Source organism: Theobroma cacao, chromosome 8 (genome assembly GCF_053813885.1).
Source record: "Theobroma cacao isolate CCN51 chromosome 8, ASM5381388v1, whole genome shotgun sequence".
Classification (NCBI taxonomy): Eukaryota; Viridiplantae; Streptophyta; class Magnoliopsida; order Malvales; family Malvaceae; genus Theobroma; species Theobroma cacao.
The window spans coordinates 28,135,086-28,279,264 of NC_142646.1; the positions used below are offsets into that span (position 1 = coordinate 28,135,086).

At 33.4% G+C, this 144,179-nt stretch overlaps 13 protein-coding genes, 2 long non-coding RNA genes and 1 pseudogene across 19 annotated transcripts in view; 9 read left to right on the forward strand and 7 right to left on the reverse strand.

Annotated features, from left to right (window-relative positions):
* LOC108663049 (ABC transporter G family member 25-like) overlaps positions 1-3,727 on the forward strand; it is a 6,385-nt pseudogene extending 2,658 nt beyond the window's left edge. The window contains exon 3 of the transcript XR_016027955.1: positions 2,510-3,727. The product of XR_016027955.1 is annotated as an ABC transporter G family member 25-like (transcript). The remainder of the gene's footprint in view (positions 1-2,509) is intronic.
* Positions 3,728-11,082: 7,355 nt separating this feature from the next.
* On the forward strand, positions 11,083-13,131 carry LOC148761297 (uncharacterized). The gene is made up of 3 exons (XR_016028057.1): positions 11,083-11,359; positions 11,577-11,652; positions 12,957-13,131. It is a non-coding gene; the product is annotated as an uncharacterized LOC148761297 (long non-coding RNA).
* Positions 13,132-19,312: 6,181 nt separating this feature from the next.
* Positions 19,313-20,238, forward strand: LOC18592960 (uncharacterized). The gene has a single exon (XM_007019938.3). It carries the CDS (start codon positions 19,384-19,386, stop codon positions 20,023-20,025), a length of 642 nt encoding a protein of 213 aa, XP_007020000.3. The 5' UTR covers positions 19,313-19,383; the 3' UTR covers positions 20,026-20,238.
* Positions 20,239-31,830: 11,592 nt separating this feature from the next.
* Positions 31,831-36,353, forward strand: LOC18592961 (receptor homology region, transmembrane domain- and RING domain-containing protein 2-like). Its single transcript, XM_007019939.3, has 4 exons — positions 31,831-32,226; positions 32,531-32,761; positions 34,152-34,556; positions 35,458-36,353. Exons 1-4 carry the CDS (start codon positions 31,971-31,973, stop codon positions 36,027-36,029), a joined length of 1,464 nt encoding a protein of 487 aa, XP_007020001.3. The 5' UTR covers positions 31,831-31,970; the 3' UTR covers positions 36,030-36,353.
* An 819-nt stretch (positions 36,354-37,172) lies between these two features.
* On the reverse strand, positions 37,173-44,218 carry PDIL5-2 (PDI-like 5-2). The gene is made up of 5 exons (XM_007019940.3): positions 43,914-44,218; positions 43,659-43,762; positions 42,982-43,352; positions 40,202-40,509; positions 37,173-37,815 (listed from the first exon to the last, which is right to left on the reverse strand). Exons 1-5 carry the CDS (start codon positions 44,112-44,114, stop codon positions 37,507-37,509), a joined length of 1,293 nt encoding a protein of 430 aa, XP_007020002.3. The 5' UTR covers positions 44,115-44,218; the 3' UTR covers positions 37,173-37,506.
* Positions 44,219-44,930: 712 nt separating this feature from the next.
* LOC18592963 (uncharacterized) lies at positions 44,931-45,742 on the forward strand. The gene is made up of 3 exons (XM_007019943.3): positions 44,931-45,219; positions 45,317-45,424; positions 45,504-45,742. Exons 1-3 carry the CDS (start codon positions 45,082-45,084, stop codon positions 45,684-45,686), a joined length of 429 nt encoding a protein of 142 aa, XP_007020005.3. The 5' UTR covers positions 44,931-45,081; the 3' UTR covers positions 45,687-45,742.
* A 41-nt stretch (positions 45,743-45,783) lies between these two features.
* Positions 45,784-50,768, reverse strand: FUT13 (fucosyltransferase 13). The gene is made up of 3 exons (XM_007019944.3): positions 50,019-50,768; positions 46,665-46,838; positions 45,784-46,547 (listed from the first exon to the last, which is right to left on the reverse strand). Exons 1-3 carry the CDS (start codon positions 50,493-50,495, stop codon positions 45,990-45,992), a joined length of 1,209 nt encoding a protein of 402 aa, XP_007020006.1. The 5' UTR covers positions 50,496-50,768; the 3' UTR covers positions 45,784-45,989.
* A 909-nt stretch (positions 50,769-51,677) lies between these two features.
* Positions 51,678-55,454, reverse strand: LOC18592965 (protein disulfide-isomerase 5-2-like). The gene is made up of 5 exons (XM_007019945.3): positions 55,126-55,454; positions 54,855-54,958; positions 54,091-54,461; positions 52,782-53,089; positions 51,678-52,182 (listed from the first exon to the last, which is right to left on the reverse strand). Exons 1-5 carry the CDS (start codon positions 55,327-55,329, stop codon positions 51,874-51,876), a joined length of 1,296 nt encoding a protein of 431 aa, XP_007020007.1. The 5' UTR covers positions 55,330-55,454; the 3' UTR covers positions 51,678-51,873.
* A 478-nt stretch (positions 55,455-55,932) lies between these two features.
* Positions 55,933-64,002, reverse strand: LOC18592966 (tRNA nucleotidyltransferase cca2-like). Of its 2 annotated transcripts, XM_007019946.3 has the most exons (15): positions 63,645-64,002; positions 62,689-62,819; positions 62,287-62,404; positions 61,842-61,894; positions 61,601-61,650; positions 61,396-61,494; positions 60,373-60,482; positions 60,084-60,211; positions 59,584-59,650; positions 59,349-59,432; positions 58,834-58,896; positions 58,566-58,710; positions 57,828-57,995; positions 56,629-56,726; positions 55,933-56,554 (listed from the first exon to the last, which is right to left on the reverse strand). In XM_007019946.3, exons 1-15 carry the CDS (start codon positions 63,984-63,986, stop codon positions 56,450-56,452), a joined length of 1,761 nt encoding a protein of 586 aa, XP_007020008.3. In that variant the 5' UTR covers positions 63,987-64,002; the 3' UTR covers positions 55,933-56,449. The 2 variants fall into 2 exon arrangements, with proteins under 2 accessions (XP_007020008.3, XP_007020010.3); XM_007019948.3 differs by lacking the exon at positions 57,828-57,995.
* A 9,623-nt stretch (positions 64,003-73,625) lies between these two features.
* On the reverse strand, positions 73,626-74,344 carry LOC148761298 (uncharacterized). The gene is made up of 2 exons (XR_016028004.1): positions 74,207-74,344; positions 73,626-73,959 (listed from the first exon to the last, which is right to left on the reverse strand). It is a non-coding gene; the product is annotated as an uncharacterized LOC148761298 (long non-coding RNA).
* Positions 74,345-75,499: 1,155 nt separating this feature from the next.
* Positions 75,500-78,462, reverse strand: SEC15A (exocyst complex component sec15A). Its single transcript, XM_007019953.3, has 2 exons — positions 78,294-78,462; positions 75,500-78,041 (listed from the first exon to the last, which is right to left on the reverse strand). Exon 2 carries the CDS (start codon positions 78,016-78,018, stop codon positions 75,649-75,651), a length of 2,370 nt encoding a protein of 789 aa, XP_007020015.1. The 5' UTR covers positions 78,019-78,041; positions 78,294-78,462; the 3' UTR covers positions 75,500-75,648.
* A 39,197-nt stretch (positions 78,463-117,659) lies between these two features.
* LOC18592971 (putative alkaline/neutral invertase D) lies at positions 117,660-124,659 on the forward strand. 2 transcript variants are annotated; one of them, XM_018125558.2, is made up of 5 exons: positions 117,660-117,820; positions 118,535-118,974; positions 119,522-119,953; positions 121,895-122,453; positions 124,006-124,659. In XM_018125558.2, the coding sequence occupies exons 2-5, from the start codon at positions 118,588-118,590 to the stop codon at positions 124,299-124,301; spliced, it is 1,674 nt and encodes a 557-aa protein (XP_017981047.1). In that variant the 5' UTR covers positions 117,660-117,820; positions 118,535-118,587; the 3' UTR covers positions 124,302-124,659. The 2 variants fall into 2 exon arrangements, with proteins under 2 accessions (XP_017981047.1, XP_017981049.1); XM_018125560.2 differs by lacking the exon at positions 117,660-117,820 and adding an exon at positions 118,144-118,287.
* Positions 124,660-129,238: 4,579 nt separating this feature from the next.
* On the forward strand, positions 129,239-130,284 carry LOC18592972 (NDR1/HIN1-like protein 6). The gene has a single exon (XM_007019956.3). It carries the CDS (start codon positions 129,337-129,339, stop codon positions 130,099-130,101), a length of 765 nt encoding a protein of 254 aa, XP_007020018.3. The 5' UTR covers positions 129,239-129,336; the 3' UTR covers positions 130,102-130,284.
* A 1,163-nt stretch (positions 130,285-131,447) lies between these two features.
* LOC18592973 (pentatricopeptide repeat-containing protein At5g48910) lies at positions 131,448-134,415 on the forward strand. 2 transcript variants are annotated; one of them, XM_088809066.1, is made up of 2 exons: positions 131,448-133,601; positions 133,905-134,415. In XM_088809066.1, exons 1-2 carry the CDS (start codon positions 131,665-131,667, stop codon positions 133,939-133,941), a joined length of 1,974 nt encoding a protein of 657 aa, XP_088665192.1. In that variant the 5' UTR covers positions 131,448-131,664; the 3' UTR covers positions 133,942-134,415. The 2 variants fall into 2 exon arrangements, with proteins under 2 accessions (XP_088665192.1, XP_007020019.3); XM_007019957.3 differs by lacking the exon at positions 133,905-134,415 and having other exon boundaries at positions 131,449-133,777.
* A 3,295-nt stretch (positions 134,416-137,710) lies between these two features.
* On the forward strand, positions 137,711-139,667 carry LOC18592974 (TCP family transcription factor). The gene has a single exon (XM_007019958.3). It carries the CDS (start codon positions 138,115-138,117, stop codon positions 139,342-139,344), a length of 1,230 nt encoding a protein of 409 aa, XP_007020020.1. The 5' UTR covers positions 137,711-138,114; the 3' UTR covers positions 139,345-139,667.
* A 3,731-nt stretch (positions 139,668-143,398) lies between these two features.
* The window catches only part of LOC18592975 (TonB-dependent heme receptor A), a 4,014-nt gene continuing 3,233 nt past the window's right edge, over positions 143,399-144,179 (reverse strand). The window contains exon 2 of the mRNA XM_007019959.3: positions 143,399-143,840. Coding sequence (XP_007020021.1) covers positions 143,617-143,840 — 224 coding nt within the window. The 3' untranslated portion in view covers positions 143,399-143,616. The remainder of the gene's footprint in view (positions 143,841-144,179) is intronic.

The window sequence follows — 144,179 nt, forward strand, 5'->3', positions numbered from 1 at the left end:
TTTCCAATGGAGCATGGGTCCCCCCTGGACTTTATGGCCATTATTACTGGTAAAAGGGATTATTAGTTAGTAGATTACAGCATGAGTCGTGGGACCCTTTAAGAGTCATGTCCTTCATAGGGAGTATGGCCCTTCTGCTTACTTCCACAAATCCTTCCATCTAAAGGGATCACATCCTTACTATGAATGTTTTTACTTTGGCAATCGAGTTGACTTATTTGCAAAATGGGAGAGGACTTAGGCATGCAGCGACAATTCATGATATCCGTTCAGGACATGGAGCCTCACCTTGTCATAAAGCTTAGATCCCACAATTGATCTCTTTGCACATTTGAATATTTGATTTAATAATATATATATATTCTGTTCGAAGAAATAAATTTTAAAACCCTTTTAAAATAAGATAATAATGCATTAAGGTAAGTTGGATAAAGTGATTTCGAGCTCAACAAACCAACAAATAGATTTAGAAAGACCTTTATTTTTAACATATTAATGCTTAGAGTTAATGCCATATCGTAGGAAAAGGCAGGTCACCAACTAGCCTAAGACATGTTTATACCCTATATGGGAAGTTAGATTGGTCATGTGAATCATATAGTTGGTGAATTTCAACCTCTAATGCCTACACATGGATAGCTCTGCATAACATAAAAAATAAAAAAAAATGAATGGTGGGGGTACATCACTAATCCGCTACGTCTACAAAGAAATAGTGTTATATGTGCCAAAAACTGTAAATGAAGTGCCCCCTAGACAAGTTTCTATCTTTGGGGTTTCTTCTGAGACAAGAACATACTAAATTGAATTTAGAGTATTAAAAAATGGAGCTGATATAGGAAATCTTCCTCAACTTTTCCATTCATATATTCTTGGACACCATGTTGGTAAGGTGGATTAGAGGATAGAGAAAGACAGAAAGCTTATGACTGATGGCGACATTGATAGCGTTAGAAAGCATCTAGCTTTCTATTGTAGCTAGAGCACTTGGAAGGTGGTCCATCGCATCACTACTGTCCTTGCAGGTATCTGCTGTCAATAGTTTTGGTGCTATAAATTAACGATGATATAGTTCCAGCTGTTGTAATTCAATAACATGATGAATCTAATTAAGGGATTAGACATTTAATTTAGGTGTTTTGTTACGCAAACCAGACTGATACAACCTATGGGTTTGTTCAATCGTGAATATTTCTCATGTCCTGGTCTGCTCTGGGTGTCATCCCCTACCTGGTTTACTGATTTCAAACCAATAATTCTCAGTATAGCTTATCAAATAATTGTTGAATTGGTCTCCCCTAGGCTGTCCCTTGTCCAGCTTTACACTTGTTAAAACTTGACCTCAATTTTTATTATTAAGATTGATGTGACCATCTTTTCCTCTTTCTTTTTCATTTAAAATCAAACTTAGGACATGTGGAAGAGCAACACGTATTTGGCTTCTTTTGGATCTTTTCTAATACACCCAAAGTCATAAAAAGTGGGGATTTGAAAACAAAAAGGAAAATGTTATGCAAGAATAGGAAAAACAAATGTTGTAGTAAGTGGTGGCCCAAACCATAGTGGCAACACCCGACCTAAGTGGACTCCCACCTTACCACCAACATTGGTCAGCTTCATTCTTGTTTACTTTTGCCGTGCTGCTACTCATTTCTCTTGCTAGTAAATGTCACTAAGTCTTACATCAATAAACTAATAACCGTTAATTAATTTCATAATGGGAGACGTGCCTTTCCTACTAATTCATTCATACTTGTTCCTTGGTGGCTAACTGATCAATGGGGTCTATCATGCTCAATTAGCATCAGTTTTCAGACTTTGTTTGGCTGAACCAACTAGTGGTGATGATATTTCTTAAAACAAGATCTCATACTTGGTATATGTCATGACTTCCTTACCTCTTTTAACTTTTTGGCTGTAAAGGAAAATCAAACCCCATTCCACCAGCTTTTTCTAAATGCTTGGATTTATATAATCTTTTTTATGCTCGTTATAGATTCGAACAATATTTTATATGCTTGATTCAACTCATATTCATCCATATCTTACACGTTAGGGTATATGCTCGAGAGGGTTGCTAATAAATTTTTATATATTCCAAAGGTTATGGTCTGGGAACAGAGGGACAGATATTTTGCCTTTAAAGAAATACTACTGTTGTCTTACATTGCTTTATGATATAAAGTATCATTTTACTTTTGAATGATTTCTAAGAATATATGCAAACTCATTCAGAATCATGCTTGTATATAAGTAATCATTATGCACCAGTTCATGGAATCTTCCTCTAAGACGAGGTCCAAAGAATTTGGGGGGTAGTTAACTTCATCACTTGTTATATTGTTAATAATTGTAATTGCAATCTTTAGACTGGCTGTAATATATTTGAGGGGTAATTAGTTATGATCTGAAGCCTAGATTTAGACCTTCAACTCTCTGCCTTCAATTTGTGAAAAATGGGCCAGGGAAATGACTTGATGTGCTAAATTTTCTCCTATATATGTTTCAGGTGTGTGTAAACTTGATGCTGTAAGCGAGAGAGAGAGGCCGAACGTAAAGCAAACTCTTATTGCTTCTTACAACACCCTGTTGGCCCCAAAAGTAAAAGCTGCTTGCATGGAGATCACCATTGTTTCAGCAAAAGAAACACGTTTGATAGGAAGCCATTCATCTAAAGAACACAAGGAAAGCAACACAGTTGACCTCTCTACTTGGTTCCATCAATTCAACATTCTGCTTCAAAGAAGCCTGAAAGAAAGAAAGCATGAATCGTTCAACATCCTCAGAGTCTTCCAAGTGATCACTGTTGCAATATTAGCCGGTTTAATGTGGTGGCACTCGGATTATAGAGACATTCAAGACCACCTAGGTCTCCTCTTCTTCATTTTCATCTTTTGGGGAGTGTTGCCATCGTTTAATGCAATATTTGCATTCCCCCAAGAACGTGCAATCTTCGTGAAAGAGCGTGCTTCTGGTATGTACACTCTATCTTCCTATTTCATGGCACGGATAATCGGAGACCTCCCCATGGAGCTCATTCTTCCCACAGTTTTCCTTATTATGACATACTGGATGGCTGGCTTGAAACCCAATTTGGTGGCCTTTCTTTTGACACTGTTGGTTGTTCTTGGCTACGTGCTTGTCTCTCAAGGCCTTGGCCTTGCACTAGGCGCAGCGATCATGGATGCCAAACAGGCTTCAACCATAGTTACTGTCACCATGCTAGCATTTGTTCTAACAGGAGGATATTATGTGCATAAGGTGCCATCATGCATGGCGTGGATCAAGTATATTTCCACAACGTATTACGGCTACAAGCTGTTCATTAATGTCCAATACGGCGAAAGCAAGAAAATTTCGTCCATGTTGGGCTGCTCACACCATGGAAGAAGTAACACTGTTAGCTGCAAGTTTATCGATCAAGATATTGCAGGGCAAATTAGCCCTGAACTGAGTGTGGCCATCTTGCTTCTGATGTTTGTAGGATACAGGTTGTTGGCTTATCTTGCCTTAAGGCACATCAAAGGTTGAAGCCAAGCTTTGTGTTAGTTTAAACAGGTTTCTTGTTATTCTTATAGGCCTTATAATTGTAATTTTTCAAACATGGCGTACAAAAAGATGGCTAAAAAGAAAATTTTGTTCAGGGTGTTAAGGGCGACTTTGGGATCAAAGCTAGCTGTAATTGAAGAAGAATCAATAGTAAAAGTTTGCATGCAAAGTTTTGCAACCACATTGTTTTACTTTGCTCCCTACATTAATACGAACCCAATGATTCAATCAGTAAAGCACTTCATAAAAGCCTAGCCTCACTAGCTGTGACTTAATGGTTGTATTGCCACTTGCAAGAGCTTTTAGATGGGCTTTCTCCACCCAATTTAGGCATAAAATGTGTAATTGGATTTTGGGTTTTATATTCTAGACTGATTTCTTGCTCTGGATGGGCATGTTTTAGGTTGTTTGGGCAACTAGGTCAATGCTTAGAAGGGCTCACTTGACCCTGAAATTTTTTTTTCTCAGCCAAAAGTATAGTTATTTATATATAAATCACTGATAAATATAGCCTTAGGATAGCATTGAAGCTATCATGAAAAGTATAACAATTGGATACCCCTTATGACATATGAAAACATTAAGGATTAAAGCAATAAAATCATTAATTGTTAGACAACGCCTAACACAACACAAATACCATCAGTAGAAAGGTTAACAGGAGGGGCAGAGCATTCTCCATACATCAACGTTGTTTTGGGAGCATGGAAAGCTGCCACACACATAAGTCGTCCGAGGAAGGACAATATCAACACTCGAGCTCATTGAAGCTGATATCCAGCCTCCATTACCACCAAGCTCAATTTCATTAAAAATGATCTGTTTGTCGCAAGACCATAAATTATGGTCTGCAGTCCATGAAAGTGCTACTTTGGAATCAGACTCAGTGATCAGCTTTTCCTCTCCCACCCATGAAGATGATGCAAAGCATTGTAGAGCAAATTTATTTCTCATCAACTAAGCATGGTTCGAGTCATGGATTCCCAAAGGATTAATGAAAACTCCATGAATATGTCTTAGGGAGTCCGTCAACACCGCACCACATCTAGCTGGTTTCCATTTTTCTTTGGTTAATCCATCCACATTGAACATCAATTCATTTTTACCAAGTGGAACCCAAGAAGCACCCATCCTTGCTACTTGAGGAGTGTGGGCAGATTTAGATTGCCATTGTTCAAACAGCCTCCTCAATCGCCACATGCCCTTCACCACCTCTAATTAAAAACATGGACCTCATTTTGGCAAGAAATAGTGGTTCTTTTTAATCTCAGGTTTTACCATTAAACATTGATTCATTTCTAACCAACTTTATTGACCTCAGGGTAGCACCACACACTATAAGTCATCTTTTCTTAGTGCCATTCCAACGTGAAGAGTCAAACCATGACTTAATAAACGCTTTAGCAGAATGGGGGGATAATCCATGAAATACCCCACCATTGCAAGACAAAACACCAAACAAGCCAACTATAATGACATGTAATAAGAATGTGTTCACATTTTTCCTTAACGATACTATGCTAACAACTAGTATCACTACCAACATTCACAACTCTAGTTTTGAGAAGGCTTCTAGTGGGGATACCATTTAAAATGACAAGCATGGAAAATCTTGCATTTTTTGGGGAATAGAAAGTTTCCAAATAGATAAAAACCATATACTTATTGGTTTGAAGGGACTGAGACAGAGTCGAGGGCTTTTGAAAGTTGCTTCACCAAAACATATATAGCCCTTGGTGTCGTGTTTCCAAAATCAACTTATCCTTTTTCTCACTCACAAGGATAATGTTCTCTAAGGCATTTAGGAGCTAGCTATGCTGTTGGCTAGCTCGTTACAATAAAAACCCGCCACCTTTAGTTCCTTTTCCAAGGCCAACTAGAATAGTCAAGGAAAGGTAACATTGAGAGATTCCTTAAGGACTCATTTATCACGTCAAAAGAATATACCTCGACCATTGTCCACCACCCATGGACAACCTTTAAAGCCAACAAGTTTATCCACCCCCTCAAAAGTTGAAAACATTTCGCCAAGTACTTGACATTTCTTCTCTTTTTGCTCATGATGGTAGCTACATAAGATTCCCATTTCAATATTTCTCAATAAGAAGTCGACACCATAGAGCATTCATCCCGGTGTCATATCTCCACCACCGTTTACCAAGCAAAGTCAGTTTTTTTGTGGGACAAGTTTGTGATACCGAGTCCCTCAAAATATTTGGATTTGCAATCTTCTCTTTGTCATCACTTCCCCTTCACAAGAAATCCCTTCTTAATTGCTCAAATTTTGGTAAAACACTTTTTATAGAAAGATTCGTGGAAGATGATGTATTTTATAAATCATGTTGTTATTTAAATGTTTAATTATGTGATTTGCCTTGAATGAATATTATGGTATTAACAAGTATGATGATTGAATAATACTTTTAAACAAGAGAGAAGCAAGAACTGAGTTGATGAGAGTGATCCTTCCTCCGAAGGATAAGTATTTTCGGTACGAAAAAATTAATGTTGTTGCTAGCTTGCATCTTAATAAATCTGCCATGTCAGAGGCGAAGGCAGGGGGGCTAGTAGGGGCCCTCGCCTCTCGAAAATTTCAAAATTTATATTCTTTTCTTTACTTTATTTTAAAATTTTATTTTTATTTTTAAAAGTTTTATAATTTTATCTCTTCAAATATTAAATTTTTTATTTTTACTATTTCAAACTTAAAATTTTAGCTCCGTCACTACACCATGACCTTTCTCACATTCTCATGCATGGCATTGATGTGATTAAAACTGAGCAACCTCCTACAACTTTCTTTGCGCCTTCTTTAACCCTTTCAAACTCTTATCCCACATTACATAACCCAATCAACGTTGACGTAAATCATTCACAAAAAAGGGTTGAGACATGATTCCAAGTTTCAACTTCCTTTCGTTGTCAAGATTCAGACAGGACTGTTGGGTGCGCGATGGAAAGAAGAAAGAGCCCAAAATTGGCCGAAGCTGGCACGCAAGTACAGGCGCGGGGGCGGCTGGACCCTCTCAATCGTCACATGCCCAACAACAAATGAAACCCAAGGCAGAGAAAGAGGGGGCCTTAACCACGTGCCCGTGACCCATGTTTTGTCCTTTCTTCTCCCAAGGGAAATCCCCATGGTACTCTGCTGCCAAAGGATTAGGAACAGGGTTCATAATTGGAATTTAAGGGTAAATTTATAATAGTTAGATAAAAATATTTTGTTTTATTAGTATATTATTGCAATTTATATTAAGAGTATTTTGTTAAATCATTTCTTTTTTTAACTCGATTCAACTTGTTATAAATTTCATAAGAAAGATTATGACATTTTGAAGTAAAGATTGATTTATATATAATATTTAGGTACAATGTTTGAAAAAATCTCTCAATTATTTAAAAAAATTAGAATAAATCATTGTTCTTTTATTGTTTCTGTATTTTTATTTTAGACCAAATAGATTTTTATAACTAACGATTGATTAATTGACATTAATCAAAATGTTACTTATTATTTTTATATTCATGCGGTACTAACATAACAGGTGAAAAATGTTACACGATCATGTCATCATGCTATATTAAAATGTTATATTATCATTTATTATGACATGTCAACATGTCACGTTAAACCATATGATATATAATGACAAGTAGTATTTTTGACTAATAATAATTAGTTAATCATTATTCATAAGAGTTTATTTGATTTAAAATAAAAGTATAAGGGTTTCATTAAATATAATAAAATAATAAAAATTTATTTAAAATAGTTTCGAGGTTTTTTATTAAATATAATGCTTAGTATTTTTTATTTAACATTATAACGTAGAAGGAGCAAATTTTATCCAATTATAAGATGTCAAACGTGTTTTGAAATTGGTAAATTGAAGAATTTATCAAAGAGAAATTATGTACCGTTATGCGAATTTGATGACATCATTTAAGTTAACCATGTAACTAATTGTAAAATAATTAATTAATTTTATTAATTTAAGCTAAATACATATGATTTTGTCAATTAAAATTCACTTATGAATCATCTAATTTATCTTCAAATAAATTAAGATAATTTAGAGATAAAATCCAAATTTGGCCAATCAAAATTTAAAGATTCAAGTTTGACAAATTAAAATTCATCTATGAGTCATCAAGCTTTTTATATTTAATTAGATTAAATAATTTAAAGACAAAATCAAAGATACTAATTTCTCATTGAATTCTTTCATCTCATCTAGCAATATAAATATAGTGCTCAATCAAAATTATTTTTATTTCAAAAACTCAAAGTTTGACCAATCAAAATTCAAAGATTCAAGTTTGATCAATTAAAATTCATCTATGAGTCGTCATGCTTTTTATCTTTAATTTATTAAGACAATTTAAAGATAAAATAAAAAATACTAAATTCTCATTGAATTCTCTCATCCCATCTAGTACTATAAATACAGTGCTCATCTAAGCCATTTGATGTAATTGTACAAGAAGATTCTGAAAAACAAAATCTCCGAAACTCTCTTATATGTTTTCCTTTTTTGATATACATAATTATGAAATTTAAATCTACATTGTTTTTTTTTTCCTTTTGAATGAGCTAAAATTTACAAGTTGCTTCCAATGAATTAAGAACCAGCTACAAATTTGCAAATTCTTGATTCACTCTTTAAATTAAATTACTTCAAACAAAGACATCAAACTAACACCTCTTAGAACTCATTTTCTTATTATATTCACATTTTGGGAGGACAAATTAATTTTTTTTTTTGAAAAGCTAAGAATAATAATATATAAATACAATGTTGTTGCCACGGACCCAAGAATTTTACTGTCATAATTAAAATAATAATAATATATAAAAAATTAATAAATTTATTAACATCATTAATTATATAAAACTCTAACATAAATAGTATAATTACTAAAGATTTTGTCACTTCAGTGACACCACTTGTTTGTATGTCCGCCCACCCATGACTGTTGCAAGTCTTTAAGCTTGACTAGGCAGGAGACTTATATAGCCATATGACTATACATAGAACTATTACATGTCCCCCAGATTAAAACCCATATTCCTTAGAGACATTCAAATTAACCTATTAATTACTAAAGTTAGATCCTTAGCTATTTGAAGAAAGAAATTCAGTTTATATTTGGAAATAAATTAAGATAGCTGCTTTTCAAGTTCCTTTTCAACACATATGGTGAAATGTGGGTTGTCAATAGTATTGAAAACTAAAGAGTTAAATGAGTTTCTTAATTAAGAAAATTATAGGGTTTTTCTTTTCAATTGTTTCACACATAAGAGATTGTGTCAAACGCGTCTTATGCTTCACTTTCATTGTATTAATTTTTTGAAAGGGGAAAAAAGCTATATATACAATCCTTATGACAAAATCCAATTATGAGTCTACTCTATTTACCTTTTTCTTATAATTGAAACACATTGATGAATATTTTGAACCCCATTTGTACTATAAAAGATCCCTTTGTTTTAGCAATTGGAGATTTATAGACAGAACTACATGTAGGGGCGAGCATTCGGTTAATTTGATTTATTCAGTAAAAAAATTGAATTATCCGACTTCACCGATTTCTCTTAGAATTTTAACCAAATCAATCGATTTTTATCTCTTAACTGACTTAACAATTAACCAATTTAATCGAATTTTTTTAACATTTTCATTTTTTAATTTTTAATAATTTTTTTAGATTTATTTCAGATAAGCGTCTTCTGCTTCACTTTCATTGTCTTAATTTTTTGAAAGGGGAAAAAAAGCTATATATACAATCATTATTACAAAATTCAATTGTTTTAGCCTTTGTTTTAACAATATATATATATATGAATTACCTCCCTCGAAAGGTTGGAACTAGTATTGTTTTATCCTTTTACACTATATGGTGATATTACGTACATAATTTCAGCTCTTTGATGGTTTTCAATTCATTGAAATGAAATGAATAAATTACCCAAAAATCTTAATGAAATTGTTAATAGGATTTTGATGGTAGCATTATTTTTGTTCGGGATAAATATAAACCCTAAATTCTATTGTTTTGTTCTTTCTTTAATGATATTATTGATGAACATTTCTTTAATTAAATGCATAGAATCTATAAATAAAAACAATGGATTAAACTGATAAACAAAAGTTTGAATTTTTTTTCCCAAATTGACTTGGTCTTGGTTAGGTCTTCATTTGAGTAGAGATTGATCAATGGTCTCCTTGACCAAACCTAAGACCTTAATCTTCTTTAATTTATTTTAATTTAAGAGTTGCTTGATGTCCTTAATAGTGCTAAGCTTGGTATCTAATCCATTACATTTTATGTTGGATAAATTATACAATTAATTCTTATCCTCTATCACAGTGGTAGATTTAATCTATATAATAATTTGTAAAAATTAAGTTTTTATACTTTTCAATGTTCACAATGTTAGTCCAATCATTAACGGTAGTAAAATTTTCCGTTAACTATATTGACATGGTATTTGACTGTATTGATATAGCACTAAATCTAATGATGTGCCACATTATCACATTATTGTCCGTTTCTTATATATTTCACCTTTTTGTGTTGTTTTTGATAAATTCATGGCTTATGTATAAATCTCTTTTTGTGTTGTTTTTGATAAATGCATGGCTTATATATAAATCTCTTTCATTAATCAATAAGTGATTCTTGCTTATAAAAAAAAAAGAAACAAAGACAATAAGAGTAAAAATAAAATCTGCCAGATTAATAAAATTTAATGAACAGATCAATAATACATACAAGATAACTAAAAAATAATACCATAAACAAAATTGAATAAGTAGTCGATGAGCGAAGAAATTTTTGTTATAATTTTTAGTTAAATTACCTATTTGAATGAAGTATTAAAACTTACTCCAATTAATTGTGCTATTTTATATTATATGACATATTTAGTAAATTTATCAATTTACTAATTTTGATTTTCAATTTTAATTATAATTTAATAGATATTTTTAAAAATAATTTTTGAACTTAGATGTTAAAACTCAAAAATTTAAATTGAACATTTCAAATTCAAATTCTCCCATATGTATTCATTTCTTTCAGGTTTCTTGTGTGATACCCCAACTTCTATAAGCTTGTAACTAAGTATAGATGTAATAATATGAGCCAGGGGTAGTTTCGTCATTTTCTCTAATAAGCTTCCAGAAGAAAGTTTTATGATATTTTAAGGCCTAAATAGGCATAAGACAGTATAAATGATGTGTGCTGATGAAAACACGAAAAAAACTAGAAGTTTCAACAATTTTCATAACAGGGGCAAAATGGTCATTTTTCACATCGAGTTAAAATTTTAAGTTTTTATGAACCCGAGCATGTTTAGACCATTATGGATATTGTCCCAGTGTTAAAAGAGCAAAAAGATTGTATAAAAAATTGGAGGAGAGTAAGTTAATTGGTAGAGGGGCATTTTCGTAATTTTAAAGGAAATGATAAGATTGCCTATAAATACCTTGAATTTCCAGCAGCTTCTTGAATTTTCCAGCAGCTGGTCTTCTTCTTCCCTTCTCCTCTCTCATGTTTCTTCAAACTCCATGGAAGCTTGATTTTCAAACTTCCACAACTTTCTCTCTCTAGCTCTAATTTTCATGCTTTTGGTGCACCCTTCCATAAACCCTTGTGCTATTTCATCTTCTCACTTCAAAAACCTTGAAATATCTTGTTTTCATACTTTCTCTCACTAATTGGGCGTTCTAGAGAGAGAAAGAGAGAATCACTCTATTGATTTGGAAGCTATTGGAAGAGAATCCAACTACAAAGGAACCCTAGGGTGAGTGATGCACCAAGTTTAATTTTTAGCTGCAGAAAATGGCTAGTAATTGTGATTTATGAGTTGTTTTATTGTTTAGTATGTTCATTAATTTTTAGTGATTAAGATAGTGAACATAGATAGCCATTTAAAGTGGCAATTGAAAACTAGCTAAGAAATAGCTTTTAGAGTTCATAGTGTACAAATTGATCTATTGTTTATGTTAATGTGATCCTAGGTTTTTAAGGAAGCACCATCATTCCAATTGGATCATTAGGGGAATTTGAGTCAACTAAAAGTTCTACAATCAATTGGTGAGTGAACTACCTTCAAAACTGATTTTGGGAATATGATGGATTTGACAAAGCGCTTGAATGATTTTACACAATTTTTTATGAAAATGAATGTCTTGGGAACAAGCTTTTGAGAAAAGGTTTATGTTATGAAATGTGATTATTATGGATTTCTATGTGGCTGCATTATGTTGATATACATATATGCTTGAGTATAATGTTGTGTAATTATATTGACTCGGCCATGTGCGAGTAGGGAGTGCGCATAAGCCGAGGATGACCCGGTTATGTGCGAGTAAGGAGTGCGCATAACCCGGTGATGACCCAGCCATGTGCGAGTAGGGAGTGCGCATGAGCTGGTGATGATGATGATGGGATGGTGTGATGATGATGATGGGTATGTATATATATATATATATGTAAATATGTGTGTTATAGGTAATTGATGGATAATGGGTTATGGTTGTAATGCATGTGAAACTTGACATGTTAAACCTTGAGAAATTGTTATGTGTTTTCATGTTGGTTTGGACCTTTTGGTAGGGTAGTTTTTCCTTTGGGAGAAAGGTAAATTTTGCATTGATTCCCTGTATTTCGCTGTAACGAGAATTAGCGAGAAACTCTCGGGTTTTGAAAGGGTACACTGGTCGAAAACTACTTGCAGCGAAGATGCATTTTTGCTGTAACGAGAATGACACTGTAGCTTCTCGCTACAGCAAAATTCATTCTCGCTGCAATGAGAAACTTTCTATTTTCTGGGTTACAATTTCGCTGCAGTGAGATTTGATCTTGTTGCAGCGAGAAACATTTTGTTTCTGGGTAGAAATTTTGCTACAGCGAGATTCAATCTCGCTGCAGCGAAAAACTTTCTGTTTTGGTCTCTTATCTTGTTCAATTGCTGCCCTATCTTTCACTTCTTTGCTACCATATAGGAGCATGGACTTCCAACATTAAGGATTAAAAGAGTTAAGTTTAAAATGAAGAGGTTTAGTGAGAAACCCTCGTTCGGTTAATAACTAAATTCCAACGTCGCTGCAGCGAGAATGCCTTTCCGCTGCAGTGAAGATTCGTTGTCATATTTGACTTGCTTGTACAATATTGAAGCTTTCATTATTCGAATGGTTCGCTATGTATGAGTTCAAAATTTTCAAATGATTAATCATTTAAGGGCTTAATGAGGGGTTTTTAATAAGAATATAAACAAATTGCATTGTTTTGAAAAAGAATGCATCATGATTTCATTAAAGATTCCTTATGGTATGCTTGTTCCCTTCCTTGTTCATTCACTGGGATTATACTCACCATTTTCAAATTAATGTTTTCAGATCACGAGGCAGCCGGTAGCTAGGACGAGGTGTCCTTGTAGACCTGTGTCCATCTTTTGGTAGGTGTCTCGACATTCAGTAGCTGTACATTCATCTGAGTCCCTTCGCTGAAAATAAAGTCTTCTTATTTTGTTATGTATAGACAAACTTGATGTAAATTATTAAGATACATGTTGTAGGCAATGTATGTATATTTTAAATGAGTAATGTCAGTACGAGTTGACAATGTATATTATTATTTTGGTTTAAAGTTACAATTTGTGACTTAACAATATTTGATGGTATGATGAGTAGAATAATTCGATAGGCTTGCTTGGGCTTAGTGGACTATGTCCATTGGGCCTATGCGCCTGTCATGACCCGAAATTTGGGTCGTGACATCTTGTTAGTAAAACCTAACAAATACCTGAACTTTGAATTAAATAGCTAATTACTTAGACCTTTTATGAAGTTACATTTTTTTTTTTGAAAAACATAGAACAAGATTTCATGGCCAAGGATCATTAGAGTTTTTATGAAGTACATTATAAGAACAAATCCAATCTCTATAAATATTACATCACGTATAAGAAATTAACAAAAAATGGATAAATTAATCAACAAATTAGTACATAATTGAACAAATTTAATATAAAATTAGATAAAAATCTACACGCGATCAGACTTGAACTTAGAAGCTTAAAGTTCGTAAACCTCCTTCTTGCCCATTAAGATAAGGTCATTTGTATCTTAAGAGAATATCTAAATTATTTAGAAAATTTTAAATAAAGACTTATTCTTTTATTGTGTTGATCAAACTATTATATTTTTATGTTATTAGTCAAAATGTCATTTATCATTTTATGTCACATAAGGCTATTATGACATGCTAACATGTCATAATAAATGATAACATAATCATGTGACATTTTTCACCCTCAACATCAATATTGTGTAACTGCCATGTCAACTCCATGTAGGTATAGAATGATAAGTGATATTTTGATTAATGATAATTAATCAACTATTAGTGATAAGAGTTTATTTAATTCAAAGTAAAAATATAAAAATTTGATTGAACGTAACAAAATAATATAGATTTATTTAAATTTTCTTAAATAGTTCAGAAGCTTTTTCAAACATTATATCAAAGAAAAATGTGATCTAATTTGAATCATATATACAATTTTTAGTTACATATTTACAACCCAACTACCATAACAAAAACAAAAGCTTAAAGCCATTCCAGGTTGTAATAAAAAGCTATAATCTATATATAGTGAGGAAGCTATTATTATCCATTAAATAGAGAAATACAGGTATGCAGATGCTATTATTTCTTCCTACTTCTTCTATGAGGGAATTAATCAATTGAATGAAGAGGCTACAATATAATAAATAAACCTATGCACATTTATTAGGTGCTGATTAATGTCTGCTTGAGCTCATCCATTTTTTTAATTTGCAACATCAAACTTACATTATATTATTTGGTTGGAGTTAGATTCTTTATAGCTTTAGCAAACCTCAAACTAATTATAGTCAATTGGTTAAATTGTTTAGGGCAACAAACTGTCCAACAAAAATGGGCTATAGGAGAGGGAGTTTTACATTCTCTAAGGGCAAGATTTTGTGGACTTTCTTAGATGAAATTTTTTCAATTTTTTTTTGTGAAAATTAAAATTGAAATTCAAAATCAATAAATATGCAGATACTAATTAGAATATATATGGCATGATACTTAAAAAAGTCTCTGAATAAAATTCAAATTAACTTTTATTGTTTTATATTCAATCAAGCTTCTATAATTTTATCTTGAGCAAAGTAGGCTTTTGTGATTAACGGTTCAGTAATTACCACTAATTAAAATACCACTTATCATTTTATGCACATCTAATGCTGATATGGCATTGACGTGCAATGTGAAAAATGCCTTATGACCATGTTATGATGCCATATCAACATGCTACGTTATCATTACTGTGACATGTTACATCAGTGTCACGTGGTGTTGAATGAAAAATGACATTTTGACTAATAATAATTAGTCAATTATTAATTATAAAAATTTATTTAATTAAAATAAAAAAATATGAGGAATTGATTGAACGTAAAAAAAGAATAAGAGTTTATTTGAAACTTCTTAAAAAGTTTAAAACTTTTTTCAAATATTATACAAAAATAATATTAATACATAAAACTCAATCATTATTCATTAGTGATATTATAGTGAAAATTGATCATAAATATTTATGCAAAATGCATTTATGATATACGAATTTAACTTCTCCTAACGTGTGGAATTGTTACACATGTGGTCTGCTCATTGATAATAACACATGTGGAGCTTAGGTGGATGCATTCCTGGCTAATTTAACCCCCTCTTTTAATGGAGAATTGACAAAAGATTTTAATTGTTACACATTGATAGTATGGCCATTTGATTAATTATTTTATATGGTTTAAATTTCAATGGTTATAATGTTGTAATGTGCATGTTATAGACTAGTTAGTAGTAATTAACCAATAGTGACCTAATATGACTGAGACATGATTCAACTGGTAACCAACCAAGGAAAAGAAGGGAACAAAAATTGAACGGCCTACCAATTAAACCCCATAACCTAAAGGTTACAAACCCAGATTCCTAACTAATTAATTAAAGGGTTTAAGTGGACCTATGGTTGGTTTCTAGTTCTAGGTTTGGGAAGCTCAAATTTCTAATTGTGACTAACCAACTGATGGTGCCAACTCAACAATGATGCTTACCTTCTATTGTATTATGGACAGAAACACTTATAGTTTTACCAACTCCATACATAGTATTCTGCTGTAAAAGGAATTCTTGTTTGTCTAAAAGGTTTGTTTACAGCCCAAACAAGCAATCCCATCATCAAATCAACCATTGGCTTTTGTTTTCTCATTGGCTATATGGTAAAAGACAAGGGAAAAGTACTGGAAACATTAATCATTAGCATTTTCCGGTCTATTGCACATGAGATGCTTTAACACGTAATTAAACATGTTACCACACTGTAAAATGATGTCATTTTGAGGTAATGATTTTCGTATAAAATTATAAGTGAAATTTTAAAATATAATAATTAATTCATCATTATTCATAAAAATTTATTTAATTTAAAATAAAAATATAAAAATTTAATTAAACATAATAAAATAATAAAAAATTATTTGAATTTCAATTGATTGTTTCAAGTGCCTTGCATACGGATAAAAGCAGGTACTTTAATGGCTATACCAAACCCAACTCAGGAGAGCTATTAGATCATCAAATTTGACTCGAATGAAACCAAACAAAAAGATTGAAGAATAGTTTATAAGAAAAGAGAGAAAGGCTTTTATTACTTGATGATGATGCAGAGGAGCATATGATGAATAGTTTACAGCAACAAAACAATTTGAGAGTAAATATAGGAAAACTACGGTTTGGGAGTTTGTGACCTAATGCAATTAAAAAAAAAATATGATCTTAAATAATTTGATACAAACCAAACAACTTGGTTAGCTCAAAAAGCCTAGTGGCAAATTCTAAATTATGAACTAACTGAAGGTTCCCAAACTTGTCCAGCTAGGTCTGGAAATTTTTTATTGACTGATCAGTTGAAGATTCCAACAATTCATTAATTAGTCCTAGTGTTGACTGCATTGTTCTAGATTGTAATTTGTTAATTTCCCATTGTTTTGGATTTAAAAAACTTTCACCATTGTATCGAGTATCATTCTATGTATAATTTTTTTATTATCTAAATGTTGTTTTTGACCGAGCTATATTTATATTTTGAGTTTGATATTTTGGATTATGAAATTTTGTAAATTATTTTAAAAAAAAAACGAACTTATTTGATAAAAAAAAAAAAAAAGCTTTTTGCAAAACACAAGATCTCTAAAGAAAAAAAAAAAAAACCTTTCTTTTTGTGTACAAAGAAAGATCAAATTTGATTCTCTTTAGTTTGATGGAGAGGGGAGTTTTTTCTTTAAAGGCTTGTATAGTAGCTATAGCAACAGTAAAATCAATCCATGATAGACACTTGCATTTCCTTTTTGTCCTACAGCTGGGAATATGTGGGGTATATATAGAAATTAAAATCATGCAATAAACTCCTTTTTGGTTCCCCATTAGGAGGATTAAGGGCTGCAATTGAAGGCCCCAATAACATATATCACTAATTACTTACTAGGCTATTTATCATGAAGGACAAAGACTATTTACTTTTTTTAATTAAGGAATAGAGAGAAGGAAGAGTTAGATTATTTCTTTTTCAAGAAGAATTAATATATTATTTTTTAAAACAAAAAAAAAAGAAAAAATAATTTAAACTTGTATTAATTATATATGGTGAATTGGCACAACCATCTTCCTTTATCACCGAAAGAAAATTGATGAATTCAATTCGTTTTCCTTTAGTTAATGAAAATGTCACAGCACTGAGCTGGATTAGCATTCCTAGTGTTGCCATTTGTACAAGTTATTTATACAAATTTAAGAATTCTTGAATTTTCTCGACACAATGAAAAATAAATATTCTCGAATTTAAAAAACAAAAAGGTTTGAGTGAGCAATCGATGACGTTGATTCATTTACGAACACTGGTTAGGAGCAAAATTTGACAAATGATGAGTGTAATGTAATATCTATAAATAATTGATTCATTTACCAATTGAGTCTATATCTCTAAATATCTCATACATATAAATAGATTATACTATATTAAGAAAAGATCATTAAAAAAAATAAAGAGAAAGGTACCATTTATGACTTAAAATTGATTGCAAATTTTTATGCTGTATAAATGCTTCAGCTGACTCACATGCATCACAATTAAATTTCTTAGAGGAAATTTGACGCATTTTTTTTCTCTTGTTATGTTGATATGTTCAATAAAACCAATAATTTGTTCGAAAGAAAATTAAAAACCCAAATGTTTTAAATGACATAGTTCAGAACAATTGATTGCTGACTTTCTCAGCAAAAGTTTCAGGTTTCTCTGACATCTTAGAAATGAATTTGTGTCCACTTCCACTAAAGATTGGAGATGACCTTGGATTTAAAGTAAATAATATTTTAAAGGTTGATATGGATTGTGATAATTGATATCAAAATCGATTATAGGGTATAACGATGTGCCATTGTTGGAGTATCCAGAGGGGAGCTGTGATATCTAACTTTGTATTATTTTTTAAAATCCATTTGATCGAGAAAAAAAAATTCAGATCAGCTGTGGAATGTTTTGGAGACAAGCATGGTTTATATTGAGATTATGAAATCTAATTAACCCGGTTTGGCGCTGCTTAGACATAAGAGCTGTTGCTGTGTTTCTCAGTTCTTCGTCATGCATAAATACTCTCTGCTTGGAGATGAAGCTTTCTTTCAGCCCCCATTTAAAACAAGTTTGATTAAACTGTTCTCTCATTGAAGGTAGGATTCCATGTCAATAGGGCTCATGCATGTACAATCTAGAGATTGCTATATCTTGTCTAATGTTTGCATATTATTTCCATGCCCTGATTTCAGTCCACCATAATTCAATTGGGACCCCTAAGGAAATTACATATGGAACTATTTCTGAAATAGGTTCATCTTTCAATCAATAACCATAATAATAATATTGATTTAGCACCGGGTTAGGGTCCCATAGTTCGGGTCAGCTCCATGAACAACATTCCTCAACCACTTCCTATGTACAAGGTTGGGTTGATCACCACCACCACCACCACCATCACAATTTAATACCCATTTTGTCCCAAGTCCTTTTCTTTCCCTACCCTTTTGCCATCAATTCCATGGGGTCATTTTCTTAGTTAATAATGTATTTTTTCGTTTAAAAACAAAAAAGATATAATATTTAAAAATATCCTTAAATTATTAAAAAAATTTAAATAAGTTTTTATTCTTGTATTGCTTTCAATTAAGTTTATGTATTTTTGTTTTGAGTCAAATAGGCTCTTATGACTAATAGTTTATTAGTTGTCCTTAATCAAAATATTACTTATTATTTTATATTCGTACGATACTGACATGTACGATGAAAATGTTATATGATCATATCATCATGTCATATTAACATGCCATGTCAGTGTTATGTGTCATAAAATGATAAGTGATATTTCGATTAATAATAATTAGTTAACCATTAATTATAATCATAAAGATTTATTTGGCTTAAAGTAATAGTATAAAGACTTAATTGAATGTAATAAAATAATAAAAATTTATTTAAAATTTTATGGACTTTTTACAATATTATACCAAAAAGTAATTTTATATTACAGAAATAATGAGAGAAAGCAGCAAATGTATACATCTCTCTATATATAAATATATGCAAAGAAAGGTCAATAAAAAAGAAAAGAAAAATTTAAAGCACCATATAACATCACAAATTGGTACTCCCCCCCTTCCTAGCTATATACCTTTTTCTCTAAAGCTATGAATCCCTCAGCAACTAAAAGTGGCCGTAACCAAATGGATCCAAAAGAATGTGACACCATAGTTCCGGCCGGAACCAAATACCCTTCCTCCCGCCAAACTCCTTCATTCTCTTCTTCTTCCTCACTCTCATCGTCATCATCTTCACTCGGATCTTCGTATTTTCCCGATGATTGGCCTCGCAGCCCTGCTACTCCTCTCCGATTCAAGGGTGTACCATTTTCCTGGGAACATTTACCCGGGATTCCCAAGAAGCTACAAAGTCACAAGAAGAAAGAGTCCATAAAGCTGCTGCCATTGCCTCCCCCTGCCACTTCACCAACCTCCAAAAAGTTCAATTTCGAAGACATGTTAACCCGGAAGAAAGCATCCTCTGCCGCTTCTGAGAGTTTCCGAAAGGACCCATTTTTTGCAGCGTTGGTTGAGTGTTCCAAGGATGATCATGATCACGATCAAGAATCTGCAAGCAGTTTCTGGACTGGAGCTAAGGTAACAAGGAGTATCAGTGACAGGTTCGGGTTTATTAACCTTTACGCCTCTTGTAAAAAAACTTGTGCAGTTTCAGAATCAATAGTCTATCTTCCAAGGTCTAGCAGAACAGCTAACTATGGCCTAATCAATCGTCGTTCTCGTTTGAATTGATGTAATACCAATTATCAGAAAACTGGGATTTCTCTTTCTTTCTTTCTTCTTTTTTTTTTTTTTTTTATCTTGCTCTTTTCTTGTTTGCATATGAGGACAAGGCTTGATGTCTTGGAAGACTGATCAGCCATTTGTAATATAATATTGAATAGAAAGCTGAAATGCTAGCCATGGCTTTGCTTTTAATGAATGAATTTGCCCCCTGTTTGATCATGAGTTACGAGAAATATTCATATAATAATTTTTCCACTGGTTCGCTGTATTTCATGTGATGTTAATGAGAATATGAGTGAAGATTACATAACTCCATGTGGGAGCCAAGCTCCAATTGGACCACCTTAGAATAAAGAAGACAGATCTTCACAAAAAATTTGACTCTTTGCAATACTACTTTTTCTTCTTTGGCAGTATTACTTGTGTAAATATATTTACATTTTCCAATGTTGATTACTGTTTCTGTATTGGGGTGGAACCATATCAGGTTGTTGAGCTACCAGGTTTACTCTTTAACATCTTTACTACTGCTTCTATTATAGTTTTTGTACTCTGCTAGTTTCAGTGATTTGCAGATCTACTCTCTCTCTCTCTACTGCTGCAGATCATACCCCATGTGTCCTGGATACCATCCTAATAATGCAGACCATTTCAAGCTCAATAATTGGCTTTTTGCCCCCTCTTCTCTCTTGTGTTCCTTTAGCTAATTTCCCTTTCCCCTTTACTTGAAGAAGAGATGTCACAAGCCTTACTTAAGCTTTGTCTTTAAGTGCATATATCTCCAAGCTGAAGAGCTAAATTCTTTTTTCCTCTATAAAAATTGCAAAAGTAATAAAAAAGATGTAAAGCATAGCTTATTACTATTTCCTTTTTGTTTCTTATCTAAGAAATGTGGTGGTGTGGCACTTCAACAAAAGTAGATTAAAGTATTTGGTCAACTAAAAATGGATAAAATAGTCCAACCATTTTTTTTCTTTGATGAGCTTCATTCTAAGTTATTGTATTTTAATTTTTCCATAATAGAAAAATTATTTCACTCCTTTAATGCAAGTAAGAGGTCGAATTATGAAAATTTTTATATTTTTTTATTTACTTGATTTCTCTTAATGTTTATCTTTGTTTTTTTTGAGAAAAAAATTATGACAAATAAGTTTAGAATAAAAAAGTAAGAATATATTTTAAAAAGAAAAAAAGGAATATAATTTTGAGACCTCTAAAAAAATTAATAAAAAAATGAAAAAAAAGAAGCATCGTATATAAAGATTATATAAACCACCATTTTAATCATAAGATAAGATTCAATTGAGGTGTCTTCGCCGATTTTATTTCATTTTTTATTAAATAAAAAAAAAAGGAGATTGCTAAATAGGTGTCCTAGTGTTTCTTATTTACCTTGTAGAATCTTTATTTAATCAATGCTTGTTACCATTTGTAACAGCATTATCAGACAATAATCATTGACTTCTAATGGTGCACGTGACAGCCGCCTTCTTTTCTGGGGCAATCACGTGACTGCCTCCTTAATATCTGTTTTGTGTTTAATTTATTTGTTCAGTGTGGCGTTTTTTTTTTATAAATTGATAATATATAAAAATTATACACTGTTATTATATTAAAGTACAAACTCATTTTTTAATATTAATTTATTACTGATAAATTTCCGTTTCGAACTTAAGGAAGTTTGACCGAAGGATAGTTTTCCGAATATTTTGACTGATATTTGTCAATATATGTAACAAAATAATGAGTTTGGTCTTTGACATTGAAATTCACCATATCCTATATATACGTCAATAGTCACATGCTATGAGGTTTTGTAACGTATGATCCCCTCAATAAGAAGCAATTTTTTGTTGGCAATTCTAGTTTTGGAAGGAGTGCTCCTAGTTATTGCCATTCTTGTAAATTTTAAGCCAAAAAAAGCATTGAATTTGTACTAGAATTAAAGCTACCAGGGCCCCAAAATTTAAAGACCTCCTATAAAGGAACCCTTTGTCAAAACTACCACCGATATTGGAAGATTTTTACGGCTGAATTTGCTGGCAAATTTTCTCCAGCAGCAGGACATGCTGCATGCACCTTTTCCAACCTTCTTCTTAATTAACTTGGACAATTCTTGTACCTAGATTTATTGTGAATGGACCACTAATTGGCAAGACAACAATATCTTTTCTTTTGCCTCTCTGGGTTTACCTTGTCGATGTTCGCAGCACTCTTCTGATTATATAAACAGAGTTTCATTCACACCCTTTTATTATTTCATTTTTGTTATTACGTAAAACTTGAATTTAAAATTTTAAAGATCGAATGTCTTTTCGTTGTCTTTGAAATGATATTTTGATCACACGTTGTTAATGAATTTTATTTAAATGAAGATATTGATTATATATTTATATGAAAATTAAAATTGATGACGTGAAATAAACAAGTGTATAAATTCTTATCCTTGTGGAAACGAGGGACCATATACAGGTATAACCATTTCAATTATCATGTGCAACAGTTTCCAAGGGAAGAAACCCAGGAAACATGTGGCAGTGATATACTCATTCTCTTCTTCAACTTTTTTGTATTTGCATATACAAATATATGATGAAAGTGATGGTGGAAGCTTCTTTTTTGACAATTCTTTAAGCACTTAGAGAGTGCTGAAAGCAGGAACCTTATGATGAACAATAGAGTGTGTTGATGGCCCATGCTGTTCATTTCTTTCACATTGTTCAACTAAGTGCCATCTCTTTTATATATATATATAAGAGCATCTAGCTAGTTCTTTAAACACTAAAAAGTCACATATTGACCTCTTTCTGAAAGTAAAAATGCAAGAGAAAAATGTTGCTAGAATTTCACCACAAATTGTCGGCTACCTTATCATCCTTGGCTAGTCAAAAGGGAATCTAATCGGCATTGTGACCTAATAACACTTTCCTAGCTAGTGTCTTGTTTCTCATAATGTGCTAATATTTTCAATGACAAAGAGTTAACAGCAACTACCGATTGAAATCAAGTGCAATCATACTAGTACTAATGCATCAGATTTCATTAGAACTCAATAGTTAAGCGTGTTTAAATAAAAGTAGCGTCGGATCAAAAATTTTACATAAAAAATAATTAAAAAGTAATAATATAAAGTCATGAATTTATATATTTCAAATTTTATATCTGTCACTATCTTGATTTCGTCACTGTAATATTAAGATGGATAATCTCTTAAGAAATTGTCGTGTTGCACCTCTTTTATGAGAAAAAAGAAACTACCAATTGGAATTAATTAAAAAAAAAGTGAAAGAGGGCAATGATAGATTGGGAGACATGGAATTCACTTGCACATTAATATATAGCGTGCAGTACGCATGAACTGCACAATATATATGTATATATTTTTTTATTTATTTATTTCTTATAAATGGAAAAATCAAATTAAATTGATTTAAATTAATGGTAACCTAACAAAGAAAAAATGTCAAGAGAAGAAAAGGTTCTTGCGTGTTATAATTTAAAGCGTGAGGCGGATGGGGAACAGAAAAGCATGAGGATTTTTTGGTACGGATTTAGTTGAATAGTATATTATTTCCCCTTTTTTCCCAAGTTCATAATTAGAGGCTCCTTTGCGGTCGTGCACCTTACTTCTAATTGACTTCACAAAATTAATAAATTATATGCTTAAATATCTCAAGTCATTTGATTCTTTTTTACATAATTTTCATTCATCTATCTAAGTAAAAACCTTTAAAATAAAATCTAATAACAATCGTTCGAGTATCCAGTGAAAAACATGCACTTTTAACTGTTATGAAATAAATCGATCAAATTCTTAGAGAGTTTTTTATCTTACGAATTTTTTTACTTGATTGTTGTTTTGTGGTGAATTGTTTGATTCTTTACTTGATTGGTTAATTACCGTTTTGTAAGATAATTTTGTTAATTTCTTCCTAAACGAACGTTTTAATTTGCCTTTCAAATAAGAATTTGATCCTAATCGCAGCATTATCATATATTTTTGTTTAAATCATGAACTTGGGTTCCACTATGGGTCTTATTCCATAAATCCCACTCTTCCTTTCTCAAGATGCAAATCCCAAACTTTCAATGTTTGAGCTCTTAACTGTCTTGTGGTGGAGTGCCCTTGGGAACAGCTTATCATCATATCATCTTCATCATGAAAACCTGGAAGTGGGATACAATGGAGATAGATAGGGATTAGGGGGCATGCAGCAGCCACACTGAACCGGCGATGCCGACGGACTAATAGAATTAAAATGAGGAAAATGCGAGGAAATGGTGTACATGGGACCCAATGGTTATGATGTAGCTAGATAGATAGCTTAAGATTAAAGGGAAAATATGTGTTTTGAAATTGGAACCTTTTCTTTTTTCTAGTGCAATGGACCTTTTCTGCAGGGGAACTGAAAGAGAAACCCTTTCAATATTTTTAAAAGGGAAAAAGCAAAAGCAGACACCTCAACAATTCAAGAAATTTATGTTATGAGACTTCAAAAATGTCTATATAAACCTTTATCTTATATCATTAAGGCAAAATTTTTACCGATATAATAGATTGAGTAAATTATTTTTCTAATCACTTAATTTTTTGAGATTTTTGGTTTAAATTGCTCTATTTCAAAAAAATAACGTTTTAGTCACCAATTAATGTCTTTGAATATTGTTGTTTTCGTTAATCATCAAGCATTAAAACATAATAGATTTCACATTCAACATTAGACAATTGAATGACCAAAACAAGAATATTTATAAACGTTGATGATAAGAATGATATTTTTAAAAATTGGATAATCAAAACAGAAAATCTCAAAAAATTTAGACTAAGGGATAGAAGATGATCATTGAATGTCAAATAATTCTTTATCAATGATTTTAGCCTAAGATCTTAGGAATGGTTATGTGAATAACACTTGGTCAAGTTAATTAAATTTACAGTATTTAAGTATTTGACTCAATAATAAGTTGATCCTTAATACAGGAAGTGAGTTCAAATTTCTCATTCTTTGAAAGTTGTTCATGATTAAAAAGAATTAGTTGCCTTTGGTTGACTTGTGAACTTCAAGAAATTAAGGTTTAGCAGCAACCTAACTGCTTGTATGTTGGCATTATACAAGGTTCAGAAACAATACATGTTAGCATTTAATTCTTTTGGAGAACAATTAAGTTTGTTCAGGTCTGCAGGTAATTAGATCCAATCTCTTAGTTAAAGGAGTCTTGCTTACCACTGAAGAATTAAAGGACAGATGAAAATTCCTTGCTGTTCTGTAAAGGAGATTGTAGTTGTCTTTTTAAATGCTCCTGCAAATTAATTAAGTTCCAGCTAGCTAATTTAAGCCTTGAATCACAACCATGCATTTCGCTATACAATTTTTGCCGTAATTAGTCGATGAAATTGATGTAATCAATCATTTCATTATGTTATAAGAAGAAAAATCTTGTATTTATTGTATATAACAATAACTAGATACTGCTAATTAACCAATAACCTTGTAGGTGTCTCGGGAATCAGGACCAAGAAGTCAAATGAATTTCATGGGATATTGCATCTCTATTTCACACTTATTGGAAAGAAAACAATGGCTTCGTCCATCTCTTCTTTATACATACCGTTATGAATGGGATCAGCATTTGTCAAGGAGTAATACAGATTAGATATAAAATCTGTCATAATCTGATTGCTGCTTGGCCCTTGTTGTGAAAAATTCGTACAGGAAAGTCACCATCGTGGAGCTTTAATAGCAATAATGTCCAGATCTCTCACGCAAAAATGTTGCCAGTCATCCCATCAATGCTAAGCCATCTGGGTTTAATTATTGAAAATGTCTGCAAATGATAGGGTTAGATGCACAAACTTTAATGCTGAGAATTGATGAACATGATGTGCACAGATGCTTATGTCTCTTACGAGAATCCACAAAACCATTGAGCAGACATAAATTTCTTGCAATGTAAGTATTTTTTGGCACCCAGCTGTTGTCACATACAGTAAATAATTTGTCAGCACCTGCAAATTAGGTATCCTGTTTGACTTGCTGCCAAAGGAGGATAAAGATTTTTATTTAAGTTGATTCCTTTTTTGAGGACTTCATTTTCTGATATTTTTCTCTTTTCTTCACTCAAATTTAAAAAATATAATTTGGTTATCCACATTTATAAGTACTATTATTTTAATTTAAGACAATGGATCCCTCACTTGACATTTCACGTTAATTGCTCTGTCACATGGTTATGTTCACTGGACATTTCAGTCAGTAAATTTCTGACAACTGTTTTGCTGATCAACTTTTCGATGAAATATTCTGTCAAAAATTAGTCAATAAAGAACATCTCCAGTGAATATTCTGTTGAAAAAATCTTATTTTTTTTGTAGTTCATCAATAATTGTCTGATGAACCCATCAAGCTTTATTGCCGCCATAGCTTGTCTAGTTTTCTTAGACTGATATGCATGATTGAATCCATTATAACAATCTAAAGCAGAATGTTTAATCAGCTTGCAAATATGACAGACAACATTAGTCTTACCAGAGTCATCCTGAGAAGCATTTCCATGAGTTGGAGTTCCAATATTAGAAATTCCATGACCTTTCGAAGAAACGAACCCATTTGGTTGCCTTCCAATCTTGGGAAAATTTCTATTTGCAATAGTTCTTCGTGACATAAAGGTCCTATTTGGATTAGATGAACTAAACTTTGAAGTTTGATGCAGAGCTTTTCATAGTCTCGTGACCTTAAAGGAAGGAGTAGGTGGCTTAAGCATGGAAGAATGATTCGTAGTCTAGTCCAAGTCCATGAGGAAGTCCAAAGACTTTTGCATGATCTTTAATTAGCATTCCTATGACAAGTACTAACAGCCAACATTATTGGACAAGAGAATAGCCTAAATAAATTGATATCTGTTTGGTTTCTCTCTACTGGTGGCCCAATTTCATTCTAACTAAAACCCAATATTTGGGCTTATCTCATTTCACTTCGTGGCCTTAGGAGCACTCAATTTGAAGTTGCCAGACCGGGAAAATGGGAATGTCAAATGCAGTCCATGGAATTAACCTTTCTCTCTTTAAGCTATAACCTCAAGGTAGATATCCGAAATCTATTTGAACTCGAAATATAAATTAAAAATTTTATTTAAATTCATTTCATAACTAAATATAAGATATTTGAATTTTATATTATCGAATCGAGTACTTGTAGATATCCGTATAAAATCAATTCGTTTTCATCCCTATGTAGCCTGATGATTATGACAGCATTGTAATTAAGTTTAAGATTGCCCCTGTCAAATGGGACAATTCATGAACACTTGACAGACAATTTATATGATGACTTTGGAAAATGGGCATACAAGTACTCTGATCTTTCTTTCTTTTTTTTTTTAATTGAAAGAAAGAGGATTGAAACTTTATTCTTTAGATAACATATAATGTATTAATTAATAAATCAAATGTTTGAGTGCTATTCTAATTTTTCTTATTTGGTGGAGTCATGGTATTTGCCTTATTACGAGAGTTGGCTCACTCAACCACATGCTAATGGTAGCAAAGGAATTATTGACATTCCTAATATTCTTAGTATTAGTTATTAGGATAAAATACATTAACTTTATTAAGTTTTAGTCAAAATTTCAAGTAAGTTTATTAATTTTTGAAATAGACACTCCGTCTTAAAAATGCAAACACCTTTAACAAAGATTAAAAAAAAAACTAAAATATCTTTTTTTTTTATTAATTTAAAATTTTATTATTATATTTTTAAAAATTAAAAAAAAAGAAGAAGAAAAGAGCACTTATTGGTGCTTCCAACAGAGGGGAGCTCGATTGAGGCTCCCTAAGGGAGCATCGAGCTCCCCAAGGAAGCATCGGTGCTCCTTTTGGGGAGCTCCATGCTCCCTTAGGAAGGCTCGATTAGGCTCCCCTTGAGGAACACCAGCCTTAAGAGTCCCAACCAGGGCTCTCCATCTTAGGAAGTTTTTTTTTAACTAATAAAAAATAATAAATTATATAATAGTAATTTTAAAAATTAATTAAATATAACATTATTTTTTTAACATTATCACATCAGTAAGTTGACGAAAATATTAACCGTTGGATCTAATAAAAAATATTTTTTTTAAAGTAGGGTGTCAATTTTAAAAATTAATAAACTTTTATATAATTTCAATCAAAATTTAAAAAAATAAAAGTATTTTACCCTAATTATTACTATTGTAGTATATACACCACGTAGGGATCCTGCAAATCCCAATCGTACCAATTGCTTCCTTGTTCCTTTCAATCATACAAACATCACCTTCAAACAACCCAAGGTAGATTCTTAAAAGGTTATACTTTAAATTGAAGTAAAAGGTCAAAAGAAAAAGAAAAAGTTACTTTAAATAAATAAAAATTATAAATTTAAATTAAATAAAATTGTAAAAAGAGTGAAGAAAATATAAAAAATAAGAGCCAACATATATTTATATTTATATCATCATTATGAAATTTTTAAAATAATAATTTTCATATGGTAATATAATCATATTATAGAAAATTATAAATTTATACAATAATGTAAACATATAAAATCCAAATATTACCTTTTCTCCTAAAATTTTACTTTAGATATAATATTTAAAAAAACTCTTAAATTAATTAAGAAAATTTAAATAAGATTTTAATCTTTTATTTCATTGTATCAAGTTTATATATATTTTTATTTAAAGTCAAACGTGTCCTTATAACTAACAAGTGATTAATTATTTTTAATTATAATATCATTTGTTATTTTATATCATGCAATGTTGAGGTGTTATGTTGAAATATCATAATAAATTTTGTGATTTTTTTATTTTTTTAAGTTAATATCGCATTATTATAATGTGATATAAAAAATAATAAAATATCTGCTACTAAACAGTGACACTTTTGGAAGCTTGTGAGGAATTGACAAGGGAAACAATGGCCAGTTTCCAAATCAGCAGCCGAAATCAATTGGATGGGCCTTATCTATCTTACCAAACGGGGACCATGCCTTATTATTATTTTGAGAAACAAATTAAATAAAAAATATTATAAAAAATGATAAAATAAATTCTAAATTTAGCAAAATGTAATGCTTTAAAAAAACCCTTAAATTATTAAAAAAATTGAAATAAGTTTTTAATTTTTTATAAAATTTAATTAATTTTGTATATTTTTATTTTGAATCAAATAAACTTTTTTTTTTAGAGAAAGAATTATTTTCTTTTATTGAACTGGGATCATTCGTGAAAGACAGACCCCTAACATATCATACATTAGGAGTTTTCTTGCTCCAGTGGGAGCTTATTTAAGTACAACGTAAGATTCTTCTAAAACAAAAGCATAACTAGCCAAGTAATCTGCTACCATATTCCCTTCGTGGTAGGTATGCATAAAACTAACCTCCCACTCCTTTTGCAAAACATCTTTTATATTAATAGTTGATTAATTATCATTAATCAAAATATTATTTATTATTTTTATACTCATGTAACACTGATGTAACGTTGACATGAAAAGTAAAACTGTTACATGACTATATCATATTGCTACATAAGCATGTCATGTCACTATATATTATGACATGTTAACATAACATGTCAACATTACGAGGTATAAAATGATAAGTGACGATTTAACTAACAATAGTTAGTCAACTGTTATTTATTAGGATTTATTTATCTCAAAATAAAAATATAAGAGTTTGATTAAACGTAATAAAAAAATAAGAGTTTATTTAAATTTTTGTGAATAATTAAAATTTTTTTTAATGTTATTAAATTATGTTTATACATGAAGTACTCTAAATTATATACTTAATTCTTTTTTTTATATATGCAGTACATGTCACGTGATAAATACATTTCTTTACATGTGAGGTAAAGTGGTAAAATGATAATAACTAAATTAGTAATAACCACGCACCCGAGCATTTGGTTTATCGATTCGTACATTATCCCGTTACCTAAAAAGTAAGGTTTGAATCTCCTTTCCTCTAATTATAAAAAAAAAAATAGTAAAGACTACCAAAGACTTGTAATTGGATAAAAATTTTGATTGGAGCATTTTTATAAGTTTTGTAGTTTGCTATAATAAAATTTGACATATTTTTTTAAAACTTGTGTTATTTAGATATTTTTAACATTATTTTGTTTTTATTATTAATTATTTTTATGAAAGTGACCGCATTATATTCTTTTTTTTTTGAGAAATGCACTATAATTCTTTAGCAATATTTTAGATAGAACTGCTTCTTCAAAAATTATTCTTTAAATATCTACCACAAGTCATAAAAATATATAGAGCTCAAATTAATGAAATGGCAAATTGCATTAGGAAGATAGAAAAATAAAATTTTACAAGTAAATCCAATAACACTTTACAAATTATTAGCATATAAAACGGAAAAGACATCATAAAATATTTCACCAAAAAAAAAAAAAAAAAGACTTTATGCAAACACCTGCTAGATAAGAAGAAACCAAGTAGTGCTTGTCTCTCTCAAAAATCAATTGTGCTTTCACTTTAGGCTAATCAAAAACATGATCTTAATATCGATCATAGGTGTCTCTGAGTCAAGCGACTTGTTTAATTTCGTGGGTCCAACATCATAATTTGAACTTGAGCAGAATCCTTTAGGGTCGAGCATGATCTTAACTTGATTTGATTAATTTATTTTATTATTAAATTTTAATTTGAAAATATATTTTAAAATTATTTAAATAAGTTCGTAAATTATTTTAAAAAAATTCAAATAAATTTTTTATTCTTTTATTACGTTCAATCAAATTTTTATATTTTTATTTTAAATTAAATAAGTCCTTATGACTAATAGTTAATTAATTGTCATTAATAAAAATATTGTTTGTCATTTTATATTCACATGGCATTAACATGATATTGATGTGCAAAGTAAAAAATGTTTAACATGTCACGTTAAATCATCAAAAAAGATTTTAAAACTCCATCTTTTACATGTGATACATGAATGATGAAAAATCTTTTTCAAACACATTATTTTGGCATAATATCTAAAAAAACCCCTAAACTATGTAAAAAATTAAAAATAAATCATTAACTTTTATTACATTTAATCAAGTCCTTATACGTTTATTCTAAGTCAAATAAACCTTTATGCTTTTATTTTAAATAAAATAAACTCTTATACAATCATTAATTATAAAGATTTATTTGCATTTTAAAAAAAATTATAAAGATTTATTTGACTCAAAATAAAAATATAAGAGTTTATTTAACTCAAAATAAAAATATAAAAATTTATTTTAATTTTTTAAAAATAATGTAAGAAATTTTTTTAGATATTATGTCAAAATAATATGTGTTTGTAAAAGATTTTTCATCATTCATGTATGATAGGTAAAAATGGAGTTTTAAAATCTTTTTTGGAAACAAATTTTTTGTTTTATACGTGGCACAGATAGTCAAACATTACTAGCATTTCCACTATATAACTTTCACATTATCACATATAATAATAATAAATTTAAATAAATTTTTTATTTTTGTATTACGTGCAATCATATTATAATATTCAAAATTAATGATTAATTAATTATTTTTAGGCAAAATGTAACTTATCACTTGGCATGTTAATGTCATGATAAAGTTGTTCAAATAATGTTAAGAAAATAATCCCAAGTTGGATGTTTGTTGATAATAAAGTTGTAACCTTTGTTATCAGTACAGTAGTTTCTACCTTGGGCCGTCAAACATTATCCGCATAAAGCCAAATTTCCAGGCGTAAACAGCTTTATCAACAAATATAAAAAAATAAATTAATTAATTACCATATTTTGAACAGAATAAAAAAAAAATTTCATCTCGGTTCAGAGATTGTGTTGGCACTCATTAGTATCATAAGACTTAGAAGGCAGAATCCAAAGATTCAGATATTCTATATCCTCTCTTTGTATTGCGCTAATGGAAGCAGATGTATCTATTTCCTTCTAAACCCACCCCACAAAATCAAACCTCTTTCTTTCCCAACAGAGAATTAGGGTTTTTTTTTTCTTTGGGATCGACTTTTTTTTTTGGGTTTAATTTTTGGATGAAGATGAATCGTGTTGTGGTATTATTGTTATTATGGTTTCTCTGTTTATTGAGTGCTTCTTGGATGACGTCAGCCAGTGTGGTGTTGATTGGGAAAAACGTTACTCTCTCTTTCGATGATATTGAAGCTAATTTCGGTAAGCTTGTATCTTTTTTCTGTTTTGTTAAATTTACTTTCAGGTTTTTCTGTTTGGTTCCTGAGAAAGTGTGGGGAAATTCAAGGAGACTTGGATTTTTTGGTCTTCTGGGAGGTCAAAGTTGATTTCTTTGTCAGCTGAGCTTATTTAATTTGATTGAATATGTGATTTAATACTATGGTCATAAGGTATTGAAGTAACTTATGTATGATTAAACTGAGAAACTGACGTTTATTGGTGTTGGAAAATATGACTGAATTTCTGTATTTATGTTCTTTTGTCTTGTCTGGTTGGGAATTTCCAGCGCCGGCGATTGAAGGGTCTGGGGAATGTGGGGTATTATACTTGGCAGAGCCTCTTGACGCGTGTTCGGATTTAAGTAATAAAGTTGAAGAGGTTTCGAATGTTACTTCCCCTTTTGCGCTGGTTATTAGAGGAAGGTGCAGTTTCGATGAGAAAGTACGAAGAGTGCAAAAGGCGGGGTTCAAAGCTGCTATTGTCTATGACAATGATGATGATGGTATCCTGGTTGCAAGTAATACCCTATTTCTCTGAGGAAACATTTTTATGTTGAATGATTTCAGTTTCATAATTATGTACATTTTGGTAAACTTGGTTTCTAGAAAGATTCTTGGGCAGCAAGAGCAATTTGCTGACAGTAATCATTATTGGAAGGTGTGTAAATGCATGAAAACAGACCCCTTTTGTTGTCAGTAAATTCTAAGAGATCCTTAACAGGTTTTATTTGTAGAAATAACATTGTAATCCTAAAAACCTGCCACCTTCTCGAAACCCTTTGAATTGCCTTTTAGCAGTACTTGCCACTAAATCTTGATTGCATCAATTCAACTCCCAACTTTTGTTTGACCCTTTCTGACTGTTTGACCATAAACATTCTCCTAAATTCATATTTGATGTATTCATGGGATGGTGGTATGGCATGAATTGGTAATCGTTAGACCCAATTTACATTTTCTGAAAAAACGAGTAACCTCATGGACCTCGAATTTAATTATGTAGAACCCTCTTTTCATCTTTAGTTGGCATTTGGACTTGATTATTTGTTCCACAAAGTCCAATAAGGATGAAGTTGGAGAAATGATAGTATGATGTAGAGTCCCCTTTGTCCACTCCACTTGTAAATATTGTTTTTATATAGATTGAAAACTTTCTGATCCTGGATTTTTTGATTAAACGATATTCATGTTCCTCTTATGTAACTTATCTGGTCTGCTAGGTAAAATCCTGTTGTAGGTTCTGTGTTCAGATGCATACAATTGTGAATAATGTTGAATCCATAGATCTTGGCAGACAAATATTGTGATTATTTTTCTGGTTTAATCCTACACATGGCTTATTCATGTAAAGCACAATTGTGCTGTATGTGATGCTTTAAAGCAGTATGCATATTATAATATGTAAAACAGTTTACTCTGATAACTCATCATGTTTAGGTCTTCAGTTCTTTGGATTTTAGTTTTGGCTGAGTAAAGATATTACACCTGTCGAAGCGTAAATGGTTTTAATCAATCACACCTGTAATTGATGGTTCATCTTGGACAAGTAAAGTTTTGGATGTTGGATTAATTGTCAGGAAGAAACTGTTTGGCTAGAGTAGATTGCAAATGACAGAGAGGGTGCCGAAATTAAAGATATGTTATACATGACAGTGGTATTCTCTGGCGGGAATCTGATTGCTAAGAGTGAGAATTAGGACCGAATCTTTATCATCAATTATTTCATCTACATTTATAAATGGCTGCATTATTGATTTGTATATGTTTGCTCTGTTCCAAATTTCTTTTATTTTTAAAATTTCTTCGAGTGGCAGAAGTTTATTTGTTTTGTTCATTGTTTTTGTTATTGAACAAAAATATATGCTTTCTATATGGTTCCTCTGATCTTACATGTTAATTTTTTTACAGTGGCAGGGACTGCAGCTGGCATAAAGATAAATGCTGTCTTTGTCTCCAAAGCTTCTGGTGAAATACTCAAAAAGTATGCTGGATGTACTGATACGGAGCTGTGGCTTATCCCTAGTTTTGAAAACTCAGCTTGGTCGATCATGGCGATCTCCTTTATTTCTCTACTTGCCATGTCAGCAGTGCTGGCAACTTGTTTCTTTGTACGCAGACATCGCATCAGACGAGAACGCCCTCAATCTTCTCGAGTTCGTGAATTCCATGGAATGAGCAGGCGTTTAGTAAAAGCAATGCCCAGCTTGGTATTCACTGCTGTCTTAGAGGATAATTGTACTTCAAGAACGTGTGCAATATGCCTTGAAGACTATACCATGGGAGAGAAGCTCAGGATTCTTCCATGTCGTCATAGTAAGCTTTCTTCCAGCACTAAGGATGACATTGCTTGCTGTTTTGTTTTGATGTGGTAGCCCAGTGTCTTTTTCTATGTATTTTTGCATAGTTACTAGGCCACCAATCTCATGAGACATTTTATGGTTGTGGCTATCCTATGTCAAGCTTTCCTGATGGTTGTATGCTGTTTGCAGCAGTGGGATATAAACTTTAAATGTAGATGAAAACTTGAAATGGTTTAGGCTAGCTAGAGGTCTCAACTTTCTTCCAATTACTAATATCAAATTTATGAAAATTCTAGCAGCTGTTATACTTTCACTAGGATTGCAATTAAGTAACCCTGACTCAAGGTGTAATCCTTCAGATGCCAGGTTATGACTTCTAAGGGAATCTTGGTGTCAAACTCAGAGCTTATCTTCTTTCTTCTTATCATTCAATTTCCCACTCTGTTTTAGATTTAAAACCAACTCTTCTTCTCTATCCCGTGTTGATTTTTTTTGCCCTTTTTTATTTTGTGATTTTCAATAATATGAAGTGCTTCTCTAAGGAGCAGTCGTGCTTATATCCAGCCAAAAATTTCAGAAGGTTAGCAAAAATGTGGTAGTCTATTTTCTTTTTATCTTCATGGGCTGCTTGTTGAAACAATTGCATTGGGGTTGCAAGTTCTTGAATTGTATCCTATATCATCCCCTCTCCAAACAAATGTAGCTTGAGAAGAATTTAAAGGAAATATGGATTTTGCATCAGTTATTTTTTTTATTATTTGTATCATTTGGAACACCAGAATATAAGTTGTTAATGTAGACTCTTGCGATCATTCTTGATTGAGACATCTGTAAAGCTTCTTAACTTGTTTCTTGATTTATTTACTTTATTTTATAAGTGCATATTTAAATATTTCTTGGTATTCTTTTTTCAGAATTTCATGCTTTCTGTGTTGATTCTTGGCTTACGACATGGAGAACTTTTTGCCCTGTTTGCAAGCGTGATGCAAGAACCAGCACAGGTGATCCACCAGCATCAGAGAGTACACCATTGCTTTCATCCACCCCAAGCTCTGTGTCCTCCTCTGTGTTGTCATCTGCTAGATCTTCATTAGCATCATCATCAGCCATACAAATTGCCCCAGCATCGTCACAGTGTCCATCAGTTTCTCATATTCATCCTCTTACCAGCACTCCATACGTCCAGCAATCACTTAGGTCCTGCCATCAATCCCCTTCCATCAGCTTAAGCCGAAGCTCAGTAGATCTTAGGAACACATCTTCTCAGAGATCCCATGCTTCTCATTTGGTTTCACCAGCCTCGTTGAATTACCCATCTATATCACCTCTTAATGCAAGATACATGTCCCCGTATTTTCCAAGCCCAAGCAATGCCTCACCAAGTTTAGTCAGCTCTTCTGGTCACCAGCTGCATCCACTGCGTTGCAGTGAGTCAGCAGCTAGTTTTTCTCCTTTCGCATCTGCTCAATCTCTTCCAGAATGTTAACTAGTTAAGTGATAATGAGCTGAATTTCGTAAAATGGAATGACCTTTGCACAGTTAAATCGTTCTTGATCTCTGGTACTCTTCATTATTGGGTTCCTTTTGATGTGATTGTGGCGTTCTTATCCCATGTCTGCCGCTGATTTTGTACATTGTAGCTTAAGATTTGTGGCCATTTGTTTTGATTCCGAAATCATGATGTGGTTTACATAAATGAGGATCCTAGAGTTGATACTGGAGGAATGTGTGTATTGCGAGCAGAGGATTGTTGACATTGTTTTAGCAGTCTTGTGAATATAGTTAACCCCTAACTACTGAATTGTGTGGATGCCTAGTCATGTTGATATGAGCTTTATTTCTTATCTGTTCTTTTCATGTGTTCTCCCTTCCATTTGGATTTTGTTTTCAATTTAGAAGTAACTTTATATACATGATGAAGCAATTATTTTTAGAGGAGATGTGAGTAATAGGATTCAAGCCAGTTTGGTAATATGGGAAATGGGTTGGGAGTTTTGTATGGATACCAAAATTTTACTATAAAACTCAAAACAAGTATAAACACTTCCCAAGAGGAATGAGACATGCTTATAAGTTTTATACAAGTTTAGCTTTTCTTCATTATTTTTCAATACATCAATTATTATTATTTACATGTATAGATTTTCATTATAACTTGTGAACATATGAATTATAATTAAAAATATATTAGAACGTAAAGGAAAGATACTCATCTCAAAGCCTCACTCTCTGCTTCATACAAAAATGCATTAAGCATAATGCTTGAAATAGTTCATGATTTATTCAAAATGCCTATTCTTTTGTGAAGTTTATGTAATTTTATTTTGAGTTAAATAAGTTTTTATTATCAATTATGGACTAATTATCATTAATCAATCAAATTATCATTTGTTATTTTAAACTCATAATGACATTGATATGTGAGATGAAAAATATCGCATGATCATATTATCATATCACGCCACCATCGTCATCAACATCATGTGACAGAATGACAAATGATATTTTAATTAATAACAATTAATCAATCATTAATCACAAAAATTATGTAACTTAAAATAAAAATATAAAAACTTGATTGAAGTAATATAGACTTACTTGAATTTTCATAAATAATTTGAGATGAATATAAGATGATAAGAACAAATTTAGTTGTACATTCCTGGAGAAAAATTGCAAAGTTGATCGTTTAGCTGACAGTGATGAAAGGGCCATAAATGTGTAAAAACAGTGTTAAAAGGAAAACAGAAAGGGAATCTTCATAAATACAAACTATTACTCCTGAAGACTTGGTTTCTTGGCACAAGATGCCTTGCAGTGGAGCATATCAAAATTCATGTCAATAAAGCAGGGATCATCCCTCTCCACAGAGCATTGTAACAGGTTTCTTTTCTCCACTGCAACTCTAATCCATAAGAACAGCTTGTTGTTTTGCTGCATCTCCACCAGGAAGATGCCTCAGTTTAATCTTCTTTCTTTTCAGGTCCATACTGGCTGCTTTCAGCTTCGGAGCTCTCAGCATGATCAACCTCATCTCGTCTGCCAACCCCGAGAGGTTCGTCGTCTTTACCAATACTTTGTATGAGCATTATCACTGCAACGATAAAGACAACTATGTAGACAGTTCTGATGCCAATTAGTGAATTGATAAAGCCCATGAATGATGGCCCTTTAACTGTTTTCCTTTCTGTTCTTCCTTCTCTATATCCTTCTAGAAATCGTGATATTTGAGATCCCTGATCCTCCTTATCAAGGCTTTCGATACCGATAACCTTGCACATCAACAAAATGTAGTAAATCAGTGAATTCATTTTTTTAGTTCTAAAATGCAAGAGATATACATGATGAAACATTGAGGAAGAAACCACCAAGATCAACAATCATGCTTCTTTTTTTTTTCTGGATGAATTCGATCAACCGTCATAGAAAAAGACCTGTACTGAAAAAATCATAGAAGAAAGCCTAACAGTCTCCAGCTCCTACTAGTTTTCAGAAATAATTTTATGGGTTCAAAAGATATAAGGGATAATGAATTCAAGGTGAACTCAACAAACAGTGATTAAAAGTTGGGAGCAGAAGTGCCAGTAGCAAGCTCTATAATTTCTGAGTACGCAAATTGGATGAAGACATTTAAGACAAGTAGACAGGCGTTATATTTCGTATGGACTATGCCAGCTTCTACATACACGTACATACATTTAGGCGTATGTGTGCGTGTAAATTTGTCACTGCATACAAAGAATTATAATCTTAATTTCAAAGAAATCAAGAGCTAAAAACAAGCATTCTTTTTAATATTATCATTCTATTTTACGATAAATATCATAAAAATTTATATCACACCAAAAAATTCTTAGGTTTTGACACTTTCATGCTCTTGCTTCAATTATCGCTCTCACTTCCATTGTGGACACTTGGTCACAGAACCAATACTGAATAAAAGTTTAAAGAAAAATGGTTGAAGGATTGCAGAACCAATATTGACTTGTAGCACTGCTTCTTTTCTCCATCAGGAGAAGATACTAGCTTAAAATGCTTTAAAAGCTTTATGTGTTCTTTGATAACTAGATAAAGTGGTGCAATGTTAAATTGATTTTATAGAAGATAATTTAATTTTATTAACTAAGTGAAAGATATAAGTCTAATAAAAATGTGCTTATTATCAAATATTGAAATATGGCTTGATGGTTAAGGGTTTAAATTACATTTACCAAATTCCTGGTTTGAACACTAGGTTTTAGCATTTTTACTTGTAAAAAAAAAAAAAATTAGAATTTGACATGTATCTTCGGGCAATTCGCAGATCCACATTCAATTCTAGGATTTCTCCAAATTCAACACCCTAAAAGTGGGGTATTGGAGCACCTAGGTTGAAAAGAATGGGAACTGAGAGCCTAAAAGAGAAACTCTAATATTGTCATGGATAATGTAATCTCTTTAAATGAGTTCTGAACAAGGCTGAACAATCTTTCTTCAAGGATTAAATTAGTAAAAGACAAGCAGCTCATCTTGTAAACAAGTCTATCCAGGAATGTATACAAGCCAAGCTCACCCTTGTCGGAGCTAAACTCATCTACTAACCTCTGTTAGAGAAATTCTATTTGAACACGTTTCTTTGACTCAATAAACAAAAATGAAAAACCAAAACTTAGCTCACTCACACAATGTCCAACATATGCAACAGTTCATTTACAGCCCTACCCAAAACCCTCACACATTCAGCTCCAATATGATCATAACCTATTTCTTTAACCTCAGTCATTTTTCTCCTCTCTTGTCTGCCACCATCACGATCATTTCTCAAGTGATGATGGCTCCTTTATTTTATTTTCTTTCTTCCCTTCCAACTTAATGTTTATTCAAACCACTTCCTCTCATATTATTTAATCTTTCCTTGTTCTCCTGAATCTTTCTACTCACTACTTCACCTCAGCCACTGAGGCTCTAATATTGTCTCTCGGCTAATATAGCAACTAAACTCCATTTACAATTAAAAATAAATATGATATGTCATAAATTATAAGAAACTGAAGATTAACAGAGCAGGTGAAGGGACACTAATCTTGAGGATTGAGATGAAGAAACCTTGGAAGGAAAATGGTGCTGCAAGGGTAGTGTAGCAATAGATACTGGCAAGGGAATTGTTTTTATTTTATTTTTTCTTTATTCCATCAAGTAATTCTTTTCTCAAGAAGGCTGGATTTGCGCCTAAGACCTTTAGGTTAGACTTGGATCAAGTTTTAGGCTTTAGGTTGAATATGCTGCAATTAAATTATTTAATATTTTTTTCACACACCTAAGTGACACTTCTGCAATTTTAGTAGAAAAAGGACTAAATTGATTCAGGATCAAAAGATTGAATACTTAATTGCAGAAATTCGAAGTTATGGGACAATTTTACAGAATGAATTGAAGGACCAATTTGAGCCTTTTACCATGCAAATAAGCATCAGCATCACTATGCATTCTCAATATCCTGTAGCCAATGATAATTAAGATGGGCATGATCAATGATCATATGCTGGTATAACATTAATATTGTCATTTGATTTGATGATTAATTATACTAAAATCAAAAAGAAAACCAGCTACCATCATTGAGGCACTGAAGCTAGTGTGTAGAATTAAAGATATAATATTTAAAGAATTAATACTTACTGAAAAGTACTCCTCATCTCCATTCCAGACAATCATTTTTGGCAACTTTGTCTTCTTGTCAACCCCAAATTTATCAGCAAAGTCTTCCCATTGTTGAACCCCGACATAGCCAAATACCAAGTCACGATTTGCAGATGCAGCAGCCTTCAATACCTTGATCAAGTTCTGTGATTGGTCTTCATTCTCATCAGCTGTGATTGTCAGGACAATTTTCCTCTCCTCATCTTTCAATAGCTTTAATGTCTCATGGTTCAAGGGCACCACCAGAGGCAGCAAATTCTGTTTTATAAAATCCCCCAAAAATTCATCTGCAAGATTGATGCTGAAAGGTAAGATTGCTTGTTTTTTATGCAGCCAGAAAAAATTTACAGATGATGAGCAAGATTAAAGAGTTTGAGGACTTTAAAGCAGAAGAAAAGCATATCAATTATATAGAGGACAGTAAGCATGTGAATACATAGAGCTGGCAAAAAATAAGTACATACAACTTGAAAAAATCAAGAAGATCATGCTTATTGTTGAAGAGCTTGAGGCAACAGCTGCTCAGATAATGTTACAGTTTGAGGTTTGAGGTCATGTTCAACTAAACTGAAATAAGATTGAAAAGCAGATGAGACTTGACCGCACTTAACCCTCATTTGTTATATATTTGATTCCATGATGCTTGAGTTTGACTATTACGTACTTAGTGGTCAATAAACAAAACGCCTAAAAGATAGAGAAAAAGAATGGCTTCATTGGATCTTTCATTGAATGAAGACCTGTCAAGAATATAATAAGTTACAGTTTCTGAGTCTCAATTGAGTAGGGAAAATGAAAAAAGGGATACAAAGCCACTATCTGAGTATGAATTGAACATTAAAATGTGAATGAAGAAGCTCCCATTCACATAGATAACCAACATTCCTGGTCCAGGCATGGATTAAGCAAGCTCAACTTATTATTAAACCATGAAAAAGTAATCATTTCACATGGTGCACGTGTATGCAAAGCACACAAAATAGAGGTCTAACTCCTGATTGGGTAGTGGAAATCCAACTTAAATTTGAGGTTGGTATAGTAATTTACCATAATCTGCAAGCATTTCTTTCTTAAATAACATGTTGAATAGAATGCTCTGTGGAGAATGCAGATAAATGCGAATCATAATAATAGATGCATGAACACTGGAATATACGACAGCTCAACAATCTCTAGATTTAGGCATGGCCAATTAAAAGTCACAGGTAAACAGATCCAAACAAAATTACACGTGTAAGTGCCGTGAAGTCTAGGAAAAACTCAACTGATGAGTTACAAACATCACACTAACTAAAAGTCCTCTGGATTCATCATATCAGTAACACTAACTAAAAGAACCAGCTTACAATATAATATAAAGATGAGAGATCCAACTTGGCATGCACGCTATGACTCTATAAAGCACAGCTCAAAAACTAACAACTCTTTTTTGATATCTGGCATTGGAAGTACTGTCACATATCAACAATAGTCCATGAGAATTTAAATGTGCTATTAAGTAACATCTAAATCTTAAATAAATAATTGAGGGTCCATATTATATTGTTTTTGTACTCTTCTCAATTGAAAAGAACTTAGTTAAACTGAATTCTAAAAACTAGTTGATTCAGTGATTTCAATCAATTTTATTCCAATTATGTCATCACACGTCAATTTCAGATATCAGTATGTTCCTGACATGGGTGCTATCAGATATGTGTTCAAAATGGATAATAACAACATCATATTCCTCTTTATGTGTCCTAACCACCTTAAACGTTTCTTATTTTGTCATCAATGGGTGCGACCCCCACTTTTCTCTTATGCACTCATTCATAATCCTCCCTTTCCCTGTATGATCAAGCTTACATCATTTTATTCTCATCTCAGCCACACTCATCATATGATTCTAATATTACCTTCTCATCTTTTTACCTTCAATTCGCTTATCCTAGAGGTCTTCATAAATCACTACAAGATTCTTCTTCATTGTTACAGTCAATGGGATGTTTTCCATTAACTTATTTCTTCCATTTTACTAGGATCAGATCCTTCTCCACACCAACATATCTATACAACAATGTGATATGTAACAAGCCATCAAAAGACCACCATGTATCCCTAATCTAATCTGCTATACCACTTCCTTCTTCTTATAAATATAATTTCCCTTTAGTCTACATTTTCTTATAAGAGCAAACATCCAACTCCACACTTTTTGTCATGCTTGCTTTGATTTCCACAAATATTACCATGAATATCAATTCTTGTTAAGCCGTTCTATACAGTTGTCTTCCAATTTTAGGGACTTCTATGCTAATGCAGAACACTCCATTCATGCATTTCCAATTTTACCTAAAGTCACTCAAACTGCATTTTTTAAAAATTTTAAAATTACACAATGTAGGGCCATGTAACTCTACTAAATCCATTAATAAATTAAATTTATTTTTTCCATCTGTTCCTAATTATTTTTATAGGAAATACAAAATCAAGTTGTTCGACTAGATATAAATCAAACTAATCTAATATTGCATGTAATTCGTATTATATAAAACCCCAAAAAAGATGAATCAGAACTCAATTACATTCTACCAATCCACCACAAAAAAAAAAATGCTCTGGTTAAAATTCTTAAAAACATTTTCAATATGCACTAGCATAATGAAAATGGCTAAAGCAGAAGTTAATATCCAGGTGGGTTATGCATGATAAAAAATAAGCAACTTAACATGATAGTAGTATCTGAAAGGGGCTTAAGACACTGATGATAAACTAACCTTCAAAGGGGCCATAAAAAATGCTTTGCTGCTTATAACTTGGATGAAGAGCTACCAAAGCAGGAACTTTGTCAAAGTCGTACAATACCATGGCATCATCGGAGAAATCCTTTGCGACAGAAAACCATGCCCTTTTCTTGTACTTAACAGCTAAATTAGATGTCACAGTCTCATTCAATCCAAAACCTATGTATATAGGAAAGAAACTACCAGCTGCTTCAACAAAATCACTAATTGCAGAGTCTGAACTAAGAACAGACACATCAGGAGCAACAAATTTCTTCAGGTATTGAACAAGTAATTCTGCTTTCCTTGGTCCAAAATACTCCATAGAAACACCATGCATAAAGAGCTTGAGAGTAGGATATGCACTGCAAAATCAAATTCAGATTGTAATTATTACAAATATGACAATGACAATGGCCTAGCTCAAGGGGTATGCTTTATTTATTGAAATAGATCATTCATGTCCTATTGATTATGCATAAAACCCATCAAATGAAATGTCCTGCATAAATTGAAAATAAATGTATCGAAGTACATAACCATAACTAATTACCATGGGCTTTTACTTCAATTCCATAGTCTACAGATTACCAAAAAAAAGATTCCTAACATATTTACTAATTTTTCGTTTGGATTGCCGGTTAAAGCAAAAAAGAGACATAGACGCTTACTCAACATCATGTTTCCTAGCAAGACGGGTATACTTGTCAGCATTTACTTTAGCTATCACTATTGGCTCCTTCAATCCAGCAAGAACAGGAGCAGCCTCATCCAACTGCAAAGTGGAAACCAAAGGTTCTTAATTTGATCAGAATCAAATCAACTCAACAAAACTAAAAAGACAAACAAACCAAACGAGAAATGGTATCTCAAAAAATACTGAATCCGGGTTTTGCCAGAGATTCGACAAAGAAGAATATGGAAACCTGAGGGGAAAGGCGTTTGCAGTGGCCGCACCAGGGAGCGTAGAAGTCAACGAGGATGTAATCGAAGGAGGAAATGGCGGAGTCAAAGTTGGATTCGTCCAGCTCCAACACTTTCCCGTCTACCTTAAACTGATCGGCCGTCGAACAAATTCCTGATCTGAAGATGCATAACAGCAGCAATAAGATCATGAGCAAACGCATGGTTTCTTTCTGGGTTTCCTTGAAGAAACAGCGATTGCCGCGACTTTTCTATTCTTTTGTTGGTTGATCAAAACTCAAACATAGCACTGCTACTATTACTAAGCAGTGTTTTAGTTTCATAATAATACTTTTATGGGAATAATTAATTTTCTGTATTTTACCATACAAAATACTAAAAAAAATTATGATACAAAATACATATCTCGATTTAATAATTAATGGTAGATAGAAGTCGAATTTGGATTTAATTTTGATATTAATATCATTTTTCTTGTTGAAAGAAGTTGAATCGTATATGGAAAAATTAAAATTGTTAATTTGCTATTTTTTATCTCGTATTAATACAGTACAGAAAGTTGATCCTAACTCAAAAAATCCATTTCCAACTCGATTTGATTAAGAAATGTCAACAATTTTAGCTTGAATTAATTTGAATTCGAAATAATTCGAATTAAAATTAATTTCAATTAAATATTTTATCGAACTCAAATAACCTGTAAAAATAATTTAAAATAATCTGAATTTAAATTGATTTTACTTTAAAAGTTAACAATTTGAACTAATAACAATCTGAATCTATATGTCAGAGTGTCAAATTAAATAACTTAAACTTAAAATGAGTTAAATTTAAAATAATTTAATTTTAAAAAAATTTAACAAAAATTAACTCAACCCAAACTCTATGAAACCAGACAAAAAATGATTCGATCCAAACTTGACTTGGTCCAAATGTCATATCTACTCGTGTCCAGAGAGAGAACCTTTTTCCATTCGGCTTCACATGTTATGCATTTGCCTTTTGTAACAGTTTTCTAGGGGTTGGGCTGCTCTTGTTTCATGGACAAACCTTAAGCTGCAAGTTATGAGCAGAATCTGAGGAACCGTTCTACTCATATATCTTTGGACTCTTTCCATCATTTCCCTACATGATTACAGGGTAGATTCAGTGATATAATTACAAGGAGCTATGTCAAGTGGGGGACCAGGAAAGAGAAGCAAGAAGATAGCATCGAAGCCCAAGGCTGTGTCATTGCAAGAGAAGAAAGAAATGGTAGATGAAGAAGAAGAAGCTTTGGTCAGAGACATAGATGATCTCAGGAAATGGGTATTCATTTCTAGCTTTTTTTTTTTTTTCTTTTTCTGTATGTTGAGGAATTCCGTATTGTAACTTGCTTTGGATGCTGGATGACTGAATCATGTAGACTGATACGGTAGATGCCATGAATGATGAGCAGTTAAAGGAATACCTTAAAAGGAGACCAGAAGAATTGAAGACTGTGAAGATCCAGAAGAGCAAGCCAAAGCAAAAAGTAAGAAAAGAAGAAGGGTTTTCATTTTTTTTTCTCAGTTCTTTCTTACTGAAAGATAAAAAGGGTTGTGATGATACAGGTCCAAAAGGTTGTGAAGCCAAAACCTTCAACATGTAGTGGAATCATGGCCTCTGTATGGAAGTTCCATAAGGAAGATGATGATGATAAACAATTGCCTGCAAGATCTGATGCACGATATAATTTGTTAACAAAGGCTTCAGGCTTACTCTTCCCTGTTGCTGAGCAAAATGAACCTCTGTAGTTCCTACTGTTGCAGCTCTTGTCATCCTCATATTCAACTTCATTGGTATACAAAAATTGATAGAAAATGAAAGTAAAAGATCAAAAACAAGAAAATGTGAAGCAACTAGGACAATATAATTGGTTTAAATTTCTTTGTCCCTTGTTTTTTGTACATTTTTTATCTAGCTACTTTACACCTAAAACCTATCCCATTGGCCATTTTCTTCTATTCAATCAAACACAAAATTGATGACTCACTATAGTTCCCAAATACGAGAAGAATAAAATGAAAACCACAAGAATAATAAACAATTCATTATGTTCATGCATTTCTCCCACCTCTTCTACTAACTGCCTCACACAATCGACATGGCAATGTGTCAAGGCTTGCTGCACGGGTCTTTGCATAGTTACCCAATACACCACATCTTCTCCAGGCATGGTACTCAGCGTAAGCTATAGGGTCGTTAGCGAGGGCTTTCACATAGGCAGCCAGTTCCTCCATGGAACTAAATTTAGTTCCATCTATTATTGAATGTGGAGGGACAAAGTCCAGGACATTAGGAGCACCAAAATAGATAGGAACTGCACCAGAGTCTAAAGCATAAAATAGCTTCTCAGTCACGTAACTCTCTGTAGCGGTATTTTCAATTGCAAGGACAAATTTGTAATGAGACATGGCACAATGTAAATGGTCCCACCACTTTGGGGCATTGGCATCATTGGCACACTCAGGGTAGAATGAAAGGGCCATGTCTAAACCACCGACATTGTTCAGGCACTTTCCAAATGAGTGGTGAGGCAGCAATCTGAGGAGACTCTTGGCAAGCTGGTTTCTTTGAGGAAGGCAACGTGATGACGACCAATAAAGAAGCGTATCCTTGAAATAGATTCAAAGAAGCAAAAGAACCCAGATGTGATTACAACCACTGATTTATGGAAGTAAGTTATCAGGAAACAACACAATGAACAAAGAAATAAAAAGCCAACTACTCACATTGTTCTTATATGAAGATACATGATAATTTCGGCCATTATGAAAGAGAGCACCAGCATATGTAGACTGAACATCATCTTTTGCATGGTAACTGATGAATATATCCTCCCGACCTGAACGCCTCCTGCCAGCCTCAAGGTCCATGTACACACGAAGTGGATCTCCACTGCGCCTCTAACCAAAAAGAAAAGATAAGCCCCATTTCAAAGTATCCCAGAAACAATATCCAAATATTGAATGTATGGATGATCCATATAAGCAACAAAGGAAGCCACAACATCCTACATGGCTATATTACCGGTATTCTGAATGATTGTGATGTTATCATGCACAAAGAAGAAGACCAGGATTACATCACTTAGAGAACTGCAGCCAGACTGCTACCCTTCTCTTTGTCCACCACTGACAATGTGCTGTCTAAATTTCGTTAAAACTTAAAACTGATGCTTGGGTAATGGGTTTGTTCATACTAAGCACAAGTGTGTCCTATGTCAAACTCAGAATAATATATAGGAATAGCTAAATTTGTCATTAAAGGTGTATATAACATGATAACTACTTGCAGATAAGTACTGGAGTTTCTATCCTGGTTGAATGTTGTAAGAAGTTGAGAGGAATAGCTCCTAGGTCCTGGTGGCTACCATTTTTACTAAGCAAGAGCCTGGACGTAACAAAGAGAAGCAAGGAATTAATCAAGAGAGTATAAAGAAAGAAGTCAAATTAGTGATGCTTGGTTGGAAGAAAATCAAGAAAGAGAGATTTTCTTCTTCTTTTTTCTTTCTTGCATCTCTTCATACACTAAGGTCCTTTTGATGAAGGAGCTTCGGACTTGTTACAATGTTCAAGACCGTAAAGACTTACATGAAGAATTTTATTCTTATTCTGCCTTGACTAGGGGCAGAACTAGCTTCAAGAGGCAGGCCCTCCATAATTGTGATATAATAGGTACTTTTAGATGTAGGAATAGCTAAATTTTTAATTATATGTCTAAATAACATGATAACTACTTGCAGATAAGTACTGGAGTTTCTATCTTAATTGAATGTTGAAAGACGTTGAGAGGAATGGCTCCTACATCCTGGTGGCTACTATTTTTGCTAAGCAAGAGCCAGGACAATACCAATGAAAAGCAAGGACTTAATCAAGAGAGGATAAAGAAAGAAGTCAAATGGTGTTTAGTAATGCTTGGCTGGAAAAAAAAACCAGAGAAAGAGAGAGAGGGTTTTTTTTTCTCTTGCATCTCTTCATACACTAAGGTCCTTTTGATACAGGACCTCTGGACTTGTTATACAATATTCAAAACTGTAATGACTTACATGAAAGTTTTATTCTTATTCTGCCTTGACTAGGGGCAGAACTAGCTTCAAGAAGCAGGAACCTCATAATGTGATATATTAGTTTCTTTTAGATTTCTTCCCCTTTCTCAAAAGGAATGCTTCTCAGAAAATTGATTTAAAAAGATTCCGATTCCAAGAAGATTCTTTCGACAAGGTTTTCTAATAACTAATAATTTGTATATCAAAAGGGGGAAATGAATCCATGGTTCTGTGGGGTTACAAGCCAAAGTATCCCACACTCTTCTCCAAGACAATTGCCTCTGACTACAAAAGTCTCAAGGACCTAACTGCACCTTGAAGGTACAAACTACAAAGTTAATGCATCGCAAAAGATTGAGTCATCTGATACAAGTTTCTGATTTAGAGGATCTCCTAAAATGGAAACCATAGACCATAATTTGCATATAGAAGATTATGCATGAAACCTTTCCAGAACCTTGCTTGATTATTATCAATAACAAGGTTTGTATGAGTTTCCATGACTCTGATGGTAGAGGCAATATGGTTTACCAATAAAAGACAAAGGATGTTTATTGGAACTTAACTGGACAATAGCAAAATATTTCATCTCTTGCATCTCTTTACACACCATGCACATGCACATAATGCCTAACTCAAATGTATTGTCTCTTAACAAGAAACATAATTCAATAGACAAAGTTGATGAATGGAGCCTTCTCTACAATGTGAGACAGAGAGAGAGAGAATTCTATCAAGCACATATTACTGCATAAATTGACGAACCATGGGCAGGCCCCACAGTACAGAGAAATGCTTGGTCTGCCATTTTTTGTACCCTTTACTGCAGATTTTAAAAGGAGCTTCAAAACGTAGAAAGGCACATAAAGTGGCTCTTCAACATCCTGCTTCTCAGGTGGGGTAAAAAATGACCATCTTCAACTCATTTTAAATGAAACCCTGAAAGTAGCTCCTATATGATGTCATCAGCAACTATTACATTTAACATTTATTTCTTCTACCTTTTTCCAAGTAAGGCATGCACTGTTAGTGACTCTAGCTGTATATGGAGAAACCTTAACAACCAGACCTGACATGCACTCAACAGAACCTTAGCAACCCTACTTCCCAACAACTAGAGGAAACATTTTAAGTAACAAATCATCAATTTCCAACAAGCTGATTCTTCAACTCTAGGCATTATGCCTCCCCTAAATCTACAGTATATAGAGAATTACTATTTGGAAATTTTTAGATCATAATGGAATAAAAGTGAATGACATCACTTATAGGCTACACCTTATATTGCTTCAACTCCTCATTTTCCTTTAAGTACCCATGTCCGACACATATCCAACAGACAGGGATGGAGATCAAACCCTCCAATTATATGGATAAACTTAGAAAAATTGAATATTCCATTCATCACATACCCGTATTCAACACTCACCCCTAAGTCCAAGTAACATAGCTTCTAGCTGCAATTCGTAAGCAAAAGTATAACAACTTCAATTTAGCTGTTGATTGTACAGTAACTTATCTTTTGCTAATATTGAAAATGATTGAAAAGAACCAGGGAACCCTGTCATCACCAATGAGTAAAATCTCCTAGATTTTAAATCATCACTCTACTAATCAAATTGGATACTCAACTTCCTCTTATTATTAAAATCAAATTCCTCATGTCCCCAAACCAAACATCTTGTTCACTGCAGCTGAATTACTCACAAGCTTCACTTCACTTAAATCGTGATGATTTACACTTTATGCATTCATCACTTCACTTCTCTCTTTTGATCTCCTTAGAAATCAATTCAAATTTATGACTCCATTCAAAAAACAAAATCTGAGTTTTAGAAACCATGAGACAAGTAGATCACAAGTATAAAATCCAAGAATAGACAGAATCTTCACCAAATCATCATTTCCAACTCCAAGATTTCAACTTTAATTAAACAAATAATCAACAAAATTTCTATATTCCATAATTGCAGCCAAGCCCAAAAGGAAAAAGAACCAAAAAAAAAATAAGGCAAAGCAAAGCAAAGAGAAAAACTACCTGAAGTGGAGGGGTAGTGGTCTCAAACAAAAAGGCATCAGGTTTATCAGCAAGAACGGAAGATTTAGTCCACAAGCAACTCATTCCACATCCACAAGAATACAAATTATCTAAATTATCAGGAATCCAAGTCCACCCTTTTACCAAAACAGTAACATGTTCCATTTTCAACTCATTGCACCCAGAATCAGCAACAGCTTCCTGCAAAGACCCAGACCTGTTGGAAAGCAAATGGATCAAATCCTTGTGTTTTTCCTTGAACTGGGTACAACCCATTCGAGAATCCCATTTCTTGAAAGCAGTCAACAAATCAATAAATGGGTCAGGCTCGGAATTGAGGCTCTCGGTGGGTTTGGAAAGGGGTTCGATTGAGTTGGCTAGAGATGGGAATTCAAGGAAACCGGAGAAGAACAGGATCACGAAAGTGAAGAACAACATCAGCGTGACGGTTAAGGTGTTGAGAGGTTTCAATTGCATGGTCGGGGGAAGTAATTGCCAGTTGGGTAGTCCTTATCTCTCTCTCTCAGATTTCTCTCCTTTGAAAGAGAGAGAGACAAGGCAAAAAAGTGGCAAAACTATGGGGAGGTATAGCAGACCCTTCGCATTGTATTTCCCAATGGGTGATGTACCAAATTGTGGAAGAAGCAGGGTAGTTGTTATTTGTTCAAACTTAATCTTCCTTCAACATTACGCAACTATGGTGTTGTTCTGCTTCGTGTTCATTGGTCATTGCTCGGCTTTGCCCATTTCATCTCTTTGAATTTACTTTGACCCATTCTTCTGATATAAATATAGTTCTTATATAATAATTTATATAAAGTAAATAATTATATATATTTTTAATTTTACGTTGAGGAGTGCTAGATTTAGCCACGAGGTGCCCAATTAACGTACAAAGAGAAAAGGCTATTTTAGTTTTTTTCACTTTTTCTATTAATGGTGTTATGGCTTTTGAAACAAAGTGCCTATTTTTCAAAGTGATAAATTTTTATATAATTTTAATCAAAACTTGAAGGTGTTTGAATATTTTACCTCACATATTATGTCAATTTAATTAGAACGTCACACTAATATATTTAATGGTGAAAATTTAAAAATGTTAAGATTTGAATTGAAATTGACAAATTGAAAAAATAAAATGACTCAATTTATACAAATTATTATGTAGAGATTAAATCTTATTTTTTTTCTTATAAAGTTAAAAAAGTAATTGTATGATTTAATCAATTTTATGTTTCTCCTTTTCGGGCCATAGAAAATTACTTGTCTTTATAACTATTTTGACCAACAAGCACCCTTAGATGGAAAACCTTTGTATGTCTTTGTCGTCTCAGTTAGGCCTGCCCAACTCAGCTCTTCACAAGGATGGGCTAAGTCCTAGCTAATTGCTAAAATTTACTAGTCAATTCTATGAGTACTCGTGAAAAGGTTAATAAATGTTTTTTACATAATCAGGCACGGATAGTTAATGGGTAGTGTGTAGGGTATTAAGGTTCGAGTTCAAGCAGAAAATTCCAAAAATAGCTGGATAGTTGTAAGGTTCGAGTACTCTACTTATTAATCAGGCCCGGATTAAGATACCTTAAATTACTAAGTATGCGTACCCGTTAACAATCCTAACAAAAAACATTGATGACACAAAAATACGAATACTATACATAATAAAACGAACCTTCGATAAATATAAACTATAGGTACAAAAATATTGGTCTCTAAAAACGTGTAATGCAGTAAGCAGTTCAGAATACATTGGAATAACCTCAGGGATAGATCATTGCTGAAAAGGAGCAGTGCAGTATCTTTTCCGTTTCCGATCCTTGTTTTTCCGACCATCTCCTCAAATGTATGTCTCACTTTAATCTTCTTTCTCACCGGGTCTGTAGCCACTGCTTTCGGCCGTGGAGCTTTCAGCATGATCAACCTCATCGCGAGTGCCAACCCTGAGAGGTTCGTCATCTTTGCCTAGGCTTCGTATAAGTATCAGCATTGCAACCAAAAAGACAATTATATACACAGTTCTAATGCCAATTAGTGAATTAATAAAGTCCATAAATGATGGCCCTTTAATTCTTTTCTTTTCCAGTCTTCCTTCTCTGTATCCTTCCAGGAATCGCGAAATTTGAGACCCTTGATCTTCATCATCAAGGCTTTCAGAACCAATAACCTTCCATAAAAAGTAGAAGATGAGTCAATGTGTTTTATTTTTCTGATGAAAGAAATATATATGTTGGAAAATAGAGAAAGTAACTACCTAAGCCAACCATCATAAGAAATCCCAAAGCTATAGATTGTAGATGTAACAAAATTTGCTTTAGTATGCAAAATTTTGGGCTTTGTTTTTTGGCCAAAAATTTGGAGGCTCTAAACAAAGAAATGGCAATGTTCAATGAAGTCAGGAAAATCTTAATAGAACAGTAATTTAAAGCTGCAAAATACTTGATAAACACAAGATGTTTCCTACCGTACATTAATGTATAGTAAATCCAGAGCAGCATAAACATGTACTTCGATGTATTGCTGATACAGATAACAGTAGTTAAAAGGAGAAAAAAAAAAAGCAACCAAAATTTGTGTGGAAAATTCTGCATTTGCAATCTGCTGTGGTCAATAAAACCAAGCATGCACATGATGATATGTTGTTTTAACATCAATAATGTCCATGTCGCACCAATGGTAAGTTATGCTACAATCAAGAAGATAACCAGTTACTGTTTACCACAATCGTTAAGAGCTAAACATAATATTTGAAGAGTTGATACTTACTGAAAAGTACTCCTCATCGCCATTCCAGATGATCATTTTTGGAAAATTTGTCTTCTCAGCGCCATCAAATGTATCAGCAAACTCTTCCCACTGTTTAACTCCAACATAGCCAAATACCAAGTCACGATTTGCAGATGCAGCAGCCTTTAATAACTTGATCAATTTCTGTGATTTCTCTTCATTTTCATCCTCCATAATTGTCAGGACAATTTTTCTCTTATCATCTTTCAAAAGCTTCAATGTTTCATGTTTCATGGGCACCACTAGAGGGAGAAAATTTTGCTTTATAAAATCACCCAAAAATTCATCTGCATCATTGAAGCCAGAAGAGTAAGATAACTTTTCTCTTTTTTGGCCCTATTGGAAGAAAATGTGGCTAAGATAGCTTTTGCTTTTTGTAGCCACAAACAAATATCTACACAAGAACTAGCAAATTAAAGAATTTGAGGAATTTTAACCAGAAGATAAGAATAAAAATTTTATACAAAGAACAGAAAATATGTGAAGATGGAGAGTTAACAAGGGTACAAAACTTAAAAATAGATCAAGACCATCATACTTAATGATCATTGGTCATGCTGAGGCAGCAGTCAATCAGATAATTTGGAAGTTTAGAATGAGCTTGACGAAATGTTTAGGTCATGTTTAAGCTAAACCCAAGAAGGTTGGAAAGTATATTGGCTTGACAGACTTCATGACGCTAACCTTTTGATATTGATCAGTTAATGCATAAGACATATTGGCAATAAAGATGGAGGAAGAAATGATTTCTTTGAGAGTATGCACAAATGAAAGACCTGTCAACATATGACAAGCGGCAGCTTCTTAGACTCAGTTGATTGGGGAAAGTGAAAAGAACGATTCATAGAGGTTTGCATTGATCATAAAATTCTGCATACGACAAATCCAACTTAAATTGAGGTTGGTACTTACAATCATTTGAAATAATCTATAAGTTCTATTTTTGATATAACATATTGAATAGAACATGTTAGTTTTCACTGTTCTGATATGAAAGCCAAACCCTAGGTGCAAAGCCTAGATATCTGCTTCTTTCTTCTTCTTCTTCTTCAGTTTTCACTGTTGTGTTTAATCTAAAACCAACCTTGAATCATTCCCACATCCAACAAACCATAGCCCAACTTACATTTATCAAATTTCTAAAATGTATTTATATGCATTGGCATGAAGGAAATGACTAAAATAGCTGTCAATTTTAAGGCATCGATATGTAATTAAAGGTAGGTGACCAAGGATTAAGAAGATTTTAGTATCTGAGTCAATCTTGATACTCTGATAACAAACTAACCTTCAAAGGGACCGTAAAAAACGGTCTGCTGGTTATAACTTGGATGAAGAACCACCAAGGCAGGAACTTTGTCGAAGTCATACAGTACCATGACATCCTCAGAGAAATCCTTTGCCACAGAAAACCATGCCTTCTTTTTATACTTGACAGCCAAATTAGATATCACCGTCTCATTCAAGCCAAAACCTATGTATATAGGAAAGTAAGTACCAGCTGCTTCAACAAAATCATTGATGGCAGAATCTGAACCAAGAATAGAGACATCAGGAGCAACGAATTTCTTCAGAAATCGAACAAGTAAATCTGCTTTCCTTGGCCCGTAATAGTCTACAGGAACACCATGCATAAAGAGCTTGAGTGTAGGATATCCACTGCAAAATCAGTATTAGATTAAAACCAACAACCAACTACAGCCTAACACTCTAGGACCATTCTTGCTGAAATAAACCATTCAAATCCTATAATCACATATAAAAAAAAAAATGTCCGGTGGAAAGCAAGCTGTATAAAAGGGAAAACAAATAGATCAGAATGACAAATATTAAGCAATAACCATGTCTTTCAGTTTAAAACTATGCCTTATTACTACTTACATAAATTGTAAGATAGTTTCTAGCTTGGCACTTGGACTACCATCATAGCTAAGAATACCATTATATATGTCTTAACCCCGTATGTTTTATAATAACCAAAGGGTAGTTGAGGTTAACGAGTGAATGAATGAATGAAAGAAAATTCAGTTTTAATGTGAGATAGAAGCTTACCCGATTTCGTATTTCCGAGCAAGACTGGTGAACTTGTCAGCATTTAGTTTAGCTATCACTATGGGCTCCTTCAATCCAGCAAGAACAGGGGCAGCCTCATCTAACTGCAACCCAAGAAACATAGATACCATCATTCTTCAATTATGGAATCCTTGAAAGTAAAACCCAACATAAACAGAACACCAAAAACGCAATCATTTCAATCCAAAAGCAAAAAATGAGAAACTTCATGGCTGAAACCATTTGAACCCATATGGAGAAAGGTGGGTACCTGAGGGGAAAGGCGTTTGCAGTGGCCGCACCAGGGGGCGTAGAAGTCGACGAGGATGTAATCGAAGGAGGAAATAGCAGAGTCAAAGTTGGATTCCTCCAACTCCAACACTTTCCCATCGACCTTAAACTGAGGGGCTGTCGCAGAAATCCCTGGTTTCAGTAAGCACAGCACCAGGCTGCATAAAATTGTTAGCAAACGCATCTTTGCAGTTGGACTAAGCAAATCTGACGGTGATTATGAGTGATGAAGAGTGAAAACCATGCTTTCTTCCTTGGTTTATGTTCAACGGAACCGCAATTCTTTATATGACTAATCAGTGCCCAACATTTGTATACGTGACTACTACGTTTATCCATCTCTCCTAACGTCATGCAAATTTGAACCGAACCGAGTCAAAATGAATTCACGACATTTGATTATTTTGATTGATTAAATTCTATTAAAAAAATTAAATATTATAAAAAAATACCACATACTCACATTTTCCTCCTCTATCTTCATGAGTTTGATTTTTTATAATTGAACCAAATTATCCAAAATAATTCAATATTCGATTTTTCGATTACTACAATTACTTTAATATGGTTTCAATATTCGTAAAAGAAAAATTCAATTTTTTTCAAATTAATTATCTAAATTCTCCTATCTTATGTGTATGTTACATCGACCTCAAATGAATTAAAATAATAAATTATTTATTAATTAAAACCGATAATTATAAAAACAAATTAACCTAAATAAAAAATTTAAAAGTTTTTCAAGTATTCTAAACAAGTATAATATGATTGAATACACGTGACAATCTTATAAATAATTACTATTATAAAATAATAATTTTACTCATAGTTTTCACATAGTTAAATAATAAAGAAGAGTCCTACCAAAAAGAAAAGGAGTACACCTTCAGACTCTTATTGATCTTCATAAATATATGTGAGGTGGTTACTAAGGAAACAGAAAGGATTATCAACTACACCACTAAGTAAGATGTATGTTATTGCATCCCATACCTTTGTGCCTACCATACTCATCAAACCTGCTCCAATTTCCTACAATACTTTTATGTAATGAACATGCTACTTTGTTGAAGAAGTAAATGTAGACAAAATGCTTATGCATCTACCCTGAACATCATGTTGCTCCAGCAATGCTTTTCAGCTTCGTTTTTGAAGCTTGAGTCGACGCCCAAAATTTTAAGATGATTTTGCTCGGATGGTAATCAAGCTCCAAGATGTTCAGAACAGTGGGTGATCAAAAAAGTACACCGACAGCCTGTTATGATAATCTAGGGCTGAAGGAAAAAAGTCCGGCAACCAGTCTGTTACTCAATCTTTATGCGCTTCGAATGTGTTTCCCTCATCCAATCAAGGCATTCCTCTGCAGTCCCGGAAGGATGTGCCAGCTGCCATGTGAGAACTTTTTGTTGCTGCCAATGGAAAGAACAGATTAGCATTTCAAGTTCTGAAAAAAAACAAAATTAAGGTGGCTGAAATGCCTTACCCATTCACTAACAAGAGGCCCTCCAGCTTTAAGCTGCAAAACATTCATAATATCCTTCCCATTAACCAATGGTTTTACATCCCAAACTTTATCAAGACCTGCATTCAACAAAAACACATCATATGTGACTTGCTAGCAGAATGCACAACAAGTTCCAAATCCAGCCTGAACAAATTAATTGACCATTATACATCAAATAACAGAATTGGGATCTGTTTAGGTTAAGGACATAAACATCTTGATGGGAAATACTGTCACAGAAAACATTTTCCCAGCAAAGAAAATCATTTTCTGTTGTTTGCATGACACCTAAAATTATTTTTGTAGTTTGACATGTGTCATTAGAATCTTGAAATTATCTTTGAGATATATCGTAAACCTGTGAAAATTGCATTAATACCTTCATTTTTCTTTTCAGTTTTAACTTGTTTGTGTAGGATAATAATTTCTATAACTGACTCACCTATAAAAAAAAAGTTAATTTCCTTAACGACCAAAGTTTTAATAGAAATTTCAATATTTACAACTGGAAAGAGATAGAAAATAGTAGCATATAGAGTTCTAGACCACACTGAAGAAAAAATGCCCAAAAAATACACTCCAAGAGATTGCTGGAATTTGGAAGGAAAGTGAGAAACACAGGTCTCTGCATAAAAGAAAGGGCTATTGTTTACGATAAACAACTTCATTTTTCTTGGTTTAGCATGCTCTTTCTCTTTTTTTTTTATCGTTGACAAGTTTAGTGCCATGAACAACTACTTCCCACTAATATTTGGGAAGTTGTTTTCCTTGGTTTAGCCTCACAAATTAAATCGAATAGATTGATAGCACACTAGAGGTCCAAAATTAGAGCTATCAGGTAAGAAAGCAGTTTTAAGTATTAATGCCTTAGGTATGAGTACACAAGTATTTGGTCATAAAAAGCTCAATTAGTCAGCAACTGGCTGTTAGGCCTTGTAACTGTTTAGTGCCAAAAAGTATCAGGGTACTAATTACTATGTGAGAGAAGCAAAGAGTGCAGCACAGTAAACATGTTCTGCATGGAAAGACTAACAACAAAAAGCTCTATGATAAAAAAAAGAATTTTACGTGAAAATGTCAGGATACTCGACTTCAATTGTTAATGTGGCTAAGAATAGGAGTCATAGGAAAGATAAAACATAAAAACTTAACAAATGGGAAAAAGAAACTGGTTGTACCTAACTTAACGATGGCATTCTCAACTGACACAAAAAGGTCTTTTCTTTTATCCAGTTGAAAGTGCTTGTCTCTATCATCTTGAGTGCAATCAATATCAGTGGGATATAGCAATGTTGACATCAACAAAGCAACTCGCCAAAAATCTTTAATTTCTTTGAGAAGAAACCCTGTACATGTAAGAATAATAGATTAGCAAAAAAGACCCAACAAATGATCCTCATTGTAAATTGTTTTAATGTGAAAAGAAAATCAAGCTGATAGTAAAGCCTGTAAAGTTGATTCAAGTGTTCAGTGGAAATAACTAACTATGTAAAAACATGAATATCCTAAACAGGCAGAACCAAAGCAGAATGATTATGCATGTAGACAATCCATGATCCCAACTCTACAAACTATGTCCAACAGAATCTTTTCTCAGGGAAGACTCCAGGCATGCTTTGGTCAGTATCAATATAAAAGAAGTTTTATTTCCAATAGAAGTGAGCCAATTGCAATCCTGCTTTGATGCTTCATGTCTATACACTAATGCTGTTATTCATAGCACAACCTTATTATCATACTATATATATACAAATTTGAAATATCAATTTTCACCACATGGTTGTAAAATCAAAGGTCAGCATTTTTAAGGAACTAACTCATCATTTAATCACCCTCAGAAGTCTATGTTTGGAAAAAAAAAAAAAAACATAGTGAAGATCTTAAAAGAAAAATCTAGAACAGTGAAAACTACATACCTGTCAGTACCCGCAGTTTTGAACTTAAAGGGACATCGACAAATTCTTGTCCCCAGTCAACCTTAACGAGTTGCATATCATCATTTGATAAAAGACAAGGAATCAAAGATAAGAATTTGTCCAACGACTTGTGGACTTTTGTAACCTACAAAGCAAAGAGAATTGCAATTAATGCTACAAGAAGGCTGCCAATTCACGTTATAATTAAACAATCACAACAAAAACAAAGAATATGTCAGGGTATCAGGAGGAAGTAGAGCTGGATCACCGTTTCAGCATCACTAGCTTTTCGCTTAAGAGAATCCTTGAAAATGTAGTTGACAGCAGGAATCTGCAATCCAGTTACACAGGTTTAGCTTTAAAAAAGCACATGAAAGAAAGCCTCAGAATTTCACATAAGATATACAAGAAATCAAGTCAAGTATGCCCAGCCAAACACTGCAAGCACAATCAACTGAGAATTTAGCAAAGCACAAGTTTAAACATTTAAAGGAGTCCAACTAAAGTGCATGACAATGACTCTTAGACCATAAACAAAAAGTTTTGAATAACAAGGCTAAGCAGGATGAGTAATAGGTTGAACCATCAAACTCCAAAACTAATTCAACAAAAATTCAGTCAAGTGAGATTATCCATTGTGAAAAATATAACAATAACCAACAACTTTCCTAAACTTGTATATATACACCCTATCAGAACCCAGCACATGCTATCCAATTAACAGAAAACATGTTAACACTTAATTCGCCTTCAGACATGGAAGACAAGGAACAGAATTGGTACCTTTTTAGCTTTTCGATCCTTGTATGTGGCATTGCGCAATGGCAGAAATAAAGCAGAATACAAAGACAGCCTTCTCTGTTCATCCTAAAATTCACATGCCAAAATTCAGATGCTAACAAGAGAACACATAGCATAGATGAAAAGAGAACAAATAAAAAATGAAGCTGCTGTCAAACAAGGATAGCAGTAGCAAATTTAGAGAATGAACAAACACATTAAGAGTCTCAATACTCACATTAAAGCTGGAGCATCCAATAAGTTGGATAAGTTTCCATGTAGCATCCAAATAAGCAGCAGAAAGCCTATAAAATTGTAAAAGGAACAATATATGAGGAGAAACTCAGATGGAAAGTTTAAAAAAAAATGCTTAATACACTTAAGAAATTCTTCTGGCGCACTAGGACTTGGCAGCTTCACTTACTTAGACTCTTGAATTTCAGTTGATGTGTATAGAACATCTAAGTGCCAGATTTCACACAATAAAAGTCCATATGTACCGAGCAAGAAAATATTGCCATATTTGCATACGGCATACCATGTGGTTTCAAAAAGAAACTATTCACAACAGCAAGTTACCATTATTGCGGAGCGTTCCTCTAATTGATTATCAAAAGGTAACTAGACAATTAGGATTTTATTTGACTCTTAAACTTAAAACTTATGAAGTCCAGATAGACTTGTGTTTCACTAAAGCTAGAACAGATAGGATATAACATTATTAAATTAACCACAAACCTATAGCATCCTTCTGATACAGCAGGCTCAACCTGCAGAGGGAGATTGAAAACAACCCAAAATAATGTCAAATCACAAATGTAGTCAATTGCTTTAACAGGTTGATTGCCAGAGATCATCAGATCAATCTGCATAGAAGACAAGCAACATGGAAAAAGAACAAATAGTAAGTTTAACAAGGTATATAAAACAAAGAGAGAGAAAGAATCTCCATATGAACAAGTTAACATGAATCTCCCCAGAAATATAATTATATGCAGAACAGCAGCAAGGCATGAAAGAAACATACTTCAGTTCCAATGCGCTCTCTGCTAATTTTAGCTGCAAGAGCTGTTTTTACATCATCACAAGAAGCAGCTTTCTTTAGTTCTTCATCCAGAGCAAAACCAAACCTTGCACCTAATTGATGAAATAAAAGTCAAATAATGCATGTCTTTTGCCATTCACATATTCAGAGGTCAATCAGCAGAAAATAGGTAACCATGCAGCCATGTCTGCAAGAAGGCTAGTCAGAAAGCTTAGACTGCTTTCCATGAGTGAGAATCCAAGTATTGCAGACATTCTTCTATTCTTCTATTCTTTTGTTCTTTTATAAATAGAATCAGTGCAGCCATTCAAACAATATTATTAGCACAAGTCCACTTCAATTTGCAACCAATCTATGACCCTCAAGAAAAGTGGTATATAGAATCATGTCTTGCTTAATTTTATCTAGTTTTGTCAGAAAACTCATTAAAACCTAATTATTGGACTGTAACAGAGAACACTGGCCTGATGGGTTTAAGTAAAGGGTCCTCAAGAAACCAAAATTATCTTTCAGCACGCTTATGGTGCTCAAACCCTCAAATCTCACCCATTTACTCCATATAACACACATGGTATTACTCCATTACTTAGATCTGCACATAACTACTTTGTAAATTTGTCACAATTTCATTTGTCTAACCCACCTTGTATGGTGATCCACATTATGAAAGCCTTACATTGGTAAGGCCACCTTATTTACCAAATACCATCAATAACCATTTATATCAAAAGCTCTCATTCAGCACTGTAACACTTTCTCTATAGTTTCCTTCTCTAAAAACTTGGAATTTCCAATAAACCTTATTTTATATTCCACCTTACTTACAAAACCCTCACACCATACTCCCCTATACCTCCATGCCTACAAGTTCTAATTTTTCCATGCCTACTTCATTAAAAAATGCAATGCTAATCATTAAAGGGAAAAACGGGCACAAGAACAGAAAATAATATTCCTCCATAATAAACTAGCAAGGATAGTAAAGGAAAATACAAAATCAAGTACCAAAACGAATAGCTCGAAGAACCCGTAGGGGATCATCCAAAAACGTTTCCTTTGGAGTTAATGGAGTCACTATCCTTCCAAATTTTAGATCCTCAATCCCTGCAGTTTATTAAATGAAAAGGAACAATAATGAAACATAACTGCAAACTAAAAATATGTGGAATAAGTAGATTCAAGAGAAAAAAAACAATCAGAAAATGCTTACCTCTTTTAGTGAAGTCTTCAACTAAGTTGGTGTTAATGTTGTAGAACAAGCTGACAAATGAAAAGAAAACCCCATTAATACCATCTGCTCAGCAAATTATATCAAGGAAGATGCAGACAAGACACTACTCTCACAAAATATTATTATTTGTATTACTCATTTATTGAAAGCTAAACATGCCTATAGAAGTACAGTGCTCATTTCCTAGTTAGGACATGTGAATTATAGCAAAGAAAGATACCTATTAATGGTTAAATCCCTTCGATATGCATCCTCCTCAGCAGTACCAAATTTCTGCATCGAGACATGAGTGACCATTAAAACTTATAAATGCAACACTTAAGTAACATAATGTTCAAGATAAAATATATCTTTAACTGCTAAACAGCATAAACCTCTGGTAACAATTAATTCAAGGTTCAAGGTTCATTTACTACGATAAGTAAATTATCATAACCCCCATGAATATATTTCTCTAACTACAAATCATTTAATAAAACAGCAAAGTCTCAGCAAATTACTTCATTCTCAACAGGCAACAGCTAAAGCCATCAAATCCTCAAAAAGAAGATACAGAACATATATACATATCAATGAGATTTCTAAACATGATCAGATATTCGGCAGGCTGCATATGGAGAAATCCAACAATTATATCGAAAATTAAATATCAAATATTTATTTACCATTGTAGGGATGCGGCTATTCTCACTATAGTCTTCACACCTTAAGTTCACAAAATCAATCCATAAATCAAAAAGGCGCATCCTTGCTGTTTCTAAGTGCTTAGACTGTTCAGGATTACTGCAAAATTAAATTTAACTGTATAATGGCCAACAATAGTATAGCAGAAAAACCAAAAAATTAGGAGTCCATATACTATTATATCAGGAAAAGGAAACACAGACAAAGAACTTAAACAAATAAATATTGCTAACCATTACATATAGCCAAACACTATCCTGATGAAGTTATAAAACAAAAGGAAGCAAGTTAAAAATATACAAAATAACAGTACGTACTTTATTGCCGTGGCAAGTAAACAGCAGCAAAAAGATGTCTTTTTCACTATAAAATGAATGGTGTACCTTGGAATGACAGCAAGCCCTTGTGCCTCTTCCCCTGTAGATGACAAGTATTCCCGAACCTTATCAACAAATTCACTGCCCAACATATTGTCAAGTGCAATATCAATGTCATAACATTCTTTGCCAAGAAGCTGCAGCGGAAATGAACCCAACATAAGGTACATGCCACAAATAAAAATCAATAGGAACATCACAGGCCATCTATGAAGCACTCAAACAGATACAGGATGCAACTTATGAGTTATGATACAATAAGGATTCCATAAAACAGCATTCTCAAAAGCTAAGGATACAAAAAAATAGATAAATTAAAATTACTGTATTTTATATAAAAATAAATATTTTATTAAATTTCACCTAAACCATTCATCTGACATAGTCAAAATCAGACTTGTTTTTGCCTTCCCATTTCCCTTTTAATTCCTTCCACATTAATCCCTTCACATGCTCATCATAAATGGAAATCTTTTGCCCTCATTATGCATGGCTAATATATATTGGACAAATCCTTCTCACCTATCCTCAATTGATAATAATAACCAACTCTACTTATCATGATTGACTCTATTTCTTAACCTATAGACAGCAACACATTCGACCATTGTCATTCCAAATGTGCTTTAACAACCACAAATAATCTTAATATAAATCATGATTCTAGCGAAATAATTAGCTAGAAGGCAGCACCTTCAACTTTATTTTGAAGAAAAAGAGTCCACCCTAAGCTAAATTGTCTTCTTTTTTCTTTCCCAAAAATTTATTTCATTACTTGAAAATCCTTAATGCTAGACAACTCCATCAAAATCCCAAATATCATGCTTTTTCATCAATTACATTTCCATTTGAACACTGGAATTTACTCAAACAGGCCATAAACAACAAAAGTTATAATTTAAAATTTTTTTAAAATATATATACATAAATTGTTCCAAAATGTGAGTAAAATGTAAAATCACCTTATCCCGGACCCATCCACCAGCAACGCGAAGCTGAGTTTGGAGATTGAAATAGCGAAGAGTGTTCAAAAGCCTAGCGAAAATCTTCTTCTCCGTTTCCGTCAACTCAATCTGTTCCTTCACTTGAACGCACGCCGCGGTCGCCATGGCCGCTCCGCAGGTAAGAAACGGCGAGGGAAGAAAGGCTCTGGTTTTTGTAGTTAGGGTTAGAGTCGTTGCTTTGGAGTGAGTTGAAACGTTTCGAAACGGTAGCGAGGTGTTGGCAGCGGGTAGATAGAGGGAGTGAAGGAGAAGAGGCGCCTTGGCCTTGAGCCTTATTGCCTTGTTCAAAGAGAGTCGCATGGCTTTCCCTTCTCTCTATCTCTCTTTTTTAAATTATTAAAACTAAAATGTCGAAATTAGCCATTTGCACATTGAGATATGGACCCGGTTCATAATCTCGTCGGACCGTCGCAATCTAGGAGTTGGACCGCCGTTCAATCTTCTTTTTTATTAGACCGGCATTTAAAAAAAAAATAACAAGTTAACAAATTAGAAGTATAATGATTTTAAAAACTTAATCATTTAAAAAATTTTAAATAAATTTTTATTTTTTATTACGATCAATTAAGTTCTTATACTATGTCATCATTTATGCAATATATCATATAATTATTCACTATGACATGTCAACATATTACGTAAATACTATTTAACATAAAATTATATGTGACGTTTTAATTAATGACACCGCTAGTCACAAAAATTTATTTGAAAGGTTTTAATAATTTAAAGATATTTTTTGAGTACTCATTTGATTCAATTTTTTAACTTATTTACCTCTTAAAAGTAAAAATCAAAAAATATTTTTTAAAAGAATAAAATCTAAAATAAATTTCAAGAAAAGTTCCAGAGTTGAATATTCTCTTCTTTTTTTAAAAAAAAAACATACCAATTTTTTAGGAGAATTTTTCTTTTCGTTTCAAAAATGTCCTTGTCTATTAAAATAATCTCAACATTACCTTTAATTGTAATTTTAACCAAAATTAAAGATTATATAAATTATTTTGCTAAACAATTTATCTATAAAAAACAAATTATAAAAATAAATTTACCAAATAGTTTTAACTTAATTTTAAAAACTATTATTTTTATAAAATTTTCATAATAGTTTTTAAGTAAAAAAAATCAAGCCAAACATACTCTAAATATTAGGCTAAAATTAGGCTAAAATTAAATTAAAAATAAGAAAAAAAAATTTCAAATTTAATTATAAAGATTTTTTTTGAATTTTGTGAAGTTTTATGTTTCTAAAGCATAAATTCTTTGTTAGTTGATGTGTTTTAAAGAATTCAATCATGTCGAATTTCTTGTAGCAATTTTATATTTATTAACTATTGTTTAACATATAATTTGCATGTAAACATAAAAAATAAAAATAAAGTATCAAACTCTCCAAAAATAAAGCATTCATTTTTTTATTGTTCTTGCGGTATTCATAATCTATTACCAATCGGTCTTATCGCTTGGTCTCCATGCATGACTAGGAGACTACTCTGGTAATGAAAGAGTTTGTCTCGTGCCCTAGACTTTACTATTTTTTGGGGTATTTGGGAGATCAGTTATGGGGGAAGATCTTCAAAGGGGAAGTTTTCAGTAGGAGAAAAAGGTGTTGGTTCCACAATGGCTACGGCAAGAAGGGTTTTAGGGGACAATTGTGGGTTTTGAGTGATGCAGGGCTACTTGAGAAGCATGTTGTGGTCTCCTTTTATAGTGCTGGTTGTGACCGAGTCTTTGAGAAGCTTTGTTTATTGCAAAGAGGCTTCTTTTTGGTACTGTACTGTGTCTAAAAGCTGACACATCTGGTTCTTGAGTGGGAGGATGGCCTAGATTGAGCATCTTTTTTTCTTAAGAGGGAATCTGCAGTGCTGGAAGTGATCTAGCCAAAGATTTAAGGATTTGTAAAGTTTTCATTTGCTTCCTTGTCCACTGTTTTGGGGAGTTTCTTTAATAGTAATTTAGGTGGAATTGTAATCTTTGCAAGGTATAGGATGAATTCTTCCATGTAGTTAACAATTCCGAATAACTATTAAACTGGCTTTTTTGTGAGTCTTTCATTTGAAATGATTGAAGTTCTTGGTCAATGTGTGGCTGTGCAATATATTATCCATTCTTTAGGTGCATATCAAGGAAGTCGATTTCTGTAGTGCCAAAGGTCATCTTTTTCTAGATAACAATCCCATAGTATTAGACGATGCTTTGGAATCTTTTCAACAGTTGTCTGTAACTTGTCTCGTTAAGTAAAAACAGTAAGATATCATCAATATAAATATGTGTGTTATATAATATTGGGTTAAATATCTTCGTCATTGCTTTCTAGAATAAATACAATGTTGTCTTAAGTTCGAAAGGTATTACTATTTATTGAAAGTGGTGTTGCAAGATGCAGAAGTCAAATTTGGAAAAAACCTTTTTTTCTTTTTTATAATTAAGAGAGGGGGTTCGAGCCTTATTTTTTAGACGAAGAAATTATACACTAATCAATAAGATAAATACTTGAGCACAAATTTAGAAAAAATCTTGGTATTGAACAAATTCATGAATAGTGTTTTTCTGATGGGTAATGAGAACTTGTCATCCACTAAAAACAAGTGTAATGGCTTGTAATTGATAACCAATTGTAACTTACTACGTACTTGCTCTAAGCATTTGTTGACATAGAAGGCTTCGCATGACCATGAAGAAGTTGTGGACTCAATTAGTCTTTGGGTTTAGAGTTAGGCACGTTCTTCAATTGCTAGCCTGAGATGGTCTGGGTTCGTGCTTGAGTGACTAGCTTTTGTTGGGTTGGCCAATTCATCTTTTTTGAACGGCAAAGTGAGGAAGAACTTTAGGTTTTTTCATAGTGGATTTAGACATTTAAGAAGAAAGTCTGCATCGCTATCTGCACAAAAAAGTTAAGACTACTTTCTATCTAATATCTTCAAATTAGGCCAGATACAAAGTTTTACAGCACGTTTGGTTCGCGGAATAGACAAGAATAGAATAGAATTGCTATTATGTGGGAATAGAATAAAGTGAGAATAGAATAGAATAGTTATTACTTTGTTTGGTATTGTGAATGGAATAGAGCAGGAATTGCTATTATGACCTATCACAGTGTTTTGTTGGTAGAAATAAGATTGGAATAGGTGATAAAAAGATAAAAATACCCTTGACCATATTAACAATTATTTTCATAAAAAAATAAAATTATCCTTATTATCATTTAAATACACATTTATCCCAAAAGATAATTATCCATCATAATTATATTTTTTCCCAATTACTAAAAATAATTATAATTTAATCACATATTTTTATAAATAGATAATTATTTTAAAATATAATTTAATTGTATTATATTTTATATGTTTGTATCAATGCAGTTATGTATGTTTAGAACTTCTATGATTCTGTAATTGTTGTTAGAATTCTGATATTTGAATTATTTCAATATAATATATGATGTCTAGTTCTACACACACGCGCGCACGCACATGTATATATATATATATATATATATATATATATATATATATATATATATATATATATTAGTGTGTTGTCTGTTTAATAAGCTCCGGATGGTAATTTTTTTTAATTCAATTGAGAATTATTTATAAGATAGATATATAATAGTAATTATTTTATTATATATAATTATTGATGTACATTAATATGTATAAAATATTGTTTTACAAAATATGTAAATAGTGTTAGTTATGTACAAAAGTCGAAACAAAATTTGCACTTGGGTCATGGATATTTGACACTATTTGTGCAAAATTGGTGCCTTTATCCAAAATGGAGAAAGCAATTTAGTTTTAATACCATATGCAGAAGACGAACCTGAAAAACAACACACAAAACAGTTAATCAATTAAGAACAATATTATGGCGTGGGAGGCAGATATCCGGCCTTCACCATCTCCAAAAGCCAAGCTGAGAAACCATATTTGCAAGTAGAGCCACAAACACCTGACACCCATAGCTAAGCAAACCGAAACCCCCATTGTACTGGTCAAAAGCAAAAATCACCAACTAAAGAAGTCAAATCGAAATTTGAAAGACATGTCAATCGAGGCTAGATGTCAAAAACCGACCAGAAGACACGATAAGTCTTCAATTGATCACAATCCATATCACTAAAGAGAAAAGCGGCAACAAAAAATCAAGGAGAAACGCAATCCTGTGTAAGGGATTGAGAAATGTTCAAACAGAACTATTTAGAAGATTTGCACAAATGAAAGGAGAGAGCAAATAAAATTCAACAACACCAAGCAACACCAGCCCGCATTTCCACCTTCTTTAAAAGCGACCCAAAAAACAGTCACGGGTGAGCGGCTGAGAGAGAAGGGCAGACCCACGGGTGAGAGGCTGAGAGAGAGGGACAGACCCACGGGTGAGCGGCTAAGAGAGAGGGCAGACCCACGGGTGAGAGCGGCTGAGAGAGAGGGCAGACCCACGGGTGAGAGCGAGGGGAAGACCCACGGCTGAGAAAGAGGAAGATGACCAGTTGAGAGAGGAGATGAAGAAGGAGGAAGGATGACTAGCTGAGAGAGGAGATGAACACGGGGGAAGGGTGGCTGATAGAGGAGAGGAAGACGGTCGGTTGAGAGAGAATATGATTTTCGGGAAGGTTGAATCTGCTGAGGAAGATGGGGAAGGAGGAAGAGAGAGAAAAAAAGTTTTTATATGGATAAAGTGGTGATTTAATTAAACAGTTAAGGGTATTATAGTCAAATTATAATTTAAACTTATTCCCCCGGTCAGAGAATAGACAATACCGGGGGGAGAGCGGGTATTAGCCATTCCCACCCCAAAGCCATATTTGAGGAATTTCTATTCCTCAGAATGCCTATTCCGCCCTTTTGTTTGACAACTAAACAATGGAAACGGAATGGCATGGGAATAGAGGGGGAATGGCTTAGCCATTCCCCCAACCAAACATGCAGTAAGTACCATTCGTAAGACAGAAACACCAGTGACGGCTCTTCTTTCTCTTACTGCTCTTTAAACTCCCACCCACTCCTATTTAAATCCGCCCAGTACCATTTGTGAGACAAAAACACAAAAATTAACAAAACCCAAACAAAGAAAAAAATCGAGAAAATTTCATTAAAACCCAAAGAAATGATATAACTTAAAAGCCAAACAAATGATAGAACAACAACAAAGAAAAAAAAATAAAGCCTAATGGTGAAGATCTAGCAAGCTTGGTCTCAAGCTTAATGGTAAAGGTTTCAAATGCAAACAATTCTTCTAACCATGATGACTCCTACCAAACCTATTCACTAACTGCATGTTTGGTTGGGGGAATGGCTAAGCCATTCCCCCTCTATTCCCATGCCATTCCGTTTCCCTTGTTTGGTTGTCAAACAAGAGGGCGGAATAGGCATTCTGAGGAATAGAAATTCCTCAAATATGGCTTTGGGGTGGGAATGGCTAATACCCGCTCTCCCCCCGGTATTATCTATTCTCTGACCGGGGGAATAAGTTTAAATTATAATTTGACTATAATACCCTCAACTGTTTAATTAAATCACCACTTTATCCCTATAAAAACTTTTTTTTTCTCTCTCTTCCTCCTTCCCCATCTTCCTCAGCAGATTCAACCTTCCCGAAAATCATATTCTCTCTCAACCGACCGCCTTCCTCTCCTCTATCAGGCACCCTTCCCCTGTGTTCATCTCCTCTCTCAGCCAATCATCCTTCCTCCTTCTTCATCTCCTCTCTCAGCTGGTCATCTTCCTCTCTCTCAGCCGTGGGTCTTCCCCTCGCTCTCACCCGTGGGTCTGCCCTCTCTCTCAGCCGCTCTCACCCGTGGGTCTGCCCTCTCTCTCAGCCGCTCACCCGTGGGTCTGCCCCTCTCTCTCAGCCGCTCACCCGTGACTGTTTTTTGGGTCGCTTTTAAAGAAGGTGGAAATGCGGGCTGGTGTTGCTTGGTGTTGTTGAATTTTATTTGCTCTCTCCTTTCATTTATGCAAATCTTCTAAATAGTTCTGTTTGAACATTTCTCAATCCCTTACACAGGATTGCGTTTCTCCTTGATTTTTTGTTGCCGCCTTTCTCTTTAGTGATCTGGATTGTGATCAATTGAAGACTTATCGTGTCTTCTGGTCGGTTTTTGACATCTAGCCTCGATTGACATGTCTTTCAAATTTTGATTTGACTTCTTTAGTTGGTGATTTTTGCTTTTGACCAGTACAATGGGGGTTTCGGTTTGCTTAGCTATGGGTGTCAGGTGTTTGTGGCTCTACTTGCAAATATGGTTTCTCAGCTTGGCTTTTGGAGATGGTGAAGGCCGAATATCTGCCTCCCACGCCATAATATTGTTCTTAATTGATTAACTGTTTTGTGTGTTGTTTTTCAGGTTCGTTTTCTGCATATGGTATTAAAACTAAATTGCTTTCTCCAGTTTGTATAAAGGCACCAATTTTGCACAAATAGTGTCAAATATCCATGACCCAAGTGCAAATTTTGTTTCGACTTTTGTACATAACTAACACTATTTACATATTTTGTAAAACAATATTTTATACATATTAATGTACATCAACAATTATATATAATAAAATAATTACTATTATATATCTATCTTATAAATAATTCTCAATTGAATTAAAAAAAATTACCATCCGGAGCTTATTAAACAGACAACACACTAATATATATATATATATATATATATATATATATATATATATATATATATATATATACATGTGCGTGCGCGCGTGTGTGTAGAACTAGACATCATATATTATATTGAAATAATTCAAATATCAGAATTCTAACAACAATTACAGAATCATAAAAGTTCTAAACATACATAACTGCATTGATACAAACATATAAAATATAATACAATTAAATTATATTTTTAAATAATTATCTATTTATAAAAATATGTGATTAAATTATAATTATTTTTAGTAATTGGGAAAAATTATAATTATGATGGATAATTATCTTTTGGGATAAATGTGTATTTAAATGATAATAAGGATACTTTTATTTTTTTATGAAAATAATTGTTAATATGGTCAAGGGTATTTTTATCTTTTTATCACCTATTCCTTTCTTATTCCAATCTTATTTCTACCAACCAAACACTGTGATAAGTCATAATAGCAATTCCTGCTCTATTCCATTCACAATATCAAACAAAGTAATAACTATTTTATTCTATTTCCACAGAATATCAATTTTATTCTATTCTTGCCTATTCCGCGAACCAAACGTGCTGTTAGCGGATTTAGATGGGAATGGGTGGGAGTTTCGAATGCAGTAAGAGAAAAGGAGAGCCCACGGATTTAGATGGGAGTGGGTGGGAGTTCAGAGAGTGGTAAGAGAAAATGAAAGCCTTCACTAGCGTTTCTGTTTCGCGAATGGTACTTAGTGGATTTAGATGGGAGTGGGTGGGAGTTTAGAGAGCGGTAAAAGAAAAGGAAAACCTTCACTGTTAAATTGTGTTGTTTATTTCAAACAAAATTTATAAAAATGCACACACACCTTTTTTCATTATTATTGAGTTATTTTTTTTATAATTAGGAGAAAGAGAGATTCGAATCTTACTTGTTAAACAGAAAATCATGCACCAATCAATGAGTCAAATATTCGAGGGCTCATTATTATTGATAATTATTGAGTTTGCGTAGTAAGATTTTCGTTTTATTATGTGATTTTATATCAAACTAATTGTAATTGATCAATATATCTTTGTTTATAGGATGGTTTATTTTATTATATTTTTTCAAATTTTGGAGTAAATTAAGATGAGTTTTTTTTTTTTTCATATTAATTGCTATGTAATTTGGTATTTTGAGAACCGAATATGGTCACCTATAATATAGTCAATGCCAATTGTGATTTACGTTGCGAATATCTATGGTTTCATTCATTATTGAGAAGATTATGGATGATGTTAATTAACCAATTAGTAAATGATGAGAACAGTTTTTTTCTTTTGGCTCCTTACATTCTATTATTTAATTTCACTTACTGTTTTGTTGTATAAAAATTTATAATTACTTTCTTTTTACTGATTTAGTTTTTATTTTTTTTCCTTCTTTTCCTGCATATTTGTTTATTGAATTTGCCTTTTATTCTCTTTGACTTGTGTTCTTTCCGTTCTTTTACTATTTTGTTTTTAAAGTTGGATTTTGTTTAACTCTTAATGTGATCCAAATTGAAACTTGATTTTACATGTTTTTATTATTTTATTTTAATGCAAGATCTACCCAAAAAGAGACTTTAAAAACCTGCCAAACATGTCACAAATTTTTTCTTAATAAATATCTGTCAATTGAGTGTTGTATTAACTTTTTTTTTTTTTGTTGAGAAAATTCATATGAAAAAATATAAAGTAACTTAAATAGAAAAAATTCATATGAAAATTACATAAATAACTCTAATTTCGTATTAAATACAAAATAAAAATAATTTTTAACTATTGTATGTTAATATTGAGCATCTTTAATTGAGCTCCACCGTCTTTCATAGAGATAGAGTTGAAGATATCTATCATTTAATTAGTATCAAAGTCTCGAATGATTTTTTTTTCAATGAAAAGAATTAATTAATTTTTTAAAAAATCATTTGACATTCTATTACAAGTCTCGTTCTTAACAAGTTTCATAGCAGAAAATGCATGTTCTGATATTGTAATGAAAACTCGAAGAATCAAGCCAAATTAATTTGTCAACAAAGAAGTAAATTTTTGATATTCCTGTCTTCTTCAACACTTGACATAGTTTAAAAAGTGTACATACAATTTTTAAAGCCTAATTATAAAAGATGTTAAGCTTGAATAAATCCAATTAATAACTGAGATGTATTTTACCATGCTCAACAAAGTAATCAGGTAATATTAATTTGCAAAGTTGTAAATACTTTCAATATCAAACGATTCGAAATTATTTTGAAAGTCCAAACATATACCAAGAATGAATAAACCAAACTTATCAATTATTATGACATGAAAATTAAATTATTGACTAGAAGTTTTCTTCACAAAGAATACTATGGCAAGCAAAAATGTATAACCAAAAAAAAGAGTTTTTGTTTCTATTTGGTAAAAAAAAAAAAATAGAACAAGAGGAGATGGTTGTGAAGTTTGAGAAGTGAGGTTTGGAAAGAATTCTATTGCGATAGGTTTTATTTTAGTCCAAAGTCTATTAAAATTAGTTGTTAACTAATTGTTGTAGGACATCTCGCCAAACAAAAAATTATTGTAGTAACAAAATTATAAAATTCTAAAAAACCAAAAATATGTTAAAAAAATAAAGATATGTTTTAAAAATAAAGATATGTTTTAAACATTTTAAAATTTTTGAGAGGCGGGAGCCCCTACTAACCTCCTCCCTTCTACCTCTGTTTAAGTATTCACACCATCTCCAACCATGAGCTCCAATGGAGCCAAAGCGGACATGATTTTAGCAACTTGCAAAAGTGATATGTTCATAGCATAAATGGTTGAACCACAAGCAAAACTCCAAACAAGAGCAAGGGGACACGCATAAAAGCTTTCTGGGACTCCTGAGATTGAGCAAAGGACACTGTTCCTAGTCTCAAGAGAGATTGAACACTGTAAATAGCTCTGACAAAGCGCATTCAAGTGATAAACTTGAATGGTGGTGCTACTGCTCAACCATTGCTTAAGAAAAAGGGTGTTAACTTGTCTGGACATCATTTAATCCAAACTACAGAAGCAGCAATAGCAGTTGGCTATGAGGGAAACAAATATAGCCACAAAATGTTTTCCAACCTGAAACTTACGAAACCAAGTTCTTAGGTCTACTTTTACATAATCTACTTCGACTGGAAGCTTACCACTGCACACCCAAAGCTAATCCCAGATCCTAAATCTTCAAGGCATTATTGCGAGAGAAGAGAGACAGAGCTAGATAAATGATTATTGGATATGCCACTCTTTCTCCATATATAATTTTCTCTATGTTTTGATTCTATGAAAAGCCTCCGCAGCTAGTAAAACAGTTCTTGGAAAATGCTTGCACCAATCCAGTTAATTCGACAGCACCAAAAAAACTCAGCGGCCAAATCTCAATTAAGACTTTCTTTAATTGTGTGACAGAGAAGAAGAAAAACTTACAAAATGATGGGGGAAGTTCAGAGGAATCCAACATAATGAACCTGATAAATATTCTCATACAAATACAAGTAAATCTAATTCAAGATTAGTAACAATCACTTACAGTTGCATTGATGTTTAACCAGAGTTGCCGTGCATCAACAACTCCATTGCACTTACAGTCAATGAATTGTCATACATCTGCAAGGCAGCAACTTAATTTAGATTTTCAACTGAACCTTCCATATATAAGTCAATGAGATTCCAATCATTGAATCTACAATTAAAAACAGTGTCTCAAGGCCTTCAGTAACAACATATGAACATTTATTGTTACATCAAATGAAGGGTCTCATTCCAGGCACCTCCAATAAATATTTCTAAACCTGGATTGAATAAATATTTCCAAAAATGTTATATTTGTATCGATGAACAACTGGATACAAACCCGAAAAACAAACTCTAAGAGGGTCTAATGTTTGAGTTGCCATCCAGGACTAAGGCCAGCATACATCCCAACATATATCTCCAAAGCAGTCTAGCACCTGAAGATTGGGTCAAGCAAAAAGTAAATCCGAAAGAAAATCGAAGAACAACAAAAACAGACGAAAAAATAATCTGTTTTTCCATTTTTTTTCAGCAGAAGTTCAAATCCCAAAATGCTCAAAATTAAAATTATTTGCATATAAAATTCCTCAATTCAATAGTACTTATAAAATTACAGACCAAAAATCTCCTGATCTAAAACTTATAGCTCTCAAAATGTAGAAAGTAGATATTAATTAAACACTCTAATTTTTTTCAATTTTGTTTAGACTCAAAAAAAAAATTACGGAAAGTAAATAATAGATTTAATTATTGCAAGGCTTCAAGAGAAAAGAAACACTACAAATCTCCTAGTTTAAACCTTAATAAGCCACTAAATATCAAATGCAGCTCCAAACCAGCTCTTTAAAGACTAACTCTGAAATGCAAGAGTCAGTAGAGAGAATAATACAACAGAAGAGGAAGACAGAGGGAGAGAGAACAGTTAATATAATCAATGGCAGAATTACCTAAACAACCGGAAAACAGTGCAGTAAGTTGTTCTCAATACCAAAACTTCTGGGGGTTACCATAACCTCTGAAAAGGTTAAATAGCTTGTTTCTTGTAGAAAATTTTCAACCATTGAATATATAGACCAAAATGCTTTATATAATAGTAAAAAGATAAAGCAAATTTACCTTGTTTGGCATTGCATTTACAGTGAAATTCAGAAAATGCAGCTCCAAACCAGCTCTTTAAGGACTTACTCTGATAATGTAATGGTCGTAGAGAGAATAATGCAAAAGAGGGGAAAAAAAGGGGGAGAGAATAGTTGCTATAATCCATGGCTGACAATTACCTAAACAACTGGAAAACAGGGCAGTAAGTTGTTCTCAATACCAAAAAATTCTGGAGATTATCATAACCTCTAGAAAGGTTAAATAGCTTGTTTGTTGGACAAAATTTTCAACCATTGAATATGTAGACCTAAATTCTTTATATAATACTAAAAAGATCAAGCAGAATTTAGTAGAAAAGATAATACTAAAAAAATGAATATGCCTGGTAGTGGTTGTCAAATGTCAAACATCATAAGCATGTAAAGAGATCCTAATTAAAGCTTACAGTAACCTCAACCTATGACAATGTATCATGCCAATTCCAGAAAAACTATTCTCCAGTAGGTTAACCAGAAGAAAAAAGAGTAACTCCATGTGAGAGGAATATAGAAACTTTATTATAATAATTTACGACCAAATGAACTAACAAACAATATCATTTAGAAAAAAGGGGGAACGAAAAAGAAATATGAAGATCAAAACACACATAACTGCTTCTAATGCAACCAAACTTTTGAATCCTTCTCAGTTGAAGTCCTTCAATCTTTTCTTCAGCACGTCCATTGATTTCTTCCGCGCATTTTGTTTTGTATTTCTGGTCGAAAGGCTCCCAAATATCCCGTCTGCTGAATCCTTGAATTTTTCACAAATGCTAGCCACTTTCTTATAATCCAATGCATTGTAGTTTTTCTCCCGTATTACAGGATTCATGAAATTCTCTGGCTGGCTGCTAGACAAAAGGTTTATCAACTGTCGGGCTTCTATCAAGCAACCTCTAAAACTACCTTCCTTATATATCTCACTTAAACCAGTGCTGTGAAACCTATCATCGGCAAAATTCTCTAACATCTTTAGATCATTGTTGATAACCATGACGGCATTAGCGTAGAACCTCTTGATACTATCACTGAGAAATGCTTCAACAATAGTATCGGAAATATGCTCAAGAGCCCCACTCCCAACTTTGTATAAAGCATCCAATGGTAGAATTTGCTGTGCTGTTGACAAAAGAGTGTCAAGGTATAAAATCACCTCATTCATATACTCACTGGTATTTTGGGATATCTCTTCAGAAGTCCAGTTTATATTTTCCGAAAGTGCCATGAACTCTTCTAACTTACCATTCACCAAATTCAGGAGAGCCAGATAAGCTGCATCTCTTGAAGTTTTCAAGACCACCTTGGCTGTCAGACTGGCCTGAGGCCTCTCGACTGATCGAACTGGAATCCCACAGAGTTGGGCAGCATGTCGCAGAAAAAAGTCACAAGCTCTTTCAAGAAATGATATATTTGCAGTAATCTGCATGGCTTGAGATACACCAATGCCTGCACTATGTACTGTAGTAAGTACAACTTCATTAAGTACATCAATCAAGAGCTTATCCAAATATTTTCTCACTACATCGTAAACATTAGAATTCACCCCATAAGACAAGTAGTCAACAGAGCCTTTGATGAATGATCGAACAATGCGACAGCAATCAGGCACCATAGAAGAGAATGGTGCAATATATGGAAAAGCTGGCATTATATCTGAAGCCTGAAGATGAAATATCAAAACATTATTCTCATAGTCAGTATCCTTCTTCATTACCATCTGCTCATAGGTATCATTGGAAAGAACATTAGCAATTTGCTGCCGGCACTCTTCAAGAAGAAGCTCGTGGTATTTGTCTCGGCTATTATCCAATACCTCAAGAACTGAACCCACTTCATACCCATACTGTCTAAGAGTTGCCCCAAGAAGAGTAATATAATCCTTCACCAAGAGAAGGTGCGTTGCAGAATCCATATGAGAAAATTGTTCTTCCAAAACTGATGCCAGTTTAGATACAGTTGTTTCCCACATTGTCTCAACCTGATCAGCAGACAACAGGCCTCCAGCTGTCCTTAGGACCCTATCTTCCACGATAAAGTAGCCTGCAATCTGAGCCAGATAAGTTTGATATGATTCAACAAATGGTTGCGCAGAAGATATTTGCAAGTCTGAATTGAGCTGTAATAACCGATTCTTGTAGTAATATTCACGAAATTGCTCTTGGATTCCAAGGCAGGCATGGATGTGATATGACCGATAAAGAGGTGTCAGATCAAACTTCAAAACAGAATCCTCATCAACTTCTTCAACATCTAATGAATATGCCAAATCTCCTAAGCCTGAAACGTTCTGTTCCTCGGCTTTTCTCTGCCGTTCCAGCATTTCCTCATCTCTCTGGCGTGCTGATGCAGCATGACCTATTGCTGTCTGCCCAATATCTTTGGCAGAACTCCTAATCTGAACCAGCCACTCATTAAAGTGTGTAGTCACTTTCTTCTCAATATGTGCTTTTATTATAGGAATATTCTTCCCTATCACTATCTTGATTGCATTTACAGGTATATTCTCCAAGTAGTTTCTCTCAATCAAATCCACGGTTTTCAACGCAGGGTAAAACTGGCCTTCTGAAATGTGATTGTTACATTTAGCGCAGAGCTCCAAGACTTCAATACAAATCTTTGACATCTTAATAGCTTCAGTCACATTTTTCTTAATCGAACAAGATTCAAGAAGCTCTTCAAGCTTCACCAAAAGAGCACTTCCAACCTCTTGCAACCTAAAATTATCACTTGCGAGATCACTTTTCAGCTCTTCAGCATCAACCAAGACGCCCCGAAGCTCATCAACGGCAAGAATGAATTCCTCATAGTGGGTCTTGCAGAGCTCCTCAATTTCCACTTCTTTCTTTTTAACAACATGCTTCAGCTGGTGAACAAGCGGCTCAGGCCTCCCCATTTCAAAGGCGTGTCTAACAAGTGGACTCAAATCATCCCCATTCCCAATCACAGTTGCAAGTACCAAGTCTTCCCCTGTATCCCCATTCTCTATAACCGTTCTCCTCTTGGGTTTCGAATCCATTGTTTAATAAAACCAAACAAACGCTGCAAAGCAAAAATATCCAAAAAAAAAAAAAAAACCCCATACAGAATCAGAAAACACAAAAGGTTTGGGTAGAGATCCTAAATACAAGCTGTAGCACTATGCCTTTTATGACGCAAAACATATACAATAAAGGAATCCAAAACTCAATCAGAAATTTAAGGCGAGTTTTAAGGAACATAAGCAAAATAACAAACATTTGTAAAGGAAACTAAATACCATATTAATGAAAACATAAGAATGTTCAATTGTACCTGCAAAAAGAAGGCGGGTGAGTGTCGGATCTGAGTTGGGTGAAGTTTAGATCGTTGGTGGGTCGTTATGGAAAGGTGGGTTTTGCTTCCCTTGTAATTCTCGTCAGATTAAAAGAGAGAGAATGGACAGGGAAAGAGAAATGGGTAATGGAAAATGGGAATCATCATCGTCGTCTCTTCTGTCTCTTTCTTCTTATTGTTTTCTCGATGATTCCTCGCTCCGCAATGACACCGGCTCCAATAAACACCAAAAAACCAAAGAATTTGAAAAATAATAGAGTCCGGCTCAGATAATACTACCAAACCAACATAATCAAAATGGACAAGAGCTACTAATGAAGACGTTTAGGCTCCATGATTAGAGCTATAAGCTCTAAGGGAGGATCGGATTGCCCGCCCAAATTTGTAGCACAAGCAATGTCGGGCTTGGGCTTAGGTTCAAGCCTGGCCCAGATTCCATCTAAAAGTAATATTCTATTAATAAATAATAACTTTTTTTTTAATTTCAAATTAGATGTTTAATTTTTTTTAATTTGTTCTAAAATTTTTTTTACTTTACTTGTTTTTCGGAATATTTATAAATTTTATTTTTTATGTGATTTTTTTTAAAATGTTAAATACATTAAAATTAAAAACTTTATTCTTAAATATTTAATTGATCGAAGAACATGAAATATTAATATAAATATTTTTAAATATTTTAATAATAAATGTTATATAATAAGTAAGCACGACTTAAACTTCGAGTTTGACTTTTGAAAATATGAATAAGATGAGGTTTGATCGAACTCGATCCATAGACACCTCTCAACCCTAATATGTATAAATATTCCATATGTGGAAGCATGGGAAAATAACTCTCTCAACAAGAAATCAAATTCTGCCATGGCAACAGGAAGATAAAAAGATGATGGTTGGTCGACAAAGACATCTAATTGGAATTTAGAACACAAAAGTGTTCTTAATTCTCGATACATGATTTAACTGATTAATTTTAATTGTCAAGATTCAATGCACTATCATCCCTTTCAACATAATGTTCTTGTAAACAAGGGAGAGACCTAATCATACTTTTATATAGTGAATTCTTACACAAATTTATACTTTTAAACCCACATATAACATTGGAATTCTAATACACTTTATTAAATCAAATTATGTACTATAATATTATCTCATTATTAAGACCAAATTAATTTAACTTAATTTGATGACATATTAAAGTCGAGGGACTCCGACGACGATGTCTTGGTAACTAGGGTAATTATAGTTTTCTATTCATAAATGTAATCTCATAATTATAGATATTACTATACGATAGAAAGAAAGAAAAATGAGGAAGTTTGCATGGAAAAGAAAAAGCTGAATTACAAATAAGCAAAAATGGAGACAGCTGATCGTTTATTATTACCACAGTAAACGACCCTTGGATTCATGATCATGATCATGTAATAGTTAAGAGTTTGAAGTGGGGAAAGGTATCTAAGAATTACAATGCTGGGCCAAGAACTTGGTAAGCCTTTGAAAAGCGAACTCATCACAGGGAAGGATGAGCCTGCTCTGGTTATTGAATCCATACTCTTCTGCAGCTTTGTCAAGCAACTGCTGGAAGATGGGGTTCTTCAGGAAAGATGTGGGAATCACAAACCTTGTCATTGTAGTACCCACATATACCACAAAATGCCCCTTTGGAGCTCTCCTGATCTTTCCTTCTTCAGCCTCTACTTTTTTTGGCATCGGGTCACTCAACAAGGTTGAAGTAAGTTGGGAATTTTAAGGGAATGCTCTAAGTATATATAGAGCTTGGGAGGCGTGCCTTTGCCTTCATTAATTACATATATATCGTGCAAGATAAGGCATGCATGCAGCAATGTAAAGAAGGCTTGGCAGAGGATTGATTGGCCTTAACGTGGACTACTGGGGTTGATCCTCACCTAACGTGCTTCCAAAGTGCAAATTGAAGTGAGAGAGACCCAATGGACAGCCAGGGTAGACGACAACGGATTTATTTTGGTGATTGTTTTCTTCCATTAATGTGGCTGGATGTGTTGTCTCTACAAGTTCCCCACCTAGCACAGAAAAGTGCTGTCGCAGACTTTAGCTAGCTGCATCTGCAACTACACATGGGGTTCCTGACGGCTCTGCGTGTAAAGAAACCCCTTCCATACCCACTATAATTTGTTCAACGTAGGCTCGAAACACAAACATCACTGACCTGATCTCCTTGTCCGCTTACTTAAAGAGCCAGACCTAGGGCTTAATATTGTACGGAATGGCATAAATTAGGATGACATGCAAGCTCAAGCTCTCACATTCTCTCTTTATTAATTTTCTTGATTTCCATGAAATCATATGTACAGGGTATACGGCATCTTCCACCTTTACACATTTAGGAGAGCGTGCCTCCCTTATCTCATGACAGACAAGGTCTGAAACAAACATGGAGAGCTAGCTAGTTGACCCCCTTTGATCTTGAGTGTGGTATTTGCATACCTCCATATCCATTCCCCCCCCGCCAACTGATGACAAAAACTTGCCATAAGCACTATGAGCTATCCCCAGCTAAATCATTGAGCCCCATGTCGGTTATTCTGGCTCCAGGTCGCCATCCAACTTTAGCATGGAGAGAGCAAAGTGTTGCATACATCGACCTCAAACTATTCTTCAAATTCCCGAAAGGCCTGAGGTTAACGCGACAGGGAATGGAGGCTTGGCGGAAGTGGAACTCACAACTAGCTGTAACCAGCTTTTCATTTCATCTGTTGTGATAATTTCATTCATCGATCCGAAGCTTTGGATACATATATACATTGTATTGATGAAAGAATTGAGCCAATTTGAATCTCGAGCAAGAATTATAAAATTTATTTTACCAAATAAAGTAATTTTATTTTAGAATTTTAAAATTCTCTCTACAAATAAAACCTTCACCTAAGCTAGACTTGTCCACGAGCCGGGTGGCTCATCAAGCTCAAAAGTTACCCAACTCGGGTCGAGCTTTAAGTGGGACTTTTTAAGTATAGACTTGATCCAACTCGAGATATTATTCTATTAATAAATATTTTGATGTTAAATATAATTTAAATAAGTATCCTAAATCAACTCAGACCTAATTTGTAGAGTTGTCAACTAGATCTAATCGAATGCATGAACACTTCTAAACCCAAACACAGCCTAAGTGTTTTCTCAAATTTTAGCACAGTTAATATGAAGGAAAGCATTAATAAAAATATTATAGTCCGGCCCAATATCGGTGACATCTAAATCATGCTTGGGCTTCTCATGTATGGGCAACCACATTTTCTTCATTAAGCTACAACTGCCCACTACTCCTTATCAAGTTTTTAATCTAAAACCTCTTTACCAAAAAAAAAATCTAAAACCTTTCAATTAAAAATTACAAATTATAATAGTTAAACAATACCCTAAACTTACATTATTTCATAGCAATGGTTAAATTCATTTTTCAATTTTCTAAATTATGTTGCACTGGCCAAATTTTTTTTTTTTTATAATTGAGGGAGAGAGATTCGAACCCTTTTCTTTAAGTAGGAAGATCATGCACCAACCAATGAGCCAAATGCTCTAATGGTTGCATTAGCCAAATTTGGATGTGAATATTTTCATATATTAAGGAGATGTGTATGTTACGGATTTTACGTCAGTAAGAGATGAAATGAGTTTTAAGTTTATAACTAACGATCTTCTTTTACTTAATAAGTATGTCTTGTGAGTTAGAAATATGAATCCGTGACAAGGTATGTTAAAGTATATCCAAATATTCATTGATGTGAGACTTTATGAGAAATATTAAGATCAAGGTAGGTCTTAAGTGAATCCCTTTCTCTATGAGTATAACAAGTGCATTGTACAATTAGATAGAATAAAATGTCACGACTCTTACATAATAAGAGATGAATGAGTTTTTGTTTTATAAATAAAGACTTTCTCCACCTAACAGACATATTTTTTGAATTGAAAATATGAGCACGTAATATATATATATATATATATATATATATATATATATATATATATATATATAAGATAAACTATTAAATCTTAGGTTAAGCATCCATGTCCACTGCTTAGGGAATGGCATTGGTCTCATGCTCAAAACCCACATCAGCCTTTCTTTTATTCTTTTTTGTGTACAAAATCATGCTTGAAGAGGACTTGTTAAAGGCAGGAAAAGAAATTGCAAAGTGGACTTCCTTTACGTGCTATTGATGCACCACGTCAAGGGGAACATTAACTCGCCAAACAGTGCAGAGCTGTTAAGCTTTGAACTCGAGATGCCCCTAGCTTTAGGGTTCCTCATGGACTACCAGTAGAAGAATTATTGCTTGGGAATAATACTCTTAGACTTATAAATATGTCAACAATGTAAGTAAATGCATCGCTAAACTTACTTTATTTCATAACAATGGTTAAATTCATTTTTCAATTTTCTAAATTATGTTGCAGTGGCCAAATTTGGATGAGAGTATTTTTGTATGTTAAGGAGGTGTACATGTTACGGATTTCACGTTCGTAAGAAGTAAAATGAGTCTCAAGTTTATAAATAACGATTTCCCTTCACTTAATAAATATGTCTCGTGAGTTAGAAATATGAATCCGTGACAAGATATATTAAAGTATATCTAAGTCTTCATTGATATGGGACTCTATGAGAAATATTAAGGTTAAAGTAGGTCTTAAGTGAGTCTTTTTCTCTGTGGGTATAATGACTATATTATACAATTAAATAGGATAGAATGTCACGAATCTTATATAGTAAGAGATGAATAAGTTTCTGTTTTACAAATAAAAACCTTCTCTACGTAACAGATATATCTTTTGAATTAAAAATATGAACACGTAATATGTATACATAAGATAAACTATTAAATCTTAGATTACATATAGTCATCTTCGATATTATTCCAAGTATAGCTTAGGGAATGCATTGGTCTCATGTTCAAAACCCACATAAGCTTTTTTTCTTTCTTCTTTTATGTGTACAAAAACATGCTTGAAGAGGACTTGCCAAAAGCAGGCAAGGAAATTGCAAAGTGGACTTCCTTTACGTACTATTGATGCACCATGTTAAGGGGAACATTAACTCGCCAAACAGTGCAGAGCTGAACGCTCTGAACTCGAGATGCCCCTAGCTTTAGGGTTCCTCATGAACTACCAATGCAAGAATTATTGCTTGGGAATAATCTCTTCGACTTATAAATGTGTCAACAATGAAAGTAAATGCGTGGCTAATAAAGGTACGGTCGTACGACTTAAATACACGACAGAAAATTGTAAGTAATAAAATGATCTTACTGTCACGATGTACAGAGATTCAATTTATTTTAGCTTCAATAATTAATACACGTTTCCCACCTACCCAAACCCTGTTGCCTTTCCTGAGGTTAAGGGCAAAAATGGTGTGAAGTGGGAGGTGAAGTCTTTCTTATCCCAAATCTTTGTATCAAATCATTATGACTCACACCATTGCATGATGCATCAAGCAAGGTTTTCTCATTTTCCATTTTTTATGGGTTTAAAGCAATATGAATTAAATGTTATTTTTCTTATTAACTGAAGTCATATAGAAAATTAAAAAATTAAATCCCTTTCTACTTAATTTGACTAATTAATTAGCATTATTTATAATTGAAAAGACCGGAAGTTACAATAGTGAATTGAAATTAACGGTGACACGATGTTTGTTTGGTAAAACCAACAGTAGTGATGTATTAAGATGATAAAATGGTCATTAAAAACATTAAAGATATGTTATGCAATTTTTATAATATATTAGACATTTACAAAGTTAATAAAATAATTTTTTATTTCACATAATTAATTATGTAATGCTTTCCATTCATTTAGTTCTCTGTTTACTAAACAAATTGTTTATGTATCTTATAGTTATTTTTTAATTATTTATTTACTTATTTCTATATTTCTTTTTACAATTATTTATATTTATATGCTTATATATTTGTTTTGTGATTTATTTATTTATTTATCACATTAAACAAATAATGAAAAATATGAAATAAAAATATTACAATGGTCGGTCAACAATTATGGCTGTGCAATTGTCACCCAGGCAGGAGTGGCATGCTCATTGGTGGTGTGGCCAAATTGCATTCTAATAATGTTGGTGCCCAGACGGGCTTGAATAGCTAGTAAAGACTTTAATTGTAGTATAATTATGTTTCATCTTAATTTAAAAAATTTAAATAAATTTTTACTCTTTTAATGTGTTTAATTAATTAAATTATTATATTTTTATTTATTTTAAATCAAATAAATTTTTATAATTAACGATTGACTAATTGATATTAATTTAAAAAATTAATTGTCATTTTTTATTCACATGGTATCTACGTAAAAAGTGTAAATGCCGTGTGAGTTATCATGTCATATTACTATCCATTATAATATGCTATTGACATCACATGACATAAAATTATAAATGACGACTAAAAATTTATTTGATTTAAAATAAAAGTATAAGATTAGACATAATAAAAGAATTCTCATGAATAGTTTAAGAATTTTTGTAAGCATTATTCATAAAGACTTTTCTCATTCTTAAAAGAGGAATAAAAGTAGCTAAAAGACCCCATTTAAAAAAGGGCAAACTATTCAATATCTTCCTATCCAAACTATTCAATATATTCCTATCCACTAAGTCTAATCACAAAATTTTATGGTCTAAAATGTGAACCCCAAAATAAAATGGAAATTCCAAGACATAGATCCCAAAGCAAAGGTATTCAATTGGGTTTTCCTTTTTCTAAAGTCTTTAGACATGCTTAGTGGAAGACTTAATTTGCTTCGAAATGGATAAGAACTCCACTTCATTAATTTGTTGACATTTCATATTGAGAAGACTAGACTTACTCAATTCCCTATAACTAATAATGGATATAAGCATATTATATATTCATATGAATATTTTTCATTTGACAATTTCATGCCTTCACTAACAAGTTTGTAATATAAATTTTGGTCAAAATGGGTCTGAATTATATACTTTAACAAAGTCTGTAATTTTGTTAAGTATGGAAAAAGTGTAATTAAACCTTCAAACAGTTATATTTTTTAAGTTTTCACTACATAAAAAAGATATTGTAGATACTTCCTATCTGTCTTCATCACAAGAACCTCTTAATAGATATGTTGGGAAATAAATTTAAAAGGAAAAAAAAAGGGTAATGCTATATAGTGAAAAGAAAACAAAAAGAAATCAAAATTAAAAGTGAGGAGAGAAATAATTGCATAAATCTATTATGTTAACTTAAAATGTAATTTATTTCTTTCGTTCTATTTTATTTGTCTATTTTTTTTATTGGACATCTAATATTCTTATTCATATTTTAAAATTATCTTAAATGGAGAATCAATTTTTATAAAAGAATTTTAAAATTTTAATATAATAAAATCAAAATTATTTTTCTTAAAATGCGTAAAAATCAAATAAAAACAAATATATTTAACACGAACGGAGTATCTATTTAAGCTTAAATGGATCGTACTTATTTCGGGCTATTTACTATTTTTCCAAAAGTAAAACAACATTTTATTTAATGTTGATTTGAGCTCTTTAATTTTTGTTTTTATGATAAAAACTCTCAATATAATTCCAATCTCAACCTCAAAGAAGGACAATCGACTCTGTTACATATGAAAAAGAAAGGAATTAGGCAACAAACACATGGCATCTACCTGTAGAAATGTTTTGCATGTGGATAGACAAGACTCCCGACAAGTTGAAGATATAAGGTAGGGCCTGGAGGAGAGAGTTTCATCCATAGAAGTAAGTTTAACAATATTCTCCAAAAGAGTAGACACAGTCTTGTTGTCAATAATGTTGACCTGAGAAGTAAATCAAATGTTTAGTTAGCTTGGGAGAGATAGTATCCACAGTACTAGAGGGGAACTCAAGTCCAAAGAAATAATTAACAGAACCATGATCCTTCATCTCAAATTACTGATTAAGAAACTGTGGTAATTCTGCAATACAAGATGTATCCATCGCGAGTGATGATATATTATCCACATAGAGATGAAGAAGAACAATGCATATGTCAAACCAAATGCAAAATCATGAAGGCTAGAAATAGAACCTAACTGAGCAATAATGGAACTGAATTTTGCAAACCAAGCTCTCAATGCTTGCTTCAAATTGTATAAAGTTTGTTAAAACTTACAGACTTTATAATGAGGTTGAGAGTTATTAGGTAGAGGCAACATGTACACTTTTTCTTTTAAATCACCGTTAAGAAAAGCATTCTTGACTTTCATTTGAAGAAGTGTTGAATGTTCGGCAACAACAATGACTGCAAATGAAAGTTAAACGAGCTACAAGAGCAAAAGTTTCTTCATAATCTATCTCGTACTTTTAAAAATAACACTTGACCATTAAGCGAACTTTATAATATTCAACAAATCTATTTGAGTAATTTTTGGTTTTATAGACCCTTTTAGAACCAATGAGTGTCTTACTAGTACGGAGGTCCAGTAAACCCCTAGTATGAGTTTTCTCAAAAACCCGAAGCTTGTCATCCATAGTTTGCTCATAGTTTTCTCAAAAATCCATTTATTTTTATTTTATTTATGATCAAACATTGAAATAAAAGCAACTATTGTTGGTTTCCTAATTCTTTATTTTTTATTAAATGGAGTATGATAATATATCCTATGGGGGTGAACTAAAACTAACTCACAAAATCTCTTGTGCTTCACAGCCAAGATTTAGTTTCAATTTTATTAATAATTGAGAAAATTATTATAAACAATGAATCTCCTAGATACTCAACCACAGTTTGTCTCTATTTACCCAATTGTGTCACTGAGATCATCATCAACTTATTTCTATATTTCATAGTTGAATTCTTTAATGTACAATAAGGCTTTGATAATTCCAGATTATAAGGGATTCCCTGCATTTATCTACCTCCTCGTGATACGTTTTTGTCTTACCCGTTTTTCTTTTTTTGTGTTTGTCTTTTTGTGTATGCCAATAACATTAAAATCATGTTAATTACTATAATATTATATATCATGATATTACTTTATCTAAATTTAATTATTAGTCAATAATAGAATTCAAAATTCAATACAAGTGATTAACCAAAAAACACATAATATCTAAAAAACGTCTAAATTTTTCAATAAAATTTAAATAAATTTTTATTTTTTGTTATATTTAATTAAATCTTTCAATTTTATTTTGAGATAAATAAGTTTTTATTATTAACGGTTAGTTGACTATTGTTAATCAAAACGTCAATTATTAATTTATAGCATGTTGATATGATATAGTGAATAGTAACGTGACATGTTAATATAGCATAATGATATGACAATGTGGTATTTTTACCAATTATGTTAACATCTTATAACGTTTTGACTAATTATAGCATTATAAAAAAATAGGTTTTTATCGATAGAATTAAGTCCATTGATAAAATTTCGTCAATGAATATTGACTGTAATTAGTCATTCGTTAACAATAAAGATTTATTTAATTTGAAATAAAAACATATGAGTTGGATTAAACGTAATAAAAAATAAATATTTATTTAAAATTTTTAAAAATATTATTTAAAAAAATCGCAAGACCAATGACCCAATTTTATCCTTTAATAACTATTTGTCAGATTTGTTTATACAGATTGCCAATTAAATATTTTGCACATTTTTCATGCAGCTGAAAAGGCAAAAAACAAAGTGATTGCCGCAGATAAACCCAACAACCTCGGTCCCCACGTTGAAAGCCATTTTTTTTTTCTGTTCACGTGGTTATGAATTACATATCTGACACAATATTTGCAGTGACCACACTATTTAATTGAAAAGTAAAATTATTTTTCTTAAAAAAAGTTAAAAATAAAAAAACATTATTCAAAACTAAAAATAAAAAAAATTTTGAAAACTTTTTAAACGATAATGAATATTTCTAATTTTTATATCATAATTTTTCATTTACACAATTAAGCAAAATGTTTATATAAGCTATAGTTTTATTTATAATATATTAAAATAAATTTAATTGATGTAGCATATATTTTAAAAGAAAAAAATTTAAAAAAGTGCTATTATTCAAAACTTTTTATTTACACTTTTTTCACCTTTAACAGCAATGAATAAAGTTTAATCATTATTGATGCATACAATCTCTATAACTTTATTTTATTCAAGATACCGTCAAAATTTTAAATTATGCAGTCAAATCTATAAAATGTTTTGATCGGTTTAAATCAATTAGAAAAAGCTTTTAATTAATAATATCGGAAAATGATAAATAGATCAAATTTAGTTGAAAAAACCTATAAAAAAGTAAAAAGAATCCAATGAAAAAAAATATTTTTAACAACATTATTAAAAAAAACGTAATTAAAAGTCAAATTTGTTTTAGCGTATATTTCAATAATCGAGATTGGTTTGAACCTTACATGTTGATGGAAATGCTGGAAAAATGGAATTTGGAGAATAAAAGAAATTGATGCAATACTATTGAGAAATACCTTCAATTTATTTCTAGGGTGTCAATCCATTTCATGATTAGTAAGCATCCATAATGCATGACTCAACGGCTCAAATTCAATCCTTGTTCAAGTATGAAGGGGAATTTCCAAGTTTGAATGGAATGGAATCAAACATATTTTGCCTCCTACTTTATTTGTTTGAACAAAAGAAGTTAGAAAATCAAAATTAGATTCGAAGACGGAAACAGAGACAGACAAAAGCGATTCAATGTTCATAATAATGAATACGGTACTTAACAGAAATGGAACTCATGAAACTTAAGGTCTTATGTTCAAGTTTAATCATTTATGAGTTTTGATCTAATTTTATGTTGAATTTGTCCACTTATATATCAGTTTGTTGGTTGGTGTATTTGTTTAGTTGATTTCTTATATGAGATGTGATACTGGATTGTAATCATAATTTTTACTTATAGATGTAATTTCATAAAAAAAATATGAGTAAAATATTTAGACCCTCCTAAGTTTTAATCAAAATTTCACGCAAGTTCATTAGTTTTCGAAATAGATAATGAGAACCAAAAGTGCAAATACCGTTAACAAAAAATATGAAAGACTAAAATGACCTTTATTTTTTCTCCTTTATTTTTTTTTTCTCTCAAATAATGTGGCCAATCGGTGACGCTCCCATTCATCGACCGACCACCCCACGACAAGTGCTCCTTTAAGGGAGGGGAGCACCGATCTGGTGCTCTCTCTTCTATGGAGCACTAATTTGGTGCTCCCTTTCCTTGGCCTAAGAGAATTTTTTTTTACAAAAAATAAAAAAAATAAAAAATGAAAAAAAATATAATTTATATAATAATAATTTTTAAAATTAATAAAGGGTAAAATTATCTTTTAAATATTGTTACGTTATCAAACTAACAGAAACATTAACGGTTAACTAATAGTTGGACTTATGTGTCCAACGAAAGATATTTTTTGAAACGGACTATCCATTTCAAAAAATAATGATCTCAAAAAATAATGAGCTTATATGGAATTATGGCTAAAACTTAGAGGAATCTAATTATTTTACCATAAAAAAAAAACTCTTAAATAATACACCTTTTATGAGCCTAGCTCGACTCATCCCAAGCAATAGATTGGAATTTTTTTTATTCGACCAAGTTTGAGATATTACTATATTAATTATAATGATTTTTGTTTAATTTTAATTTTAAAATATACTTAAAAATATTAATATATTAATATAAAATATTTTTAATATTTTAATAATAAACATAATTTAAAAATGTGAGCTAGACTAGATTAAACCTTGATAAAAGACTAAGTTTTAGAGGTACCAATTGACATAAGCAACATACGTATCACTTTCAGCTTTTGTGAGTTCAAACTTTAATTAGACTCGAGTTTATGCCATTTAAGGCAAGATTTGGGAGTCACCACTTGATTTTTATGTCGGAATTGAGAACCAATTACATAAGCTTTAAGGTCACAAATCTCGTTGTTACTAAGAACTTGGTTCAAAGCTAGGGTGCGAAGTACAAAAGGAATCAAAGCTTCCAATCCTACCCTAAATAATCCAACCTCTATTATTCCACTTTAAATCAACTCAGTTAGGGCTTCAAAATCAAAGAGCCCACTTCACATTTACTTACTATATCATACAATCACGAACAATTAAATTTTTCATATTATCATGCATACATCTAAAAAGGTACAAGTGGACTGACTACTTTGGATGGCCTATTGGCCATTAAATGGTTCAAACAATTATTTAATTACTTAAAGTAACAACGTAAAAATTACATAAAGGAAATTAACCATGGAATAGTAGAAAAACTTGCTACCATACATATTCTACATCATACACAAAATTATGAAAATGTCCCTAGCCTATGTGACATATCAAATGACAATAACGTCCTTAGAGTTAAATGGCATATTTCATGATAAATACATACATAGAACTACATGATATATTTCATTATTAATAGTCACATGACACATTGCATGATAGTGTACTTCTTCGTGATGGCATAACTCATGGTGAAATGACATGGCATACTTTTATCAAAGCATAACAATAATATTATCATCATTGTCGTAACGTGCGGGTCCGGGAACCCGACCGCTAGACGTGGGTGTGAAAATTCACTAAAAATTAAACTAGGAGTCGCCACCAATCTTTTTTTTTTACTAGGTGCGATTGGCCACCTATTGACTCGATTCTAATCGATGAAAACTTAAATTAATTTTAAGCCCACCGAAAAGAACCTTAAACCGGTCTACAATTTTCTGGATCTAGGTTCGGGAGTACGGTTACGCCCGAGGAAGGATTAGCACCCCTCGGACGCCCGTTCCATGAACGGTACCATTTTTAGATTATCCTATTGGGCTTTAATTTTTAATTTCACTAGATTTCCTTAATTATTATTTTTTATTTTATCTCCTATTTAACCTAAAATGGAATGCAAATGAGTGGCGAGATGAAATGCATGGCGTGAGATAAAAATGCCGGACAAATAACCTTTTTTCGAGGATATTTTCCGAATCCGCCCATCATACTGGTGGGACTCGGGATATTCTCTCACCTAGGGAATTATCCGAGAAACTCGTCTTCGCAAATTCGATGAATAATTCCCGTCATCGGGGTCATCGTACGTTTTCTTTTTAAAATAATATTTTTGTGCATAATGAACCCAATTCGGGCAAAAGCCTTTTATTAAAGATGGTTCTCGAGCCCTCCCATCATACTGGTTGGATCCGAGGACATCTTTTCACCTAAAGAACTTTTCGAGAAATACCCGCCTTCGCAGGATCCCCGAAAGATCCCATCATCGGGGCTTAAACTCGAAAACAGAAATATTTATATGCAATGATATATATGATGCAATACATATATGCTAAGCAATTATCTATTTTTTTGTTATTATTAATTATTTTTATTTTATTATTATATTTTCTATTCTTATTTCTTATTATTATTATTTTTATCTTTATCTTCACATTTCTTTATGCCACTTAATACTCAATGTTTAATTTTGAATTAGTTATTTTTTTACTATTATATATTTATTTATTTTTATTTATTTAATGTCATGTATATTGTATTTTCAAATTAATTATTTATTATATGTTTGAATTGTTATTATTTTATCTTCTTTTTTTTATCATTTATTATTATTTATTTATTATTTTTATCGAGTAATTTTTTTTGTATAATCAAACTCTTTATTTATTAAGAATTTCGGAATCTTGAAATCGAGGCCCTCCCATCGTACTGGTGGAGCCTTGATTCGGATTCCGAGCCTAGGGAACATAAGCTCGGGATTGCGACTTCTCGCATCCCGATCGATTATCCCATCATCGACATATTATACTTATAGTTAATATTATAGCATTTTGTATTTATTTTATTATTCATTATATTTTTTTTGAAGAGTTAATTAAATTTTTTAAGATTGATTCCCATATCTATTTTATTATAATTATTTTGATACTTAACATAATATATTTGTTTATATTTATTTATATTTATTTATTTATCTCTATTCACTAAATATATATTTTAATGTACATAAATATTTCCCATGCTCTTTTATATATTTTATTTAAGAATACCTCACTAATAGCCTAATAATTTCCAATTTCACTTACTTATTCTATATGTAACTCTTTAGTTTACTATTTATTTCATTCATTTATATATATTTCATTTAGCAATCTATTTTTTTGTTTTGCATATTTACTTCCCTCACCCTTATTAAACATTCTCCTACATTTAAATTTTTTTATTAGCTATATGTATATATTTTATTTTTATATTGTATTTTTATATATAGATTTATATCTCTCTATGTGTATTATCTTCTTTGACCTAAAAATAGTATCTAAAAGATTTTAGAACCTTATGCTAAAGTAAACCAATCCTAATCCTAAAAAAAAAAAAAAACATTCTCCAGAAATTTCTAGGGCACTGTATTAAAATATTTTCAGATTAATCTTATGAAGCTTAAATTTAATATTATAGATTAAATCCAAACAAATCAAACCATAATAACCTAAGCAATTAAATCATTATGAATCAATTAGGCAAAGGAGTGAAGTTTTCCTTACTTGATCACGCTAAATTAGTTCAAGACAATTAGGCTAACCACAACTGGCACTAAACGCGCCATTTGGCTCTGCACAGCACCCTCTGGAGCACCAAACGACGCCGTACAGCTTAGGGGAGATGGACTTCCTTTTCTTATTTTTCTCTCCTCACTTTTCACCTTTCTTTCTTCTCTCTATGCCGGCGGTACTTTCTCTTTTTCTCTAAAAACGCCGCCTTTCTCTTCTCTTCTCAAATCATCCCCCACCGGCAGCGACCCCAACTATTACCCACTATCACCGTCGCTCGGCCTGTTTCCTTCCTCTCTCTACTGCCGCAGCAAATAACCCGAGCTTTATCCCTCCTAAACGACAACAAATACCCCAGCTATTACCCACTCTCACCGGCGGCAAACCCCCAAGCTATTACTCCTCCTAACCGGCGGCAAATACCCAAGTTTTTACTCCTCCTAACCAGCGGCAAACCCCCAAGCTATTACTCCTCCTAACCGGCGGCAAATACCCAAGTTTTTACTCCTCCTAACCGGCGGCAAAACCCCCAAGCTATTACTCCTCCTAACCGACGGTAAAAACCCCAGCTTTTACTCCTCCTAACCGGCGGCAAACACCCCAGCTTTAACTCTCCCTGCACACACCCTCTTTTGTATTGTTTTTGGCATTCATTGATATATTTTTTTGGTTTTTCTCTGCTGCTAGGCTCTAAGGTTTTTTTGTTGTCTATTTTTTTGGCTCCCCTCTGGTTGCTCGGATCCCCCTCCCCTTTATACCCGATTTCTGGGCTCTGGAGGGGGCACTCTCCATTGCCTTGTCCCTGGGCATCAGGGGGGCAATTCCACTACCCTGCCAGACGCGAAAAATTAGCGTCTGGCAGGTGAGAGAGGTGCCTGGCAGGGTGCGTCCGCACCCTGCCAGTCGTACCTCTCTCCTTTCTTTTTCATTTTTCATTTTATATATATATATATTTTTTATATATTTTTAATTTTTCTTGTTTATAATTTAGTGTCTACAGCTGCCCCTCTTTGAGCTTTTCGAAAATTCGAAATAGTGCAAAGACGTAGACACTGTATTTGACTAAATTCTTTAATTCTCTTACCAAATTTTTATTATATATATATATATTTATTATTATTATTATTACATTTATATATATATATATATAGTTTAAATAAATTCCTCAAAACTGAGGCCACAAGACTTTTAAAATGAACTCCTCAAAAATGAGGCAACGAGACTTTAAAAATGAACTCCTCAAAACTGAGGCACCGAAATTTTAAAATGAACTCCTCAAAACTGAGGCAACGAGATTTTAAAAATGAACTCCTCAAAACTGAGGCAACGAGAACTTTTAAAAGTGAGCTCCTCAAAGCTGAGGCAACGTACCTTTAAAAAATGAATTCTTCAAACTTGAGGTAACGAAACCTTTTTCCTTTTTTGAAATGGTGAAAAATAATCAATTCCTCATCTGAAATTCATATAATTTTAAAGATGAATTTCCCTCTTTTTCAATTACTTTAAAATTTTGAACATGTCAATTCATCTTCATCAGTTTCCCTTTTTTGGTGTTTTTAGAGCCTTTTCTTTGATCAATGGGGGATGAATCGATCACACTTCCGATCTCTCGTCTTCCCCAATTCATTTCTCATAACTATTTTCTTCCTCTATCGTATGCATGGTCCAATCATTCTTCACATTTTTACTGTGCTTCATTCTATTGCTAATTCCATTCTTTTCTTTCTCTTCTTAGACTCCATTTCATTCCCTGTCAATTACGATCCTTTTTCAAAATATTGCAAACATTTCTTACTTTATTATGCTCTTTATTAAGTATCATTCCCATTTTATGACAAATGCAATGCAATGTACTCATATCTCCTCTTTTGACAAAATGGAAATGAGGGCATTGTTGGGAGCAAAAGGCTACTTTTCATTAGAAAAAAGTGAAGTTTCTACAATCAAGTATAATGACAAGGAACAGGGGAAAATTGATTAATATAAAAGGGATACAGTCCTTTCTTAATGACTGTTTAGATAGATATTAACAGTAGTCTCAAAATGTTATCCCGAAATAGGCACATTTGTCAGCTTCCTTGTCTTTTGTATGAACATCTAGGATCATGATCTTCACCCTTTCTGTGGTAAGCTTTTGTAGTACTTGGACCTCTTTCGTGTCTAGACCGCCCTTTCGGGTTTTCGCCCTAAACACATCTCCCAGATTCAAGCCGCCTTTTCAGGTTTTCAACTTGAAAATTTTCTTTTTCTTCTTTCTTCCTCTTTTTTTTTTTTTTATGCAAAATATTTCTTGACAGCATCGGCATTTATAGGGTTGGAAAACTCCCTTCCGTCCATTTCCGCCAAAATTAGTGCTCCTCCTGAAAAAGCTTTCTTCACCACAAATGGTCCCTCCCAATTCGGTGTCCATTTCCCGCGAGGATCATGCTGGTTTGGGAGAGTTCTTTTCAATACTAATTCTCATTCTCGGAACTGTCGAGAATGTGCCTTCTTGTCATATGCCCTCATCATTCTCTTTTGATATAACTGCCCATGGCAAAGTGCCGTCAACCTTTTTTCTTCTATGAGATTCAATTGCTCATAACGAGCATTAACCCATTCGGCTTCTTCCAACTGTACTTCTTTAAGGACCCGAAGGGAAGGAATTTCTACTTCAATTGGCAAAACTGCTTCCATCCCATACACCAAAGAGAACGGTGTAGCTCCCGTGGAAGTTCGGACTGTTGTGCGATAAGCATGCAAAGCAAAAGGTAACTTCTCATGCCAATCTTTGTATATGTCTGTCATCTTTTCAATTATCCTTTTGATGTTCTTGTTGGCTGCTTCCACCGCTCCATTCATCTTTGGGCGATAAGGCGTTGAATTGTGATGCTTGATCTTGAACTTGGCACAAACTTCTTTCATCATCGAACCATTGAGGTTACTAGCGTTATCCGTGATGATCCTTTCCGGGAGACCATAGCGGCATATTATTTCCTTTTGGATGAACTTACATACTACTTTCTGGGTCACATTGGCATAAGATGATGCTTCTACCCACTTAGTGAAGTAGTCAATTGCCACCAGAATAAATCGATGCCCATTTGATGCCTTCGGGGTTATCAACCCAATCACATCCATGCCCCACATTGAGAATGGCCATGGTGATGCCAATACATGCAGTGAATTAGCAGGGGTGTGGATTCGGTCCGCATATATCTGACACTTGTGACACTTTCGAGCGAAGTCTATACAATCCTTTTCCAACGTGAGCCAGTAATACCCTGCCCTCATGACCTGTCTCGCCAACTTATGTCCATTTGCATGTGCTCCACAAACTCCTTCGTGAACTTCCTCAACTATTCTCCGAGCTTCGGTTGAATCCACGCATCTCAAAAGCGTTTGATCCCTACTTCTCTTGTATAAGATGTTCCCATCCAAGAAGAAATTCATTGCCAACCTTCTAATGGTTTTCTTATCATTTTCTGAGCTTTGATCCGGGTACTGCTGAAATTTGAGATAATGCACAATATCATGGTACCACGGTTTCCCATCTATTTCTTCTTCTACACTAGAGCAGTGTGCGGGGCACTCTCGAAGATTAATCATGATGGGTTGGATCTTGACAGTGGTACCAACTTTGAACATTGCCGCCAGCGTGGCTAATGCATCGGCCATTTGGTTCTCCTCTCGGGGCAAATGATTGAAGCAAATTTCATCAAAATTTTCAATCAGCTTTGATACATACTTGTGATACCGAACTAACTTTGAGTCACGTGTCTCCCATTCTCCTCGCAACTGATAAATAACCAAAGCAGAGTCCCCATACACTTCCAAAATGTGAATTTTCCTCTCGATTGCTGCTTGAATGCCCATGACACAAGCTTCGTATTCAGCTACATTATTGGTGCAATAGAAGTTGAGTTTAGCTATAACGAGATAATGATCTCCTTCTGGTGACACTAACACGACCCCTATGCCATGCCCCAAGGCATTCGAAGCTCCGTCGAAAAACATCTTCTAATTCTCTTTCTCTGATTCCTCCCCACTTGTTTGACATATTGACATCAAGTCCTCATCTGGAAACTCAAACTCCATTGGTTCATAATCCTCTTCCACCCTTTCTACAAGAAAATCTGCGATTGCACTTCCTTTGATAGCTTTCTGGGACACATATACAATATCATATTCAGACAATAACACTTGTCATCTTGCCACTCTACCTGATAAGGAAGGTTTCTTGAAGATTTATTTAATCGGATCCAACTTCGCAATGATCCAAGTGGTATGATATAGCATGTACTGCCTGAGTCGATGCGCCGTCCATGCTAAAGCACAACACATCTTTTCCAACGAGGAATACTTGGACTCATATTCAGTAAACTTTTTACTCAAGTAGTAAACTGCCCTTTCTTTCTTACCAGTTTCATCATGTTGTCCTAACACACATCCCATGGATCCTTCATTTACCGTCAAGTATAAGAGGAGGGGTCTCCCAACCACATGTGGCATCAATACTGGCGGACTCAACAAATATTCTTTAACTTTGTTAAAAGCAACTTGGCACTCCTCGTTCCATGCCCCCGGATTATGTTTGCGAAGGAGTTTGAAGATCGGGTCACATTTGAGTGTGAGCTGAGATATGAACCGGGCTATATAATTTAATCTCCCCAAAAATCCTCTGACTTCTTTTTGCGTCTTGGGAGGAGGCAAATCGCGGATTGCTTGAACCTTATCTGGGTCAACTTCTATTCCTCTTTCACTGACGATGAAACCCAATAGCTTTCCTGAAGTGACTCCAAAAGTGCACTTTGCCGGATTTAATCTGAGCTGAAATTTTCGTAACCTCTTAAATAATCTTTCAAGATTGGTCGCATGGTCCTCTGTTTTGCGAGCTTTTACAATCATATCATCCACATACACCTCAACCTCTTTGTGCATCATATCATGGAAGAGAGTCACCATAGCTCGCTGATAAGTTGCCCCGGCATTCTTCAAACCAAATGGCATTACCTTATAACAAAAGGTCCCCCACATAGTTATGAAGGTAGTTTTCTCTCTATCCTCTGGTGCCATCTTAATTTGGTTATACCCTGAAAAGCCATCCATAAAGGAAAACATGGAGTGGCGGGCAGTGTTGTCAACAAGGGTGTCAATGTGGGGAAGAGGAAAATTATCTTTTGGGCTAGCTCTATTCAAGTCTCGATAATCCACACACATTCTCACTTTCCCGTTTTTCTTAGGAACTGGGACAATATTTGCAACCCATGCAGGGTACTTAGCTACTTCCAAGAATCCTGCATCGAACTGCTTTTTCACCTCTTCTTTAATTTTCAACAGCATTTCAGGTTTCATTCTTCTCAATTTTTGCTTAATCGGTTTGCATTCAGGCTTCAAAGGCAGTTTATGGGCTACAATGTCTGTATTGAGTCCTGGCATATCTTGATAAGACCATGCGAACACATCTACATATTCATGAAGTAGCTTTATTAGTTTTTCTTTTTCCATTGACACCAACGTCATACCAATTCTAACTTCTTTCTTATTTTCTTCATTTCCCAAATTAATCGTTTCAAGTGTCTCTTGATGTGGGACAATTTGTCTCCCCTCCTGTTCTACTAGTCTTAACAAGTTCGGAGTTAAATCATAATCCTCCACGTTTTCTGTATTGTCAAGTTCACTGACACTTGTACCTTTTTCAAAATCAACTTCAAAACCACTGTCATTATCATCTTCGCATTCATTATTTGAAATCCTGGAAGGTAAAGGGAATTGAAATATGTAGAGCTATTGTACCGTTGCACATATTGATAAATCAGAAAAGGTCCCTCCTAAAGTTGACACTGATTCTCGGTTCCCAACGGTGAGTGATTCAGGAAAGATGCAACCTCCAGATCGGAATGTCTTGTAAAGATGAGGATATGTCATTCCTTGGATTTCCAACTCATGCCCCTTAAAGCGAGCCAACCTTTCCTTTCTTCTTTCGGCTATCATTTCTTCTCTTTCCTTCTTAGTTGGCTTGTACCCCAGGCCAAACCTTTCTTCATTTTTGGTAGTACGTATGGGACTTCTAATGCCTTGTAGTTCTTTTCCCAATCCTACCCCCGCTCGGTATCCTTTTCCTAATATCTGACTGACAATCATCTTGGTGGTTTTGGAAAGCCTCGGAATAGGCGGTGTGGTTCCTTCTCCCACATACGTGGTGTTAACGAACTCGAAGGATCGAAAGAAACATTCAGGCACTTCTTCCGCCGCTTCCACGTAAGGCGTATCTGCTGGCTTACTTATGAGTAAGTCCTCTTCCCCGTTAACACAGACAATCTTCCCTTCCACGATGAACTTGACCTTCTGATGAAGAGATGAAGGTATGGCCCCAGCCATGTGTATCCAAGGTCTTCCCAACAAATAATTGTATGAAGGAGCAATATCCATAACCTGAAATTCAATGGTAAAGGTACATGGGCCAATTTCTACCGGTATCTCAATGTCCCCTACTACTTCTCTCCTTGTTCCATCGAAAGCTCTTACGATCATCTGACTCTTTCGCATGTAGGACATGTTGATGGGTAAACGGGCCAAGGTCCTCATGGGCATCACATTTAAGGACGATCCGTTGTCAAGCAGTACCTTTGCGACGGTACAACCTTTACACTTGGTACTGATGTGCAAGGCTTTGTAATTTCCTCTACCTCCAGAAGGGATTTCTTCATCGCTAAAGGATATTATGTTACCCACCGAAATGTTCCCAACAATGTAGTCCAAATTTTCAACTGAGATATCATGATCCACATATGCTTGGTTCAGAATCTTCATCAGAGAGTTCCTATGTGGTTCTGAGCTGAGGAGCAAAGATAGTAGTGAAATACGAGCGGGCAACCGGTTCAATTGCTCAACTACATTGTACTCACTATGTTTGATGAACTTAAGGAACTCGGCAGCTTCTTTTTCTGTCATCGATCTTTTTGAGCCATCTGTCGATTCTGGAGGTTATACCTTTTCTTCTCTAGGACTTTGCTCTTTTTCCTTTCCCTTCTCGTTCTTGAGATTCTCGAATGCTTCCGGTGAATAGCAGCGTCCGCTGCGGGTAATCCCTCCAACGCCAGTTATATTGGCAGCATCATCTTGAGATTCAGCTATCCATTTCTTCGCTTCCGAAACTTGTACATTGCAGTTGTAGTTCCATGGGACAGCTTTGTTGTCTTTGTAGGGGAAGGGTTTAGGGACTTCGATGATCATCTTGGCACGGTTTTTGTCCTCCACAAACTCTCCTTTTGGTTCGTAGAAAATGGTCAAAGGTTTTATCTTCATTGGGTGAGTGGACTCCTTGGATATCATGTTTACTGTTGACTCTGAAGCTTCCGTATAAAACTCGATCTTTGATTTGTACATCATTCTTTGCACTTCCTTCCGGAAAGAACTACAATCCTGGATTGAATGTCCCACACATCCTTTGTGATACAAGCAACATAGTCTTTGGATATCTCGTGAGTCATTCACATTAGGACATTCAGGCCACACCTCGAGCATATCGACTTTTACCAAGGCTTCAAATACTTTCTCCATGGAGGTTTCCACTTTCCGAATGTTCCTTTTAACATACACCTCCCTTTCGATTGCATTTACCCCTGCCCCAACATGATTTGGCAGTGGGTTGTTGTTAACATTCTGTTCTGGCTTTTTTTCAAAGTTCAGGATTCCTGCCTTGATCAACCCTTGCACCTTATGCTTGAATGCCGTGCAATTCTCGATTGAGTGACCTTCTATTCCATAATGATAATCACAATAGGCGGAAGTGTCATACCATCTCGGGAACGGAGGTTTTAATGGCTCTATGTATAAGGGTGCTACTAGATGGTTTGCAACTAACTGAGTGAAGAGTTCAGCATAAGGGATCGGGATTGGGTCAAATTGCACTTTCTCTTGCTTGTTTCGCCATCCTCTTGATTCACCGGTAGTATGGTTGTTTGAAGGTGTTGTTTGTTGTGTAGTTGAAGCTGTAACAGGTCTGGAAGTAGGTGGGTGAATATTTGTGGGGTAGAGTGTCCGCTGGATGGGATTATATGGGTACGGGTTAGGGAAGGCATTTGGCATAGGCGGGTATGGGTATGGGCTTTGTGAAGTGTTGTTCACAGCTGAGTAATAGGGGTATGGTAGGTATGGCTGGTAAGGGTTGTATGTTCCTCCTTGGTGTTGTCCTGAAGTGATAGCTTGGGCTTCTCCTTCTTTCCTCTTGAAAGTTCCCCCTTTCCTTGTGTTTGCCATATCACCTCCTTCTATCTTCCCTTACTTAATGGCAGTTTCTATCATTTCTCCCGAAATCACCATATCAGCAAAGTTCTTTGTGGCACTACCAACCAATCGTTCATAGTAAGGGGCTCGCAAGGTGTTAACAAACATTACAGTGGTTTCTTTTTCAGTCAATGGTGGCTGAACTTGAGAGGCCACATTCCTCCATCTTTGAGCGTATTCTTTGAAGCTTTCAGTGGTTTTCTTCTCCATGTTTTGTAAAGAAAGGCGATCCGGAGCCATATCTGTAACGTGCTTATACTGAGCTACAAACGCCTGAGCAAGGTCTTTCCACGTGTGGATTCTATTGCGGTCCAGTTGGACGTACCATTTTGCTGCAGCACCGGTAAGGCTATCTTGGAAGCAATGTATCAAGAGTTTGTCATCATGAGCATATGCGGCCATCCTTCTACAATACATGGTGATATGTGTGACCGGGCACTTGGTTCCATCATACTTCTCAAAGTCTGGAACTTTGAACTTTGGGGGTATAACCACATCTGGAACCAGACAAAGCTCAATTGCATCCATAGAACAATACATTCCCATTCCTTCTACCATGCGCAGTCTTTCCTCAAAAAGGTCAAATTTTTGATGGGTATCGGGATTATCTTTCGATTCAACGGATCCACATTTGAGCTTCTCTTGTTCTTTTGGATCATCCAGATCAGGTACAGAGATGGGATCTGAAAGACTTGCCCCTTCAATTGGCCTTTGTTGAGCATAAGTTGGTGGTGGTCCTATTGGCATCCCAAAAAATGGATATTGACCCACGGATGGCATGGGAATAGAAGCATTCCTTGCAGGTGGAGGTGTAAATCCTGGTGGATACACGGGGTCTGTATTGGTTTCTGTCTGTTGAACGTCTTCTGGTGTACCAGAACTCCCTGCCGCTTTCTTTCCTTTATCTGTAGATATTAACTCCAAAATTTTTGATAACTGACCCATGATTTCTTCTTGCTTCTTCTCAATCTTATCCATCCTCTCTGAATGCTCGTCCCCCATGATCTTAGAACGGGCTCTTGTATTGTATCTGTGGAGAATTTGTTTTTCTGGAATTTTGTTCTATTAGTTCAAGGAATAAGTTAGAATTTTATGTTGAGTGCATTATTATTTATTACTTTTATCTGAATCATACATTATGATGCAAATGAAATGTATTTGAATAGGAAAAATATTGGCCATCCAACATTTACCATAAGAAAATCCGCATCCATAAAACTTAAATATCCAATTACATCATTGTCTAAAACCATACATAATTATCAAAAAGAAAAATCGACTTTGTCATATTGGTCCCTAACCATCTTGAGGTGATTGATCAACCGCTCACTCAATTCATCCTTGGGAAGGATCTCTCGCCTGAGTTCTTCGGTCTTGTCTGCCATTACCCCGAGCTTTAAATGCCACTTCTCTCATCTGTCTCAGTATCCATTGCATTTCAGCTTCTTTCCTTTGAAGGCTTTGTGTGCATGAATTGTTTCTTTCCCTCATTTGGAAATATTCTTGCCTTATTGCTTCATACTGTGCCTTATAGCCCTCCATGGCAGTTTCCAACATGTCGCAGTCATTTTTCAACTCTTGGATGGTTTGTCCTTGTCCTTGTACCTCGTGCTGCAAAGCGTTGTTGGCACTTTGGAGTTCTTGTATTCTGGCTAACAGAGAAGAATTTGCCACGCTCACTTCCTCAAACTTGCTTTGCCACTCATCCCGCCCTTTCAAAGCCATCCGTACCTTTCTTGCAGTCTCTTTCTTCACTTCTTCTAGCTCATCCTCATGTCTTCGCTTCATATTCATCATCTCCTTTTCAAGTCTTTTCCTCGTTAACTCACTCTCCAGCAGGACGTCTTGAGGTTCTGGGTTTACGGGATGTTTTGATGGATTCTTCGGGGGATGTATGACATTTTTCACCCTTTGGTCATGCCAAGTATGATATCCTGTGGTGACTTCATCAGTAACCCTTCCCTGATCTACTCGGCAAGTTTTCTTCCAGTCCTGAGCAATTTTCTCAATTCTCTTTAGCGTCTCTGGCTCTCCATATGTAAATTCTAACTGGTCGAGCTGGTGAGTCATGGGCACGAACTGCTCTGATCCGAACTGTCTCCGCACCATTATTGGGGCATAGCTGATGGCTCCCCAAGGTCCCATCAGTGGTACCCACGGCTTATCCCCACATTTATACATTACTTGCATTCGTGGCATCCATGGAGCTCTCCAAGTCACTTCAATGCTCATTAACCTCCGGAGCCTTGCGACCCACTCTTCTTTCTTTTTATAGTCAGGCCATTCACTTTCGCAGAACTCAAAGATAGGACAACTCGCAGACAGATAAAGCTTTCGAAATTTGCTCTCTTTGCATTCGAAGTGGCTTTTGATCCATATGGTTAGGAGTTGAGCACATCCGATGAATCGTCCCTCACTTTTGCGTCGACAGAAATTCAAGGATCTAAAGGTTTCAGCTAAGATGGATGGGGCCGGGTTGATGCTCCTTGTCACCTGATCAAAGAAGTCTATGACTGACACCTCCACATGACCTAGAACCTTTGGGAAGACCACTAAGCCGTAAATTGCCATCGCAAAAGCCAAGAGACCTTGTTCATCCTCCATGTGTTTTTTAATATATCCATTCAAGAAACTCCACGGAAGGCATTCTGTATCTCCTTTCTTCTTCAAATGCTGATCCACTTCTACCGTAGTCATTCCTAACAACTTGGCCAACTTTCGTCGGTGTCCCGTCTTCTGGGCCCTCCAATAGATCTTGTCAGGCTGCATATGGTCTATCCGGAGCAGAGAGGAGTACTCTTCTATGGTAGGGGTCATGTCCACCTTGTTAAAGATAAAGCAACGATATGAGGGATCCCAAAACTGGACAATGGCTCGGAGCATCGGGTCATCGACTGGTACATATAGGAGCCATGCAATGTGTCCATACTTGTTCTGAAAATTGTCTCGGTGAGCACGTCTCCATTGTTCCCAAATTCCTACCATCTCTGTAAAGTCATTCTGCTGAAGATCCAAGTGAACTCTCTCGGGTAAAATTGAGATATGTCCTTGGGTCAAACAGTCTCTTTTTTCTTGTTGAATCTGCCTCATTGTAACTCTATCTCATAGTCATTTCTGTATATGTTGAGCGGGCCTGCTGATGACGATGCCATGGATATAACTGGGATTTCTTAGGTTGAATGTTGTGTAGCCAATATTTCTCCTATATGCAATTACGATGTATGCAAATGAACATGTAACATGCGTATGACAAGCAAAATAAACTTAAGTTAGTATGGTAAAAAGAAATAATGGAATGTTAAAAATAATGAGAGAATAACAAACAATATCATGGGTATTATTGTCTACTCCACGATACTTTATTATCTCGGGGCATAATTTAAAATAGAGGGAGTGGAAGAAATTCCTTCATGTGTACCTACTTATAAGGTATATTCTCACGGGTATGGCCCTTTCTAAGGTTAAGCTGCTCTCGGTACTCTATATGCTGAGCGGGGTTTATAAACAGAGCTAAGGTTCCCAAATCGTTCCTCACTGTCGTCCACACGGACTAGTAAGGCACCCCGGTCCTCACCTATTACAGGCTTCAAACGGACTAGGTTCGATTTGAGTGGGAGTCTTCACTAGCCCGTGCGGAGGTTATCACCTCACGAGAGCGTTGCTACTAAACTCCTTCCTAAAAAGGATATAACCCGGGTGGAGGGTTTATGCATGAATGTAAAATGTGCTGTGTGTGTGAAGGAAATCATGAGTTCAAAGTAACAATCTCACATCCCTTTACCCTAAATCCCCCCAAGTATTAGAAACAATAAAGTAATAAATGCGAAATAAACTAATGTACCAAACAAAATATGCAGTACAAATCATTAATATTAAGGAAACAGTGGATTATTTAAAGCCTTGGATAACCTATTATTTTTTAATGGCTCGACTCTCGGCGTCCCCAGTGGAGTCGCCAGCTGTCGTAACGTGCGGGTCCGGGAACCCGACCGCTAGACGTGGGTGTGAAAACTCACTAAAAATTAAACTAGGAGTCGCCACCAATCTTTTTTTTTTACTAGGTGCGATTGGCCACCTATTGACTCGATTCTAATCGATGAAAACTTAAATTAATTTTAAGCCCACCGAAAAGAACCTTAAACCGATCTACAATTTTCTGGATCTAGGTTCGGGAGTACGGTTACGCCCGGGGAAGGATTAGCACCCCTCGGACGCCCGTTCCATGAACGGTACCATTTTTAGATTATCCTATTGGGCTTTAATTTTTAATTTCACTAGATTTCCTTAATTATTATTTTTTATTTTATCTCCTATTTAACCTAAAATGGAATGCAAATGAGTGGCGAGATGAAATGCATGGCGTGAGATAAAAATGCCGGACAAATAACCTTTTTTCGAGGATATTTTCCGAATCCGCCCATCATACTGGTGGGACTCGGGATATTCTCTCACCTAGGGAATTATCCGAGAAACTCGTCTTCGCAAATTCGACGAATAATTCCCGTCATCGGGGTCATCGTACGTTTTCTTTTTAAAATAATATTTTTGTGCATAATGAACCCAATTCGGGCAAAAGCCTTTTATTAAAGATGGTTCTCGAGCCCTCCCATCATACTGGTTGGATCCGAGGACATCTTTTCACCTAAGGAACTTTTCGAGAAATACCCGCCTTCGCAGGATCCCCGAAAGATCCCATCATCGGGGCTTAAACTCGAAAACAGAAATATTTATATGCAATGATATATATGATGCAATACATATATGCTAAGCAATTATCTATTTTTTTGTTATTATTAATTATTTTTATTTTATTATTATATTTTCTATTCTTATTTCTTATTATTATTTTTTTTATCTTTATCTTAACATTTCTTTATGCCACTTAATACTCAATGTTTAATTTTGAATTAGTTATTTTTTTACTATTATATATTTATTTATTTTTATTTATTTAATGTCATGTATATTGTATTTTCAAATTAATTATTTATTATATGTTTGAATTGTTATTATTTTATCTTCTTTTTTTTATCATTTATTATTATTTATTTATTATTTTTATCGAGTAATTTTTTTTGTATAATCAAACTCTTTATTTATTAAGAATTTCGGAATCTTGAAATTGAGGCCCTCCCATCGTACTGGTGGAGCCTTGATTCGGATTCCGAGCCTAGGGAACATAAGCTCGGGATTGCGACTTCTCGCATCCCGATCGATTATCCCATCATCGACATATTATACTTATAGTTAATATTATAGTATTTTGTATTTATTTTATTATTCATTATATTTTTTTTGAAGAGTTAATTAAATTTTTTAAGATTGATTCCCATATCTATTTTATTATAATTATTTTGATACTTAACATAATATATTTGTTTATATTTATTTATATTTATTTATTTATCTCTATTCACTAAATATATATTTTAATGTACATAAATATTTCCCATGCTCTTTTATATATTTTATTTAAGAATACCTCACTAATAGCCTAATAATTTCCAATTTCACTTACTTATTCTATATGTAACTCTTTAGTTTACTATTTATTTCATTCATTTATATATATTTCATTTAGCAATCTATTTTTTTGTTTTGCATATTTACTTCCCTCACCCTTATTAAACATTCTCCTACATTTAAATTTTTTTATTAGCTATATGTATATATTTTATTTTTATATTGTATTTTTATATATAGATTTATATCTCTCTATGTGTATTATCTTCTTTGACCTAAAAATAGTATCTAAAAGATTTTAGAACCTTATGCTAAAGTAAACCAATCCTAATCCTAAAAAAAAAAAAAAAACATTCTCCAGAAATTTCTAGGGCACTGTATTAAAATATTTTCAGATTAATCTTATGAAGCTTAAATTGAATATTATAGATTAAATCCAAACAAATCAAACCATAATAACCTAAGCAATTAAATCATTATGAATCAATTAGGCAAAGGAGTGAAGTTTTCCTTACCTGATCACGCTAAATTAGTTCAAGACAATTAGGCTAACCACAACTGGCACTAAACGCGCCATTTGGCTCTGCACAGCACCCTCTGGAGCACCAAACGACTCCGTACAGCTTAGGGGAGATGGACTTCCTTTTCTTATTTTTCTCTCCTCACTTTTCACCTTTCTTTCTTCTCTCTATGCCGGCGGTACTTTCTCTTTTTCTCTAAAAACGCCGCCTTTCTCTTCTCTTCTCAAATCATCCCCCATCGGCAGCGACCCCAACTATTACCCACTCTCACCGTCGCTCGGCCTGTTTCCTTCCTCTCTCTACTGCCGCAGCAAATAACCCGAGCTTTATCCCTCCTAAACGACAGCAAATACCCCAGCTATTACCCACTCTCACCGGCGGCAAACCCCCAAGCTATTACTCCTCATAACCGGCGGCAAATACCCAAGTTTTTACTCCTCCTAACCGGCGGTAAACCCCCAAGCTATTACTCCTCCTAACCGGCGGCAAATACCCAAGTTTTTACTCCTCCTAACCGGCGGTAAAACCCCCAAGCTATTACTCCTCCTAACCGACGGCAAAAACCCCAGCTTTTACTCCTCCTAACCGGCGGCAAACACCCCAGCTTTAACTCTCCCTGCACACACCCTCTTTTGTATTGTTTTTGGCATTCATTGATATATTTTTTTGGTTTTTCTCTGCTGCTAGGCTCTAAGGTTTTTTTGTTGTCTATTTTTTTGGCTCCCCTCTGGTTGCTCGGATCCCCCTCCCCTTTATACCAGATTTCTGGGCTCTGGAGGGGGCACTCTCCATTGCCTTGTCCCTGGGCATCAAGGGGGCAATTCCACTACCCTGCCAGACGCGAAAAATTCGCGTCTGGCAGGTGAGAGAGGTGCCTGGCAGGGTGCGTCCGCACCCTGCCAGTCGTACCTCTCTCCTTTCTTTTTCATTTTTCATTTTTTATATATTTTTTTTATATATATTTTTAATTTTTCTTGTTTATAATTTAGTGTCTACAATCATGATGGCATATAGTTTATATAGCATACTAGTATGACAATCCTAATAGCAACATACATCTATATGATTTAAAATAACTTTAGTACATACATATTTGTTGGAATGAGTCCAAAAGCCAATCACATAGATTGTGGAGGGTATTCCATGTTAATTAATGTATTATGACATTTATTATAATGCAACAAGAGATATTTATTTATTCATAAATTGCCTTGTAATTAGTTACTTTAACTTATAAAGATAAAGCCCTTGGAACATATGGGCTTTGCAAAGGAATTATAAGCGAGTTATAATTGTGAGAGCCTTATGCATCAAAGCACTATTTCAAAATAGTTCATGGCCATTGTATTATCAAGATAAGGTATTAATAATGTTTAAAGGTTGACACATGTTATGTTTTTTACTTATGAAGTAAGCAAGTAATCTCATATGTTGAAGTATAAAGATATTTTGAGCTAATATGTGGGTGCTTGCATAGGATGCAAGTTCATTGAACATGACCTGCCATGTCCATTTGGTAGCTCACTGTAGTATCTATGGAACACTTCTCATGTGTCAGTCCTGTAATTACTCCATAACTTGAGATACAAAGTTGTCTTATATGCGGAGTGCTATGCTTTAACTTCATCTTTTTGGGTCATAACCAAGGATGCTTAAAAAGGATGAATGTTAGGTGTAACATGAAGTACGTGAAAACAAATGAGTGGTTAAGAGAAGAATCATCACCCTAAGTTTGTTCACACTAACCATATGTAATCCTTAGTCAAGGCGACTTGGAGATTAAGAAAGGAGTTTTCTAAGTCTCAAATAAAACTAATGGTGAAGTCTAAAAAAATTAACATAAAATGATATGAGAGTAGACATTGTACCATACTCTCATTCTTTTCGAGATATATGTGATAAGGAATGAATCACACTGATAGACTGTACACTGAAAAATTATCAAAGAACCCTTTGACTCTGCTAACAATTAGATAACCATGATGTGTTGCTAGATACCACTCTAGTCGATAGTATTGAATTAGTGATCTTAAGGTCACTTAGATTATAATTGAATGTTATTGCCAACATATTAGGAATTTAATGGGTCACATACAATAAGTTGTAATAAGGATTAAATTTGGAGTGTGATGATTTAAGATGGATTTGAATCATACACCAGGTTTTACCCTCTAAGGATTTAATTAAAATGAGTTTAATTAAGCATGGGGTCAATATTATAAATAATTATAATATTGAGGCCTTTAATAAAAACCAAGGATGGTTTTAACCTAGGTATAAAACTCACTTTTCAGCCATTCCTCACATATGTTGTTTGACAACACACTAGTCGAAGCACTTTAACTGCCACTTGAGAGGAACAGTTGAAAAGCACTTTTCTCCCTAAAATCAGCCTAGAGTGAAATTGATAATGTGTTAAAAGGACAATCAGTTATCCACATTGTTAGCATATTGACGTGGTTGAGAAACTCCCTCTTTTTGAAGAATCCGTTGTAACTGTGTGTGCAACCATTGAAGGCCTAACAATTAAGTAGCTCAGGTTTTCTTTCTTTCTTGTGGTGTGTCGCAAGTTTTAATAAACAAAAAGGGTTGCCATCATGATCACTATATCACTTGGCTAGGTAATATTATTTTCAAAATATTCCCTTTGTTTTGATTGTGTTAAAACACCAAGGAGATCCATGGGATAAGGCATGAAAATTTCTATTTTGTTTTGTTTTTTCGATCCATTTATTTTGTTGCGTATGTGTGAGTCAATCACACTCTCATGTCATTTTCTCTTAGTATATTGCATACTCATTATAATCTTAACCCATGCATACTAATATCTACACGATAGATGTTCATGTGGATATTTTGTCTCCCATGTTTGTCATGCTTGTGGATTCCCAATAGTGGAGTCAAAATTTCGTATTTAAAGGGTCAAACAAAAGGTGGGTTAGTTGTGGAGTCTTGGGGCAATAAGGCTTGGGGAATAATTCTACTACAATAAGTTTTATTTTAGTCTTTAAGTCTACTAAAATTAGTTGTTGATTAATTGCTATAGAAGCATCTCACCAAACAAAAAAATTGTTGTAGAGGCAAAACTATAGATTTCTAAAAGGAGTAAGAATATAATAAGAAATTTTAAAACTTTAGGATTCCTTCTGTCATTGTGGATTTAGATGTTACCAAGATGAATATGCTTGGATCTAGGTTCGAATGAGAGACTAGGTTCGATTGTTTGAAGTTTAGATTGTCTAAGCTCAATTAAGCCTTTAAGACTCGTATGGGGCTATGGGCTCATTTAGTCTTCTAAACTCCTTTTTGGCTTGTTTTGGCTTCTTGCCGTCTAAGCTTTTGCTCTTTCTAAGTGTCTATACTCTTCCAAGACTTCTAAACCTCTTATGGTTTCTAGACTCCTTTTGGACTCTCTCACTTCTTTTAGGCTCCTTAAACCATCAAATAGACTTAGACTCTAGTGCTTTGAGTGGAAAAAAGAGCACTAAGTGTGGAAAAAAGTGAAAATGAGGAGTATATATAGTTGAGGGTGATTAGAATGAACGGTCGAGATTAAAGGCAATGAAAGACCCAAATTTAAAGAAAAATTTGAGATTCATCATCTAAAAATGATAATTTTTTATAAAATTATTATTTTAAGTGATAAATCATCAAATAATTCTTAAAGTTAAAGCAAAAACAAAAAAAGAAAAGTGTCTATCTATATTAGGGAGTGTTGATTGACACTTTAAGTCTTTTCAAATATATTATTTGACTCCAACACTAAATGAGCGTTAAAAAACCTTTTGATTTGAAACCCTTTTAGGCATAATGCTCAAAAAAAGCTTTGAATTATTGAAGAAAATTCAAATAAACCTTTATTCTTTTATTATATTTAATCAAGCCCTTATACTTTTATTTTGGATCCAATAAGTCATTCTAATTAATGGTTGACTAATAGTCATTACACAAAATACCACTTGTCATTTTTTAAAATGCCACTTGTCATTTTATATTTATATGACGTTGATGTGAATAGTAAAAAATACCACATAGCCATTTCATTATACCACATTAATATGCCATACCATCATCCATGTCAACATATCACATCAACACCACGTGGTATATAATGACAAGTGAAATTTTAATTAAGTCAACTATTAATTATAAGGATTTATTTGACTCAAAATAAAAATATAAAAGCTTGTTTAGCTCAAAATAAAAGTATAGTTGCTTGCTTAAACATAATAAAAATATAAGAGCTTATTTGAATTTTTCTAAATAAGTTTAAGGGCTTTTCTAGATGTTTTGCCAACCCTTTTGCTTAAAATTATCAATATTATTGTTATGCTAAAAATCATATTAATCTTCTTATTCAAGAGAAAATGTCAACTATCTGTCCCCTTTGTCACTTCAATAAAAGTTCAATGTTTTCATAATTTTGGATTTTACTCCTATGAACTCGCAAATATATATATATATATATATATATATATATATATATATATATATATAAACAAAAAATCTATTTATATTCATTCTTATCTTGAAAATTAATTAGCGGATCAATGTAAGGGAGGGTTGATTGACCAGGCTCTTGGTCAATTGACACTAGAAGGTGTTGATCTATTCTCACTTTTAATTTTTAGCAAAATATCATTTTCATATAAAATATTGGTCACTAATTTAGAGTGCAAATTATGTGCTTATCCAATTCACTCGAGTTCAAGGCAAGGGCAAAGCAAAATTGGTGACCAGGTGATGGCTGCCACCGTTCAATTTTTAATTTTTTTTTTATTATAAGTATAAAATTTAAGATATAGGGTTTCATTAAACCTTTAACTACCTTTCATATAAAATCTTAAATCCATCATTATTTTATGAACACTTGTAATCTTAAAATATATTTTTTATTTATGTCTATCTGAACTATTTTCTGATCGAGCTAATTCGAACTTCATAATATTCTTCTCTTAAAATTCTTACCCCAAAAAGGGGGCCGATCCTTTAATTATAAAATTTAATTTTGGGAGAAATTAGTGGCAAAGCATCAACAAGCATGCACAACTTTGGGTCAAAATCATATCCAATTGGGAAATCATTCTTCCAACCATTTTATGGTCAATGATACTGAAAATGACTTAATCCACGCCATATGTTCCTCGTTTAGACTTTTGAAGGAATGCCCCCATTGTCTTATGTTATAGGTAACATGTATTATCAGATGGCTATTGATTTCTTTTAGGTTTGGGTACACGTGATTTACTTTAAGTCACGATTCATGCCCTTAATCTTTTATTAAACAAGACGATTACATGATGTTGCACTTTGTCAATGAGGGTTTATAATAATGCAATTAGTTTTAAAGAATATGATAAAAATAATAAATAAATAAAAACACGAGTTGGAAAAAACTACTATATGATTAAAAAGAAAATTGTTATAGAGTATCCGACAATCCAATCGTTCGATTACGTTGACCGCAAATAAATTTTTATTTATTGCATTTATACTATTAGCAAGAAATCTGACAAAATAATATTAGTCTATTAAAAGTTGTCACAAAGCATGTCGAGATCTACTACATGATAATGATTTTCATGTTATATTAATGAAAAAGTATATAGAATTACGCATGTTTATATATATATAATTTTTTAATTACGTGTTATATCTGGATTTATGAAGTTGCAAAGGAATGACCAATTGCTGAGTAGATGCTTAGGATTTACCAAGAAATTGGAAAAAAAAAAACATGTGCTGGGTTGTGTTGGTTTGCGACAAGGATACAGCCAACAACAACCAATCAGAATTTGGACCAATTAATGTTGACGTTGACCCAGCTAGTTAGATTACAACCTTAAGCTTCCTTGCCAAACTTGTGTTTCTTGCATGCTACTACATTTTTTAAATATTTAAACAAATTTTTATTTTTCTATTATGTTTAATGATCATGTCCTACTTTTATTTGAAACTAAATAAATTTTTATAATTAATAATTGATTAATCATCATTATAATTAAAATATTATTTATCATTTTATACTCATATAACAATAATATAAAAAGTGAAAAATATCATATAATTACCGACAAAAACAAGATGATGACGAAGGTGATTTTGTTCTTAATTTTTAATTTATTATTATTATATAATATAAAATTTGAGATATTCAATATGATTATTTTTATGAATACATTTTAATTAATATGTCACGTTAATATAGCGTGACATGAAATAACACAAGTAACATTTAAATTTACAACTGTTAATCAATCATTAATTATAAAAATTTAATTAAATATAATAAAAAAATATTTATTTAAAATTAAGTCTTACAACCGATGTATCAAGTTAAGCACAAGTTATGGAAAAAAGCGACAGATGGATCATAGCACACACGCATGCAAAATCCATATATCAATTCCTTTAGAAGGCAAACCGTACATATGCAAAATGTGATCTTATATTATTTTAAAATCTTCTTTTTGTCTTTGAATATTGTCATTTCTTTTATAAATTTCAATTCCAGACTTTACAATCACCTAAGTTTACGTCAAAGTCTTTCCTCCAATCAAAGATTTCACGTATTTCAATTTCAATATTAGATACGTGCAATTGTTATATATATCTGTGTATGCGTGTGTACGCGTATATGTGTATGTGTTATAATTTTATTTTTTTGGAGTATATGTGTTTGTTATAATTATTGCAAAAAACGACTCAAATCGAGATAACTATTTTCTCTTTTATTAGAAAAATTATAATCTCTACCTAAGGTGCTTCATAATTGTAATTAAGTTTTTCTAATTTCGATCCCCCTTTTTTTAATTGAACTTATGTCAATGTTTGACAAACCATTAAAAATTTTTATTTTTAATAATTTAAACTTTTAAATGCATTTAATAATTCAAATATTCAATTTTAAAACACTCTTAATGAAGAAGTGTTGAAAATTTTAAGTAACTAAAAACTACTGAATAAGTTAATATATTCAGTCAACTTTATTCAGAGGAAATAATTGTAATTTAATTTCACTTTTAACAATGAAAAATATTTACAAAATCATATATTTGTTTTACAAAATATTCAATAGAAAATCTACTCATCATTTAATTTTCAATAGTATACCAAATAATTTTTACATCATAAATTCAAAACTTAAACTTTTTCCAAAATTAAAAACTTAGTTCTTAGGTGTTGTTTGATAAATTAAAAAAAATTCAAAACTAAAAATTTAAGTATTGAATTTTTAGTTCTAAAAAATTGCAGTATTGAATTTATGATATAAAAATTTGTTTGTTATACTAATGAAAATTAAACGTTGAGTAGATTTTCTATTGAATATATTGTAAAAGACAGATATGATTTTGTAAATATTTTTCCTTGGTCAATTTTTTTAAAAAAAGAAAAAAAATTAAAAGTAAAGAATACAAAATTAACGTAATTAAATAATATATTTTTCCTTACTTCATAGGAGGTCGGTAATAACTATTTTAACTTCTCTTAATCGATCATTCGATGAACCAAATAAGGTATAAAAGGGTATTCAAGAATCAAAGGGAATGAAATTGTCATTCCCCCAACCGAACATGTCGTAATTAGCGAAAATCTTGTTAAGGATTTCAACACATTTTCATTGAAAACCTCCCATTGAGTGATGAATGGAGTTAAAAGCCACCTTATCCAAAAGTAGTACATAGCTATACAAGTTATCTAGTCACATTGGACATTAAAGAATTGGTAAAAACGAAGTGAAATGCTTTGAAAGTACCCAACACGAGAGGGATTTGGTTTAGACAAAGTGAAGATGCCTTTAGATAGGGAGGTGGGACTTGTTATTCTATATTCTCTCTCAAGTTTTGGTCTTATCTAATTAAGAAAAAGTACTTTGATTTTTATTATTAAAACAATTTTTTATATTTGTTATATTCTTAGATTTCATATTGGTGTCTTCACTTCTTTTACAAATCATTTTTCTCGAAATGACTATTTCATGAACCAAACGTAACATTAAACAGCTAAAATCTATCTAAAATTTTCAACAAGTTTTCATTGGGTACTTTCCCCTTGAGTGATCAATGGAGTTAAAGTCAACTTATCCAAAAGTAGTACCTAAGCTACAAAAGTTGTCTAGTCACATGGACATTGAAGAATTGGGTAAAGCAAAGTGAAATTCCTTGGAAGTACCCAATACGTGAGGGATTTGGTTAGACAAAGTGAAGATGCCTCGAGGTGGAAAGGTGGAAGTTGTTATTCTACATTTTCTCTCAAGTTTTTGGACTATATGTAATGAAGAAAAAGTACTTTGATATTAATTTGGTATACTCTTGATACATACCATTTTATATTGGTATTTTCACTTGACTTATACTTCATGCCTTATTCATCACTCGTTACAATGATTAATATATTTAGAGATGTCAACAAGTAAAGTATTCATTATCTTTAATATACCCTAACTCGAATCTTATTATTTTATACGATACTTTCATCTTATAAATATCCAATTAAAATTTTCAAATTATCACTCAAATTCTATCTTAATATTCTAAATATTATCCGTTAAATACCTTATTAAAATAAATTTAAACTAAAATGGTTCAAATCAATTAGAATCAAAGATCTTGTCATCAAATAGGGTTTTACATTAATTTATTTTATTTGTTTAATTTTGCTCTTTATTCTTTTCTGATTTTGTTATTTACTTGAAAATTTTGTCTTATCAATTAATAATATTTCACTTATTATCTTTCCTGTTTTTTGAAAAGAAATTTTCACTTATCATCATAAAAGGGTTGAGTTGGTAGTGCCTTTTTCTTTTTCTTTGGTAACTTATTTAGCATTTTATTAGTAATTGAATTAATTTCATTATTATCAATTATATGTGAAAAACATAGTTTTTGATTATGAACTCCACATACATAAATAGTAATTTTTATGTACCAAATCACTCCAATATTTGGCTTAGTAATTATTACATGATATTCTTTTCAAATATATAATAATTATACTACTCATGTCTTTATATATTCCATGTAGTTTGTATGTTTACTATTTAATTTTTATTTTTGGAAGCAAAAAAGAAAAAAAAAGCGTTTTAATATAAAAACGCCTAAATTTTTGAAGAACTATATACAAAATATATTCAATTATTTTTAGATGAAAAAAATATGATTCTAATTCTAATATAGATAATTATGTTTTAATTTAATTATTTATCTATTTTAAATTGATTATGATATTATTTTTTGTTTTTTCACTTTTGTTTTATAGAAATTAAAAAAAATAAAAAGCAAATAGTACAAAAAACAATTAGCAAAAATATTGATAAAATAAAATTTTAATGATGAAAAGTGGGAGGGACAATCCTTTTTTTTTTTCTCTTTTTATCAATATCATGTTCGAGTAAAAAAAAATTAAAATATGATGAAATTATTACACGATACGTATGATAGAACTATTACGTTTAAGAAAAACTGATAAATAATTTAAATGAATCAACAAGTTAATATAAAGTTGGAAAAAATTCAACAGATGCAAAACGTATTTAGTACGAAATTATGAACCCTAAAAATTTTAAAATCTCTTATTTTACTATTAAGATAGGACCAAATTGAGGAATGGACAAATATTTGAAGAGGGGAGAGATGTAAAGTACTAGTACCTACAAGGTGACAACCAAGATGAAGTTAGGCATGTGAACCAAATCTGATCTGCCATTTAAACCTAACAACAGCCAAGTTGGTTCATGCCTTGATGGCTTCTGTCTCATCCTCCTAGTACCAACCTTTGCCCTAAGCCCCTCCTATGCTAACCCACAAACCCAAGTCAACCCACCAAGCAATGCACTCATATACCAAAATAGGTACAACATTTTACAAAAATTTTAAATTATTAAAAAAATTAATTTTTTTTAATATTTTTATCTTAAACCACATTATCATTAATAAAAAAATATTTATCACTTTATACTTACGTATGTTATTGTGATATTGATATGTATGATAAAAAATATTATATGATTATATCACTATACTATGTCATTATATCATTATAATACCTCATTATATTACATCAGATAATTATATATTTTATTTAAAATAAAATTATAAAAATTTAATTAAATATAATAAAAAATATAAATTTATATAAATTTTTGTGAATAATTTAAATTTTTTTAATAGAGGGGTATTTTTAAAATGAAATAGGAGAAATGCCCACCTAACAAAAATAAAGTTTGGTCAAAAAAGAACAGAGGAAGTCCCTCCAACAGAAAGGGGCTCAAGAAATGAGGGCAGTGAAAAGTCCAGTTGCAGTAGCCAAATCAGACAGCAAAGCCGTGTCCAAACTGTGTCGTTTAGTGCCGCGTGGACATTTCACACGTGCTTTTACCGGCAATTACCGGTAAACTTAATCCATTTTTTGTTTATTCTTACAAGGGAAGGAGAAAGACAGAGACGGTAGTACGGTTTGTTATTACAAAGTCTGTGCTTTCTCACTCTCTATAAATATCATATATTCGCCACCTGCTTTCTTTTTCCTCTCTTCTTCCTCCTCTCGCTTCTCTCTTTTCCTTTGCCCTTCGCCAACCATTTTCCGGCGAAGTCGCCGGTCGTTTTTCTCTCTTGGGGTTTCCGGAGAATTTCGTTTTCTCCGTCATTTTTTGGTTTTCTTAAAGGTTTGTTTTTTATTTTTTACTTTTAAAGCTTTTTTTTTTTGGGGAGAGGAGGGTGTGTTTTGAGTTTTGTTTGGATGTTTTGGATGAGTTTCAGATCTGGGTTTTCTTTTTTATGTGGCCTGGTTTGCATTATTTCTTTTGTTTCTGTGTTTTTCTCATTCTCTTAGGTTTTTTTTCTCGGTATGCATCTTGATCTGTTTTCTTGAATTTTTTTTTTGATCTTGATTATTTTTTCTCTGGTAATTTTTTCCTATAGTCAAGTATAATGCAGTAAATTTGTTAGAAAAATTTGTAAAACAAATAAATATATGTTTTTTTTTTTAAAAAAAAATTTAGAATCTGTAAATAGAAGGTTCCATTTTTCTAATTTTTGTGTGCGTCATCTGCAAATCCGTATATATAACGATGATGATGATGGGGGTTGGTCGGTTGGATGGAAAATTCCTTCTTATCCTTCAACCATCTTGGTAATGTACTGAGCACAAAGTTTTGTTTATTAAATTTATATTTGTTTTCTGCACTGTAACAAAAATGGAAAATGGGTTGTTGAATAAATAACGAGGCAAAGGCTTTTATTTCCTTCAGCTTTATAAATATAGTCGTAGCATTTCAGTTTCTATATTAAGCATGTTTCTTTGCTATTCTTAAGGGGTACGGTTATCCATAGTATTTGGGATTCTAATCCATTTATCTTTTCTTTCTTTATAACTGTAGATCTCTTCTTTTGAAACTTGAGAGTTTCGTTTTTGTGCATTGAAGACAAAGAAATGGATGGGACTAAAGAGATGGGACTTAGAAATGTGAGCTCAACCTGCTCAATTTCCGAAATGGATGATTATGATCTGTCACGCCTTCTTAACAAGCCAAAGCTTAACATAGAGAGGCAAAGATCATTTGATGAGAGGTCACTAAGTGAGCTCTCTATTGGTCTCACTAGAGGAAGCTATGACAATTATGAGACCACTCACTCGCCTGGTGGGAGGTCAGGTTTTGATACTCCGGCTTCATCAGCTAGAAATTCCTTTGAACCTCACCCCATGGTGGCTGAAGCATGGGAAGCTCTCAGGAGATCATTGGTGTATTTCAGAGGCCAACCCGTTGGTACCATTGCCGCATATGATCATGCTTCTGAGGAAGTTTTGAACTATGATCAGGTAAAGTTCTCATCAGATAGTGAATAACCTTTTCAGTTTCGAGTTTGTGATGTTGAAATTCTTATTGCATATGTATAAATTTATAAACTACGACCATGACATCTATGATTGATTATGATCATGTGTTAAGCATTCAACCTAAAGATTAAATGGTAAGAGACAGAAAGCTTGAACCTGAATATAAGGCCATAGGAAACTCTAAACTTAATTTAATGTAGGATAACACCATTTAATAGTTAATACCTTGATCCACGTTGGACAACTTTGATCAGGTGAAACTTCAAGCCATTCATAGCAACTATTAAACTTTGATATGAATAGGGAATTTTGATTGTTAAAAAGAGGGTTGGTAAGGAAAAATGGAAAGATTAAGTTAAATGATCATTAACTTTCTTGTTTTGAAAATATTTTGTTTAAGTTAAAGATGCAGGAAAGTTTATAATATTTATAGTTGCTTATTATTCTCAAAATCCTTAACCGTCTGTTTAGTTATGCTATTGAAATTTTCTGAGACTATTTTTTTTTTTCATGTTTGATATTTGTTCAGGTTTTTGTTCGAGATTTTGTACCCAGTGCTCTGGCTTTTCTGATGAATGGAGAGCCTGAGATAGTTAAGAACTTCCTCTTGAAGACCCTACAACTTCAAGGGTGGGAGAAAAGAATAGATAGATTCAAGCTAGGGGAAGGTGCAATGCCAGCTAGCTTCAAAGTGCTTCATGATCCTGTACGTAAAACAGACACAATTATTGCAGATTTTGGAGAGAGTGCCATTGGACGAGTTGCTCCAGTTGACTCTGGATTTTGGTGGATAATTCTGCTCCGTGCATATACAAAATCTACCGGGGATTTATCTCTTGCGGAGACACCTGAGTGTCAAAAAGGAATGAGGCTCATACTTACTCTGTGTCTATCAGAAGGATTTGATACATTCCCAACCCTACTTTGTGCTGATGGATGCTCTATGATTGATCGAAGAATGGTAAGCTATCTTTTGTAGTCTCTCTCTCTCTCTCTCTTTTGCGCATGTGTGTGTCTGCCCCTGTGTGTATAAGTAAGGTTCCTTACCAATATCACAGTTATTTTAATTAATGTGAGACATGCAAAACATCTGGGAATTAAAATTAGCAAACTTTATGAAAATTGTAAATTAAATGTAATATGTATTATTAATGGAAAAATAAAGTGTGGCAGATAATTATCATTAGAGGTGAGTGGCAAAGAGAATGGAGCAGCATGACATATATAAATCCCTTGCCTTGGTTTTAATTTAGTAGCATGCTGCTACTATAAACATATTGATGTGGTTTACTGTGATGGTCTTGAGCAACTGCTGTAGTTTTATTTGTTTGTTTAGACTAACCTACTCTTAATCTGGTATTAAATCTCCTAATGTCATGGGAAGTCATTGAAGCAAATGAATTCAAAATTGATTTCATATGATATATTACATGAATATTTGTGTGAAACTGTCATAGTTAACCAACAATACATTGTTTGTCAATGGTCTTTTGGCCTTGAATGACTATAAAGGAATAATGTTATCTGGTAAAAATAAAGCAGTTCCATGAGAATATTATTAGATACAATCAGACTGAGCCAAATCTTGCTTTGCTGAATGTAAATAAGTTCTGGGGCTCTTGGCCCATGTTAATTTCTATTAACTTTGTATGAAAAGCTATATGATTCCATGTTGAGTTTTTACCTTAGGATCGTTGCAATATAAATGATCTACCTTTTGATGGGACCATAACTGGCTAAGAAAGACAAAATATGGTCCACTTTAACTTTTCCATGTCCACTATAAAGGTGAGCTGAATATACACATCCTAATATTGCTAAGAAATGGTAGGATTTAGTTGGTTTGTGTTTGTCTTTTTCATTGTCATGGATGTGATGCTAACATTCCAAGTAAAAATTGATTGCAAGATTTCAAAAGCTTAGTCCTATTCTGTGGTAGACTTGGGATGAATGGTGGAAAATAAGCTTTTGATCATTTGTGTAGCATTGCTTGCTAGGCTTTTACATGATAGGGTAGACAAGAATGATGTGGATTTATGTGGTGATAGTGATAAGCTTATGATTCTTTTTAATTTATTATTCTAAGTTCATCACCATTTAAGAAAATGATTCTTTTGGGTGACCAGATCCTTATTTTGATTGTAAGTGATTTATAAGTTATAGTCCTCCTTTATCCCCTTCTGTTTAGTTGGAGGAAATTTTTGTTAATGGACTCATCTTTAATGTCTGAGAAAAACATGTTCTTTGTGTTATTCTATGGTGATGAACCAACCTATGAAGTATTGTTTGTTTTGACCCAATGGGTTTCACAGTTTACCCACAAAAGCCAGCCCGTAAATATGAGTTTAAGCTCTCTCTCTCTCTCTCTAGATAGATATATATATATATATATATATATATATTCCCAATTCCCAATATAGGATTGGGGTTGTAATTTATTCATCAAGGAAATGATTTGTATCTAAAAATAATATTTGCCTATTGATCTTCACTTTATGCTTGCATTTCTGTATTGTTTCTATTAAGGTAGGTGCATCATGCCTCCTTTTCCTAGCAATCTTTTTATCTTTCTTCTTCTCTATTTTGTATTGAAAAAGAGATCTTATTGCATTCTTCAAAATTTTCCTCTTGGTTGATTATGTGTGCTGATGTAATATATAAGAAGTAAATCTGATTTATGCATTCTGCATTAGTACTTTGTGAACACCTTTGTTTCAAACTTCTTTTTTCTAATTAATATCAAATAGAGGTGACAACGATTGATATTTGTTTTTTTTTTTTTGTCACCACTCTCTCTCTCTCTCTCTTTCTTTGAGACCTAGGAGTCTTATCTTTATTTATTTATTTATTTTTTGAAAAGTAAGTCTTATCTTTATGTTAATGTTGTAAACTTATGTTACAGGGTATTTATGGTTATCCTATTGAAATTCAAGCACTTTTCTTTATGGCGTTGAGGTGTGCTTTATCAATGCTGAAGCATGATGCAGAAGGAAAAGAGTGCATTGAAAGAATTGTAAAGCGTTTGCATGCCTTGAGTTATCACATGCGCAGTTACTTTTGGCTTGACTTTCAACAACTAAATGATATTTACAGATATAAAACTGAGGAATATTCTCACACAGCAGTAAATAAGTTTAATGTTATTCCTGATTCAATTCCTGACTGGGTATTTGATTTTATGCCAACACGAGGTGGCTACTTTATTGGCAATGTTAGTCCTGCAAGGATGGATTTCCGATGGTTTTGTTTAGGTAACTGTATAGCAATCCTATCTTCTCTTGCAACTCCAGAGCAATCAATGGCTATAATGGACCTTATTGAAGCCCGTTGGGATGAGCTTGTTGGAGAAATGCCTTTAAAAATAGCTTATCCTGCAATAGAAAGTCATGACTGGCGAATTGTCACTGGTTGTGACCCTAAGAACACGAGATGGAGTTATCACAATGGAGGATCCTGGCCAGGTATGGCGATCTCTTTCTATAATTTATCTTCATTTTAGTGCTTTTGATCTTATAAGAAAGGAAATTAGTTTGTTGCATGGGTAATTAATTGTTGTCTTATTGACAAAATAATTGATTATTTCTGTTATTAACTAAAAATTTATTGGTGGCATCTTGTAAAAGCATGAAGCTGGTACAGAGTAATTGTTGCTTATTTGTTAAACAAAACAAACCACCAAAAGCTTACTAGGATTAAACAAACTGGTTGACACTTTAGCTGTTTGTTAAAAGGTCTTGTGTGTATAAATTTCAACTCTTTTAAATTACAATCAAAATACACTGAAACTTGAAGCTAATATTGGTAACACCAAGAGTTTGGAACTAGCTATTCCACTTTCATAAGTCCCCGTTCCCAAATTGCTGCCGTCTTCTGATAAGTATAAACTATCACCAACAACTTAGCTACTTGAAGGTAGGCAACAACCTGATTGACACTTGAAAATGATTTCACGTAATACTTTGGGAAGTAGTAGTTACTCTGTGAACTTGAGTTGTTAATTTTATGCTTTAAAAGCAATTAAAAGAACCCTTGTAATACTGGGTCCAGCTCCCCTCCATTACTTTTGAGTACACCGTTATGACCATTCATAGGTATGATTTCCACAATTCATGGATGGACATGTGAAAGTTGATTACAAGTGTATTGAAAAGTAACAGATAGAATGCGGAGGGGAGCTTAATCCTGTAATACTAGGTAAAAGAGTTCAGGACAGTAATTCTCTTCCTGCACTTGTTTGCAATACATCATAAAATTTGGGTCATGATTCTCATGATCCTGTACTTATCAGGACCATCAGTTGATGTTTACACATTGGAAGCCCCTTAACAAATTTATAAGGGTGATAAATTTGTTGTCTACATGTTTGAGCAACCTTTCAGATTTGTGGAGTTTGCATGCCTGGGTTCTGTTATCATTCTTGACTTGCAATTTTGAGGTTTGCGGATCAGTGTAACAGTTAATAAAACTAGTTGTCTCTTACATGTATTTAAACTTGGTTCTCTCTGTGGTTTAAGTTTATAAAGGTTGATGTCACAAATCAAGAGCAACTTTCACTGGGAGAGATCAATGAGGGAAGCAATATACTTTCTTAGTTTAGCTGCTGTTTGTACTATGGGCCTGAGAGCGGTTACTTAAGAAACAAAAGGACAAAAAAAAAAGAAGCCTTTTCACCCTTTTTGGATTGGCTCCATGGATGATACCGTACTATTATGCCCTATTTAAGACCATATCTCCATAAGCTTAGTAAAAATAAGGTAAAGGATTTTTTTTCCATCCATGTCCTCTCTGTTCTAACTAGTAGAAAATCAGAGATGTATGTTGTCTCATCACTTGTTAGAAAATCAGAGATGTGAGTATAATAAATAGTAGTTGAATGTTAGCATGTGATTTTGTGCCAAAAATAGATTGGTTGATCATTTATTTTAATGATGAGTTTTTCTGTAATAGTTAATTCTAATGCCCTTGAGCTTCCCTTTTTCATCACCCTGCTATTATTCACTATTTTGGATGCAGTGCTTTTGTGGTTGCTAACTGCTGCTTGCATCAAGACGGGAAGACCACAAATTGCAAGACGAGCTATTGATCTTGCTGAGACACGTTTGCTGAAAGATAGCTGGCCAGAATATTATGATGGCACACTTGGGAGATTTATTGGTAAACAGGCTCGGAAGTATCAGACATGGTCAATAGCAGGATATTTAGTGGCAAAAATGATGCTAGAGGATCCGTCTCACTTGGGGATGATTTCTCTGGAAGAGGACAAGCAGATGAAGCCATTGATAAAGAGATCATCTTCTTGGAATTGCTAAGAAATTGCAAACAAAACAGAAGAAAGCAGCAGGAAAAAGGTAGGGTGAAAGACAGAAGGCAAAAGACCTTCAAATTTCATTATAACACTATTCTTTGGCGTTTGTTCATTTAGGTTTGATTTAAAAGTTTGCTTTTGTGTATCCATAGCAGGGATGCTAAGACTAATTTCTTGCTTTTACAATAAAAGATACATTTTGCTCTTTGAGGTCAGATTTCATCCGATCTTTTAAGGCCGATATGGCAAGGAAAATTTTCTGTCTATTTTTCGAGGACAATGAACATGATGAGACTGGATATATGTTTATATGGACATTCTTCAATTCTACTTGAATCTGTTATATGCATGTTTATACACAAGTTCATCCATTCTACTTGTTTCCATTTGGATGAAGAAAACAGACAGGGTGAGAGTGAGGGTGCAAAGATGCTTCCTATATATGAAGTCAAATGGGAAGGTTGATTGGAAAGGGAGGCTTGTTAGTTATTGTTGTGGGTTCAGCTCATCCAACTAATTTGGCTTCAATTATTACCAAAAAGAATCAAAATATAACCAAAAAAAAAAAAAACTAGAATTTATATAAAAAAAGAAGAAAAGATTTATTTAGTATTTTAGCATATGCTCTTTCAAGCATTTGGAATCAAACAGAAGATAGAATCTTTGGAATTGGAATTCTAAGTTATTATTTCATTACTTTTAATTTTAGTTTTACTATAACTTTGTATATATATGTATTTAAAATATATATAATATGTAATGGGTAAGCAAACCTAAGCTTTTCAAAGGGAATGAGAGAGGGTGTGTAGTGTTAAAAAAGATACACACTGTTTTTTTTTTTTTTTATGTAAAAATGATAAATTAAAAGGGGTGTATAATGTATAAGTAGTTGTAGAGGCTTGTCTTGAGGTTTGTTGTGAGTGCAAACCCTGATTTTCATGACCTCTTGATTTTTTTTTTTTGAATATTTCTCTATCGTTGTGTGTTTTTGTGAGCGTTCTTGATTTTTTTTATTTTCTTTTTTCATTTTATATAGATTGTGTAATAGTTTAGACGATTTTTTGAGATTATTCTGTTATTTTTCACAACATTGTTTTGCTAATAATCTCTTGATCTAGTAGTCTACAAGTCATCTTGATATCCTTTTAATAATTAATTGAACCTCATATATACATCATAGTCAAAATTAATGTTAGATTCATTTAAAAATTAGATTATCAAATACACAATAACCTATAAATAATAACTTATAAATATGATTTTGGACTATCCAATCAGAGATATATAATCTTTTTCTATTTTAATATTCAAACTCGAAACTTTCAAATTAAAAATCTTAAATTTTGAAAGGGTTCATAAAGTTTCTATTTTATTTTTTTCCTTTATTTTGATTGCCACTTTATTTCACAATTAATATAATTTTTTTTTTATAATTCAATTCTTATTTTAATTTTTCCTATGGAGGCTTGAGAAATATTTTTGTAATTTTGTTGAGTATTATTCCAATTTTTCAACACAAAGGCTACGCATGCAAGAAACGAGTACCAACAATTGCAAAGGCCAAGAGATGAATAAAGTCATTTTTCAATGAATATTTTTGCATTATTGTTTAAGGCTTAAGGTTATAACTTCAAGTTTCCAACTTAAACTTATGATGAGTCTATTATTTATTTTTGACCCATGTGATGAGTGTGTATTAAGCTTCACTCTTGCTAGTCCTTAACTTTTTTAATTATTTCTTTCGGCTTTGATTGAATTTTAATCCATATTTACATGTGGATTTATCGTTGGGCCGGGTGACCCGTCAGACCATGTTCTTCCTTACCTTTCCCACTACCCAAAGTTGGAGATATGGTGTCTATTCTGGTAGTAATGGACCATTTTTCGAAGTATGTTACTTTCATCTCGGTCCAGAAGTTTGGCATTATAAAGGAAATTGCTCACATGATCTTTAAACATGTGATGAAATATTGGGACGTTACTCAAGGCATCATCAACCATAAAGATCCAAAGTTTACTAGTTCCTTCTAGAAAGACCTTTTTAATACGTTGGGATTGAAACTTAAAATCTTTCCAATTACTATCTCGAGACTAATGGCCAAACGGAGCGCTTCAATGAGTTACTGGAAGAGTATTTGCAACATTTTGTACAAGCTAACCAGAAGAATTGGCCTACACTACACTACTGGATGTGGCTCAATTGTGTTTCAATTCGCAAAAAAGCTCTTCAACCAACAAGACCCCTCCCCTCTTGAAGTCATTATTGGACAACAACCCAAACTTCCTCACACCTTAATGGAGTCATATTGAGGGTCGAGCGTAGTTAGAAAAAGTCTTCAATCGCATGAAGAAGTAGGCAAATAAGGGCCAGAAAGCTCAGTACTTTAATGTAAGTGACCTTGTACTTGTGAGATTAGTACCCGAACAGCTCAAGTTCCTAAGAAAGAGAGATCAACGGCTAGTGCAGAAGTATGAAGACTCCATAGCCATTACTTCCAAGGTGGGAAAGACCTCCTACAAGATTGAAAGGTATAGTGATCATCTAGATCTAGAAGAAGAGATTTGGATGTAAGTGGGACAGGGTTGTGAGTTTGAAATTGATCTTACGATCTCTTGATTTTTCTTAGTGAATATTTCTTTGTCATATGTGTGAACATAGGTTATAAAAAGATCAAATCACGCAAATTTTTCATGTTTTCATGAGTGTGCTTGATTTATTTCTTTCTTAATTTTATTAATTATGTAATATTTTAGACATTTTTTGAGATTATTATGCTATTCCTACAACATTATATACATTAAATATTTTCTTAGTCTCTAGCATTGAAAAATAAGGTCCCCCTGGGTTGCACTCAAAACAAACCCCACAGGCAAAGCTCCTTAATTATTTGTGTAGTTCCAGTCTAAATTAAAGAAGCCAATCCTTGACCCAGTCCATTGAATTGGAGCCATTCATCTGTCCTTAATGTCATATATATACAACACCACCAAACCTAGCAGCCCTGAAAGGAACAATTCACATTCCAGAAAAATGTTGCTCCAAGGTGAGATATCTCTCTTGACAAAATCAGCATAAATGTAGTGAAATATTGACACTGGAGAGGAATTGTTCAAAAGTTTCCATAAATTAATATACAAAACATGTATTGGTAATCAATCTCTTGATTTAGTCTAAGAGCCAACTTGATATCTTTTTGAATGATAAATTGAACCTTTATACGTCATATTCAAAAAAATTATTTTATAATCATTTAAAATATAATATATTATAATCTTTTTCTATTTTAATATTCAACCTCGAAACTTTCGAATTAAAATATCAAGTACTAAATTATCAGACGGTTCATAAGGATTCTATTTTATTTTTTCCTTTAACGCGATTGCTACTTTACTTTACATATAATATAATTTTGTTTTTTTCTTATGATTCAATTCTTATTTTGATTTTTCCTATTTAGGGTTGAGAAATATTTTGTGATTTTGTTGAGTATTATTCCAATTTTTCAACACTAAGGTTATTGATGCAAAAAAACGAGTAACAACAATTGCAAACGCCAAGAGATGAATAAATTATAAAAATAGCTATAGTTCAATGACTTTGTTATTATTATTATTTAAGGCTTTAAGGTTATACCTTCAAGTTTCCAACTTAAACTTCTGATGAGTCTTTTTTTTTTTAAATTTATTTATTTTGACCCATGTGATGAGTGTGTATTAAGCTTTTGACTCTTGCTAGTCCTCACAGTTTTAATTATTTATATTGGCTTTGATTGAGTTTTAATCGATATCTAAATGGATTTGTTGTTGGATTTGGTGATTCCAAAGAAATCAATTGAGCTTGGTTTAACCTTATTCATGAATACTTTTATATGTGAATTGTCATTTTAATTTTGAAAAATATTTAAACAAATATTAATATTTAATAATTTGATTATCTGATTCCTTTGTAGGAGATAAAACAATTGAAAATCGAACAAAATGATTACATTATTTTTATTTTGTTTGGCCAAAGTAATATTACCTTCCCAAAGTTATAGAATACTTGGTAATTGGTAATTTAAGATACCCTATTCCGAACCCTTTTAAATACCAGATTGTGCAAAGAAAAAAAAATTATTACCCTCTTCATAAATACTCAATTATTTAAACCTATACGAGTACCTTTATAAGATAATAATTATACTTTACAATTTACATCACATCCGTATAATTCACTAATGATTAAATTTATAAAAATAAATAAACATTAAAATTAAAATTTAAACAATGATAAATTATTTTAAGAATATCTCAAACAATAATTTATATAACCAAAAATTAATAAATAAACATTCATGATCGAGTTTGGTATAAAGCATCGAAGGGGCGATATATATACCCTACTTAAACCCGAAACGAGTATTAAACTTATCAAACTCGAATATAAGATACACAAATTATTTAAACAGGTAAAATACCTGTGGGTATCTAATTAAAAGATAAACAATAATATGGAATTCGAGCAGAAAATGGGAAGAGAAACTCAATGATATCATCAATTCCACCAGTTGTCCCTCATTACATACTGAATGACGACAGACTTTCACCTTTTAAGTTATTGTTTTGGTTTACGCGTTTCTCTGAGCACAAAATTCAATTGTTAAGGCGGCTTTGATTTTTTCCCTCGAACCGTTGAGAAATATTTTGAAATTTTCTTGGGTATTATTCCTTTTTTCAACCCAAAATCTTACGCATGCAAAGCAAGAAGGTGGCAAAATGATTATCAAAGCATGAAATATTGAAGAGCTTGAGCCGGTGTGAATGCGGTCGATTAGGTGAATATTTGGAAGAAACACAAGACTCGATAGGGTAGAACATAAAGTCAAATAAAGGAAGCTTCTGTCGTGTGGCTTAATCAATCCCCCCTTGCTGTTTCTATATCAATGCATTTCAACTTCAATCTAGAACACCAAAACAGTTAGACAGGTTGCGATAAATACTCTTGAATTTTTCTCGAGGTTTTAGTTTGTGATCTCTTGACTCTTGAATTGGATTCATCAATGGCGGATCAGCAGAAAATCCATCCCGTCCCTGATGTTGAAGCACCGCCACAAACCTCCCCGACCGCTCCCTTGGTGCCTGAGGGCACGTTAAAATCCGACAAGGGTAAGCCTGTAGAGGAATACCCACCTTTCAAGCGCACTTTGCCTTCTATGCACTCGAAACCTCCCAAGAAGAGAAGCTGTTTCTGCAAGTGCCTGTGTTGGACACTGTCTCTACTCTTGCTGCTAATCGTCATTCTGGGGATTATCGTTGGCATTATATTCCTTGTTTTCCAACCGAAGCTACCGAAGTATTCTATTGACACGTTGCAGATAACCCAATTCGATCTTAGTTCTGTCGATTCTAGCTTATCGGCTACCTTCGATGTTACTATTACTGCGAGGAATCCCAACAAGAGGATCGGAATTTATTACGAGGGAGGCAGCCGTATAAGCGTATGGTACACAGAAACAAAACTATGTGAAGGGTCAATGCCAAAATTCTACCAGGGTCACCGGAACACGACGGTGCTGCTTTTGCCTTTGTCAGGACAAATCCAAAACGGTACTGGCTTGCTCACGACGCTGCAAGAACAGCAGCAGCAGACAGGAAACATTCCTTTGAGACTGAGGGTCAACCAGCCTGTGAGGGTTAAGCTCGGGAAGTTGAAGCTTATGAAAGTGAAGTTCTCGGTTAGGTGCGGGCTAGTGGTGGATGCTTTATCTGCTAACAACGCCATTAGAATTCAAAGTAGTAGCTGCAAGTTTAGGCTTAGGCTGTAGATTCTAATTATTTCTAACTATTGGGCTATATTTTTTTGTTTTTTCCCATATTTTTACATTTTTTTTGCTTTCTTATGTACCATAAAAGATGGAGGATTTTTCTGTGGTTTTGTTCTCCTTAGTATATACTTTGATTATATGTAATTCGTATTTTATTTATTTAGACTGATATCATTACAATCATTACTATTCTTTTAGTGAAAGATTATGGTCCGAGATCTCTTTTCTGTCTTTGATCGGGTGAGTTCATTTTTGGCTTAGCTTTGATCAAGGTCTAGAGTTGATCAAGTCTGGGATCAATCAAGCTTCCAAGTACTGATCAGATGTAAGATCATTCCAGGTATATGCTCTCTATAACGTATGGTATGTAATGATCTTTTACTCTTAAAAGGTCAAGATCCCATTGCTTGAAGGAAGCCAACTAAGTAACTCTATTTGTACAAGCAGAATTGCTAAAAATTGAGTCACAAAGTAAGGCTTGAATCGTGTTATGCCAAGATCAATGAGATCCTTCCTAGTATCACACTTAGATAGCAGGAAGAAAGATGAATGAAAATGCTTCATCTCTAGTATTTATAGTTCTATATGTCTTTGTATTACAATAAGTTAAACATTAGAATAAAATTCTGCAACAATTGAATCTATCTAAACAGCTTGTGCTTTCCCTCAAGTTTGCCCCGGCTAGATGACAGGCCATTGGTGACACCAATTTTGGATAGCAGATAATGAAAATCGAGCTTCAGACAATGGTTTTAGGGAGAGCATCTGCCAGTTGATAGGTTGTAGGAACATGATGAAGAAGTAGCAGCCCTTGGTTCACTATCTCTGGAACAAAAACAGTAATCTAATGCAAGTTGCTTCATTCTTGCATGACAGACAGGATTCTTGTAGGTGTAAGAGGCACTGATATTGTCACTGCTGGCAGAGCAGAAATTGCAACCTTAAAGTTCCTTTAGCCAAGTAATTTCTGAAACAGTGACAACAATTGCGTTATATTTTGTCTCAATAGAAGATCAAAGCTACTGTTTCTTGCTTCTTTATTAGCTGTGGCACAACCATCATGCAGACTTAGTGACATGGAGGTAGACAGAGGTGCAGTAGAATCCTTAGCTCCAAACAGATTTGCTTTACTTCAAATATCATAAAATAAATATATTTATGTTGAAACAAGAACAAGCTCTTAGATGTTGGAATGACTTCCAATTCCTTGAAACTAGTTCAATGAACTAAGATCCTTAATGGAGAATTGTGAAGACAGAGCTTGAATAAATCCAGATAGTATAAGATGATTGGCTGGTTCTCTAACCTCCATGTTAAAAACTCTCTTTACATGAAAAATGTAAAGAACAAATATTTTTACTGTAAAGCTATCTAACTAATTGATTGTTGGGTAGATTTTTTGGGGATTTCTTGATTTTGATTTTCTTGGTAAAATTTTTTGGGCCCCTCATCCGTCCTTGAAAGAAAATGAAAACCTTTTAGAAACCCCACTATCTTGGAAGAAAACCCACAAACGAAATCTCATCCACAGCTCCAACAAACCCCCCTTCTGAAACCGCTTAGATGAACCCAACCACAATCTACAACTCCAACGCCGCCGCCGCCGCATCAACTCACCCATCATCACTCTTCCCACAAATCCAAAGATGCAAAACCATGAGAGACCTCCACCAAGTCCACGCCATCGTCCTCAAAACAGGCCAAATCCACGATCCTTTAGCCGCAGCCGAAATCCTCAAATTCTGCTCCCTTGGCACCCACCGCGACATCGATTACGCCCGCAAGGTTTTCCGCCAGATGGGGGAACCTAACTGCTTTTCTTGGAACACAATTATCAGAGCTCTAACAGAATCTGATGAAAGCAATGAAACAAATGAGCCGTTGGAAGCATTGTTTTTGTTTACTGAAATGGTCGCTGACGGCAATGTTTTACCTAATCGATTTACTTTTCCTTCGGTCTTAAAGGCCTGTGCTAGAACTGGGAAGCTTCCAGAAGGGGAACAGGTTCATGGGCTAGTGGTGAAATTTGGGTTTGAAAAAGATGAGTTTGTTGCTAGCAATCTTGTCAGAGTGTATGTTATGTGTGGAGCCATGGAAGAAGCTCACATTTTGCTTAACAAAATGATGGTTGAATTTGAAAATGGTGGCAAATTAGTTAGGGATAAGAGGAGAATCGAGGGAAATATTGTTTTATGGAACGTGATGATTGATGGTTATGTAAGAATTGGGGATTTAAGGACTGCTAGGGAATTGTTTGATAAAATGTCTCTAAGAAGTGTAATTTCATGGAATGTGATGATCTCTGGATACGCCCAAAATGGGTATTTTAAGGAAGCAATTGAAATGTTTCGTTTGATGCAAATTGGAGAAGTGAGGCCTAATTATGTGACTTTGGTGAGTGTTCTTCCTGCCATTTCAAGACTCGGGGCACTTGAGTTAGGGAAATGGGTGCATTTGTATGCTGAAAAGAATGAGATTGAGATTGATGATGTTCTTGGTTCTGCTTTGATCGATATGTATTCTAAGTGTGGGAGTATTGATAAGGCGGTTCAGGTCTTTGAGAGGATAAGTAAACCAAATACAATTACTTGGAGCGCGATGATTGGGGGGCTTGCAATGCATGGTAGAGCAGAGGGTGCTCTTGATTATTTTTCAAGGATGGAACTCGAAGGCGTAACTCCTAGTGATGTTGTGTATATTGGTGTCTTGAGTGCTTGTAGCCATGCAGGGTTTGTGGAAGAGGGGCGTTTATTTTTCAATCACATGGTTAATGTGGTCGGCTTTGAACCCAGGCTTGAACATTATGGGTGTATGGTTGATCTATTAGGCCGTGCTGGGCTATTGAAAGAGGCTGAAGAGTTTATATTGAACATGCCAATAGAACCAGATGATGTGATATGGAAGGCGTTGTTAGGTGCTTGTAAGATGCATGGAAACATTGAGATGGGTGACCACGTGGCCGGGATTTTGATGAATATGGCTCCTCGTGACAGTGGAGCTTATGTGGCATTGTCAAACATATATGCTTCTTCCAGAGATTGGGAGTCAGTTGCAAGGGTGAGGTTAAAAATGAAGGAGATGGATGTAAGGAAAGACCCTGGATGCAGTTTTATTGAGCTTGATGGAGTTGTTCATGAGTTTCTTGTGGAAGATGATTCCCATCCCAGAGCCAAAGAGATTCATTCAATGTTGGAGGAAATCGCTGAGCAAATGAGGTTGGTAGGGTATAAGCCAGATACCAGGCCAGTTTTGCTTAACATTGATGAGGAAGAAAAAGAGAGCACATTATACTATCATAGTGAAAGGATTGCAATTGCATTTGGCTTGATCAGTACAAGTCCTGGAACCACACTTCGGATAGTCAAGAACCTCCGTGTATGTGAAGATTGCCACTCTTCAATCAAACTAATTTCAAAGATTTATAAACGTAAAATAATTGTTAGGGATCAGAAGCGCTTTCACCATTTCGAGAATGGTTCGTGTTCTTGCATGGACTACTGGTAACATCTAACCCCCCCCCATTTTTGCAATTTACTTGGTAAAGCATACCAATTACTTCTTAGTATTAGGTATTTTTTGGCATCCATTAATTGCCTTTTGAATCTATGATGGAACGAAATTTTTGAACAAGTATGAATAAGATAGTAAATCCAATGACCGCAAAATTATTGAAGAACATCTGAGAAGTTACATGAATATGAGGATTATTGAAGAAGCAAAACTCTACCTAGATTATGTTCTTCCTTCTTCTTATCTTACTACCAAGATTTCCTATTCTAATGTTAACAAGTCTAAGCTATCAGGTGGATTCAACTTCAACAATGCTGTCAGACAAAATAATGGTTCTCATATATTTTTCAAAGGAAACCAGTTTGTCAATCAGCTAACTGGTAAGGTCATCTATCAATTCTGTGACAAAGCTAGTTATTCAACAAAAACCTGCTTCAGGATCAAGCCTAAATAGTCTTCTACTCAACCTCCAGCACATCATGCATCCACACACTAAACAGAACTCTTCCTAGCTCAACCATCATGCAAATTAGGACACAGGTGCAGGGGAACCCTTAGCTCCAAATATACTAATTCAATGAACTAAGATCCTTAATGGAGAATTGTGAAGACAGAGCTTGAATAAAACCAGATAGGATAGCTTTGTTCTCTCCTGCAAAGATGAGATTATCCTCATAGAGACAGGTGGAGTCAAGGGGGGACACAGGAAATCGAGGGAGGAGAGGAGCAGCTGTTTGGATTTTAGGTAGGTAAAACTGAAATGCAAGAAGAAAAAAAAATTAGGGATTTTAAGCTTAAATTCTTTCCGGATTTTCCACGAAAATTTTACTGGAAACAATTTTTTTCTTAGAAAATCAGTAAACCAAAAAAAAAATTATGAAATATTCAATTTTTTATTTTTTTATATACCTATATCAATTAAAAAAATTTCCGTCAAAATTTTGTGATTATTGATATATGAAACATCTTATGGCTAAAAAATTTGATCGAAAAATTAAGCACCCAATCAATTTCTGAAAAATAAAAAATGACTTTGATCAAAATTTCGTCGGTAAAGATATATTATTAGCGATGGATCTTTTTTGACAAAATGAATTTGGCTGAAAGTTTCCTATTTTCTTGAACAGCATCTTACTTTACATTTAATTTAAGTATTACAACACTTTTAGCCATATTAAATGCAGAAAGATGACAAGAAATATATATATGTTTGTGTTTTACTAAAAACATTATTTATATGGATAAAGATCATTATTCAAAATAAGTCTTCAAGGTTATCGCAATCACGTAATAAATTAAAAGTTAAATTTGAACAAGACTAATCCATCTTGTTTATGAATTGTCAAAACCGTGTTGGAAAAGCCGATCATGGATCTCATGGGTCTAGGATTTCAACCCAAAATACATGTCTGATAGATGAATGAAGATACTTATTTATAAATTCAAAACTCATTTCATTCTTACTAATATGAAGTCCGTGACAATAGACATCTCTCTTATGGTTCGAAGCCAAATTCTAAAACTACATGAACAAATCAGGCACTACATGTTAAAAAGTCTCTTTACGTGAAACAGCAATGGCAATAATCAATAAGAATAAACAAAAATATAACTAAATATGAAGAAGAAAACATTGCCTCTATTGCATGCAATGCAATTACAAGCATTACTTGCCTATATTATGATACGCAGACAAAAGCCTTATTGCATAACTGTGACACCTTTTGTCGTTTGCATGAGTGAAGCACATGGGAAGAAAGATGGAATGCAAGGCAATGGGTAAGGGTAAGAGTTAATGTTATAATCAGTTTTTATAATAATATTTTATTTATAATATTATTAAATTTTTATATAATGCAATAAAATCCACAAACGTGGTATAAGAAGTATATAAAAAATATCATTAAAAATAATTTTAATAACACATTTTAGAAACTTTAAGTCAAATTTGATGTAGTACAACCCGATCGTTCCTATTTAATTTTTTAACTAAATGTACTTATTTATATACATAACTGACTAAAAACACCAATTAAACAGAATTTCAATATGCATAACAGGCTTTGAATATAAAATTAATTGTAAATGAATATCATCAATTATGTTATCAGTGACTAATTGCTTAAGTTGATGGAAATGGAAAGGCGAAGTCCACCATGATTGTGAGGCTTCCAACAAAGTTTAACCCAACACTTTTGGCTTATAATCTTCCTCCATGCCATATCTAATGATATTCTTTATAAACAATTAAAAAAGGGAAAATATGGCTAAAAAGTTTTTTTTTTTTTTTTTATAATTGGAAGAAAGGGGATTTGAATTATGTTTTTTAAGTAGAAGATCATGCACCAACCAATAAGCCAAATGCTTAGATGTAAAACAGAGATAAAAAGTTGTGGATGTGGAATAATATATATTCTTGTATGATTTTCATTTGTATCTTAAATTATTAATAAAAAGTATAACTTTTTTTTAAAAAAATTAAAATAAATTTTTATTCCTTTATTATGTTTAATTAAATTATTGTACTTTTCTTTTGGATTAAATAGACTTTTATTTTGTTAATCAAAACATCACTTGTCATTTTATACAACGTAGTGTTGACGTGTCAAAAATGTAAAAGGTAAAAATGTTATATGGTCATATTAACATGTCACGTTATCATCTACTATAACATATCAACACCACGTGCTGCTTTTCAAAAAAAAAAATCAACACTAATGCTATAAAATAACGAGTGACTTTTTTATTAAAAATAGTTAATCAATAATTAATCATGTGAATCTATTTGATTTAAAATAAAAGTATAATAACTTTATTAAACATAATAAAAAAATTATTTAAATTATTTAAAATAATTCAAAAACTTTTTTTTAAGTATTTTGTCTTAATAAAATTAGATGAGATGGGGTTTTGGATTTTTTTTTACTTTGTCAAGTGTATTCTTTCATTAAAACTATATTCCAAAGAGAAAAAGGTTGGGCAAGGTGGGTAGGCTGGTCATAGTAAGTGCCATTCTGCTCAAATATTAGAGTAGTCTTTGTTTTTGGAGATATATATATAAAAAACACCCTTTAGCCTTTAGAAGAAGAAAAAGGAAAAAAGAAAACAAAAGGCTTTGGTAGGGATGAGCTGTCTTAGTCCATTAGATGCTTTGCTGAGCTGTTTGGCCCTGTGCCTTGAATGTACACCATAATTGCCATGTTGCTTGTCCTATCAAGGCATAGTCTTGCTGCTCACATCTCCCCTCACCATATTTACCCCTTTAAAGTTTTTTAGGTGAAATTTTGATTGTGGAGAAAGATGAGGGAGAAAGGGCCTTTGGGTTGGCACTGATCAACTGTTTCATCCCCTTTTCTTCCACCTTTATGCCTTCTTTAAGGTGCAAATATATAGGTTAAACTTCAGTTCCTGTTCTTGTAAATAAACAGAGGTGAATTACTTCATCTGTCATTTCTTCTGGCTGATCTTGTAGCAAAATCTACCAAGGCACTAACACTTGAGTGTTGACTAAAATTTGAGTCAGGAGTAAGTTCCCATAAAAGACAAGATGTGTGGACGGATGGATGGATGGACAGTTAATAGAAAGAGAGAGGGACATAAATGGGGGCAAGGGTACATGACCCAAGCAGGTAGGGGACCCTGGGGGTGAATATTATAGCAGTAGAAGCATTTAAGGGCCACCTTGTTTTACAGTTTTACTGCAAAAGCTTGCATAAATGTGAGGACCTAATCTAATGTTATTCACAGCATTGGCTTTTAAGGACTGTCTCTTGCTGCCAGTTACTTCTGTCACAAAGAAACTTACCAGGAAAAGCCAGAGACAGATAAATAGGGGTGAAGAAAGGTCTAAAATATTTATGGTGGTTGTTGTTGTTGGACTTGATCATTGGCGTCATCATCCTTGTCATTATCAACCATAACTCAATCAGTGAGAGTATTAGGGAGAAAGAAGGCCGTGTCCCCATCCTGTAGTATGTATATGTTTTGCTTACAAGTTTCAACATTTTCGCACCCAAAAGTCCAACCCAGAAACCATATGTGAAAAGCTTTTTAAAAGTAAATGTGAGACAAAGAAATATTTCAACATGACATTAACAGGTTTGATCAATGTTTTGCTGTTGCAGGAGGCCCCCACGAGTGGGGCACTGCTACAAAATTTACTGGCCCCATCACTGAATTCTTTTAAGCTTTGTTGGCTCCTTGTCTCACCTACTCCTCTCTCTCTCTCTCAAAGGACAGCAGTCAATCACAGGGAAGAAAAGAAGATCCCCACGCACTAACAGTGGTGGTGCAGTTAGGATCACAACTCACTAGCCTTCGTTTGCCCACTCTCCCAAGGGAAAAGAAAATTCATTGTTTATAATTTTTTTTTCATTTTTGTTGTGGGGAAAAGAAAAAAACAAAGAAGAAGAAAATTATTATGGATATGAGGTAGAAAAACGGGGTTCCATTTTTGAGATGGTTTAATTTGATAGATAAGGAAATCTTTTGGGAAAGCCACAGATGGAAATAATGGAGTCGCAAAGCAATAAAAGCAGTAGTAGCAGTGACCACCACCACCACCACCATGGCCAAAAACAAGAGGCTTCCCTGCAACTGGTCTCTCGTGATAGTCAACCACAAGCAGCTGCTGGTGGCGCACATGGGACCTCCTCTCAGCCTCAGGCCCCAGCCCATGTCCCATTCACGGGCATGGGCTCCATTCCCAACCAAATTGGGGTTCACTCTTCCTCCCCTACTTCCACATCTTCCCTTGCTAAACCTGCCAAACGACCCACCAAGGACCGCCACACCAAGGTCGATGGCCGGGGCCGCCGCATCCGCATGCCCGCCGTCTGCGCCGCCAGGGTCTTCCAACTCACCAGAGAATTGGGTCATAAATCGGATGGTGAAACCATTGAGTGGCTGCTTCAACAGGCAGAGCCAGCCATCATAGCTGCCACCGGAACTGGCACCATCCCAGCTAATTTCTCAACTCTCAACGTCTCGCTACGCAGCAGTGGCTCTACTATTTCAGCTCCTTTATCAAAATCTGCTCCTCTCTCTTTCCACAGTGCTTTAGGTCTGTACAGCAGTACTAATGGAGATGAAAGTAGAAGATTTAGCAACACTTCTGCTGGTGCTGGCATGTTAGGGTTTCATCATCAGCTATACCCTCAAATCTTGAACCCCGATGGTTCCATGAGAAGTAGTAACGAGAATTACTCCACCAAGCCATTCAGAGAAGATCTTTTCAAGGAAACATCTCAACACAATGCTGAAACGGGTGGTGTAGGGGCAAATTCTCCTAAACCGGAGAGAACCGGAATGCAAGATCAAGAACCCGGTTCGTTTCGTGCAGCCAACATTGTGCCGGCTCCAGCTATGTGGGCAGTTGCACCGGCTACCACTAATGGAGGTAATGCATTTTGGATGCTGCCGGTAGGTGGTGGTGCCACCGCATCAGCAACTGTGCCAGAAGCCCAGATGTGGACCTTTCCGGCTCATTGTTCGGGTGGGGGTCGTGTGAGTCCGGTTCAGCTTGGTTCAATGATATTGCAACAGCAGCAACCCGTGGGTCAGCAGCTTGGTTTAGGAGTGACAGAAACTAATATGGGGTTATTTGGCAGTGCAATGAATCTTTACAGCAATAATAGAGTTGGTCTAGGAATGAATTTGGAGCAACAGCATCAAGAAAACCAAACCCAAGGCAGTGATAGTGGAGATGAAAATCCTGCTACAGATTCTCAATGATAGAATTCTATATTCAAATCACATTCTTCAACTCTTCTGTCCATTTCCTTTTCGATTGCTTTGCTATAGCTTTTTTAGCAGCCAGGTTCCACTTCTTTCTTTTCTTTTCTTTTTGTAAATGCATGTGTATTTCTTTCTTTCTGTCTTTCTTGGGATTGTTGATTCAGTAGCTTTGCTCCTCGGATGCTGGAAATGTAATTCATTGTGCAGTTGGGTGTCAAAAGATGCCCATCAATCTAACACAAGCTTATCATTTCCCAACTGTTAGAAGTGTGATAATATGGAAAAACAATGAGAAGAAAGAATAATTTTCATGCTGGGTATTTTCTTAGTTGATTGTTTAATGCAAATTCTTTCTTTGTTTTTACTCTGGGGGCCTGATTATTCTCCTCTTTCATCCAAAAGCAAATTGATTAGGAAAAAGAAATGTACCCAATAATGGAAGGAGAGATGGAAGACAAGAACAAAGAAATACTATTTGTTTAGTAAATGAGCAGAGAGAGAGAGAGAGAGAGAGAGGATAACAAGGTGATTCTCAAACAATTATTCTCTTCAAAGAAACTAGGAAACTTCTTCATGAAAGAAGGGCAAGCTGGAGGCTGGAGGCATGCCCATTGTGCACCACATGTATTGATATTAAAGGATTAGATTTTTATATCTTTTAGGCCTAGTTTTGTTGCATTAGGGCTTTGCTTGGTTGTCCATTTGTTAAGTGAAAAGACAAAAGAGATTGGCAAGTAATAAGGAATCTGTCCGCCTGTTCACGGCTTAACTGTCTTTCTCATATATCAACACACAAACAAGCTTAGAAGCTTGCTATTGCTTTATCTTTTCTCTCATTGTGCCTTTTTCTTTTAATTGTTTGAGTTGGTATTGGAAGTTTAAAAATAAAATTGATTTAGATATAACAAACCATGTCATACATCATTGAGATCTATTGACTTATAATTAAGTTTTGAAATAACACTTTGAAAGTTTGGAAACTATTAAGAAAATTTTAAATAAATTTTTAATTTTTTATTACATTTAATTATATTTTTATATTTTTATTTCAAATCAAATAGACCTTTATAGTTAATAGTTGATTAATTATTGTTAATTAAAAGTGACATATGTCATTTTATGCAACATAGTGTCGATATAGTATGCTGACATGTCAGAACAAATAATGATATGACTATTAAGACATTTTCATCCTCCATGTCAGTGTAACATCAACTTATGTCAACTCCACATAAACATAAAATGACTAGTAGTATTTTGATTAATGGTAATTAGTCAACCATTAATCATAAAAACTTATTTAATCCAAAATAAAAGTACTTGAGTTTAATTGAATACAATAAAAGAATAAAAACTTATTTGAATTTTTATGAATAGTTGAGAGATTTTTCATATATTATGCCTATAATTTATGAGGACAAATGCAAACATTATGTCAAAATATAATTAAGATTCAAGGTGGGTATGCATTTCAAAAGATATAATTAAGAAGATGAATTCAAAGTTCTCAATTTCACATAGGTATTTTAAATTCATTATTAAGTAGAGACCTAACAAATTATTGAATTTAAATATAATCACAAAGGTTATGTTTTTATGAGTTTTGTCAACTAATTTCTACTAAAGTCGAAATCTGTATTTTGATTTCAATTGAAATTCTCAAAAGAAACCTAAATGATAAGCATATATTTTAAATCATGTTACATGAGAATGTTCGTAATTTAAACAATGAATTTGATTTCACAAAAAAAAAATAACGAATCTAATATCCAATATAGTGTTTCACTGTCAAAATTCATGTGTATAAATATATTTACGGATCTCATCTATCTAATTATGTAATAATTGATACTTATGTGGAAAAAAAAATCAAAACATACATGAAAATTTAGATTCAGCACCCCAATTTATCATGGATTGAGATAATGATGGGAGGATGGTAAGGTCTATTAAGACTACCTAATGACTTGATTCCCAAGCCTTCCTTTGAAAAGCTAAAGTGGGAAAAGTGACTTTTATCCCCAAGATTCTATTAATAGTATGGTGTTTTAATTCCATAGGGAAATTAACCACATGGCAAACTCAAGGAGTTAATTTAAAATACAAGCCACTATAACTTTAGGAAGTATTATTAATCATATAGGTGCTGGGTGTAGCTTTGACTGGTGAGTGATAAAGCCAAAACCCCAAGCCCAAGGGTGCCTACAAAACTTGACCAGGGTTAGCCACCTGTAAATGTGAGCGCTTTTCATGGATAAGCATGATTTTACAGCCGACAACTCTAGAAGCTTTCTCAGATGTATTATTATTAATTTGCTGTTGAACCCTGAACTTGCTTTATGTATAGTTCATGCTCATCCAAATCAGAGCAATAACATAAAAGCAATTAATTCATCAATTATTCTTTGAAGACACCTTCACAGTTCGTCAACTTTGGCACTTTGCATTTGTTTGACCATGGACTCTTCTTCTAAGGATTCTTTTCCTTTTTTCTTTTTCTTTTTTTGAATGTGAAATTTGAAGGGGATAAGTTGCTCACTTTCCATGTAAAATGTATTTTATCTTACGAGAATTATTCACTCAAGATTAATACCAATAGGTATATAAGTATTGATTTCATTAATAGAATTTGCAGTATAAAAATCTATCATGGTAAAGGTAGTCGTGTAGGTATTACACACGGGGACATCAACCTCCCCATGCACATATTACAGATTTTATATAAGTAAGAAATGAGGTGAGTTTTTAAATATATAAACATGAGCTTGTTTCTACTTAATAGATATATTTTTGAAGTTAAAAATATGAACTCTCAAATCTTCATGGATATTGGACTTTTATAAGAGATATAAGGATCGAGATAGACTCAAATTGGTGTAAGGAAACCTTATAAAAATATAAAGATCGAGGTAAACTTGGATCAGTATAAGAGTCTCTTTTTTTTTATGAATAAAAGAGTCGGTGTAATGAGGGCGTTGCATAATTTTAAATAGAGTAAAATGTCACAAATCTTGTATCAATAAAAAATGTGACGAGTCTTTAAGTATACAAATCATATTTTTTGAATTGAAAATGTAGACCTATTATACACTTTGTATCGATTGTATATAAGATTAAACTATACAAGATATTCATTTCCCATTTTTGTTCAAAATTAACTTTTTCATTCACACCACTACTATTTCCTTATTGACTAAGTTATATTTAAAAAAAAAAAATAGATTTGATTGTTAGTTACAATAATTGTACGACAATGCATCGAGTCGTTCCAAAGTACAAAATTTACTAGGGAAGCACATGAGCAAGTTGCAATTGTCATGGGGGAAAAATAAAGTCAAATTGCCAATGCTCTGGAAGGTCTACATGCACATAACCCTTATATATATATATATAATATGGAGAAAAGAAAATTTTGAATTTTACTTTTTAGATAAGAAATCATACATCAATTAATGAGCTAAATACTCGAGTACCTAAATACACATAACTTTCTTTCTACAAAGCAGCAATATTTTGTAGGAAATTCTAGAAAAGAAAATCATCATTCACCATCCTAAAATTTATTTAAGAAAATGGTATTTATATTATTATATAAAATCAATTGAATTTGATATTATGAGTTAAGTGACTTGATTTAGTTGATAAAATTACTTTAAAATCAAATTAAATCATAATATCAAATATTAAATTAAATAGCAATTATACCCTCTACAAATGTTTTTTTTTTCCCCTTATTTAAGTTATAATTTTGGAGGAGATTAAAAGAGAATTTGAATCAATTTTTTTGAGTTAAGGAAAAAAAATACATACATTTACTATTGGGTTAAATATCCAAGTATAATTATATATGATAACTTAGTATATATAGACACCCCCTTACCAAGCATATGACAGTCATTTTCTCTCTGATTTTCCAACATAATTTTCTTACCTATCAGGTACCCAGCATAGCCTTTGAGAGACAAGGGTAATTTACCCAGAAATCTGAACACTCCATTGAATTGGAGATTCTAAGAGAAAGGATTCAAATTTAAATAATAAAAGAACTACCTTTGCAATCCAAATTGGAGCATCAAATATTATTATCAAATGCAGAATATTACCAATCCTAGATTCCCATGATCAACAGTGAACAGACACCAGTCAGAAATGCTAAACACCAAAACTGTGCAATATCATGAAATCAAACCAATTCAAAAGTTGATTAAAACGGCATCCTGACTTCCGGGTTGCTTCTATTATTGCAGCCATGAAGGTAAGCTTCAGAATTTAGCCAGATGCAGTCTTTTTCTGCTGGAAAATGACAGCATAAACAGGAAGACCGACGCCAATGCTGAAGGCTGTAAAAACACCAAGAGACATCTTCAGCTTCTGATGTTTCATCCTGTCCAAATTGTACATGTGCTTAGCATGAAGGTAGTATGGTTCATCATGGCCATGCGCATGGCCTCCACCCATCCTCTTCACTCCAGTTGAATGAAACCCTCTATTGGCTGCCAGAACAACCAAAAAAGTTCTGTAAGTTTATAGGCATTAGTACCAAAAGCATAGTTCCAACAAAAAATAACAGCATAAAGCCTGAAGTCATGAACAGTTTATTGCAACGTTTGAAAGTTCTGGAATATGCCAAGAAGCAGAAGAAACAAAGACAAACTCAAAATGGCCGCTAGGACTGAACCGCCAGAGTGCACCATGAGGTGTTGCTATTTTGCTAAAGCATAGATGCCATCCGAGATATGATTTTAATTTCAGATTTAATATAGTATCACCAACAATACAGAAAAGGTGTTTGCACATGAAGAAACAAGATCAAATGCATTTTAAACAACCAT

What these genes read in the sequence shown, in the direction of transcription:
- LOC18592973 (XM_088809066.1), top strand. Translation starts at nt 131,665, where the DNA reads ATGAACCCAACCACAATCTACAACTCCAACGCCGCCGCCGCCGCATCA. An exon ending in TGTTCTTGCATGGACTACTG is followed by an intron (nt 133,602 to 133,904) that starts GTAACATCTAAC and finishes CTAAGCTATCAG; the next exon opens with GTGGATTCAACTTCAACAAT.
- LOC18592974 (XM_007019958.3), top strand. Translation starts at nt 138,115, where the DNA reads ATGGAAATAATGGAGTCGCAAAGCAATAAAAGCAGTAGTAGCAGTGAC.
- LOC18592961 (XM_007019939.3), top strand. Translation starts at nt 31,971, where the DNA reads ATGTATCTATTTCCTTCTAAACCCACCCCACAAAATCAAACCTCTTTC. An exon ending in TGATATTGAAGCTAATTTCG is followed by an intron (nt 32,227 to 32,530) that starts GTAAGCTTGTAT and finishes GGGAATTTCCAG; the next exon opens with CGCCGGCGATTGAAGGGTCT. An exon ending in TGATGGTATCCTGGTTGCAA is followed by an intron (nt 32,762 to 34,151) that starts GTAATACCCTAT and finishes ATTTTTTTACAG; the next exon opens with TGGCAGGGACTGCAGCTGGC.
- PDIL5-2 (XM_007019940.3), bottom strand. Translation starts at nt 44,114, where the DNA reads ATGCGTTTGCTCATGATCTTATTGCTGCTGTTATGCATCTTCAGATCA. An exon ending in TTTTTATGGCCCCTTTGAAG is followed by an intron (nt 40,510 to 42,981) that starts GTTAGTTTATCA and finishes TCAATCTTGCAG; the next exon opens with ATGAATTTTTGGGGGATTTT. An exon ending in GAGATGAGGAGTACTTTTCA is followed by an intron (nt 37,816 to 40,201) that starts GTAAGTATTAAT and finishes TTGATGTGCAAG; the next exon opens with GTTATCGGTATCGAAAGCCT.
- LOC18592971 (XM_018125558.2), top strand. Translation starts at nt 118,588, where the DNA reads ATGGATGGGACTAAAGAGATGGGACTTAGAAATGTGAGCTCAACCTGC. An exon ending in AAGTTTTGAACTATGATCAG is followed by an intron (nt 118,975 to 119,521) that starts GTAAAGTTCTCA and finishes ATATTTGTTCAG; the next exon opens with GTTTTTGTTCGAGATTTTGT. An exon ending in CTATGATTGATCGAAGAATG is followed by an intron (nt 119,954 to 121,894) that starts GTAAGCTATCTT and finishes CTTATGTTACAG; the next exon opens with GGTATTTATGGTTATCCTAT.
- LOC18592960 (XM_007019938.3), top strand. Translation starts at nt 19,384, where the DNA reads ATGAATCCCTCAGCAACTAAAAGTGGCCGTAACCAAATGGATCCAAAA.
- LOC18592966 (XM_007019946.3), bottom strand. Translation starts at nt 63,986, where the DNA reads ATGCGACTCTCTTTGAACAAGGCAATAAGGCTCAAGGCCAAGGCGCCT. An exon ending in AGGGATTTAACCATTAATAG is followed by an intron (nt 61,651 to 61,841) that starts GTATCTTTCTTT and finishes TTCATTTGTCAG; the next exon opens with CTTGTTCTACAACATTAACA. An exon ending in AAAACTGCGGGTACTGACAG is followed by an intron (nt 57,996 to 58,565) that starts GTATGTAGTTTT and finishes TTACATGTACAG; the next exon opens with GGTTTCTTCTCAAAGAAATT.
- LOC18592963 (XM_007019943.3), top strand. Translation starts at nt 45,082, where the DNA reads ATGTCAAGTGGGGGACCAGGAAAGAGAAGCAAGAAGATAGCATCGAAG. An exon ending in TAGATGATCTCAGGAAATGG is followed by an intron (nt 45,220 to 45,316) that starts GTATTCATTTCT and finishes TGAATCATGTAG; the next exon opens with ACTGATACGGTAGATGCCAT. An exon ending in AGAGCAAGCCAAAGCAAAAA is followed by an intron (nt 45,425 to 45,503) that starts GTAAGAAAAGAA and finishes GTGATGATACAG; the next exon opens with GTCCAAAAGGTTGTGAAGCC.
- SEC15A (XM_007019953.3), bottom strand. Translation starts at nt 78,018, where the DNA reads ATGGATTCGAAACCCAAGAGGAGAACGGTTATAGAGAATGGGGATACA.
- LOC18592965 (XM_007019945.3), bottom strand. Translation starts at nt 55,329, where the DNA reads ATGCGTTTGCTAACAATTTTATGCAGCCTGGTGCTGTGCTTACTGAAA. An exon ending in GCAAACGCCTTTCCCCTCAG is followed by an intron (nt 54,959 to 55,125) that starts GTACCCACCTTT and finishes CTTGGGTTGCAG; the next exon opens with TTAGATGAGGCTGCCCCTGT. An exon ending in GCTCGGAAATACGAAATCGG is followed by an intron (nt 54,462 to 54,854) that starts GTAAGCTTCTAT and finishes CTGATTTTGCAG; the next exon opens with TGGATATCCTACACTCAAGC.
- LOC18592972 (XM_007019956.3), top strand. Translation starts at nt 129,337, where the DNA reads ATGGCGGATCAGCAGAAAATCCATCCCGTCCCTGATGTTGAAGCACCG.
- FUT13 (XM_007019944.3), bottom strand. Translation starts at nt 50,495, where the DNA reads ATGCAATTGAAACCTCTCAACACCTTAACCGTCACGCTGATGTTGTTC. An exon ending in CCACTACCCCTCCACTTCAG is followed by an intron (nt 46,839 to 50,018) that starts GTAGTTTTTCTC and finishes CTTTTTGGTTAG; the next exon opens with AGGCGCAGTGGAGATCCACT. An exon ending in TATCTTCATATAAGAACAAT is followed by an intron (nt 46,548 to 46,664) that starts GTGAGTAGTTGG and finishes ATCTATTTCAAG; the next exon opens with GATACGCTTCTTTATTGGTC.